This window comes from Barbus barbus (genome assembly GCF_936440315.1).
Source record: "Barbus barbus genome assembly, chromosome: 39".
NCBI classification, from domain to species: domain Eukaryota; kingdom Metazoa; phylum Chordata; class Actinopteri; order Cypriniformes; family Cyprinidae; genus Barbus; species Barbus barbus.
The window spans coordinates 23575334-23700223 of NC_136717.1; the positions used below are offsets into that span (position 1 = coordinate 23575334).

At 37.0% G+C, this 124890-nt stretch overlaps 6 protein-coding genes across 9 annotated transcripts in view; 1 reads left to right on the top strand and 5 right to left on the bottom strand.

The window, feature by feature from the left end:
- LOC306859046 (scavenger receptor cysteine-rich domain-containing protein DMBT1) overlaps positions 1 to 7994 on the bottom strand; it is a gene marked incomplete at both ends in the record, with an annotated part of 25660 nt that extends 17666 nt beyond the window's left edge. The window contains 2 exons of the mRNA XM_079399854.1: positions 6879 to 7187; positions 7679 to 7994. Of these exons, the coding sequence (XP_079255980.1) occupies positions 6879 to 7187; positions 7679 to 7994 (625 nt within the window). The remainder of the gene's footprint in view (positions 1 to 6878; positions 7188 to 7678) is intronic.
- A 4282-nt stretch (positions 7995 to 12276) lies between these two features.
- On the bottom strand, positions 12277 to 43130 carry LOC306858307 (striatin-interacting protein 1 homolog). Of its 3 annotated transcripts, none has more exons than XM_079398760.1 (22): positions 42944 to 43107; positions 36746 to 36815; positions 36133 to 36207; positions 33464 to 33598; positions 32233 to 32353; positions 27808 to 27876; positions 27346 to 27452; positions 27080 to 27207; positions 25321 to 25509; positions 23460 to 23510; positions 22529 to 22761; positions 19884 to 19949; positions 19681 to 19744; positions 19269 to 19340; positions 19109 to 19183; positions 18055 to 18152; positions 17807 to 17933; positions 15757 to 15857; positions 15610 to 15676; positions 15366 to 15470; positions 14765 to 14969; positions 12277 to 13579 (listed from the first exon to the last, which is right to left on the bottom strand). In XM_079398760.1, exons 1-22 carry the CDS (start codon positions 43058 to 43060, stop codon positions 13329 to 13331), a joined length of 2526 nt encoding a protein of 841 aa, XP_079254886.1. In that variant the 5' UTR covers positions 43061 to 43107; the 3' UTR covers positions 12277 to 13328. The 3 variants fall into 3 exon arrangements, with proteins under 3 accessions (XP_079254886.1, XP_079254887.1, XP_079254888.1); XM_079398761.1 differs by having other exon boundaries at positions 43034 to 43105; XM_079398762.1 differs by lacking the exon at positions 23460 to 23510 and having other exon boundaries at positions 43034 to 43130.
- A 3954-nt stretch (positions 43131 to 47084) lies between these two features.
- On the bottom strand, positions 47085 to 78781 carry ahcyl2b (adenosylhomocysteinase like 2b). Its single transcript, XM_079398694.1, has 17 exons — positions 78448 to 78781; positions 57960 to 58068; positions 57496 to 57639; positions 56085 to 56185; positions 55713 to 55815; positions 55534 to 55628; positions 55353 to 55459; positions 54575 to 54691; positions 54356 to 54419; positions 53652 to 53740; positions 53306 to 53376; positions 52184 to 52278; positions 52000 to 52098; positions 50500 to 50568; positions 50190 to 50268; positions 48538 to 48658; positions 47085 to 48447 (listed from the first exon to the last, which is right to left on the bottom strand). Exons 1-17 carry the CDS (start codon positions 78751 to 78753, stop codon positions 48441 to 48443), a joined length of 1776 nt encoding a protein of 591 aa, XP_079254820.1. The 5' UTR covers positions 78754 to 78781; the 3' UTR covers positions 47085 to 48440.
- Positions 78782 to 79317: 536 nt separating this feature from the next.
- tmem209 (transmembrane protein 209) lies at positions 79318 to 84828 on the bottom strand. Of its 2 annotated transcripts, none has more exons than XM_079398696.1 (15): positions 84598 to 84828; positions 84194 to 84361; positions 84057 to 84115; positions 83848 to 83979; positions 82678 to 82898; positions 82390 to 82594; positions 82119 to 82294; positions 81964 to 82035; positions 81434 to 81530; positions 81228 to 81353; positions 81020 to 81117; positions 80778 to 80892; positions 80387 to 80484; positions 80237 to 80310; positions 79318 to 80073 (listed from the first exon to the last, which is right to left on the bottom strand). In XM_079398696.1, the coding sequence occupies exons 2-15, from the start codon at positions 84328 to 84330 to the stop codon at positions 80019 to 80021; spliced, it is 1665 nt and encodes a 554-aa protein (XP_079254822.1). In that variant the 5' UTR covers positions 84331 to 84361; positions 84598 to 84828; the 3' UTR covers positions 79318 to 80018. The 2 variants fall into 2 exon arrangements, with proteins under 2 accessions (XP_079254822.1, XP_079254821.1); XM_079398695.1 differs by having other exon boundaries at positions 84733 to 84810.
- A 988-nt stretch (positions 84829 to 85816) lies between these two features.
- On the bottom strand, positions 85817 to 98168 carry LOC306858985 (G1/S-specific cyclin-D2-like). Its single transcript, XM_079399803.1, has 5 exons — positions 97728 to 98168; positions 96570 to 96786; positions 94501 to 94659; positions 93509 to 93657; positions 85817 to 88346 (listed from the first exon to the last, which is right to left on the bottom strand). The coding sequence occupies exons 1-5, from the start codon at positions 98028 to 98030 to the stop codon at positions 88179 to 88181; spliced, it is 996 nt and encodes a 331-aa protein (XP_079255929.1). The 5' UTR covers positions 98031 to 98168; the 3' UTR covers positions 85817 to 88178.
- Positions 98169 to 114522: 16354 nt separating this feature from the next.
- tigarb (TP53 induced glycolysis regulatory phosphatase b) lies at positions 114523 to 119018 on the top strand. The gene is made up of 6 exons (XM_079398623.1): positions 114523 to 114626; positions 114941 to 114978; positions 115062 to 115183; positions 115261 to 115338; positions 116250 to 116360; positions 117560 to 119018. Exons 1-6 carry the CDS (start codon positions 114595 to 114597, stop codon positions 117965 to 117967), a joined length of 789 nt encoding a protein of 262 aa, XP_079254749.1. The 5' UTR covers positions 114523 to 114594; the 3' UTR covers positions 117968 to 119018.
- Positions 119019 to 124890: the final 5872 nt, after the last annotated feature.

Genomic DNA, 124890 nt, shown 5'->3' on the forward strand with positions numbered 1-124890 from the left:
AATGTATAGGCAAAGAAAGAGGGCAAACTATTATTCTCGCTGTAGTATTGTTGCTGTCGCTGGTGCCATGTCCTGGAGATGTTGTGTTTTGTTGTGAAAGTGAAAGTACTATGTTTGGGCTTCCAAAAGAGGACACAACTAGAAATCAGTGGTTAAGTTGTATTTACAACACTGTTCCAGAACAGTTCAACCTAAATATTAGAGTGTGTGCCGTGCAGCGCATTTCACCTGGAACCTGGAAGAGTAACGTTCGCCTACAATGCTGGCTTGCACAAAGGCTGTTTCTGTTTCTGACTCACAACCTGTAAGTTCTGCTACTGACTATTCAATATATTCATATGTATGTATGTATGTATGTATATGAGGGGCCGTACAAGCCATAATTCATTCTGGTGCTCTCACACACATTCTCCTTTCACACAGATACATTTCTACTCTCACACATATACATTCTCCTTACATATACATACATATATTTCTACTCTCACACAGATACATTTCTACTCTCACACAGATACATTCTCCTTACATATGCATACATATATTTCTGGTTTCACACATATACATTCTCCATTCTCATACATACATTTCTATTCTCTCACACTCATACATTCTCCTTTCACATACATACATTTTTACTGTTTTTCACACTCATACATTCTCCTTACACACACATACATTTCTGCTTTCACACACATACATTCTCCATTCACATACATACATTTCTAAAAAAAAAAAAAATTGGTATCCATTACTTCCTGTTTAAGCAGGAAGTCACTCTCAGACCAGGAATTACATGTGCAGACTTGCTCAGCTCATCCTAACACAACTTCAAAGTCATCCTGTTTTCTTTTCAAGTACATTTTTTTATCTATCTTAATTTTAAAATATTATGTAACCCACTTGTTCGACAGATCTATGCACAAAGGATGCACTGATCAGGATTTTTCGTAACTAACTCCAATTGGCGATTTTTTTACATTAAAATGGGCCGATTCCCATTCTCGTTGCCTATTTATTTATTTTCATTTATTAATTGTTTATTTTGCTCTGTTACTGGTCAAACTAACCTTAAGCAAACAAGCAAAAATATCTGCAACATGAAGCAACTGCACAAAACTAAAACATCAGACGAGCTGAATAAATATTTTATTATTACTCTTTATTATTAGTGTTTTATTACCTTAATTATATGTATGTTTGCACTATGTCTGTACTTTCTGTACTGAAGCTCCTGACACCACGACAAATTCCTTGTGTGTGTGTGTGTGTGTAAACACACTTGACAATAAAGCTCTTTCTGATTCTAATGAAAAGACAAATTCACTTTATGACAGCAGGTGTAGCTTATAGAACAGCAATAGCAGTATAGCGTTTCCACTGCTGCACACTCTTATAAACACTCATTTAATACTGTATGTATTTTACAGAGGTAAGAGGAAAAGAAAATGCCATCAAAACTTTTCTGAAGACAGTTCTCCTCAGAAATACATTCATAATAACCCCCACCCATATTCAGTATTTATGGTTTTCTTCCAGTATTTCGAGCATCTCAAACAATGAATTTGTTCTCTGGTACGTGTAACGTTCTCTGGTGTATGTAAATTCAGTATGATGTATTTAGAATTTTGCACTGCATTGTGTTTTAGGGTTATCAAAAAACACATGAAAATTAACCACGATTTTATTACCCTAACCATTTAACCATATTTGTAGTACAACTGTGGTTAAACAAATGACAATCTATCCGTCAAAATACATCCATGGTTACTGCACTTTTACTATAGTAAAACCATTGTTAATTTATATATTTCCATAAGGTTAAAATTAATGGAATTAATTAATGTCCTGGCAGAAAGGTATCAGTAAATATTACACTTTTTTCAGTATAGCCTAATCATATGCTACAGTTACACAAATATCCTTAAATGTAAAATTTATTTAAAATATGCTTTGATGAATGAAACCATAAAACATTTTAATTCCAAGAGGACAATGGAAGTTTCTGCTTTGAACATGTGGCTACTAAATATGACCTATACATGCTTCAAAGTATACTGTTAATGTAGTAGGCTAATATAAAAGATAATAAGCAAAAAATGATTGTTAACTGATCAGCGCTGCGCTGGTGAAATTAGTTCATGTTATTAGTTCGCTGTTTTGTCCCACTTTTGGGTTGTTTGGCTTCCCATACACTGGATGCAACAAATACCTAATTTATAATGGGTTTTATTGTTTTTGAGTCATCGCGCATCACAATACAGTAAGGGGGCATAACATTTCCGTCTCATGCTTGAGGACCTCAAGCGAAAATGTATGATTTTGTTACTAATATGAATGTAACCTACAGTCACAGATGACTCCAGCATCTTTTGTGTGGTCACACACGTCGGTGTGGTTCCCCCAATTGCAGCTGAGCACCTCACGGATATGTCTTCTACGTTTGTTTTGAATGAAAACAGCTTAAAATGGTAAAACTGATGTGTGTTAGATTTACTTAAAAAGTATGATGCAAATATAGTGCATATATATTTTAAGTAAACTCAACTTGGAACAATTTGACTTAAAAATATAGCTGCAAGCAGCAATGACGGGGCCAAGCACATCAGCGGCAAAATTAGGAGCTAAGCATAGTACGGAGCATCAGAACAACTGCAGAAATTAGTAATTGAAGCCATTTTAAGATTAGCAGTAATTGGATTGAATGACTTTAACTTTTGACCAACAGGTGGCACCGTTATCAAATCGATGTGGTGTGTTCTGTGTGAGGTCACAATGGCACACAAAGTTTGGTGTCAATATGCCAAAGCATTGCAGAGATATGGCCTCAAGTGTCATTTTGGCATCATGCCTCAAATTTGTTGTTGTGGTATGTGAAAATCATTTTGTCTATCAACATGAAATCCATAACTTTTTGTCAGCATGGTCTGAAGATGATATGATTCGATTATGGTGAAAATCGGATCAACGGCCTAGGAGGAGTTCGAAAAAGTCGGTATTTAATGAAAATTAAAAGAGCAGAGAGGAAGTTTGGCTGACTATGGCATCATTGGTATCACTGTTCTCAGCATGACCCAAGGAATCTATTAATACCAGTCTCATTACAATAGGCAAAATTCACAGAAAGATATAAGCATTTATTCAAAAGTTCATTGTACCTTTTGACCACAAGGTGGCACTGTTTCAAAACTTTTTGAGTACTTTTAGGTCATGTCTCCATGGTACATATAAAGTTTCGTAATGGTACACCAATGCATTCGTAAAATATAGCATTTTTAATCATAATACCCCATTATAGTCAATGGCAATTTCATGTTTTGTTCAATTATAGCGCCACCAAAAGGCACAATCCCACCACATTTTTTGCGTGTCCTTAGAGTGTGCCCATACATATGTGTGTCAAATTTTGTGAAAATATGTCTCTTTTTGTTTTGGAGTTATAGACATATTTGTGTGTAAGTAGATAAAAAATGACTGACTGTTGACTTTGTTTGCATTTTTGTGCCACTTACTATCAAAATTTTGGCAATTGGGCATTAACATTTAGCCGGGACGCTATGTTTTCTAACTTCCCACGGTGGTTTCGTGGTTTTATATTAAAAATGTAATTAATTGAGTTGAACCAAAATAACCTTTTAACTTATTTTAGTTCTTCAGCTATTCATCTGCTTACTTCTGCTACTTTTCACTCAGTCACACTTTATAAAACTTACTTAAACAATGTAGCATTGGGAGAAAAACATGCTATTAAAGCATGTGGTTCACTTACAAACATGTAAGTAAGTAGACAGCTTGTTATCCTTTTAAAACATGTCCACTCAATATATTTATTGCCCAAATGAACACAGAGACCTCAATACCTGGTACACTATACACAATGACAGTAACAATCAGTGAATAATATTTGAGTATGAATGGGTCCTTTTTGAGAAAATGAGCCAGGATTAGGCCATTGTTCAATTAGGACATTTAAGTCATTTTTACAAACGTGCCTTAGAAAAAACATTACTGGTGTACATCTTGAGACAAAATAAAGGCACTAACATGTTTTAAGATCAGTCAGTGCAAGTTTCTTTCAGTTGAAACAGCTCAAACTTACATTTTAGTCTGGGATCAGGCTTAAACCTTGTTTGTGAAACCGGCGGAATGTGTTACAAAACAGTAAATTACTAAACCTAACAACAAAAGCAACCATAAACTAGTGTAAATACAACTCGAAAACTTTTTCCTTTTTTAATTATTCATGCCCCAGTGCATAATGGGAAAAACGGGATCATAACTTAAAGATTCCTTGTAAACATAACAAACAATTTAAAGTAAAATATACTTATAAATTCAAACTTTAATTTCAACAAGCTTAAATTGAATAATAATTAGGGTCACTGCGACACTCGCAAAGTGATGAAACTATGGCGCTGTGGTTTTTAAAACCATTTTCATAGGTTTCACGTTATATTGTGGGCTCGGGAAATATGTAAATGCGCATGCCCAGTAGCCGCAGCTGTATCTCTTCTAACCTTAACCACAAATCAGACAGGTGGAGATTAACTTCGGTGGACTTAAAGTTGTGTGTTCCGCGGTTGAAATTAAACACCTTCTGGTGTTTATTCATGTTCATTTCGTGCATTAAGTAAATATGAAAAGATGATCGATTCACGTGTTTGAACTGAGGCAATACAGGGATCTGTCACGACACATTGAAGAGCCACAAAAAGGTATTTATTGTTTGAATTTCTTTAAAAATGACTCGATTTAAAAGCTGAGAGTCCTGAGACCTTGTTTCATATCAGCAGTAACCTGCTCTGTCGGTGTGTGTTTCCTCTCTGCTCTGCGATGTGTTTTTCACTGCGTGAGAACAGGACTGTAGTGTGAGTGTTTGTCGGTCATGCAACAGTAACTATTGGTGGTTAATAAAAAATATAGCAGCCAAAAGCCTGTGAAAGAAGCTTATGTGCAAAAATATAAGCCTTTTCTTTCAGCGAAGTTGTTGCTGTTGTTTTTCTTCCGGTGACCTCAACCAATGCCTTGCTCTCTGCTGTAGCTCGTCACATCACCTGACACCACGTGATGTCGAGTCGGCCGATCGGTCCAGATATTTGGCATGCTAGATATTTGTTTGGCGTCGTCAAGGTGTAGGCGACGCGTCAGTGAGCGTCTTTGATGCGTCGTTGTGTAGTTCACACATAAAGATCGCGGAGCGCCGATCACCCGCAGATTTCCCCCCGATTACAGCCCGACCTGTCGGCGAGCTCGTTAACTTGCAAATTGGTCTTAAAATCCTGTAGTGTGAACTAGCCTTAAGGAGTTAATCTCATTAATGTCAGTGAGCCAATAAACCAGCAGTACTAGGTGTGAACAACATCTCCAGAACTGCTCTGAGAGTCACTTCATGAGCATTTTACCATTTGATTTGAGTAAAACTAGTGTCATATCATCTACACACACAACTGTAAAGGTATTTGCACTGAAAAACATTGAATTGAATTTACATTGAATTTAACTCATTGAATTTCAATAAATTTTCAATAAATTTTCAAACATTGAATTTACTCTTTTTTTTTTTTAAGGTAAGTGGTTGCAATCAGTTTATTTTAGCAACATTTAAATAAACAAATTTTGCTGAAAGTTAGTCAACTAAATTTGATTATTTAAATGTAGCTAAAATAGACTGATTGCAACCACTTACCTTAAAAAAAAAAGTATAATTTTTTTCAGTGTACGGCAACCCGTCAAAATAAAAATTTGGTTGGAAGACACTGCAGCCGAAATATATTACTGTTGTTCAGCAGACAGTACATACTGCTACTATAGGCTACTATTAAAATGATTAACTTTTTTTTTTTTTAGTAATGATCACACAACATTTATTCCACGTTTTAATTTTAATAGTAAACACCATTTGTTTGCCAAAAATAAATAAATAAACTTTGATTTTCAATAATTTAAAGATAAATTAAATTAATTTTGTATGCCTTCATTTGAAAACCAGATACAGAACTCAGAATTTCTGAGGAAAAATAAAACATTTCATAAGGCTATTTATAGAATAAATTAAAGTTGTTTTTATGCATTCAAATAATTAGACATAGTACACCCTAATTTAATAACAAGAAAATAAAACACCCACTTATGGGGTGGATAAAGATTTTCAATTTCTTGAAATTTAAGTCTTTAACAACCTAGAATAAATGAATAGAAATTATGATTTTGTCTGAGCTGTTTTAAAACGAACATGCACTAGTGTAAATGTAGCCTAACAGATGTGTAAACTGAAAACTATTTGAACTTTCTTAAAATTATTTGCACTCATTTATTGTGTTGGATATATTTTGTTCCTTTGTGCAGTGGCTGAGGAGATGAGGCTTTGAGTCTGTATAAATGTCAACAAGCTGAAAAAAGTTTTTTTGAGATAATGTAATCTTGTTAAAACTGATTTCATAAAATTGGTATCAAAAAAAAGTATCGTTCAGGAACCGGTATCGAACTCAAGGTATCGGTATCGGTATCAATATCGGAAATTTTTGAACGATACCCAGCCCTAGTAATAATATAGAATTTACTTTATTTGTTTAATTATTGCCTGATCTAAATTATTTAATTACATTTGTTTTTATGTAGTATTTACTTCACCACAAAATCGTTTTTCTCAGTGTATCCTTGTGGTGCAGCATATGCAGTTTGCGTCCAGTGGATACTCTCCAAAATGGCGCTACGCTGAATAAAGTAATTTTTTTTTTCTTTGTGTACAAAAAATATTCTCATAGCTTCATAACATTACCGTTGAAGCACTGATGGCAGATGGACTATTAAATTAGTGCATGTAAACTTACCCAGTGTATTTCTTTGCTTTTATTTCGGGTTCAAGTGATCGTACTTACCTGAGCAAGTGACTCCAGCATCATCCGCATGTGTGCAAGTGGTCACTCCCCAACCGCTAAACACACAATCTTTCAGCAAACTCTCACGACCAGTGCAGCTGACGCCATCCATCCATACTGGACCTGCTCCCTTCCCGAAATAAGCATTGTAGTATGAAGCTACTGGGCTTCCACAGCCACGTTCTTTACACACCACCACTGAGTCCAAAATATCCCAGGTGGTGTCGCAGACTGTTCCCCACTGTCTGTTGTGGAAAATCTCCACTCTCCCTGAACACATGCCGTTGCCTCCTTGTAACCTAAGGGTGGCTAAATAAAAAGATCCATAAGTTCTTTCACTCTTAAGAATAAACATTCCTTTTCACTGTAAAAAATAAATAAAATAAAGGCTTTTTATTGAATTCTAGTTCCACAAAGAACCTTTAACATCCATGGACCTTTCGCTTTGCACAAAAGATTCTTTATAGTGGAAAAGTCTTTTGATTTTTGAGATTGTCTTCACATTATGAAAATGTAACTTTTTAAATTATTGTTAAGGATAGTTCTTTGGGAACTTAAAAACACTTCTTCTATGGCATCAAACTTTTATGGAACCTTTGTTTTTAAGAGTGTTAGCATTAATGGTTTCATAAAGAACCTTTAACACAGAATCTTTAAAAAAGATTCTTTAGATTATTAAAAACAAATTCACTCAAACTGTTCACTAAAAGGTTCTTCGTGGAACCCAACGTGCTATAAACCCCCCTTTTGGTATCTTTATTTTTAAGAGTGTTGGGAAAATGTATGATTTTGTAACCTACAGTCACAGATGACTCCAGCATCTTTTGTGTGGTCACACACGTCGGTTTGGTTCCCCCAATCGCAGTTGAGCACCGAGGTCTCGTTCCCAGAACAGTTTAGGTCATCGGTCAGTAACGATCCCGAACCCTCCCCGAAGAAAGCACTAGGCTGTATGGATATGAGAGGACCGCAGCCTACCTCATAGCAGACCAAGTTGCCTTCGACATCGTCCAGCCCTTCATCACAAATGGTGCCCCATTCGCTGTCCTTGTAAATTTCGACCCTTCCAGAACAAGCATCAGTACCGTCCACCAACCTCACCAAAACATCACTCATCTCTTTATTACTTTCGAGTGCATTTTCTACACTGTCTGTTTGAAAAACACAAAAAGTTGAGGGGAGTCACATGCACCATTTGTGTTAATTATTAAAAGGTGGAATTTGTGGTCCAGGTAAACCCCAAATATCCACAAGGATAGTAAAACTAGAATTTGTTTGTAAACAATACATTGTCATCATATGTCTGTTTCTCACCTAGAAGCAGAATGAAGCTCAAAAAGTACAGCATAGTTACTGAAAAGAAACAAATGTTATCAATAAGCAGCAAAAACTGAAAAATAACTACCAAAATTCAGCAACTACTAGCGCTCAATGATAAATGAAATTGAGATTGTGATTTAAAAATTATATATATTTATGGGAAAATGGGATCTTTATGTTCGATAATTCATTGATAATTATTTGTTATTATGTTGCATTTAACTGGTTAAAAATATTGGCTATACTGGTTAAAATTGTTTTTTTTCACCAATTATTCTTCTGACAATAAATCAAAACTAAATTAATTCAAATTATTTTTTAAAATCTCTTACAGCTATAGGCCTATAGTATGGCTTCATACATTCGGTATATTTAATTTGATGTGTATATATTTTACATGTTATATAATTATTTAAATTATCTTAAATGATTTCTCATAACATACACATGCCGTTTCATCTTAAAAAGAGATTTAAAATCAAGATTATTTTTAAATTGTGTTATGGTGACACCATTCATCAAGCTAAAAGTACCACAAAAACAGAGCATAATAAATTCATGATCAGTCATTACCTGAAAAAAAAAAGAAATAAGTATTAGGGTGTTAAAACCTTTAGCTGTGACTCGTCTGGCTCTTCGTTGTGCAGTCCTCGAGAATGAGTGAATATGTGTTCATAGAGGTGGAAGAGACCTTTTTTAAAAGAAAGCAGCATTAACCCCCTCCCTCCCTCCCTCCTCTGACTGACCCCAGCTGTTATTCACACACAGTATCAGAAAGAAATCCCCTCACAATAACCCAGTGGACCGCTCTGAGGAAAGCATGTTCATGCATGTTAAAGCAAGAATGTTAACTAAAGTCAAGTTTTTTTGTGAATGCAAAAGTAATGATGCATATATTAAAAACTGCTGGAACCGATGAACATGAACAAATTTAAGCAATGTATGATATAAATGAGTAAACAAACAGGACTTTTAAAATGCTAAATGCATTGTTTTATTTCACTGGTTCTGAAGAATTTTTATTTGTTTTCTTCCACAAGAGCAAATCAGACACATTTGGCAATCAAATCTTGATTTAACTATTCAAATAAGCGAAGAAGAGCAAAGAATGGCTTGCAAACTTGCTCCTTGTGTTTAAAGAATATGCAAAGGAGCATCTTAAAGGAAGTTTTGGAAGATGGAAACATACATGTGAATATACAAAGGTTTTAATCATGTTTCGTAACACTGTGTAAGTTGTCATTTAACTCTTTATTTCCTCAAAGATAAATGCAGTCCCATAACAAACAGCAATGTAAGTTTTCATATCTAATTTAAAATTCAAATATATTTATATAATGTTTATCGACCACAAACGGTGCTGTGCTTCAGATGGCCTTTTAACAACTTACTTTAATCGACATCTGTTTTCCCTCAGTAAGCTCAGTAGGCTACTATAAGTCTTAAGGCAAATCAATGCAAATCACAGCTTGACACATACATTTGTCTTGGTTTTCGCTTTTCTTACAATATACATGATAAAGGACTGAACAAATGGCAAATGGAAGAAGACTGAGACTGCTTGTAACAACTGAACTCTTAGACATTAAAGTTCAGCTCACAAAGTTTGCATATGGATCCATAAGAATCTGTGTGTGTTTAAAAGGGATCACATTATGAAAAATGCAATTGTTTGATTTTTGATCTGTTTTAAAGCAGATAGATTTAAAGCAGTGGGTCCCCAGGAGCAGGGTTGAAGACCTCTGTTTTAAAGGGTTAGCAAATAATATTCCAGAATATTCCGGTGTTCTATTTAACTTTTGAGTTTAGTTTGAAAGTTTGAAATTCCTACTAAGAACGTTTTGGTAGCCTACTTTGAATTTCACTTGATGTTGGAGTTTTAACTTGGAAACTTCATAGCATTTTTTTTTTTTTTTACATTTCCTAACATTTTGCTAGTTTGCTATAAATGTGTATGACATCACACAAACATTGAAGCTTTTTACAAATACATTGAAGAGGGGAAAGATAAGTAGTCTTCTCTGCTAACATTGTCATTGTTGCTTTTTATATTATCTTCCATGCTTCCGATGGAGATATCTGATATACACAGTATATCTGAATACTGTGGTCAGCAAGGTTTGTCAAAGTTCAGTAATGAAACAACTGTGTTCCTAAAAACAAGATATGAACAGGCTTATTGCATGCTGCACTGTGGAAAAAAAAGAAAAATTTTTGACGAAAAAAAAAAGAAAACGCACACAATGGGATCATAATATAGTCCAATCAAATATTGAAATTTCTAATAGTTAAAGAATCAAATTTAAATCAGTGCAGTGAGTGCACACAACAGTTTACAAGAGAATTATACAGTCTCTTTTTTTGTAAAAACAATATTTGCATTTTTATTCATTTAATTTTAATAATATTAATAATAGAGACTTTTAAGAATTTTAATAATAGGGATGTTTTGAGGTATGTTTTTGGTGCTTCACAGAATAATCAGTCATTTATTTCCTTTGAATAAATGCATAATTTAATTTCCCTTTGCTCGAATTAAGTTGAATCAGAGTAATACTGGTCTGGGATAAGAGCGGTGATGTAAAACAACACAATTCACCACATTCTTTCGTTTGACTCGCATTTTTAATACATAAAATTATTAAAAATAACAAAGAACTTAAAAAAAATAAATAATAATAATGCACTCAGTTTACAGATATAAAATGCTATGTTTTACTGATTCACAGAATAATAATTTGTTCATTTTGAAACAACACAACAAAAAATGTAGGCTATACAATATTTGAATACAAAAAAAAATCAATCAGTTATTTCAATTCAACAAATATAAGAGATAGATCAATCTAAAATAATCATTCGGTTCATATAAACACTAAATATGTTATTTTATAATGAAAAATAATAAGCACTTTGTGTTAATAATATAAATGTTGGCACTTTCACACTCAGGCTCCTGTTTTTTCACTTATTTTTTTTATTTTTTCCAGGCAAAACCAGTGAAACTAAAGCATTTGATTCAAACCGTGATCCTTTTCCCCAGTTTGTCTTATTTAATTATTTTAAAGCCCATACGATTTGAACCTGGATTCTCCACAGGAGGGTTCACGTTGTCTCAATTTGCAGCGCTGTAATTCATAACAATCACCACAAGAGGGCGCAACCCATTCAGGTCCATTAGAATTGATTATGTAAAATCTTTTTCATGCGTTAATTAACACCTCGTTTTGAGACAGTTTTTAATTGTTGTTTGTTATTGTTATATTGTATATTCCATCTTCCTGGCATTACTTGTTTTGCGTATAATGTTGCATGTAAACATGCATGTCGTACTTTAAATTTCAATTGATTTGCAGCGGTGTAATTCACAATTATCACCAAATGAGGGCGCAACCCATTTAAGTTCAATAGACTCGATTTGCAGTAGTGTAATCACAAATATCCCTACAGGAGTTTGAAAGCAGTTAAAGTTCATTAGTCACTATTTACTGAACTCAATATAGCAAGTTTTAAATGTGTTCTTTAAAATGCTTGTTAGTGGTGCATTGGCTGAACACGTGACTTTGAACCTGAAACTACAGTGTATTCAAACCCCATAGAAGCAATACAATGTTTTACTCAGCCTAAACCTACAATAAGATAAACAACTAAATCACCCTTAAAATAATCTTTAGTTTTCACCTCTTATATTATAACAGTTATTAAGTTATTGACCGTTATTAAGAATTAAAGTTACCTTTAAGTTGAACCTCCTTATTGAAACGGGCCCCTGTTTCAAACCCCACTCTTGCTTACTTTAAATCAATCTCATCCAACAAAGTCACTCAAATACCACAACACCATGTGAAATCCACTCGATGGTCAGTTTTGATTTTATCCATAAGAAAATAATGTGATGGCATAAAATTGAAAAACAGCTATCGTATCCTGACCATTTAAGAGATTTACATTAAATGAATCCGTCACAATAAGTTCAACTAAACCTCTTGTGATAAACAATCTTCACAAGTAATTTCTCTTTGTGGATCATCTAGCGTAGGAGGTAATATGACAAAAACTAAAACTGCAGACAGATGTTACACAAGGTTATGGATATTTAACTCTCTTTATAATTTATTAAAGATTATTACATTAATTTTCCACATTCACTTACAGTGCAGTCTGTACAAGTATACAACAAATCAGTGTACATATAAAAAAATGTGATGGTACTGTATTTGGCATGGATCATCATAGGTAGTTTCATTTACACAGCACCTTAGTTTAGTACAAAACAATGAGAATATAAAAAATAAGAAGTGATATTGCAAGATAAACCCTGTAAAACAAGCATGAATAAACAATGAGGTGCTGTCTTTGACACGGTTTTGATGGAGAGAGCATTTCATACAGTGCTTCACAAGACCTTGTCGTATAATCTCAGAAGAGAATGATGCAATTAACAAGATGATAAAACGAAGTGTTAAAAACCAGCACCGTTTAGTGAGCGACATGCTTAGTGTGGGTGACGGTACAGTCACCAAGGACACTTTGAATGTGTGTATTATGCTGCTCAGGGGTCTTTTGTGTGATGTGCAGTGCTACGTGGGGACAAAAAGTGGTGACTCACTGCTTTCTCGAGAACATAGACACGCTCCTGTTCAACATGATGCTACAGGGAAAAAAAGAAAGAAAGAAATGAATCAACTCCACGCAACCACTTTTTGAGAGAGACCCTGCCTCAGGTGGTACCTCACAACCTCATGAAGTGTTCATATTTACATAAATATTAAACATTTCCACAGTTAGACACAGTGAGTGACCATATAAATAAATCTTGATCATTTCAGAATAGTATATATGTTAGAATACTGTACTGTGCAGTTATTTTACATAAAGTGTGCTTCAGTTATTAGAGAAGATATCGTTATTTCAATCCATACACAGGTATATTTGTGTTTTTATGCAAAGCATCAAATGCTTTTACAGAATAAGGAAGACCACCATTCACACATATACATATATATATTTACAAGAATTCATTATAGAACGGGAACGGCAGACCCTCAGTGCTTTGAGTATTTGTGTGATCCCACAGTAATTGTGTCGGTTTAATAAGAAGTAAAAGTCCCATAATAAATCACAGCAGGATCACTGGGCTTCCAGCAGACCTTCCCACTGAATAGGTTGGGAGAAAACCTCTCTTTCAAGCCACATCTCGTAACTGTAATGGAAGTCTTCGGGCATGTCGACACACTGGCCTAAAACGCTTTGGAGGCAGTTGTCTACTGGTGTAAAATCACTGTTCTGATTCCTATCGTAACGGCGTGTGTTGAATTTCTCGATGCTCTCGCGTAGTGCACACTCCTCCGCCTGGAAATCCCACGGCCGAGCGTCGATATCTGGCAGAAGAGAATGAAAAATAGGAGATGCATTACACATTAGAATAACTGCAATAGCTGTGTCACAATTCAGGGGCTGCATCCTTAACATTGTTAAATGGTTAGTCTGGGCTGCAAAGGATCCATTTGTTGCATCCTTCATGGCCAGGGGACTGAAAGATGCATTTCGAGATTGCATTTGAAAGAGCCTCCAAAAAACCTGTCACACTGCTGTGATGCATTTGGTCTTTAAATGCAGCCTCTAAAGGTGCAGTATGTAATATTGACTGCTAGTGGTTGAAATGGGTACAGCAGTACCAATTCAATATATTTGAGAACTTTGTTTCTCTTGCCCCCTCCTCCTCTGATTCGACATTCACGAGGGTTGCCAGATTGAGAACATGGAACAGAAACAAGTGCAATTTACAAAAGGAAGGCAACAAGCCTTAATTTCATTGCACACTTTAATATTTTCACATGTTAAAAAATAAATATGACCTCACGTTGTGTCAATCATGTTTACATACTGCCTCCGAAACTTTGGTCCATCATAAAAAAAATTGGATCAGGTTTGATTTTCTGCGTTTTCGCAAACATTTTGATAGGGAACGATGACGAATACAAAAAAATAACTTTGGAGTCAGTGTGCAAGGACCTTTACACTATAAGTTGATTTATCAGTGTTTTAATATTCCATCTGGTCATATAGATTTTTAGATGGTTTCTGAGGCTAGGTAGAATCTGTGATCTCTAACCCATTTCTTTTGCTGGCTTCCATGGTTTGAATGTGCTGCGTTTTCCACAAACTGGCAACCCGGGGTGTTAAAAAAAAAAAAAATGGCAGTGGGCGGAATCACACATATCAAAACAAAAATAGACAATCTGACATGGAACACATATTTAGAACACATATAGAATAAATGGATGTATGATAAAAAGTATGATAATTTAGCATGTTTCCTAAATATCTGCAAACATATTAGGGTACTTTCTTGCTTTAGTACAGTCAAAAAAATTAAAATACATACAGCACCTTTAAAAGATGCAGCCTGTGAGTTGGGATGCAGCTTATGAGCCACGTTTCACCAAGGAAATTATTCAAAATTTAAAAACATTAGAATAAAAACATTCTAACTTTGACTGGTCTTGAAGTTGACTGTCTTTCTCAAAGGCCCTGCCCCCACCCCTTTCTAAAATAATATTTACCATTCCCATACGCCCAGTCGTCATTGAGCCGATGTCTGACTTTCTGGTAGATGGCAGACATGGTTTTCATGTTACTCTTTCTCCATTGGCGGCCCAGATACTTGGTCTGTATCTTGAGAAGTTTGAGGACGTAGAGCTGCATCATGGCTTGTTTAACCTTGAGTGCCCTCTTGAGAATAGGAGCAGACTTGAACACCACAAGCATCTGGAAAGGAAAGAGATCCAACACAAACCAATGAAAATAGCATGTAAAACATTCATATATGAATCGCCTCAAAGAATAGAATTCAATAATTTATGAACAGAAGTATAAAATTTTTTTTTCTTTATATTGATTCTCCATATGAACAGATTGCATTAATTAGAGATGTCACTGATTAGCTATATATACACATATCAACCCTGATATGCAATTTGTAAGTTTATATAGAAAAACACAGTAAAAACAGCAGCCGTAATGAAAAAAAAAAACTATGCAGTAATTATAGGATATAAACCATTTACACAGAAATTCAATCATACTCCTCTTGAATAAGGCCTAAGTATAAACGAGATGGCATAATGCTGGTATTCTTTCAAATAAATATTGTCTTTCTCTCACCATAGTTCTTGAGTGCTTCCACTTGGTAATTTTGTTTAGGATCCTCAGTAGGTTGATGCAGGAGAAGAGATTACGCCAGCAGAACTGATTACTGTCACCAGCTTCCTGTTTACACACACAGACACATTCAGCATTTTGACAACCAACAAAAATGATAGGTTCTTTCTTTTCAGTCACCTACATTACCTATAAAATAAAGTCTGGAGTAAAAAAAAGACAAAATTGTAGTGTTTTGTATAATTACCAAGCTTTCGGCTGTGAGTTCAGGCATTTCATGAACCACGCAATGAGGGAAATCCAGGGCACAAATGCTGCCATCAGAAAACACTATGTTTAAAAAAACTTACTGACACAGAAGCTGGTTTGAATGAACATATATCCAAATGTCTACCTGTTCTTGGCACTGATGTAAGACATGATGTTCTGGTTGAAGAATTTGAGAATGAGCGGGATGCAATTGGCAAACACCAGGTGCTGAGCCACAAATTCAAACTGTCCGAAACACAAAAGACATCATGTTCATAAATAAATTAATTCATAAAAATCTCCAGCATTTGAACAACACCGGGAATTGCCCTAAGGAAGTCAGTTTGGCCCATAATATCTATATGCCAACTTTCATCTATCTCTGATGAGCTGAAGCTTCCATTAGGCTTTCATTTGCAGGACATTCATCGTTTCTCTGAGACGGAGATGCATACTGAAGAGTGATTTGTTTCCAGTTCCTCTAGGTTTATCATGGCTTTAGACATTTAATGTGGCTTTAGACGTTAATGAGCAAACTCTGTCAAACAGAAACCCAGCGCCTTTCCTATTACCCAGAATTAAGTGTACATCAGCTCGGCGGGATATGTCAGCAGATCAGCAATGCTGGCGCTCGTTCTTGTCGTTTAATCTGAGCGATTGAGTAATTGAAACGGCGAGAGAGGGAAAAGATGTGTGTGACTGCCTTCAGTAGCTGATTATTCAGTGCCATATAAATTCAGTGAACCTTTAAGTCAAGTGTGAGAAAGGGTAAAATGAAAATAAATGTTATAAAACTATTTATCTCCACCAATAGAGGGCGCCACTTAAAAACACCCACGTTCATTTTTCATAATTTGTCATGCTCATCATACAGGATTAGTCTGAACTGTGCTGACAAGATGACGCTTTAGTACATTTTGTTCTCGTCCTCTGCTAATATTTTTAAATAATTTTGATGTAGGAGGAGCGAAATCCTCAGATTTTGTTGGCATGAGACAACAAGGCATCAAATTGCAAACATGTTTAGTTTGATAAAATGTTGTTTAGATGCAAACAAGACGTTACTGATTAGTATTACCTGGTGACCTCCAGTCATTTGTAATAATTGCGGATGTTGTCTGTGATCTTAATCCCGTGCGAATCGGCCATGTCTGTAATTTGTAAAGTAAAAATTCCCCCGCAAATGCTCCAAGTGTATGTTCACTACTGTGTGTATATTTGGATGGGTTAAATTCAGAGCACAAATTCTGAGTATGGGTCACCATACTTGGCCACACACCACTTCCCTTTTTCCTTTCCCCAAATGACCTACCATATTTCGCCAAACAGCGAGGTCCTGTGATCATTTTAGTCTCGTGCAAATCGGCATCTCTGTGATTTGGCCAGCATTTGGCAGGTCGTATATCATTTTTCAAGGTTTTTGATTCCTGTGCGCCTTTTTATCCATCTTTCGCAAATAATGGAGCTGCGTTGGAGTGTTTGATAATATTTTGGGTGCTGTCATATCGCTACACCATACAATTTGCAGAAAGAGAAAGCTGAAAAGGTTTAATGTGTTACAAATAAATCAAATATAAAGCTTGAGATATTATTTTAACCTGGTGAAATGTAAAGGACACGGGGCACAAAACTATATTAGTTTCTTTTTTTTTTTAAATCCATCTAATTGGACCATAGAACGGGACTCTCAAAGCCTTGACATCCAGGTATCCGGGAGATAAGTCAGTAATTTCGAGTAAAATCACAGGCTTCGCTTATCCCGTGCGAATGCACCACACATAAATTCAGATGTAGGGGGGGGCACATTCTAATGTAAGGAAAAAATGTAAGCTGCATTAAACCATTATGCTGATGCTTGAACCCCTTTTTGTCTCTAACCCATAAAACTATTTGATGATTGAAAGCACGAAGTAGAGATTTCTGGCTCAGTGCATGAGTCCAGCTGTAGAAGATAGTCTCTGAATCCCCTCTTTAATTTGAAATATGACAGATTTTTCTTTCTTTTTAATGCACTTAGAGTATCCCTTTTTTTAGTTTAAGTGCTTGTCTCGTTGTCTCTCCCTGGCTCTCTTTCGTTGTCTTGTGGTGAATGGTGCTTTGACAGCGAGCCTATCAGCAGAGCGCAGGGTCAGTTCGGCCAAAGACATCAGAGAGACACGAGCAGAGAGAGGAATAGCAAATAAAGAGAGTCTGACCTGGTATATGTGGTTGAGTTTGAAGTGTTTGAGCAGCAGTAACAAGAGAGCTGCAATCGCTTTGACGATAATCTCCTTGTGTCTGTTCACATCAATGCCCAGCTTCATGCTCTGGAGGACGGTGATTCTGTTTCCAATACAAACACGGAAAATGTTTGCTGTGCGTCTAAAACAAAGCGCACCGATCTTTTCATGCGACATGCACACATCAAAAGCAGGGTCTCTGCTGTATTTGTGCGTAGACTTACGGCATCTCCTCTGGCAGAACGTCGGCTAGGATGTTGATAGAGTCGGTCTTTGCTTTGGAGGTTGGAGCTGCAGCCAGAAGGAGCTTCAACAGAGCAATCTACAAAGAGACTAACATTAGTGCAAAATTCCTACCAGGTTTGTCTGAAGAGTTGCATGCATTAACCACTACACCTTTAAGTATTAGCATTTAGAATTAAGGCAAAACACCAGATTATTATGGTAAGTAAAAAAAAAAAACAGATATATTTCCCAAATTAATTTGATTGATTACATTAAGAATTGCAAACATTTATTTATTTTTTTATTTCAAGTTTGCTACAATATTATGTTTAAATATGCAAATGAGGTACCGCTGATTTGGATATCTCTTTTTATCACAACATAAAGCAGAAAATACTGTCAACAGCAGTATTTAGTATCATTGAGACACCATTTGTTTTTACTAGTTTTTGTTAATATTTTGAATCAGTTTTCATTTTTATACTTTCCTTTTTATTTTAATTTGTTGCGTGCTTGTGGCATTTTTAGTAGTTTTATTTTAAATATGTCTATTGTTTTTATTCATTTTTATTTCAGTTTTAGTATGTTGCTTTGTATACTAAATATATAGAAATATATAGATATGTTTTAACATTTTTAAATTGAACTAATTGCAGTTAATTCTTATTTTATTCAAGTAATGAAAATAATTTATGGTTTTAATTTTAGTTTCTGTTTTAGTTAATTATAATAACCCTGGTCAACAGCTAGAAAAAATATATATTTTCACCATGTTTTCGCGGAATAAATATGAGAAATCGGCCTTTAAAAATATGTAATGTAATTAAAATCTAAAACATGCAAACATTTAAAGTGCAATAAACACTTAAAATTAGCATGTTTTCTTTGCCCTAATCTGAAACAACACATTATGAAACACCAAACAGGCCTATAGTGTTTGCTCTGAAATATCAGAAAGAAACTGATCAAAAATGCAAATATTCTTCTGGAAAGCATGAGCTATAATCACAAATATCTGGATGTGTAAAAAGGCGAAGTGTAGGAGACACTTACTACATACTGAGAGAGACTAGGCAACATTCCCAAATATAGAATCTCTGCCGGTGTTTCTTCCACCTCCTCTTCCCCCTAGCCAATCAAAAGAGGCGATTCTGATTGACAGCTTAATGAACCAATAATAAATGCAAAAGAACGGCAAAGTTGAGTCGCTTACCATAGTCATGGGACACTGCTGCAGCTCCTCCTCTCTCTTGATCTGGACCTCCGCTATGGAGACATACTTGTGCTTGAGAGAGAAGGGGTGAGAGAGAGAGAATTGCCATGGTGACCGAGGGCGGATATCTAACTGTGAGTGGCTGAAAGAGCCCCAATAGAGCATGCATTAGACCACTGCATTCACGTCAATGCATATCTGTGGCATAACAGCTGCTAAATCCAACAGATACAGTATATACAGGAATCAACTTGCTGAGTATCAATAAAAGGGCAAAACATTTGAAGCAGGAGAGAATGCTTTAGCATTTAGTATTCATGCATATGATGTTCAAATATATATATTTTTTAACTCTTCCAGGTGTGTAGAAGAACTCTAGAACATTAGAAAAAAAAAATATTTCCATGCTTACCTGTTTCAAAGTCTTTACACTCTCATGTATGGGCCTGGGTAACCCAACCAAAGTGTCAGTGTCACTGTAAAACAACATTAGAAGAAAAGAAAATGCCGTGTGAACCAGAAACAGCGGAGTATACTGATTTAATGATAATGAAGGTGACCTTTATTATCGTTTATCATAGATTCAGAACCTGGGAGAATTGATCAGACACTCACTTTCCCAAGGTGAAGCCAATAAATTTATTTCTGCTGGTCTCAAGAAAGTGCTCGATGTCTTTCTCTCTGTGGGAGAAAGAAGAAAGGAATTGACTGCATGAGGAGTTGGTTTGGAATTTTCTCAGTTTAGGATAGGACTGCTACGAAGAGACAGCTACTTAAACTTATTAAACAGAGCAGTGTAAATGTATCCCTTTGTCGTCTTTACACTAACCTCTTTAAAGTGCTGCAGCCACCCCCCACCCCACCCTCACGCTCTCGTTCCCATCTGCATGCAGCAGAGCAGCTCAGCGTTACAATTCACAGGTAAAGAAGCCACAGAGCTAAATACTGTACTGTGTGCCTCTTTTAAAAATCAAGAGGATTTGATAAACGTGAGCTTTTGCGGTTTCAAATTCATCTCTTTTCCTTCTTTTTCTTGCTCTGTGTTTCTCCCTGTTCATTTGTCTCTGTCCACAAATATGCATTATTTATGTCAGAGGTACTGCAGTCCTAAAACCACCCTGTTTCCAGCACAGGAGCTGTAGTAGATTTTTGTATGCAGTTAGATGGGTCACTACAAATACACTACACATTTGGGATCAGTATGAATTTTTTAAAGAAATTAATACTTGTATTCAGCAAGGATGCATTAAGTGGATCAAAAGACATTTACAAATATGATTTAAAGGTGAATGAGACAAAACTACAGAATGTCACATTTTATTATTGGGTGATTCAACACATAGATGTTTTACCAGCTAAGAAGTTCAGCACTTTTAGAGTTTCATCCCTCTATCTGATGTGAGCATAAGTATTGGAACAGTTGCCTCACAGGTCTTTCTAAGTGATCAGCTGTGTCCTGTTGCATTAATTCTTCAGATATTAAAAGCAGGGAATGTGTCGTATCAGTTATATCCATTACTTCTGCATTCTGAATCTTGCATTCGATGATGACACACAAACCAGGATGAAGACGAGGGAGCTGACTTTGAGAGAAAAGCAAGCAATTTGGATGCTAAAAGAAAAGAGGAAGTCAATTAGAGCTCTAGCAAAAACAAAGGGCATGGAGAAATCAAGAGTTTGGAAACCACCATCGACACCAGCAACCAACAACGACCTGATCGGCTGAGAAAACAACAGTAGTTGATGACAGACAAATCATAAAAGCTGTGAAAATGAACCCTAAAAGACATGTCTGTAAAATCACCAACAACTTCCAGAAAGCTGGGGTGATGCTCTGACAATCTACTGTCCTCAGGAGACTTTGACACAGAATTACAGATGCTACACAGCAAGATGCAAACCTCTGACCAGCACCAAAAATAGAAAGGCAAGATTAGCGTTGGCAAAAAAGCACAAAGGTGAGCCAGAAGTGTTCATGGACCAATGAGACAAAGATTAACCTTTATCTAAGTGATGGGAACGCAGAAATGTCGAGAATAAAAATGGAACTGCAAATGATCCCAAGCATACAGCCTCATCTGTAAAGCATGGTGGAGATGGTGTCATGGCATGGGGAAGCATGGCTGCCTCTGGAACAGGCCCTCTCAACTTTACTGATGACTTAATGTATGATGACAGTAGCAGAATGAATTTGGAAGGGTACAAAACCATCTTGCCTACCAATATTCAAGAAAATGCCACCAGATTCATTGGGAAGTGCTTCATAGTGCATCAGGACAATGACCCAAAACACCCTGCCAGTTCAGTCAAGGAATTTATAAGGGCAAAGAAATGGAAAGTCTTAGATTGCCCAAGTCAATCTCCAGATTTAAATCTGATTGAACATGAATTTCACCAGCTGGAGAGGAGAGTAAAGGCAGAAACTCCCCAAAACAAGCAACAATTGGAATTGGCTGCATTAAAGGCTGGGAAAAGTATTTCAAAGGATGAGACCAAGAGTCTGGTGATGTCTATGGGTCACAGACTCACTGCTGTGATTGTGTGCAAGGGATCTGCAACTAAATAATATATTTTAATCTGTTATATCTGCCTTATGTTCAACTGTCCCAATACTTATGCTCACATCAATGAGTGGAATGAACTCTAAAAGTGCTGTTCTTTTTATTTGGTAAAACATGTATGTGTTGAAACAGCTAATAATAAAGTGTGACATTCTGTAGTTTTGTCTCATATTCATCTTTTAATCATATTTGCAAATGTCTTGACTCCACAGCCAAAAGAGCAATTTTGTCTTTACTGTTCCAATACTTATGGAGGGCACTGTAGATGAATCGTGGTTTTCACAAAAATATTAAGCAGAACAATTGTTTGCAATATTATTTATACCACCAATTTCAAATCAGCATATTAGAATAATTTCTGAAGGATCGAGTTAGACTGAAGAGTGAAGACTGGTGTACTGATGCTGAAAATTTGGCTTTGCATCACAGGAATAAATTACATTTTCTAATATATTGAAATAGAAAACAGCTATTTGAAATTGGAATAATATTTCACAATATTCCTGTTTTTACTGTATTTTTAATCAAATAAATGCAGCCTTGGTGAGCATAAGAGACTATCCAACCCCAAACTTTTGTCTCCCTGAACTTTATATACAAAAAACTGCTCATACTTACTGCAAAATAACAGATCTCTGAAAACAAGTCAAGATAGCAGAGTTTATGGCCATTACATTTGATGAAGACCTTGTCCACTACCTGACTTTGGGAGCCCATGGAAGTCCCTTGGGAAAGGACACTCTCTCGGTTGGCGGGCGCAGTGGTGGTGGTGGCGGCGGAGGTTGGATAATAACGTCTCTGTCGAGAGGGTCGACCTCTCCCTCAATGCCACTGTCCACGTCCTCTGGGTCATCTTCTTCATCCCGTGCGTCATCGTTTTTGAAAGGGTCCCGTTCGTTGTAAGTGTCCAGGCTGTCCTGTTTGACCAGTGGCTGCAAGAGAGATAAAAAGAGTTTAAGATCAAGTTGCAAATGTATATATTACTCTGGACCCTGATATTGAGTCTCATTAAGAAAGCCCAAATTCTGAAACTTAACGTCCCATAAACCTGCAAATGATAAGCATCACAAAAAACAACTTTCAATCCAATTTTGGGGATTCACACATTCCAGATACAACACTGCAGCTCCTTTAACATTCCAGTGCAGATTCAGTTCAACAAAGGCACAAAAAACAAGTTCATCACATCTCTAGAGTTGTGAAAACGCATGAATGGCAAGATTCAGAGCAAGCATCAGGCATGAGGTGCATTAGTGGAGCGTCATCATTGGTTCCAGTGCAGTCAATGTATGAGTGTGTCTGTGGGCGGTACTGAGGCCATGAGCAGAGGTGACTCAGCTGTGATTGGTTGCCTATGAGAAGAAGCCATTCTGCTAGCTAGTGGGAGCTGGAGTGTGTCTATGTGGATCTCATTGGCTCAGAATATGTGGAAAGATGTGCAAATGGAAAGATAGGAGGAGAGAGAGACAGAGAGTCTTGCTAATGTCCATGGCCAGCTGTATCTCTCAGAACCCTTCCCCAAATCAAGTTTCAAAAGGAAAAACAAATTGCTGTGAAGGAAAAGAGAGTGGAGGAGTGCAAGGCCAGCCCACAACAAAGAGAATGCACAAAAGGGGTTTGGGGTAAAGACCTGTTTCTTGGCATATGGACTGTCTCCTTCCAAGCTATCAACAAAGGCACTCTGTAGGGACACAAGGAAGAGATGGGAATGAGCCAACAGGACAACGAAAACCCAGAGAGAAAAGGGCAGAAAAGAGGGAGAGTTGAGGAGAAGCAGAAAACTTACAGAGACAGAGTGAGACAGGAAGGAGAAAGGTCAAAACTGTGAAACCTGCTGTGATTGGTCCACGATGTTTTCCAGCCAATCGGTGCTCTGCTATAGTTCATTCTCATTGTGACATCACCATTGCAATGCTAGATTGTCAGAAGGACAGAAGTGTGGCATGAAGTCCCTTTTGTGTGTTTATTTTAAAGCTTGTGTAAGTTTTGCAGGCTGTGTGGGCTCTCATTTTAGTATAACACCGCCCTGCATCATATTCACGGAATGAATTCCAGAACTGTTTCTTACTAATATGGGCTGTTGATTTAAAAAATAGTGGCCGTTTTGCTACAAAACTACAAAATCTGATGCATTTCATAGCATTTTTGCTTTCGACGACCATTTGTAAGGTGAAGAAGTCTTGTATTATCCCTTAAATCACCAAAAAAGTGCCATAAAAGACATGATTTCTCTCTTCCTCTGAGCCAGGTTACAATTATTTATCGATTTTCACATGTATGATTGTTTCTGAGGACTTTACTACCACTTTTTCCACTCTGTTGCAGACTGTAAATTAAATAACACATACTGAATACTTTGTCATTAAAACGTTGACATTTGACTGCTTTTTTATTTTGACAAGTACATTAAAGCGTATACACTGCCATACAAAGCTTGGCAAAAGTACGATTTTTAATGCTTTTTATAGAAGTCTCTTATGCTCATCAAGACTACATTTATTTGATCAAAAATCGTCAAATATTACTGCAATTTAAAATAAAGTTTTTCTATTTTAATATAATTTAAAATATATTCCCTATATTATTATATTTATTCCTGTGATGCAAAGCTGAATTTTCAGTATCATTACTCCAGTCTTCAGTGTCACATGATCCTTCCGAAAAAAAATTTTTTTAGGATTATTTGATAAATAAAAAGTTTATTTTAATCTTTTGTAACAACATACACTTATATACACAGTTTATATACAGTTTAAAAGTTAGGGGTCAGTACATTTTTTTTCTTTTTTTTTTTTTGAAGGAAATTAATACTTTTATTCAACAAGGATGTGTTAAATTGAAAAAAAGACATACAAAAGATTTCTATTTTGAATAAATGTTGTTCTTTTTAACTTTTTATTCATCAAAGAATCCTGAAAAGATTATAACTGGTTCAAGGATTCACAGATTCTGAAGGATCGTGTGACACTGAAGACTGGAGTAATGATGCTGAAAATTCAGCTTTGCTTCACAGAAATAAATTATATTTTAAAGTATATTAAAACAGAAAACGATTATTTTAAATTGCAATTATATTTGACAATATTAGTGTGTTTTCTGCATTTCTGATCAAATAAATGCAGCCTTGATGAGCATAAAAGATTTCTTTAAAAAACATTAATAATCTTACCGATCCCAAACTTTTGACCGGCAGTGAATACATACAGTATATAACCTATAATCTGAAAAATCTTTACTGTTGTTTTGTACAAAAATAACACAATGGAAAGTTATTGATATTTTTGAATTCAGCAACAAATTGAATTATTTTTTCAAGATGCAGGGCTGCGTAATAGCACAGATCAGAATTTTTGTGTGTTTTGTATTTCATATACTGAATGTATAGGTTCAGATGCATGAGAGGTTGTGCATAATCATGCTGGCACAGTTCATGTATTTCATTTACACATGGTTTTTGCTTTGAAAGTCATTTGCGTGTGTGTTTCTCGTACCCGGCGACTCCTGCGTCCTCTCTTCTGCTGCTGCTGTTGCTCAATGAGCTCCATGGCTGAGGCTGGAGGAGAAGCCGCCCGCATGTTTCGCACCACCTTAATGCTGTCCTCAGGGAGCGGCGACAGGTTCAACTGCTCTCTCATTCTCACCTTCATCTCCTGCAACTCCTCGAAACCTCCCAGAGTGAACTGAGGTGCACAAACACGGAGAAATCAATGGACAGAGCACCATAGGCACATAAACAGGTCTGTTATTGACTAGAGCTGCCTGGTTTAGAGTTGAAAGAGTCCATGATGAGAACAGTGTTTATATTCTGAAAAATCCAAAAAGGTCTCTCTTTATCTGGTAAAATCGAGCGTCAGCGTTAGTTCTGGCAGGTCACGTTAGTCAAGCTCGCATCAGCTGACTCTCAACTGATCCCCATCTACCTATAGGAATACGACACCTAAGCATCCATATATAAGGACATCAGTATTATCAGCAGTTCTCGCATTGCTCGATAGCAAATTACCCTCCTCCATCCCCAGCTCCTCCTCTGTCAGTCAGGATCCAGCCTTCTGATTCTCTTTTGAATCAGACAAATTCAAAAGTGTGTACATAAAATTACTGAACTTTTTAACAAAACTGCAATACTTCTGTTGGTTCTGCTCAGTTTACCCTGGGGGGTTATTGCTGCTCACCCTGCTCTCATCCATGCTAGGCTGCATGGATGCGCAGGGAGTTCTTTCCCAGAACAGAACCATACCACCATTCCAAACTATATGCTAATTCTCAATCATCTTTGACGATAGTGGTCCTGACAGAAATTGAACAGAATAAGCAGTCATTATTCTATGGAATGTAGCATAATGAAAGAAAACAGAACAGAAATAAATCTTCAATCAATCCAGAATACAATATCATTCAAAAGTTTGGGGTCGGCAAGATTTTTTTTTAATGTTTTTGAAAGTCTCTTATGCCCTAAATTAAAATACAATAAAAACAGCACAATTGTGAAATATATTAAAATAGAAACCGTTATTTTAAATTGTAAAAATAGTTTTTAAAAATGTATGTGATCTGTGACCTCAAAGCTGAATTTTCAGCATCATTACTCCAGTTTTCAGTGTCACATGATCCTTCAGAAATCATTGTAACATACAGATTTCTTGCTCAGAAAACAAAATGTTGAAAGCAGTTGTTGTGCTTAATATTTTGAGGAAACTGACAATTCTTTAGGATTCTGCATTTATTTGAAATAGTAGAAACATTATAAATATCTTTACTGTCACTTTTGTTCAATAGAATGCATCCTTGTTGAATAAAGGTATTAATATCTTTAAAAAATACATCTTACTGACACCACACTTTTTAACAGTAGTATTTCATGTAATGTAATGTGAACAATAGAATAGAAAATGATATAATAGAGCAGATAGAATAGAATATTATGTAGCATAACAGAATAGCATAGAATAAGCAGTCAATTATATTTGGAATAGAATAGAATAGAATAGAATAGAATAGAGCAGTAATCACTTTGTTTGGAATAAAACAGAACAGAATGACAGAATGGAAGAAATTTAATTCTTAGAATAAATCTGTACATGATACAATATAATATATAGAATAGAATATTATGTAGCATAACAGAATAGCATAGAATAAACAGTCAATTATCTATAGAATAGAATAGAATCTAATCTATAAAACAAAGTAGTATCAAAATGATTTATCTAAAATGAACCGTGATTCTGACGTGTGTGCATTGAGACTGACCAGTATGGTCTTCCACAGTAAGAGCAGCACTTTCTTCATGGGGAAATGGGGCGCATTCATGCTGCAGAACTTGGTTACCATGGTGAAGAGGAGGAGGGCAAAGGGCTCTCCGTTATAAAGGGGTGAACCTGAGAGGAGGAGGGGGTTAATCACTGCGCCATAGAGAAGGTCAACAGCCAACCACTGCAAATACACACACACACACACACACACACACACACACAGTAAGGCTAAAAGCCACATCGTTCTCTCACAGTCTTTCTCACCCAACTCTGTTTTGAAGGCCTCTCTGGCTGCCTTCCTCTCAGGACTGTCACCCTCCGTTTCCACTCGAATGGTCTCAACCATCAGATACATGATGCTCAGAAGAACCCTTTAGAACATGATGCAAACGCCTTTAATTTCAATCTGACTTATTGAGTGTGTGTTAGTACGAGAGTGAATCTTTGTGTGTTGTAACCAAGGGTAAGTATTATCCTTCTATAATTAGCTAATGCAGCAGCGTTACTCAGTACAGGAAAACAACATTCATACATATATATGTATTGTGCATTGATGCAAAGCTCTCAAAGACATGAAAGCTGCAAGTCAGAAAGCTCTCTGTCAGCCCAGGGTTCCTCCTCACCAATTTTAATGTAAATCTGAGATGTGGATTGTGGGTTGGATGAAGAGAAGTCTAATGATGTGAGAGGGAAAAGAAAATGAATCAGTCCCAGTGGGCATCTTACCTGAGTTCTGTGCTGTCAGCCAGAGAAATGGCTGGTTTTCTCACTGCGCTGCTGCACGCCTGGTTATTACTGGAGAAAAAGGGAACGATACTAAATCAAAATATAAATGCACATGTAAGAGGATATCCTTACGTTACAACTGCGCCAAAAGAGCAGGGTTAATACAGTTAACCATAACTAAAACCATAAAAAACATGTACGCTCCATTTAATAAAATAAATTTTAACTGAAACAAAATACAAAAAACTAAGGTAAGTTAATGCCAAGGAAAGATTTCTCATTTTCATTTAGTTTAACTTGATGTACTTGATTACAGTATGGTCCCATTAGTAAACATTAGTTAATGCATTAACGTTAACTAACAAAGAGCAATACATTTGTTACAGTATGTGTTAATCTCTACAGTTTGTAATAAAGTTAATAAATACAAAACTGTTTATTTGTATTTCATGTTATCTCAGGTCCATTAAATAATATGAACATACATACTTTCGATTTTAATAATGCATTAATAAATGTTATTTAATATTGATAATAATATTAACAAAGATTAATAAATGGTTTAGAAGTAGTTTCCATTCTTATTTTGTTAAGTAATGAAGTTGCCTAATGTTAAAAAATAGAAAAAAATTACAATAATGATAAAAATGATAAACAACAAAATTACTAAGACTTCAACTTAAAATGAAAACAGAAAAATAATCTAATTCAAAATACTGATAAAGATTATAATAATATCGCAGTGATACTAAAGTAACACTGTAACAACACTGTAAAAGACTCATTAGAACCAGTCAATCTTTTTTTTCATTCCACAAAATACAACAGTTTTTAAGAGGCAAACAAGCCATGCAGTCTAAACAAATACTAGCTGTCAACCAAAACCCTGATCATTTGAATCAGATGTGCTCGGCTGAATATGAATCAATGCTCAGAGATGCCGGAGGGCTAATTGTGCAAATTACACCATAGTAAACCACAGCAGAGGCCAAGCGGCAGCGCTACAGTCTCCCTGAGAACAGTTCTGCTGTGTGGGCTGATGAGACCATGTACAAAGACATTAAATCCCCCAGGTAGGGGCTTGAAAGAGGAGAGGCATGGTGGCCAGGCTGTCTTTGAAGCGGAGATCACAGACAGACCACTCTGTGGCTCTCTTTAACATAAGAGGAGAGAGAGCATGCTGGTGCAGAAAATAAAGAACCGCCTTATTATGGAGAGATGACAGCAGGTACGAGATGGATACACAAAAGAACTGGGCCTTTTTGATCTTGCTTTTAAATTATGATGCTTATGTTAACTTCAAAAGAATATGATGACGCAAAATACAATTTGTTAAATGTTAACATAGATTTCTGGAATATAAGTCACGTTTTGTTTTGTTTTTTTAATGTGCTGTGATTTATTTTCCAAAGCAATTTATATAATATCAATGTCAATGTATGTCAAACACATATATTAAATGTAAGCTATTATATTTTCTGCAATATAAGTCATGTTTTTCCAATCATCTACAACTGCAACTAATATAATGTGAATTATATAATGTTGACTTATATAATATTTTGTATGCTTCACGTTGATATAATTAACCAGAAGCATGCAAAACATATGCAATGTTTATTTAAAAAATGCATTTCCCCACACAGCAGTAGTTTCAGTGTTGTTTTTCAGTTTTGTGATTAATAATAAATGTTGTTTATAATAAATACCACCAAGGTAATTATAATTAACTAAATCTAAAACCAAAAAAAAATAATTTCTGCCACTTGAAATAAAATAAATGTTAACCGAAGTAAAATAAAATTGAAAAAAACAGTACTTTTTTTTATTTCAGCTAGTTGCCAAGGAATTTTTACTTTAACTTGATGTACAAAAAAGTAAAATTTAATTATTATTTTTTTACAAAATTACAAAAATCTAAAAATAAAAAAATAGAATTAAAATAACAAAAATATAAAAATAAAAGCAATAATAGCTTATACTAAAATAATACTGAATGCCTCTCCAATTTCTCTGTTCTAAATAGAATTAAATTTAAAGGATTTGTTTTGTAGAGAGGGGAACTAAAATACATCTTTATAGTGTTTCTAATATTTGAAAGCATTAATTTTATTTAAATTTTTTCCTGAATGTAATAAAATGCAAATGCAATTTTGACCCAGCACGACTTACAATCAGCTATGACAAATTTTCCGGAAAATAAAGTAGGTTTTCACATTTTCTTAATTGCACTTAACCATGCAGAAGTTGCCACCACAATCCTAAGGTATAATGAATGGGTGCCAGTCCATTGCTATGCGGTTGCTAATGTGTTCTGAGTAGTTTTTTGCACGTTCATTTTTATGTTGGTACAGTATGTGCAATAATAAGAGTGATATCTGATTGCACTGACATCACTCTCTGAACAAAATAAAAAAATCCATTAACATGGAAATGTACTTAATGTGGGTAATTAGAGAAATGGAGAAGTGGCTCGCTGTGCCGCCCAGGCAGCTGCTACCGTACACAGTGGGCATTAAGAAACAGAAAAGAGAAAGCCGTTTGTCTCATTAGTAGAGCACCCAGGAGATGCACAGAAATACACAACTGTTTCACACACTCACATACAGTGGTGTGAAAAAGTGTTTGCCCCCTTCCTGATTTTTTATTTTATTGCATGTTTGTCACACTTTAATGTTTCAGATCATCAAACAAATTAAAAAAAATTTATGAAATATAACACAAGTAAACACAACATGCAGTTTTTAAATTAAGGGTTTTTTTATGAAGGGAAACCAAAATCTAAACCCACATGGCCCTGTGTGAAAAAGTGTTCGCCCCCCTCCCCCCGTTAAAACATAACTGTGGTTTATCACACCTGAGTTCAGTTTCTCTAGCCACACCCAGGCCTGATTACTGTCACACCTATTCGCAGTCAAGAAATCACTTAAATAGGACCTGCCTGACAAAGTGAAGTAGACCAAAAGATCCTCAAAAGCTACACATCATGTTGAGATCCAAAGAAATTCAGGAACAAATGAGAAAGAAAGTACTTGAGATCTATCAGTCTGGAAAAGGTTATAAAGCCATTTCTAAAGCTTTGGGACTCCAGCGAACCACAGTGAGAGCCATTATCCACAAATGGTGAAAACATGGAACAGTGGTGAACCTTCTCAGGCCGACCAAAATTACCTGAAGAGCACAGCGACGACTCATCCAAGAGGTCACAAAAAACCCCACAACAACATCTAAAGAACTGCAGGCCTCACTTGCCTCAGTTAAGGTCAGTGTTCATGACTCCACCATAAGAAAGAGACTGGGCAAAAATGGCAGAGTTCCAAGACGAAAACTGCTGCTGAGCAAAAAGAACATAAAGGCTCGTCTCAGTTTTGACAGAAAACATCTTGATGATCCCCAAGACTTTTGGGAAAATACTCTGGACTGACGAGACAAAAGTTGAACTTTTTGGAAGGTGTGTGTCCCATTACATCTGGCGTAAAAGTAACACAGCATTTCAGAAAAGGAACATCATACCAACAGTAAAATATGGTGGTGGTAGTGTGATGGTCTGGGGCTGATTTCTGCTTCAGGACCTGGATGACTTGCTGTGATAAATGGAACCATGAATTCAGCTGTCTACCAAAACATCCTGAAGGACAATGTCCGGCCATCTGTTGGTGACCTCAAGCTGAAGCGAACTTGGGTTCTGCAGCAGGACAATGATCCAAAACACACCAGCAAATCCACCTCTGAATGGCTGAAGAAAAACAAAATGGAGACTTCGGAGTGGCCTAGTCAAAGTCCTGACCTGAATCCTATTGAGATGCTGTGGCATGACCTTAAAAAGGCGGTTCATGCTCGAAAACCCTCCAATGTGGCTGAATTACAACAATTCTGCCAAGATGAGTGGGCCAAAATTCCTCCACAGCGCTGTAACAGACTCCTTGCAAGTTATCGCAAACACTTGATTGCAGTTGTTGCTGCTAAGGGTGGCCCAACCAGTTATTAGGATTAGGGGGCAAGCACTTTTTCACACAGGGCCATGTGGGTTTGGATTTTGTTTTCCCTTCATAATAAAAAACTTAATTTAAAAACTGCATGTTGTGTTTACTTGTGTTATCTTTGATTAATATTTAAATTTGTTTGATGATCTGAAACAAAGTGTGACAAACATGCAAAAAATTAAAAAAAATCAGGAAGGGGGCCGACACTTTTTCACACCACTGTACACAGTCATGACTGAGCCGTTTCTAACCTGCTCCCGCAGGAGAAGGAGAGTAAAAATTGAACTGTTAAACACTTCCCTCCGCTAGAGATTCAGTCTCTGTCTGTCTCTTTCAGTATCTCACCCTTTGCCTGTCTGTCCTCACCTGCAGCAGATGGTCTGCCCTCTGTCAAAGATCTCCACACAGAGACTGAGGCATTTTGGGAAATGAAAACACTTACTCTATCTCCATGCTGAGGAGCTCTAGCAGAGCCGTGAAGATGCCCATGTCGTAGAGGAGGAAGACATTGTGTCTGGACCAGTACAGGACATCAGTTTCTGTGTCGCACTCATCAAACACACCTGAATACATATAAGAAAAAAGAAGAAATTATATTTTGCTTAAGGAAAGACTATTTTATCATTTAAACAAAGAAATCATGCCAATTCAGCATGTGTATGTCCAAATTTGAATTACCATAACGCTCAATGTTTCATATTTTATTGTTTCACTTTTTGTGTATATATATATATATATATATATATATATATATATATATATATATATATATATATATATATATATATATATATATATATATATTTTTTTTTTTTTTTTTTTTTTTTTTTTTTTTTTTACTAAAAACAAATATTGCAATACATTGTCTTATAAAATAAATTTAAATATGCATAAATTAAAAAAATAACACATAATTAAATAAAAATAGAAAATAAATAAAAATAAGAAAATAATTTTTTCTTATGACATAACATTATCTTCATGCCAATTATTAAAGTCCAAATACACATTACAGAAACGCTCAACAATGATTCTCATTTTTTGCAATAGTCATATTTCTATCTTTTTCAAATATTTTTACCAAAACAAAAACTGCAACACATTTTATTTTAAAATTTGCATAAGTTAAAGGCAGTACTACAAATTAAACATTTGTCATTAAAGAAAAAAATATGAAAGAAAATAAGAAATTACATTTTTCTTAAGAAAACACATTATTTTCATGCCACTTAAGCACATTAAGGTCCAAGTTCTCATTACCATAATAATGCACAATGAAGATTCTCAATATAGCAATTATAATATTTTATAGTTTTACATATTTTAATACTTACTAAAAACAAATACTGCTATACAGTATTATAATATGCATAAATTAAGAGCCGTTCTAAAAATTACATTACAAATTAAATACAACATTATTAAAGTAATGAGAACTAGGGGAAATGTACTTAATTCTTAATATAATAAATTATAGACAACATAAATAGTAAAAAATAAATAAGTCACATGCAGCTGCAAAATATCTTAATGATCCTAAAATAGACTTAATTTCTCATAATATATTTTATTATTTCCTTCCTTTGATTTGGGGGTTGAAATATGAAATATGTTGTTGACTGGTTTCATGAGATTCACCCATTGGATTGTGGTTGGATGTACTATAGTCGTACCTTGTGCCAAATAGAGGATGGCTCGGGCCACTTTGAGCCTCTTGTCTCGATCAGTGACCTCCAGAGCGTCCAGCAGTCTCATGACATACGCCCTCTGCTCCTCCATACTCAACTCCATCCACCTCCGACCCTTCACTGAGAGCAGAGCACAGAAGAATTAGGTCTCTGTCCATATTAATCATTTCTGCCATTCTTCTACCTCCCATTCTAGTTTCGCTTTTCACACGTGAGAAAGATTAGTCAGGATTTGTGTTGCTCAAACACCCGTGAAAGGAGCAGCACACATAAAACACTCGATCACTTCACTGACCTCTCTTCTCTTTCAGTCAAAAATGTTACTCAACTACATGCATGAGTGGGGGATTTATGAATGCAAATTACTGTACAAACCTCCCTCTGAATATTGGTAAATATTGCCATATGCTTCGAGAGTTTGTGAAGATTTCTGCTGTAAAGCCTGGAAGGCATGTGTAAAATTAAAGAGGTCATTCATCTGCCACTGAAGGCTTTTATTACAGTCACATCATGAAGAATCAGAATTTCCTTGATCCTCTGATCTGATCTATAAGATCTTGAAACATTTGCTCGTGTACATTTCTCATTTCAAATGTGAAGAGTTTGTATATACACACACGTCTTTAAAGGTAGAGTTCACCCCAAAATGAAAATGTACTACCTCTGGCCATCCGAGATGTAGAGGAGTTTGTTTGTTCTTCACAACAGATTTGGAGAAATTTAGCATCGGATCCTCTGCAGTGAATGGGTGCCGTCAGAATGACAGTCCAAACAGCTGATAAAAACATCACAATAATCCACACCACTCTGGCTCATAAATTAGCATCTTGTGAAGCAAAAAGCTGCGTTTCTAAGAAACAAATCCATCATGAAGGCGTTTTAACTTTATTTTATCTTGTCAAAAGCAATGAGAGTCTGTAAAAAGATGGTAACACTTTATTGTACGGTGTCCTTGTTACATGTATTACATGCAACTATCCATGAACCAAACCCTCATCCTAACTCTAACCATACAGTAAGTACATGTAGTTAATTACTATTACTCAGTAATTAAATTAAAAGTTCATCCTCTGTTGTCTCTCACATCAAAATCTACCAACATATTCGTTTAGATCATTTTTTTTTTGCTTGTAAAAAGTGCTTGATGTGTGCATATTTCGCTCCTGATTCACAGGAGAACTTTTCAATGGAGAAAGCAATATTATGGATACAGGACTTTGAGGATTTGAAGGTAAAAATTATTAATTATGAATTTATTACAAGTATGCAGTTTTTCACAAGACATTAATTGATGGACTGGATTGGTGTGGATTACTTGTGGATTATAGTGATGTTTTTATCAGATGTTTGGATTCTGACGGCACCCATTCACTGCAGAGGATCCATTGCTGAGCAAGTGATGTAATGCTACATTTCTCCAAATCTGTTCTGATGAACAAACAAACTCATCTACATCTTGGATGGCCTGATGATGAGTATATTTAAGCAAATATTATTCTTTGGGTCAACTATTCCTTTAAAAGGTGCATAAAATCTGAGAGCATGGGAGACAGTGGAAAATTGCAGTGTTACATTATGAGTCGACACCAGGGGAAAATATACAAAAAATATGAAATCTTTGGATTGTAGCAAACTTTTAAAGTGTAAACATGTGATTTGCAGTTGCTTCACAATCAACACACACAAACACGCAAAAGCTAAAGAGACATTGGTGATCCTGCCTCTTGGCTTTTCTCCATTTTGTAGGGCTGCAGTGCCATGGCAAACATACAGAGAGAGCGAGAGGTCTGGTGAGGTGAGATTGTGCACACAGCAGGCAGGGTAAAGCCTGAGGCTATACACACACAAACACACACACATAGTAACTACATAAACATTCATTAAATTACTCCTTTTCTCACAGAAAGAGAACTGTGCAATTTTGCTGACAGTTTCAATTTCTGTTCTCTCTCAGACACAGGTGCGTTCAGTTAATCAGCCGTCTCTGTTCCAGCACATCCACACCACCAGGACTACAAGCAATTTTTCACTCTTAAACACAATGCAATTCCAGCACAAAACTCAACAGCTCTTAAGCACTATCAGTTAGTGTGTTGGGTGAAGATGCACTGCAAATAAAGATATTTTCTCTTGTTCTCTACTAAAAATATATCCAAAGAAGCAAAACGGTGTAGGATCACAACACTTGTTCTTAGAGTACATATGTTTAATCAAGTATTTTCATTTTAGAATTAGGTTTTCTTACTCAAATTGGCCATTTTTTTCTCTTATTCTAAATATCAATTTAAAATTTAGAGAGGTTTATGCTTAAAAAAAATCCAGCGTGGTGAGAAAAATAAACTTTTTTTTTTTATTATTTGTTTCTGAAGTAAATTAATTCCATTTCAAGTATTTTTTTTTTTTTTTTAAGATTTATACTGGAAATTAATACCAAAACTACTATTTACAAATATTTATTTTGTTGTAATATAGCACTGGCTACCAGTGTTGGGCAAGTTACTCTAAAATGTAATTAATTACCAGCTACTAATTACATCTTCAACAGTAATTAGATTAGTAAAGAGTAATCCCTTACTTTATTTTTTCAAGAGTAAAGTAATTACAGTAATTAATTGTGTGTAATGCATTACGCCCAACGCTGCAGGCTACAATACCATGATTCTTGAAGTCTTCCTCAAAGTAATCCCTGTTTAGACTGAACTCCGGTTCCTCTGTGTAGCTGTACAGCTCTGTGCGAAAGAGACAGAAAGACATATAGTTAAATAAAAAACAAGCTCATAACATTGGTTTTTCATAGTAATATAGATTCACTGGCATGTTGCATGTTACATGTTGCTACATAATGTTGCCACATTAAAATTACATCAGGAAATATGCATAATGTACATCTAATCTATGAATTTATATTTATTTTATTTGAAAAGCTATGGTTGAACAGATCTAAGTTCTTGTGCTGCTTCCACTAAGTTTTGTTCACCCAATTTCAATGTTTGTTCATCCCTAGAAATGTTTGTGTGTGTGTGTTTTTGTTTTTATATACCTGTGGGGACTTAAACCTGAATACACACAGATTCATGGGGACTAAATTGAGGTCCCCATGGGTAAACAAGCTTATAAATCACACAGAATTAAGTTTTTTGAAAATGCAAAAAGTCTCCTGTGAGGGCTAAGTTTAGGTGTAGGGCAATAGAATATACGTATACCATTTTGCCTATGGAAGTCCCCACAAGGATAGCGAAACAACAAGTGTGTGTGAGTGTGACCCACCTGAAAGCTCTGCAGTGAAGTTGTCCGTGTCTCCATATTCAAACTCCAGGTTCGGAGACTCCATGGAGCCCTACAGATCAGAGGCAAATAATAACTGCACTGCCACAACAGAAAGAGTCACATGTCTAACGTCCTGGAGCGTTTGCCAACCGCCATTTCAGGTCTTTCCACTATTTCTACAGCATGTGATTTTCCTTGTAATTATGCAAATTCAGCCAGGTCACACTACTCTAGTACTTCAATAGCATGGGAAATGTAGAGAAAATAAGGGTGGCAATATGTCAGCATGAATTAACTACCATTTCGATCACCACAGTACCTCACATGTGCTCAGAAGTTACAAAGTAGTAACCATGAAAACATACACAAATAATATATGAAATTAGGATGAATGCATCTCAAATTGTAGTACACTGAAAATAACAAGTCTAGGGTGACTTGATGCTGTATTTTTGTGGATTTTGTAAGTTGCATCTGTACATGCTTTTTGGGACAATACTGCCTAGAAACTTGAGCGATGAAGAGTTTGTAACGGTTCTCTGCTAACACTTTCAGTATTATTAAAATCATATTTTAATAATAAATTTGAAAATAATTACTTGCAATATGCAGGGTCTGTAGTGCACTAAAAAATAAATTTGAACGTTAAAAGATTGTAAAAAACGCTACGGTTAAACCTGTCAATTGGTTAACTAAGTTTTTTTTGCTACTGTATATACTGTAATGTGTTACTGTGTAACATTTTATGTAATTTTACAGTAAAATACTGTAAAAAAGAACTAGTCATAAATAGCTAATTGGTATTCCTAGAATTCCCTGATGGGGTACACTGTAAAAAGTGTCATTTTAATTGTAAAAAAGCTCATTATAATAGCAAAAAGACTGTAAAATGCTACTGTGAACACGTGATAACTGGTTAACAGTAAGTTCTTACTATATATATCCAAAAAAAAAATGGTAATAAATTTCACAGGACAGTTTGTGTAATTGTACAGTAAAATACTATAAAATTAAAGTGAAAACAACAAGTCATCTTATAATTTACAGTCAAAAACTATAAATCGACCCTCCCAAAATTTCTGGTACACTTTAAATAAAAATGTAATTTTAAGGTCAAGAACTGCAGAAATACTACTGTGAAAACATGTTAATTGTTTAACAATAAGTTTTTTTTATTATATACAGTGGAAAACAGGACATTTAAAAAAGAAAAGTGAAAAAAACAAGTCACCTTATAATTTACATTTAAAAACTTTAAACTGACATTCCCTTTGCAACATTTGATTTTATGGTTTTTCACGATTCTTAGTATTTTGTTATCAGTTACAGTATATAGCAGATTATATTAATATGATATAATATATATTAGCTTTTTACACCACATCTTATGTGGATAAATTAATATTTATCAATTATTGTTCTTTTTTTTTTTACAGCAACGTTCTGTCAACTTTTTACAGTAAATTCCACAGATTTTCCCTGGCCCACAGTGTCATGGTAACAGGAAGCAAGGCTGCAGGGTTTCCAGTGTGTGTCCATCTAAAAGGATATTTCCTGCATAAATGACTGCTGACTGTTGGCCAAGTCTGCACTTATGCTTAAGAATAGCCACATGTCTTTTAGCCAACTCTCTCAAAGAGCTACTAAACTGTGAACATTCACACTCAAACGCAGTGTTAATGGTTTCAAAACATCAGTGCTGATCTACTGTATGCTAATGTCACTTAACAGCCTCTAAAACCTTGAGCCAAACATGGATTTCCAGACTTTTCTTTCACAGTCTGCCTGAAATGAAGAAGTGTCAGGTCCTCTGAGGGGTTTTGATTTAATTGCAGCCCAATTAACATCTGGGGAACACGCTCTGTGCTGTCAGTTGAAGAATAAATTACATAAGAAGCATAACGTTGAAGATGAACTTCATTCCCCCTGAGGACCAGGTTCTCTTGCTCAAGTGCTTATTCATTTAAAGATGAAGCACTTCTGCAGGACATTCACCTTGTTGTTAGACTTTCTCTCAAGCTGTTTTAGCAGGCAGCTTTCTTGCAGTCTCTCCCTGTATTTTGCACCATCATGCAGTTGTTTTTTAGATGTGGGCAGTGTCAGACTTGTCCCACACATAGCACTTTGAATTTTGCCCAGAAGCTCTATTATGCACGCATCTGACCTCAAACCCATCACAAATGGGTCACCCACTATTATGCTTTTTGGCAAACCTCACATGGTTTCTTTTTGAGTAATGGCCTCTTTTGCCACCCACCCATAATGCACGGCTCTTGACAATGATACTGAAAGAGCTCTTGATATTGGTGGACTCAGTTCTCATATCTTGAACTCTGTACTTTTTCAAAGTGATTGTTGACCTCTCTCTACTTTCTCAAACAAGTCCCCTTTTCCGAGAGTTTTGATGGATAACCTTTGCTAGGTAATGTCTGGGTGGTTTGCTTTAGCTCCATATTATGCTTTTGTTTAACTGTATCTCTAACTTCTTTGGAAAGCTTATACTCGTTCGTTTGACAGCTATAAGCTAAAATGACTTCACAGGCAGTGGCCAGTCAAAGAAACTTAAAATAAGTCCAATCATCAGACCAATCGTTTTCATCTGTAAATTTGTGATTAGAAATAAAACTATTTATATTTTAACATTTAAGATCAGAACAATACACTCATGCCACAATTTGGTTCGATAAATGATACTGATCTCACAATACTTTAAACAAAGCCAAAATAGAGTTAACACAGTAAGTTTTTTAATTACTTCATGATAAACACGAAAAGTACTTTTCATAACCAACATAAAAATAGCCAAAATGCAGAATTATGCTTGCTCTCTGCCCCTTACAAAAAGTTTTAAATAATTAATTTTAAATTATATTTTTATAATATTTGTTACTTTATATATTTACATTTTTAGCATTTTTTATAAATTATAAAATACGAACATGAATAATTAATTTATAAAATGTATTTAATTTTTTTATTTATTAACAATTAATAGCCATAAATTTGAGCTTCCATGTTTATTAACTGTTAATAATTTAAAAAATACTGGATACACTGGATATCATTGTTTATATGTTTAATTTTTGGATGAACTACACAATACATATTATTGCATTTTTGTATTGCGATATGTTGTGGCACAATATATTGTTGAACCCCTAGTTTAAATATATGATGTTTAATTCAGGCACTGTATATGCACTGTAAAATATTGTATAATGAATGTGAGACAATTATACATGCACATTCTCATCATAACGCACATACTTTATGCATAATGCATGTGCGTAGATTTTATGTATGCATGTGCACACTAAACTAATGATTTACCCTCCTCTCTCACTCTCTCTCTCCCTCCTAACTCACAGACATGTGTGGCACAGTCAGAAGCATTTTATTTTGGTCCTCAGAAGCAGATGGCATTGATACTCATGGTGGGAAGCTCTAACTGAGAGCTGTGTGGGAGCGACAGAGAGAGAGAAAGATGGGCTTTCCTTCTGACACCTTCCCTAAAGGTTACTCCCACTCTGATCTCCCAGAAGCAGAGCACTCGTGTCTGATCCAAACCAGCGCCAGATACTGATGCTTTCAGAGAAACAGGGCAGGTCAAGGGCCAAAACATCTCATTCAAAGGCAAACTACGATACTTATAAACTAGAACAACGTCTTGTAAACAGAATACACATTTCTGCTGTGAATCATGACACTGATTACTCACACACACACACACGTCATACGCTGAAGAAACTGACTCAGTGGTGGAGAGTGATTCATTAGGCTTTTTTGTGTCTAACTTTACACTATACCTGATCATTACGATGTAGATATAGGTTATATAGGTTACAAACAGTAATATATTCTGGTGTTTCACCTTATAAAGCCTACACTATCATTTGATTGGCAAATGTCTAAGGACTCTAAACCATCAATATCATAAAAACGGTACAAAAAAATTGGTTGGAAGCTACTACATGAAATTTGTCATCGGACTGTTTATATTTTTTAGAAAAAAACTGTAAAAACTCCACCTTCAGTTCATGATTCATGTGTCTTTTTTGCTATGAATCTTTACTGATTTTTATAAAGCAAATGAAAGAATAACTTTTACATTGTTAGTATGATATCAAGATTAATACGTACTGTCTACTACGGCTGTCATGCATGTTTGGTTGACCTTGGTTATTTTGTAGTTGATTTGTCACCTGTAAATAGTATGTCTGTTTGCATAATAATAATAATAAAAAAGATGAATATGTACTGGACTGAAGCAACTTAGGTTTACTTGATTATCCATACATCATTTTTAGAAAAATCATATTAAAATGTGAGTATCAAATATGATCCATCAGGCTTTTGAGTTGCAGTTATTTGTTTCTCAATCATCATTTTATTGCATTGAATTAGCCTATATGTTTTGCCCCCACAACAATAAAGACTAAAGAGCGTTGATCATAAAACTAAGCTTTTAAATATCATCTTAATAAATATGTGACAATACATACAGAGTGACAACTGATATGCATTTTATGTAAATAATCTGCTATACCATTATATAGATCTCCTTAATTTACATTACAAGATATCAAAATTTCCTCTTACTTTTTGGCCATATAAATATCAGCAACTGCACCAAATTGCATATTTTTGCTCAGTTTGTGCCCCTGAAAAAAAAAGAGGTGTTTTTAAGCTTCATGATCTCCGGTACCATATATATGAGCCATAAAAGCATGATAAAAAGCATGAGTATTATTTCATATGTCAGCCTTAACATTTCATTTTTCCATACATTATATAGAGTACATTCACATCAAATTTAAAATCAAATCTAAAGTCCAAAGTTCATCTCTAAGCCTAACCAAACCGTAACAAGGAGCAACTGAACAAGAGTTGCATGCTTTTCTATCCACTGAAACAAACTGGAATAATCTGTAAACCTCAAAGCAGGGCATTCACAATGTGCCCTGTGCCAGCACTGAGCTACTGGACCAAATACAGTCAATATTCAGCATTTAATATTCATTGCTCATTTAAGGCAGCCAGATGCAATAATTCATCACCATGCACATACCAAAAGACCAAGCACAGAGCTTCACATCCAGTGTATTCTGCTTTAATGACAGATCACTCACATATCTGACCTCTGAGTTTCACTCCCGGTCATAAACTCCAGCCATGCACAACATTTTGAGGCATTTTGTGTACATTCAAACCACCTCCCAATCACTGTCCTAGTAAAAAAAAATCTTCTGCAGGAGGAAAACACGCTCTAATTCCTCTAAAAAAAAAAAAAAAAAACATTCAATATGCTCAACGATCACGGTCGAGGAATTCATTACCATAACTTCAGGCTGGACATATTCCCAGCACAATATGTGTTACTGTCCTTTAAGACTGAATCTGGACTGTGCTGTGCCAAGAAGAGAATCAAATATGCATTTGCTTGCTTTTATTTTTATTAGCTGAATAAATAATATGTTCATATGTTGGAGAGAGCAATGAGTGCAGTCTTTACCACTCCAGTTCAGTTCATTCATAAATAGATAAATAAAGATAGATAGATAGATAGATAGATAGATAGATAGATAGATAGATAGATAGATAAACCACTGCTTTTAAATAAATTTAAATGAAAATAAATAAACCTGCAGCAGACTGTATATTATTGACCCTCTTAACCCCCAATATAACAAACCATGTTCCATAATATCAGGCTGATATCAAGCTTAATAAATAGCTGGTTTTGTATGTATTATAATGCATAGGAATGTGTGCCCACTGACTTTGGCGGGTTAATGCGAGGAATACACATGGAGATGAAATGAGCCAAATGCATACATGCTCAGCATTTTATATGCGCATGTGCATATATCCATATACTGAGTAAGAAGTGGGAATTCAAGACAGAAACAAATGCATCCTTCATATTTACCCTTCAAATGCATGCTCACGAAACGCATGTCTATATCCTCTATAAAACCATCAGCAGGTCACACTGGATCAAATTCCAAAAGACAAGGTATTTTTAGCGTCATGCGTGTTTCTAAAATAACAACTCGAGGCATTTAAAGCCCCCAGCAACAAGCCACCTTACACACAAACACACACACAAACACACACACACACACACACACACACACACACACACACACCACCCACCCACCCCTCTACCCCTGCAAACTGTCAGTGTGCTCGGGTTACCTCCGAATCCTTCAGCTGATGGCTGAACCCATCTCTCTCTTGAGCCAGAGACTTCTGTCTGTTACTGTTAGAATCATTAAGTAAAGGTACCTCCATGTCGTCGATCTGCTGCTGCATCTGTCAGGCTGTGGATCCGCTCGCCGCACGGAAATACACTGTCACACTGAAACAGACGCTGCTGGACTCCAAGTTCAGAATAATATCCGTCCCCGCCGCTCTGATTGGCTGCTGATAGCCGACGACGGCGTGGCTTGACGTAACGCCTGCGGCGAGCCACGCCCACACCGCACTTGACCAGTAATATGCAGGTGCTATTGCAAATAAATTACCTGTATTTCTCTCATACTAATTGTAATAAATGGTCACTTTAATTGCTGTAAAACGTGCAATAATGAACTGTAATATTCTGTTTTTTTATATATCTGGGAGTGTGCAATGAAATCACTGCAATACAGCTTCCCAGTGGTTATTTTTATCAAATAAAATATTCCTTGTCGATGTCATATGAAAATCACATAAAAACATACCCTTACCATTTTGTTTCCAGTTTTTCAACAAATAAGTCTTAATGTATATTAATTTACAGGAAATTTCAGCTTTACATGAAAATTATTTATAAAAACTTACCATGTGAAAATCAAATCTTAAAAATGAAAATGTTTATTTATATATTATAAAAATGTGTGTGAGTGTGTGTGTATATATATATATATATATATATATATATATATATATATATATATATATATATACACGCATATATAGGCTATATATAAAAATTTATAATATATAAATATATCGAAATAAAAAAAACTCAATGAAATATATAACACACATTAAAAATGGCAAAACACAACAAAATTACTAAAACCTTAACATTTAAATAAAAACTGAAAAAATTAAAACTAATTCAAAATATTAATCCACATGCCATAGGTGAAGAAATACCAGACATAGACATAAATACATTCATGTATGGCCTTTAGAAAGTGCTGTCAGGGTGCTGTTGTGATACAGACAAACGAAGTGCTATTATTCACGTTGAGGAACAGAGAGAACACATTGAGTTTTCTCCTGATCTAGAAAGAGCCACATTATGACGTTTTTGACAGACCATACTCTGAACACAGTGAATTATTGATTGTAGAGATGGAGATTTGTTGTGGTGGTGTCTTCACATATGAGTCAAGTCAAGTGGGAATGACACTTCAATGAACATTTTAATTTGAAAGTGTGAAAGATGCCCAAAAGAAACTGGGCAGACTTTATCTTTTTCAGACATTCTCAGAAGAGAATATGAAAAAGTATAGTCTTAACAACTGCGACATTTATCATCTTTTAGCAAATTAGTAGAATTCTTGTAAGGCTTGAATTTGAGGACAATCACTCTTTGTATTTGAGTGTGTTTGTAATGTGAGTGACCACAGCAGCTGTTCCTGTCTTTGCATACATACATACCCCTCAAACCATCATGTGTCCAGAATAAACACCCATCTTTTACACTGTCCAATTACACCTGCGATCATGTCCAGGAATATACAAAGTGACTAAGCACACCAAGAATAGCATTAAAATACCTTATTTTTTAAGGTAGCAGCTAAATTCAAATTTGAGACCCTTTCCTAAAGGCATCATAACAGGTTAATTCAACACACTGGGATGCCCGTAGGTAGTATTTAAAACCTCCTTAAGGATAATGACAGTAAATTAAACCTGAAATGACAGGCCAGCAGAAGCTGAGCGCTCAATCACTGTCTACAAACCAACCACTCTCCTTATCAGACCTTCAAAGGTTGGAGATCATGAAAATCAATCAAGACCATAAAAAAAAAAAAAAAAAACATAAAAATCTCAATACTTGAAATTTTTTTTTTTTTTTAATATTTAAGACATTTCTTTTATTGTTTAACTTGTACTAAAATAACAAAAAAAAATTCTAAACAAAATAAAAATAATTAAAAATACCCCAATATAACCAAATAAACGTTTTGCATTTGTGTACCTTTTAAACACCCCTGCAAACCAAAAGATTTGTGTTCTTTATTGTAAATGATTTCTGGTATAATTTTTTTTTAAACATCTATAAACAATCAAGTCAAACATGCATTTGATTGCCTACTTAATAACCTGATTTGATGCAAAACAGAAAAATTATAGCGCAGTCGGTAATGCCTGCAAAAAACGTTTATATTTGTGACTTTTATTTTTGTTCTTCAAGATTACAGATTATTGCTCATCTACCATCACTTGCAATATTTAAACATTGTTGACAACTCATCATTAAAGACTTTCTTATTTGTAGTGATTTACAACAATAAATATACAGATGTTTTAGATTCTTTTCATCAACGCTCATTCTGTAAGAGGTGCTGGTGTTGATCCCAATGCGCTCCACGTGGTTCTAAAAGCATCCGGAAAAATCCCAGGCCTGGAACCGCCGTCTACTGTCACACAGCAGCAGCAAAGCATCTGTTTGTGCACACGAGCCCCTTCAAACACATTATAATGCACACGCACACACGCAAATAAAAATGAAATAAAATTAAGACAACGGGTTGAACACATTTGAACAAGACGTACACCAACTGATGTGCTTTAGTACAGAGACTGTGTGTAAACAGATAAAGACAGGAGTGTTATTGAGGAGATATGGGGTAACAACACATTTATATTTTTAATATTAACGTAGACTCTCTGGACACAAACTACAAGAGCAGCACATACTAACAACGTAAGAGGAACAATCATTTAACCCGCCTTCTGTTTGTAAAAGCAAATGTTTGGGAGAAAATGTAACACTGTTATATGCCTTTAGGGTTTTGTAAAGTTGATATAAGCAGCCTAGAGATTAAAAGGGTCCCTGGAACTGTACTGTCATAATTTGTCATATAACAGGGACCACAGAGCCCAAAGTATACTTCGGTTTTTACACATACGCTAGGGTACAAGTAAAGTACGTGACGAGAATGTCATCACATGCACAAAGTGCAAACGCAGCCCAATTTTTCTAACCGCACAAGTAACATACTCACAGTTCGCACATGCACTTCAATAATTTTTTTTTGCACTAGTTTATCCACAAGACGGAAACCCAACTCAATTGCAACTTTAATCTCACAATCCTAAGAAAAAAAAAAATTCAAATAAAAGTCACAATTGCGAGATGTATTCACAATTCTGAAGACAGAGTGAGATATTTTATGCAAGAAATAAAATTCTGAGATATCAAAATAAAAGAATGAGACATTTCCTCACTCACAATTCTGAGAAGTTAACTGTCTAAAGAGAATTTCAATATAAATGCAGAGCTACAAATTCACAATTCTGAGGGAAAAAACTCATAATTGCAAGATATAAACTCAGAAGTCTGAATTGTGAGATACAAAGTTGTAATTACCCTGCAGCTCTGTATAAAAAAAATCTGCAAGATATAAATTCTGAGGTCCAAATTGTAAGATAAAAATTCAGAAATGTATGATAAAAAAGTAGCAATTACCTTGCAATTCTGTTAAAACAGAATTTAAAAAATTAAATTCAAACTCAAAATTCTGAGATCTGAATTGTAAGATGCCAATTCGGAATTGCAAGATGAGCTGTGAGTTTATCTCTCACAATTGTGTGTTTATATCTCACAATTAAAAAAAAGTCCAAAATGTGAGACAAAAAGTCACAATTCATTTTGTTTATTCTGTGATTGAAACAGGCTTCCATAGGAAACGCCTGGGCAACTGTTTCACATTTCGGACAATAAAAAAAGAGGAGAGAGAACAAGAACAAACTATTGAAAACGCTGATGAGTGCCCGTGAGGGGATTAAAACACATCTATTTGCTCTTAACTTTTGGAGAGAAAATGCGCAGACACTGGACATGCATGAATCTTTCTAGTGCACATGTCGAGGGACTGTGTTCATGCATGCTATCAAAAGGAGTACTTTGAACAGCTGTGCATTCGACTGTTGATTTAAAAAAAAAAAAAACGAATTACGAAGTATACTTTGGGCAGGACAATCAAAGAAACGTATTTTGCGCTGCAAGCGTTCCACTGGCTAATCGACACCTACACGACACACATCCATGTGAGACGGTCCTGAGCGAAGGAAAGAGATGCCACATTAAACAGGAAACGGACAAGGTCATTTTGATTCCCTTTATGACAAACACAGATGGCAAAGAGAAGATAAATATCTGCCATAAAGATTTTCAGAAGTGTAGCAAAATAAAGGTCCCAATTTTATTATATTTGAATATCCCAGTCACAAAGGCAGCTTTTGCTCTACAGGCCTGCAAACAGCAAAACTTTCCTTCTATCCTCTAAAATGAGTACACAGTTGGTCTTGGCTTCAGTTTACACACATTTCTCTCCCATTGTGTTCCAGACTAAATCTGCAGAGGACCTGGAAAGAAACTCGGTACCGGATTAACTGTACATTTGGTATCTCATTGATATAGGCTCTACTTCACAGTATATAAAACAAGGGTTTCATTAAATTTCATATTACACTAGAATATCTTATAACATTTAATTGCTTATTTTTATAATGACAGAGGATGAGTTCATAGGAACAAAAGTTGATGGCAGAAGAAAAAAGTAAAAAAAAAAAAAAAATAATAATAATAATTGTATAAATATCTTAATATACACCTCTGTGATTACACAGCCTGACGAGTTTCAGCAATAACGTGGATAGATTGCGCACAGTTTGAGCATTTCGATCTCAAACATCAATACTGGCATTCTTGGAAACAGTGTGGAAGGAGCGTGTTGCATTTGAAAGGGAAATTTGAAATGCTAATGCATTAGCCAATTAGATTCCAGTCTGAGTGAACGGAGGGGATAAACCCCGGCCCCGAATCGTTCACAATCCAGTTACATTTTAACAGCTTTTATTTAGAACCGAGAGCGCAAAAATGATCTAATTTGCTGTAAAAATTAATACAAGTTTTAAAAAATAAACAACAAAATTTTAATAGTGGGATCAACTAAAAAGAACGATTTGAAGCCCTGCGCCCGACCGCAATTCTGTCCCAACCCCATATTATATAAAGAAGAAAAAAAAAAATCACATATAGAAAACAAGAGAACAGGACAACATGGCATGTCCATGACTAAATCATCGGGTATGATCGAACATTGTTTTTTTTGTATTTTTGTCTTTACCGGAACTTATAATTAAACAATAAAAGATCTCTAAATGGATTACGTACAACTAACACATGAAGCTAAGAAAAGATGGTGAATTTTCATGAAAATGTCGCTAGGTTGCACCACTGGCAGTAGCAGCTCATAAAAGATTAGCTATGTTATTCTAGCGTAAAATAAATAAACACTGCCGTAGCGAAAATTAGCCACGCCCTTCATCCCCAACCAATCAGATAAGGGCTTCTCCCTCCCCTCCAAATGCAGGCTGTGACACACAGCTCTGTCTTGCCTTAGTCTGTATGAATTATGGAGTCTTGGTAATTTCTTTAGTCTTCGTTTCCCACCTGTGAATGGGTCTAGTACCTAAAAATGAAACATTGCAAGCAATTATTAAAAATAATTCAAATAGACAGGAGTTTCTGAATCATTAAGGTTTATCATGCAGCTGCTGACCTGTAGTAGTTTGGCTTAAAGGGTCCGTTCTTGTTCAGACCGAGGTATTTGGCCTGTTCATCAGACAGTTCAGTCAAATGTGCATCAAAAGTAGGGAGATGAAGGCTGGCCACATACTCATCTGCGGAAAAAGCCATTTTTAAGCACATTTGAAATATTGTGCATCAAGAAAAGTCATATTTTGATTGACTAAGTAAACACGGCTGCAATTAACTGATCAAAAATACAGTAAAAACAGTAATAGTGAAATATTTGTACAAATTGAAATAACTTTTGTATTTGAATATAATGTAATTAAACGTAATTTATTCCTGTGATCAAAGCTGAATTTTCAGCATCATTACTCCGGTGTCACATGATCCTTCAGAATCATTTTTGTATGCTACATGTATGCATTTATTTTACTGCATTTATGCATTTATTACAGATTCGGCCTACTTCATTGTGTGGTGCGCGAGAGCATGTCAGGGGAGGCGCGCAGAGTAGTAGAATAATGATTAATTATTGATTACTAATTTGAATCAGTACTTTATAACGAAAATCATATCGTAAAATGAAAAGAGCATGCTTTTGGAATCGCATCATTTTGGCGTCCCCCTGTGGTCCTGTTTGGTATTGCAGCTTGACTTGTGTTAATTTGTATTGAAAACTTTTATTAAATTATTGATTGATTGTGGCACTATACATACATTGTGAATTATTAAATACAATTAAATAATTAAATAAATGGGGGGTCGGATGAGAACTGGCACTTCTTTTTTCCACTTCAAGCAATGCACACAGATACAGTATAACTTAAAAAAATAAATAAATAAATCACACTTTGCAAACAAAAGGCTATTTAAATATATTTTACTTCTGATGCAAAGATTCAGAAAATCAAGGAAACTCATGTCCAATCAGAAACGCGATTGGCCAATTTCATTCCGTGGGCCAATAGCAGAGTGAAGTATAAAGCACAACTCACTTTAAACCAAGCAGCTTTCTACTGGTCAGCTTGAAAATGAGAGAAATCTACTGCAGAACTTTTTCAAAATAGTTCCTATTGGAATTCACCCACAAAATGTCACAGACCAAAGGTAAATGTGACCACATCTTAACTGACTACAATCAATTACCCATATCTCTCCACCTCCTCTTAAAGAGGCCGTTTGGGATTCAATCTCGGATTTATTTCTCGTGTCTGTGAGCATGAGCTGCAGGCTTAGAAGGAAAAGCTGAAGAGCAGTGGCAAGGATGAAAGATCGGGGAGGGAGAAGTGACAGAACGGCGCAGTCTGCAGTGAGAAGTGGCAGCCGTTTGTGACAGCGTGACCTATTTTCAGCTGTCTCCCGCTCCTCAGGGTCTGCGCAGGATCCCACATGGCTATACTCTCTACAATGCGTGCTGCAGAAAACACTGAATCTTTCAACAGGCTGAAAACATCCGTGCATGGAGGAGGCTAAAACAATTACAACTATTACACCCCTAGACGGCCATAATATTAACACAACATTTGAGGATTTCACTTAAATGATGGGTTTATTGCATGTGATGCTTCTCTTGATGGAAGATAAGCAGCACAGAACTCTCAAATAGTTCGTTTTAGGTCATGCATAACCATTCATAGACATTTTTTATGCAGTGCATGTATTTATATCAATGCATCATACCCATTTTTTTAGGCAGCAGGTAGACATCCTGTTTGTAGCGGCCTTCAGGAGCATTGTACAGCTCTATCAGAGCCAGCGCCTGGGGAAAAAGGAGCAAGAAATCAGTCACCATGACAACAGCAAGGCTGTGACACACACGCATACACACTAAGTGCCTGAGGTTCATACTCTCACACAGCTCACAGACTGAGAAACCAATTCTCTGAATTATGGCTTTGAAGTCAAATTCTCCTTGCATGCACACAAAAGCACATTACCCATTTAATAAAGTAATTTGTGTTAATTTTTCGCTCTTTCACTCTCGTATCACCTGAGTAGTCGCGGTGATGGACAGCACAAAGGTAGGAACAGTGGAGCAGCTCAGATTTAGGAGGCGACCCTGAAAATATACACAGTATATAGATTGGTTAAGACATTAAAATTACATTTTAATCTTAACTTTTTTTTCTCTCCTTCAAAATGACTTTGCATTTTTGTGCCACTTACTTTCAAAATTTTGGCAATTGGGCATTAATGTATAGCCCGAATTGTTTCCGAATTGACCCATACCAAGTTTCGTAAAGAAACGCCGAAACACTTCAGGTCATGTTTGTTATAACACACCAAGTTTGGTCTCAATACGCCGAACCGTTGCGGAGATATAGCCTCAAATCCATTTTGCATGCTTTTCGGCGAATTCGTTATTCGAATCTACTTGAATTCCATAACTTTTGCCAGCATGGTCTGTAGATGATCTGAGCCAATTTTGGTGAGAATCGGATGAACAGTCTAGGACGAGTTCGAAAAAGTAGGTTTTACGAACAATTGAAAATAGCGAAAAAACTAAACCTTATTATTACCAAATTTCGGACTTCATTCGACTTGGCTTGAGCCAAGGATTCAGAGGAAAAAAGAATTTGCATTTTGTGGCTTACGGTTCAAAAGTTATTAGCAAAAAAGATTGAAATTTTGGACAAGTGGTGGCGCTAGAGCGTTTTAGATAAAGACTCCAAACTTGCTGTGGTTAGTATTGAGACTGTCCTCTATCAGTGTGCCAAATTTTACAACTTTCCTGCAATCGGTTCTATGGGCTGCCATAGAAAGAGAGCGGAAGAAGAAGATGAATAATGCCAACAAAAACAATAGGTGCCTAAGCACCTTCGGTGATTGGCCCCTAATTAATATAACCTAATAACTATAGAGCTATAAAACAAAAAAACAGAAAAAATAAAATTACAAAAAGGCACTACAAAATTACCAAACCTTCAACTAATATTAAAATGAAAATGGAAATTATATAAAAACTAAAAAAGCTCAAAAATAAACTAAAATATAATTTTAAAAAATACTGCAATGTAATTGTGATAACATTAAGACATTACCTATGAAGATGTATTTTACATCCCCTCCAGTTTTTTTTTGCAATTCAGCACAATACAAAATCAACAAAATGTGATTTTTTTTGCAATCCTGCGTAATTTACCATTTAACTGCAAAATAATGACAAAAGGTGCCGTACTAAAAGTTATCAACACATTCATCTGATATAGACTAATGCAATACACTGTGAAAAAAAGTGCATCTTGATGCAAGTTTTCACTTAAACCCAGTTGGCTGTAAGTGAATGTAAACATTTTGAAGAAAATCGGATGTGTATCCAATTATAAAAATAGCACTGGAAATTTTCCACAAAATTTGGGAAATTACTACCAATAAAACAAATCATTACGTATGCTTGTATGTATGAATGAATATTAAAAAACTGTGAAATACCGGCAGGACTGATTTTAATCTAAATAGTCTTAAAGCAAAAATGTCCAATCTCTCTAACCTCTGCCAGCAGCACTATTCTCTTTCCATCTGGCCAGATCACATGATCCACCTGCGACCTCACCCGCTCCCAGGTCAGTTCAGGGGTTCGCAGACTGGCCTGAAAAGTTGGAAGAAGACCGTCAACTTTCAGACAGCTATTTACATATGTGACAATAAACTATGGGTTAGAGCAGTTTCCTCACCACATCAATCTCAGTGTTGGAGTGGCCCATGTTGCAGACAATACAGCCGTTCTTCATGCGGTCCATGTACTCTCTTACTACCACGTTTTTATTGCCTAAGGACACCACACACAACAAGAGTGAAATGAATGCTGACGAGAAACCCTGAAAGCTTCTTGGTTTAGTTGATGAAAGGAGCTTTGGGAAAGAAATTGATCTAAAATGACTCAAAGAGCCACTCGTTCTCCAACTGCCTTTCCCCACAGAACCACTAAATGAATCCAAAGAAGTCAAACTGCAATTACTACCAAAAGTAATTCATCCACATAAGCAACACAGCTGCCTGCAGACTGAACTGTAATTCAGGTTTGATTCTTGAATCATCCTGTTCATACTCTATCTTACAGGAACGGCTAAAAATTGGTCCATAATCAGAACTTTTGTTAAACTACATTTAATTGAAATTCAAGACTGACTGCAGCTCAGGCATAATTACTTGAAGTCTCAGATGTAATTAACTTTAGGTAGAGCAATCTATACTAGAATCACTGTGCTAATGACAAGTGGATTTTCATACTGCAGTGAGAGTCAGAATGCAGTTATACAGACAAACTGTGCACAGTTATATAACAGTGCATCCTTCTGCAGCAGTGTAGTGTCTGTTAAACTGTAGCAGATTGTTAGATTGAACAATGTAAAAAAAGACTCTGTTTTAAAAATGTAAAAAATAATGATTATTGTAAAAAAAAATTACTTCAAATACATAATAATAATAATAATAATAATAATAATAATAATGAGACTAAAATCATTCATAACCTCATTTAAAAACGTTATTTTTTTAAATAATTATTACTTAAAATATAACATATAAATAAATAAATATTATTATTTGACTAAAAACCTTTAAAAATAATTTAAAAAAATATTATAAATATTTTTAAAAATGTAAAAAAGAATATTTATTTTTACAACTTTTCCCAAGCAATTACAAAGAATGGGCACAGCAGCTTTCAAGCTTCAAAAAGGATACAATAAGTAGAGAATTATTTTCTTTTTTAGGTAAATTGTCATTTTTCTTCCCTTAAATCAGAATAATAAACCTTTGAAATTTCCTACAATCAAAACCGGATTCCAAACTACCTGTGCAGGTGATGACAATGTCGACTTGTCGGATGACTTCGTTGAGTTTTACCAGCCTGAAGCCATCCATGCTGTGTGATGACAAATATAAATGAGTCTTTCTAATGAGTAAACAAATGACAAGAGACTCAATTCTGAATGAGAACCTTGCAGAATGTTTACAAGAGTTAGGAAAGTACTATGATCATTTGAATCAGGTGTGCAAAAATGCTGAATACACAGTCCTGGAGAATCATTCACCACTCAAATGCAGGTTCACAATGTATTAACACATTAGAATGTGTAATTTAACGGCATCGCTGCTGTTGAGGAAATGCTGAATCAGTGAAAGCAGCTGCAAACTCACCAGGCCTGTAGGGCACAGATGGGGTCAATCTCAGTGACGTAGACGATGGAGCCCATCGCTTTGAGAGCAGCAGAGCAGCCTTTTCCAACCTTATTACACACAACAGGATTTACAGTAATGACTCGGAACAAAAAGGTTAAATGTAACTGTGAAAATATATACACTGTAAGTAGCACACAATGTGACTGACACAAACAGGGCAAGATCAAGATCCTTTGTTCTTCCTGGAAAAACATTCCTCTTAAGACTATCAGAAATCAAATGAAATACATGTGGAGGCATTTCCTGGGGTTTTCTGTCCTCTAGTGGCCAAATCCGGTCTCTGTTTACTAATGCAGTAATGCAGCAGTGCAGTGGAGGTGTGGTCAGCAAAAGTGATTGACAGATGAAATAGAATATTCTAAAATTTAACAAAATCATTCTAAAATGGTTGGGGTTTAGCTGATCAGACAGATAGAAAATTATTTTCCTATTTTAATTCTTCACTGAGCATTGTCCAATCCTAAAAATACTTTTTTAGATTTTGCAAGACTGGATGTGTCAGATACCAGTTCTTCGAATAAACAGATTTAAATGAGTGTACCTTTACATAAGGCCAAGAATATTCTGAAGATCTAAATGCAGCTCTCTAGAGGTTCTCATAGAAAACAGTTATTATACCCAGTTAATATACGGTGTGAACATTTGCCACCTAATGATCTCACCTCTCCATATCCACACACCACCACCTGCTTCCCTCCAAACATCACATCTGTGGTCCTCTTTAGACTTGAACACAAAACACAAACATGCTCAGTAAAACCAGAGGCCGATACCAACCACACAATTCCTGCCGAGCCAAAAAAAACATATACTTTACACACACAGTGTGTTAAACATATTGACTGGGAAAACTATTTTGAGTGCCTTTATAAGTGACATACCCATCCAAGATGGACTCCCGGCAGCAGTAGAGGTTGTCAAATTTCTGCTTGGTCACTGAATCGTTAACATTCATTGCGGGAACACACAACTTGCCAGCCTTTGACAGCTGGTATAGCCTAGAAAATAAAATATGAGAGATGTTTACAACACACAAAAAAACTAATTTTGAAGGATTAATGTTGATAATCACTATATATAATATATATAATTAATGTATAATTAATATAATACACTGCACGTCAAATGTTTGGAATAATTAAGATTTAAGAATTAAGTTTTTAAGTTAAGTTGGATCAATTAAATTATATTAAAATAAATTGAGTTAAATTATATTTTAATTTAAGTTAAGAATTAATTATTATTTTTTTGAAAGTTGAACAAAAATGAAACCAAGGCTGCAATGTTTTAATGAAAATACAGTAAAAACAGTAATATTGTAAATTATTATTTATAATTTAAAATAACTGATTTCTAGTTGATTATATTTATACATGCATATATATGTATATAATTACACATACATACATGCATATATACATACATACAATGTTTATGTATATATACAATGTTTCTTAAACACTATATTTTAACCACATTTGCCAGTTCCACTACTTGCCACTAGATGGAGACATTCCCTTTTGATATGAAAAAACAATTGCAGTCCCCACATTGTGTCCAATTCCAAGTTTTTACATAATCCTCAATCAAATGCCAAAAATGTAACACTACTTCAATGCATTTAACAAACTAAAGTCTTTCACAAATGTCCATAATCACCTGTGAACTCCAGTAACGCTCTCCTCTACAATGCCTTTGATCTTTTTGAACATGTTGGGATATTTCTTATAGATCCAGTGAGTCAAATCTCCTCCATCATCTAAAATCTACAAGACATAAGCTGTTGAGACACCGAGCAGTCATAATATTTCACTTCTCTATATGTCTATACTCTAGCTACCATGTTGGGCTGCCAACCCTCCACGTTAACACAGCGATCGATACACCACCAGAAATCATCCTCCGATTCACCCTTCCAGGCAAACACTGAGAAACCTGCCAGAGACGACACACAGGAGTTCATCAGGACCGAAAAATATGAAAGAATACAAAGGAAATATGAATAAGAAAAATATTTACCTCCCTCGGCCAGAGCAGCTGCTACCTCGTTTTGAGTGGAGTAGATGTTACAGGCGGCCCACCTGCACTGAGCACCCAGAGCAGAGAGGGACTCCATCAACACCTGCAAACACACATAAACAAACACTTGATGCATTACTGAAACACAGATGTCAGTTGGCTCTCAAAAACAAGCTTTATTTTTGAAAACATCCTCACAAATATAGTACGACAGTAAAAAAAAGTTCCTAAATGGGCCGAATAAAGTGTTGAGGTAGGATTAGGGTGTTGGAATTATAGTGTCATTTAAAGTAATTAGTTTAATTTAAGAACAAATGAAGTTAATATTAGGTATATGAGTGTATTTTTGTGTGTGTGTGTACAGAAACTCACAGCAGTCTGTGCAGTGATGTGGGTGCAACCCACAATTTTGGCTCCAGCCAATGGCTTCTCTCCCTGAGCTCTCTTCCTCAAAGCCATGAGAGCAGGCATCTCTACAGTGCACAAAAACATTAACACATGGCTATAATATAAAACATTTTTCACTTGTACATCCTCGACTTAAAGCAAACAGCGAAGTGGCTGAAGCATACAACTACAAATTACATGCAGAGGAACATTTTAGAAAATTATGCGAGTTGTGCTGCACAGATGAACATGATGGCTTGAGGCTCATGGATACAAATGATGGCCTTGTCTGTGTGAATGTCACTAATAACACTGAAAATCTCACGATAACAAAAGATGGATATCTGAAAAACGTGTCCTAAGAGAAGGTAAGCAACTTTTATGTTTTTGTCATATAACGTTAAAAGGGTTTGACAACAGTGACATTATATATATTGATTGATTGTTAATCATTTCAAATAATGGTGGGAACTATAACTTGGCAAGCCAATTTCTAGGCAAATGGACCAAAGCAGTAACTGGTTTAGAGATTGGCAATGTTCAAAAAATACAGGTTATTGTGACATTTTCATTTGTGAGAATTTTTCATGCCATGGTGGAATCAAAAACTGAATTGTGAGAAATTGTCAGAAAAAAAGATTTGCAAATTGTCAGAATTGCAATTTTATAAACTCGGGATTGCAAAATATAAACAGAATTCAAAGAAAAAAAAAATTCAGAGTTTACATCTCGCAATTCTGTTTTTTGATTACACCATAGAATTTTTAAAAATAAAGGCAATTTCTACATTTTACATCTCACAATTCAGACTTTTTCTCAGAAATATAGAATTGTGAGATTTAATATCAGAATTGCCAGATAAAGTCTGAATTGTGATGATGAAAGTATGCAGTTTCCTGGGAAATCCTGGAACAACTCTTTACAAATATAAATTATTATAGGCTTATAGTGATTTTAAGGCAAAAACATGGTTTGGAAAATGGTTTTAAGACTCATTATTTACAATTTGTTAATTTTGCTAACAAAAAAAGTCACATAACATAGCTTTAAATATGAAAGAGTTTTAAAGCTGATAAACAGACACAGGCTGTGTGTAAGTGCACACTGGAGTATTTGGCCATGTGGTTATGAGGAGCTGAAGGGGGCGCCCTGCTGTCTCACAGCGCACACTGAACATATGGCCCCTCAGCAGCACAGGAAGAACATCAAAACACGCTTCGCTTGATCTCACACTAACACACTTTTACTTCCCACATAAACAAATACCAATGGCTTAATATGTTGACAGGCCCGAGGACAACTCAAAGAGTGAACGGCATTGCACATCTGCCGTCATGCTCGTAAACGGTTATAGCTTGTCGGCACATAACATGAAGACACAAGGGGCCCTTCCCACCTTGTTCTGCAATCTCGATCTCCCTGCGTCCGAAGTCGGCCTGTTTGATGTTCTTGATGCAGAAGTCTGCATTGCCCTTGGAGTTCTTCTGCTGTTTGTCACGGGGAGAGGTTTCATCATCGGAGCTGTCAGTGTACGAGGCGGCTGAAAAAGGGAATAATAAAGAAAAAAAATATGTAGACGTGTGTATCTGTTTCTCCTTGAACACAGTCCTAAGAGAGCCCTGCAGGAATGTAGATTTTAATTTTCTTACCTACAATCTACTCTCTTTTATCAATGTAATCCTCTTAAAGAGGCCTGCCAGAGAACCCACACAGGAAAGCTTTTGTTCACATGACTCACCTGACACTCTACATTAGACCCTTGACGTATGGTAACACATTATGTAGCCCACCTGACTGAGGTTTAACGGGACGTGTGCATGTGACTGTACAGTATGTATTGGTGCTTGTACAACGCCATACCTGAGCTGTAACTGTCTGTAGAAGACTGTGAGATGGAGCGAGACAAAGACCTGCGGCCAATCTTGGTGGGACGTTTGTTGAACTCCTGTTTCTGGTCTGCAAACTGGATCTGTCATGAAAAAGGGTGGGAGGTCAGGACAAGAGAGAGAAAAACACCAGAGTGAGAAACCTTGTAGTGAGAAAAAGAAAGAAAGACTTTAAAAGTAGTCATGTTCACCAAGGCTACATTTATTTGATCAAAAAAACAGTAAAAACAGTAACACTGTAAAATATTTTTACGATTTAGAATAACTGTAGTATATGTTGATACATTATCAAATGTAATTTATTTCTGTGATGAAAAACTGAATTGTTAGCAGTCATTACGCCAATTTTCAGTGTCACATGATTCTCCAGAAATCACTCTGATATGTTGATTATGAAACATTTAACATTTTTCTTATCATAATCAATGCTGGAAATAGCTGTGCTGCTTACTTTTTTTTCTGTGGAACGATGTATATATATCATATATATATATATATATATATATATATATATACATATAAAACTACAGAATGTCACATTTTATTATTAGCTGTTTCAACACATACATGTTTTACCAAATAATAAGTTCAGCACTTTTAGAGTTCATCCCACTCATTGATGTGAGCATAAGTATTGGGACAGTTGAACGTAAGGCAGATATAAAAGATTAAAAGCTATTATTTAGTTGCAGATCCCTTGCACACAATCACAGCAGTGAGTCTGTGACCCATAGACATCACCAGACTCTTGGTCTCATCCTTTGAAATACTTTTCCCAGCCTTTAATGCAGCCAATTCCAATTGTTGCTTGTTTTGGGGAGTTTCTGCCTTTATTCTCCTCTTCAGCTGGTGAAATTCATGTTCAATCAGATTTAAATCTGGAGATTGACTTGGGCAATCTAAGACTTTCCATTTCTTTGCCCTTATAAATTCCTTGACTGAACTGGCAGGGTGTTTTGGGTCATTGTCCTGATGCAATATGAAGCACTTCCCAATGAATCTGGTGGCATTTTCTTGAATATTGGTAGGCAAGATGGTTTTGTAGCCTTCCAAATTCATTCTGCTACTGTCATCATACATTAAGTCATCAGTAAAGTTGAGAGGGCCTGTTCCAGTGACAGCCATGCATGCCCATGCCATGACACCACCTCCACCATGCTTTACAGATGAGGCTGTATGCTTGGGATCATTGCAGTTCCCTTTTTTCTCTCCACATTTTTGCTTTCCCATCACTTAGATAAAGGTTCATCTTTGTCTCATCGGTTAAAAAAAATTATATATATATATATATATATATATATATATATATATATATATATATATATATATATATATATATATATATATATATATATATATCACACACATACACACTTGCTGAGGTTGGATTTCACACCCCAAATGTTCTTTGAACTGTTTTCCCTTTTTCGGAGCTGTAACACTCAGGAAGTGACAAACGAGTAAACAATGACCAGCCCCAGCACAATGCTACAATTCCCATTTTAAGCTGAATATTAGGAATAAGCCTTTACTTGGAAAGTGAGAAGGAAATGATTTAAACTAAGACCTGTCCTAATCTTTAACACAATCTGACCTGCCAGGTAAATACTTCCGGTACTCCCCAGTTAGGATACTAACTGTGATAATTTCGATATCATAACAGTGATAACTCCATCGAGTATCCTTTATAAATGCAGTCGGCCACCACTAATCTGCTCTCAATGAAAGTCTGGAGCAGAAATCATTGAGAGCTCATCGTAGACGTGTCGGTAAACTGCACTACTATTAATGGCCTGGCAGCTGTTGCCTGCAGAGAGGAACGCGCTGTGTGAACTGTGAGAAGATTACGGTGCGGTGCAGTCATCCCCTGCTGACGTTATTATCGGAGTCAACAGAGAGCCTCAAATCTCCCTGCATTTTTAAAAGCACGTCTATTACATAACCCCATGCCATATCAGTGTTCAATCAACCACTGACTGATCGCAGTGATTAATCTTCAGGCTTTAGGTTGGAGCTATAGAAGGTGCTGTTTCCAGGACGGATTGATGGCTTTTAGACCATGAATAAAACACACAGTTATGCAAACAAATATAAGGCCCTGACTTACAGAGACCTTGATTCACACAAACACACCGCTGTACCTGAAAGCACTTGAGCAATTGTCACTCGCAGGGATTTTGCGACAATAATGCTACAGAGACACAAACACCCGCAGACTCTGTGAACTTCCAATTTGGCACCTGTTTAGTCTCTTATCGCTTGGCACAAAGGGCCAAAGTACTGTACCGGGAACATTTCATTGTACAGGAAACACACTCTTCCAAATCACATACTTGCAGGAAAAACATGATACTAATCCGATAAGAAAAAGCTCAGAATGCTCAGATTCAGTGAGATACATGGCAAAAAAACAAAAACACCACCACATATGTCCAGGATTTACCATCTAAAAACACTACTACTCTAGTCCAAACCTTGGTTAGAATTGCAAATGTTTGATTTGGAATGCTCTACAAAAGACAGCAATTCTGTAAAGAGACTCAACTCACAACTGATACAAACAAAGTTTGATGTTGCTAAGCTAACAGCATGATACTGCAAGTATAACAATACATTGCACACATAAATATTTGGTATAATAATATCAGAATCTATTTTTAACCAAGATACTTAGGGCGTTAGTGTTTTCAGGGCATTTCAATTTCAAGGTTGGAGTGGTAATCAAGGCTGTGTCAAAACAGCATTCTTGCACTGCAACTATACAACATTCTAAGATGAAACGGCACTATTTTTAACTGTAATAACTACTGTGCTCACCCAGAGGATCGGACACTGTTGCTTTTTTTCCTCAATATATTTCCCATTATGAATTCTGATGTAACTTGGTTTGTTGGACCATTGGGTCAGACAACCAAACTTTTCAAAAATAAAAAGAGTTCATTTTGGCGATTGGGCTGGACAACCAAACCACTCCAGAGTTTTTGTTCATTGGGTCAAATAACCAAACTGGTCCAGAGCTCATTTTGTCCGTAGGGTCAGACAACCAAACCACTCCAAAGTTCCTTTTCAATTGGCTGAATTGTCCAGGTGATTTCGGACCGATTATTTTGGTGCAGATCCAAGCATGATCACCAAGTTCATATTTGCCTAAAAGAACCAAACTCAGGGAGAAAATGCACCAAACAAATGTTCCAAATGAGCCATGTGTGAAAACACCCTGAATCTGCATTTGCACCAGGCTCAGATCCAGTCTAACAGGGGTCAATGACGCTGGAAAGAGGTTGCATTGGACCCCCTCTCGCTCTCTATGGCAGACCCATTGGCCCCTGCTAATCCACACTGAGAACACAGATGGCTCTGGAATATTTTCATTCCAGAAGGTTAAGCTTTCAGCCCCCAGGAAAGCCCGAAGACCACCCTGTCACTTTCTCCCCTCTTACCTTCTTAACTGAGGGCTCGGAGATCTCTCCATCCTTCTTTTTCTTCAGCATGACACACTTGAAAGTGAAGAGAGACAGAAAGAAACAGAGGCAAAAGGGAAGGGCCGGCGAAGAGGAAGTGGATTTTTATACCAGCTTTACACGTGGCCAGAACTGATCCCATGGCCTGTGCAGCACAATGCTACACTGTTTCCCTTTGGGGGGTTTTGTGAATCTCTCTTTTAATTGTTAATTGTTTAGAGGCTGGAACGATTCTTGTCGGAGTTGGCAAAACGTGCATGAGTGTTTGTGTGTGTGGAGGCTTTTAGAAGTGGTGGTTTAGGAGGTGATTACTGCGTCTCATGCTCAAGATAATGAAACATGCCAAGGACACATATTCACACACTGCCACCACTGGCCCTGACAAAGGGCTCTTTGTGTTTTTCTGGTCTTAGAATATACAAGCAGAAAGGGACAGATCGGAAATACCAGAGGGATAATTACTCTGGCATGTTCTTGAGTTCTTTAACCTCACCTTTATGATAAACATCAGCGTCTTGGTCCCAGGTTTAGCTTGTTGATTATCAACTGGTGACCTTTAACAAGTAAAATGTGCCAAGACTTAAACACTTCAACACATCGTCAAGCACACAAATTGCTGATGTTTTACGAAGGTCCAATCTTGAAATCAATGCTAATGAGCAGGAGGTCCTCCTGTAAGAATTTGGTGGTCCACATCTCCTGTGAACTCCTTTGTGAAATGTTTCACAATGAGGTGTGGTTTGAAAAGTTTTTCCCAGTATGACTTCATACCTTTCCCATGGACCTGGATCACGCAAAACTTTATCTAGGGAGTTGAGAAAGTCAAATATTTGAGAACTATTGTCAGTCTTTTGTGGATCTGTTCATTTTGCCGATGTAATTTGCACAACAAAACAGACTAATACACTTAAAGCCGTAATGTAGCTCAAACAGTAGAGCATGACGTCAAGGTCATGAGTTTCATTCCCAGGGAACTGAAAACAATGTTTACCTTGAATGAAATTTAACTCGCTTTGTATAAAAGTGTCTGCCAAATGCATACATATAAATTTCATGCCGCACATTTATTTTAAGGCCAGAAACATGTATGCAAATACAGATGCAAATGCTTGGCCAGCATTGTAAATGTGCGGTCTTAAACTAAACGTGTTACTTTTAAATATTTGTGGCATTAAACCAAATGTGATGCACAGCAGTTTGCTATAAACAAGTAACCAACAAGATTAGTTATGTAGTAGAACTGAAAGATTTAAATGTCTACAAAAGATGGTTTAGTTTATGTATTCCTGTAGCTAAAGCATGGGATTAGCAGTGCCAAGGTCATGGGTTCAATTCCCAGGAAATGCATAAACAATTATACGAGTATTATACGAGTACCCTGAGTGCAATGTAAGCAACTTTGGATAAAAGCATCTGCCAAACGCATAAATATAAATGTTAATGCCTGCTACTGCGCCGCATGTCGCAACTGGCATTGCATTATACTGTTGTCCTAGTTAGTAGACAGTCTTTTTAAGACACTGCACGTGTACTAAAACGTACTGACTTCACAGAGTTCAGAGAAGGATTTGTGGTTTTGTATTACATTCGTTGCTATCAGACACTTTCTACATCATCTAAGTTCACTGTAAAGGCAGCAAGTTCATTTAGAGGAAAAAAACAAATGGAAATTCCTTAGGTTTTATTCATATCTTTAAAAAAAAAAGTAGTCTAAAAAACTTATGCAATATAAAAAGGTCATTAGCCAAATTAAAAAGACGAGGATAATCAGGTACTGAAACAAAGCATTTTGTGCTATTATGCCCTCTTTTTAAATGACGCAGAACATTTTGCCAAAAGAGAGTGAGGTATTTTAATCTTTCAAAAGGTAATATGAATGGATTTATGTATTAAACAAGAGGCAAAAAGCTCCATTTCTGAGAATGACACAAAGGCCGTATATTACCGGAGGAGAGATTCAGGCCGCATGAGCAGCACTTCCATGAAAAAAAGATCACTTATGTAAGAAAGACAGAAAGAACTAGAGAAAGAGAGAGATGCTCACATCAAGTTAACGGTACATTTCAGTGACACTGCTGAGAGCTGATGATTAAAGAACAGAGCTGGGGAAACGCTCATATTTCCTGCGAACGGATGTCCAAGTGTTCACAGTCACAGCTCTACAATGTTTTTCACGTTGAGAGCTTCCGCAATGAACGTAAACACAGCCGTGCTGCAGGGTGCTGATGACTTCATCGGTCATTCGTTGAAACGCTGAATCACTTTTCTAATGAACTGAACTGAACCGTTATTCAAGGATAATCATTAGACTGCAGCTTTGTTCAAAACTCCAGTGAGCCATCTGCCAAGATGACATTAACCATCCTTCATAAGAAAATGTAAGCATTACAAAAAATACTTACAGTGTAAAGATCTAAAGTGTGTATATACAGTATATTTATATATATCCAAGCTGAATGGTAGTGTAGACAGTAAAGCAGCTTTCTAAGGTTTGGCACAAAGCTGACGAATGGCACACTCAACACTATGGCACAATATCAATTAGTTTCCTTCCACATTAATATACATCACAGTAAAAAAAATATCTACAGCATATAACAGAGATATTAAACACTCAGTATAATAGTTTCCTCAACTACTGTGTGTTATCTTACTGCTCTATACATTATGGATGCATGCTAATTTAGAAGCAAACAAAAACTGAATAATGAATATAAAGTGACAGCTTACACCGTCAGTTCCCATCCTGTTGAAGTGTGGAGGCACTAAAGAGCCAAAATAGAAGGTGGCTCATCCAAGACCCCAGCTTTTAGATTCCTGTTACAATGATGAAATCATGGCTGGTGTGCCAGGGCTTTTCTTTATTTAGACTGCTGTGGTACAAGTTGGTAATTGCACTGGCATTATGGTGGCACAGGGCAGCAGCATTTTGTAATGCTTTTATTTACTTGAGACGAGACTTGAGTTTAGGCCTACATTAATAAGTGCAGTTAGTATAGATCTCCTAGACTTGAAACACAGAACTCTCTGCAGGGTAGAGCTGCAAACAACGGTTCAAAAAGCTCCTATCATCACGCTGAGCTCTGAGACAATAAACAAGGACACTTGTAATGGAAATTTCATGAGATATGATAGTCTGGAATTTACTCCAGGACAAAAGGTTGCACATGCGCACATAATCTTACATAATCACAGTACGAAACAAGGACATTTACCACCGGGGATGTCAGAACCGATGTATAGATGGGCTTGTTCTTTGCAGGAACGCATGTCAACAGGAGAGAAGTGGAGAATAACTGTACAAGATAAGAACAAAAATATTTCCTCCAGACAGCAAATGACAGAACCATACAAAAACTGTAGGCCAAACAGCAGAAAACATACTTGTAGCCGCCCTGACATTCTTCACTTCTGAGCACACAACAGTAGTGGAGTGACTTGAGTGTCAAAAATCAAACATTTTCCTGCAGAAAGGAGCTCTCCTGAGAAAAACATGATTTTTTTTTTCTCACCCCCTGAGCTTTTCATTACAGGGCAGCAGCAACGTCAGCCTGAGGTCCTGAACATCTCTAGAGAATCATAAAATTTGTTCTCTGTGGAAAGATGTGCATAAAGAGATTCACAAGTCCTGTGTAGCACCTGCATCGAGTGGTACAGCATAAGGCTGAGCTACAGAATTCATTATAACAGTTTTACAGGCTGAAAAACTGTACTGAAAGATGTGTGCCTGGACGCAATGTAAATCACTTTTAGCCTAGTCTTCAAAATGCATGAAGGTAATAATATAAAAGTGCGTTGCTGAATTTTATATCACAATTCTGACTTTTTCCTCAGAGAATTCTGAGTTTATATCTCGCAATTTTAACTTTTTTCTCAGAGTTGACTGATGACAATATACAGTGAAAATTATTTTTTGGGTCATGAATTCCAAGACGTAGGCTAGAATCTGTGATTCTGAAGTACAGTGAATATCATCTCCGGTGCGGTGACTGACTGCCACACATTCACCTCAAAACATTAGATTCAGATTCAGCCAGAGGACATCCCACGCAAGCAAAATAATTCTGCAAGTAATTGCAATTCCAGGTTTTCAAACAGAGATGGCGACATAGAGGCAAAACGTACGGACTGCAGCTTTAACTAACTAAACTAATATTTGCTGCCGTCATGCACCACTGCATCATAAAAAATATCTTAGTAACTTAAGGCAACTGAACTTTTGCATATGCTTAAATTGTTAAGAGCCTAATACCATTGCTGTGACACACGGATCTGCGAGCCTGCTTTCTTACTGTAGGGCAGTTTACAATTTCATAGGCTGTTTTCATCCTGGCATTTTCACAAGCTTTACAAGCCATAAAGTGACTCCCATAGCAACTACACTTTACAGTCAGAACAGACAGGGTTTGGGGTATGGCGGGTAGTGTGGGTAATGTGATACAACACAGCGGCCCGCTTTGACTAATGACGGCACCAGAAATGAGAGAGCCTGGTGCAACAGACACCAAGGATCATCTCAGGGCACTTAACTGGAGAAAGAGCTTTTGCGACACCCATTCCCTCAGATAGTAAATCAGACAAATTAGCTCTAGGCTAAAGTCAAAAAGCTCTTGGGAATCTTCTTCCACATAAACATTTTAATTTAATGCATAGGCTTAACAGAAGGTATACAGAGAATATCCATAATTAAAATGGCCGATCTAACACTAGCAATCGTGTGGCAAAGAACACTGGAAGGTATGACATGTAATTTGCTTCCTGCTCGGATGACGGATCATATTGTGGGACATGTGTGCTCAGGTGTTCGGCATCCAACACGTAACGTACCTGACAGATTTCATTACCATTTCTTGAAATTCAGCCCTTCCTTTTTTCTTCGTATTCTTCAGCCACAAAATAATAGGATTGTATTCCTACAAGGCCAATATATCACTGGGCTTGGCAAGGAGTTTGACCTTTCCTACAATGAAGTGTTGAAAAGCACTCAAGCAGTGCAAAGCATCTGAACTTTGATGTGGATTTTTCCACTCTGAAGAACAGAGGTTAGCCGTAGTTGAATGCTCTGTTAGGACTTTGCCAGTATCGGTAAACACAAGTCAGTCTAAAGGATTTTAATGGAAATTTACAGAGTAGTATAGTAGTCTAACTCATCGTAAAGTAGTTTTCTTGCTCTCTGCTTCAAAGTTCATGACTAATACACAAAACCGCCATGATTTCATCATATCAAAAGCATGAACAAGAGTTCATTCTGTTTAATAAATGTCATACTCTGCACTTGTTCTGTGAATGTATAAAAGTAATCCACCTACGAAGAGAGCTCAGCTGCAAAGGGTTAGAGGGCGGTCAGCTACCCCATGGCCAATTCAGATTCTTTCTGGAGGAGCCATTCGATACCACGTCCCGCTATTAACAAAAGCTTTCTGAGACAAGCACCTCGGGAGGCTTCAGCTGTACTAGAGGAGCAAAAAAAAAATGCAGAAATGCAGAAATGTCAATATCAGCCTACAAGATGTGTTGTTCTCATGCCCTCTGCTATAGACGAGGTTCTTAAACACACAGTGAAAGTTGAGGTTGCAATTGCAAGCCAAAAAAAATGCGGTTGTGAACACACCCTGACAGACATGCTAGGGTAATAAAAATGTGGGGACCAAAAGATTTTTAGAACAGATTCTCAATTGCTTCAAAATATTTAACTTTTGGAACGGGGAATGGTGGGGGAACTAGAGATGCATGGATATTAAACTTTGAACCGATACCGATGATAAATTGATAGTCATGGTTGATATGCGGAACAATGACACAATTTTGTCTAAATACATTAAAAATAAAAGACTGAAAAAGGTTTTAAAATGCTACAAGTGAATTTAGGATTCACAATTATACAATTACAACGTACAGTTTGAAAATTTTATATTTGCTGAAGGTTACATTCAACAATGTAATTTAACCGTTACCAGTTATGTAAAGGTAAATATGGAAACTGAGATATAATGTATAAAAATAAACACCCAAATCAGCATATTAGAATTTCTGAAGGATCATGTGACACTGAAGACTGGCATAATGATGCTGAAAACTCAGCTTTGCTATCAAAAGTAATAAAAAATATATGTTATTTTAAAAATATTTCACAATATCACTGTAACGTATTTTTGATTAAATAAATGCAGCCTTGATGAGCATAAGAGACTTAATTTCAAACTTTTGACCTGTAGTAAATTACATTTAATTTGTTGATATGAATAATATATAATGTGATAATAACGGCCGATAACCTCTATGGTACCGACATATCTAGGCCTATATTCTCATGGATGTTGGAGAACTAGTTAACCCTTTTGACCAATTAGTTTGATATTATAATTTTATGTGGAAATTAGACTGCAATAACAGAGTCTACTGGAACACCAATGTAGATCATGAAAAGAAACTATATCAAAAGCACAGACTGGCCAGTTGAAGGGCTCGTATTCAGACGCAGCCCTTTGGACTTTAACTGAAGCAGTCGCTCTCTCTGAGTGTTCTTCCACCAGTATGAACCTGTTCCTGCAAGCCCACTCTGGAAATTTCCCTGTTCCACGGGCAGTGACGAGCGGCAATCATTGTCTAGAGGTCCTTGGATAAAAAGCTTCTATTTATGTGCCAGATGGTGTTCTTCTGACTAAGCACAAACAGAAAAAGAGTGTGATGTTCTCTCCGTTCTCTTCGTATTTGGGTTTAATGCAGACTGCCAGCATGTTCTTTCACAGTGTGCTTATTCTGAAGAGATGACGGGGAAAGAAGAAAATCATCCCACATATTCTAAAATGAGAATAAATTTCACTGCTGTGGGCTCTAGAGGCAAGGAAATGGGTACAGCAGACTAAAAATAGTTATTATTTAGCAAGTAGTTGTTGCATCCAGTTCATTTCTAGTCTTGAAATCACATTTATCTGTAGCAGAAATCTAAACCTAAACAAATCTTATAAAAGGTGAGCAGATGTTATTTATTTACTACATTGAAAATTAGCCTTCATGGCACTATGACAGTCCTTCAAAACATCTGGAAACTGGATGTCTAAACTCATGCCAAGAGGTCAAGGCCTGGCCAGTAATTCAGCCACTGCTGGTCATTCTAAACAACTCAATCTGGATAAAACATGTTACTCCAATGACAGCCATTCAAAATGAGCATGTATTCTGAGAAAATATTTTTAAAGCTTATTTTGCTATAGTACAGTATAAAAGTTATCTGATGCCAACAGCAAGAATGGCAGATTTCAAATCAAATACTTCCAGCTGTGCACCAGCCAAGCAACAGCCATTGAAATTAATGGGAACGCTAGCTTTCTCCAGTCATTATAGACCTCCCTTGTAACAATGTAAGTTTGGGTTTTCTCAGTGGCACACATTATCTGTTCTCCCTGAATCTGATATTATTGCAGAAGTACAGTCCTGCTGGCCAAACACAATGTATAACACGATATTTAACTATACACACACCATTCTCCTATTGTCATCTGTTATGCATGGATAAAGACCAAAACAAAGAAACAAGCATGAGATAACATCTGCATGTCTCCTGTCTTCAACAACAACCATGAATACAATAAATAATGGTCCCCTAGACTACCATCAGCAACCGCCACCTATCTGACTTCACTCCGACCGGGAACGGGAAACAGTTTGATTTTGGTGGACACCAACACAGATGTACGAATCCACTCTGAGCTTGTTACGTATTCTGCTTATCCTGTTAAACTTATCCTAAATCGAGTGCATCATTAACTACAGCAGGTGCAGGAAAAACAATGTTCCAAGACTTACTTGCCATGCATGATATTGCAATATTATAATGGACTAAAATGATTTATTGAATCTATGCAGTCACTATTGTGATTATCAGGCATAACACACGATAATGGAAATACAAATGTGCAAAAAGGGAATGTACAAGGTCTTTTAAAGTCTAAACTTATAATCAGGATAAGTTTAGGGACCATTTTAAATCACATTCACGGGTAATTTTAAGATTAAACAAATAACAATTGTAGTTTAACAGTGACTTATAGTATCACCAGTATTACAGCTATTAAATATTTTCAGCTAATGCTCAAAGCTCTCAGTGTATCAGGGCCTCCGCCTCGCTAATTTTGGCTTGAGAGCAGATGGCTGCTGCCTTTTTAGAATCATCAATGTGTCTGACGCTCAATCATTCCTGTTGCTCCACATAAGGAACAAATAGCAGTTCAGGATTTAGAGATGTAAGAGAGAGAGAGAAGAAAATGAGAAGGATCTTATTACTCAAGCCAGTTACTGATTCCTAATTCATAAGAGGCCAGCGAGACTGACTTCAAAGAGAACAAGATGACCCTGAGAAGGCCTCAACTCCTCTATAGCAACATCAAAAATAAAAATGTTATGAGATGTACGTAACAGAGGTGCTTAATAATTTTGTCGCTAATGTTTGCGCAAGCATGCATTTCATTCAGATCCATCCGTTGCATTATCTAATCTCATTCTCTGAGGAAGAGCGCATCCAATCTGCAGTGAAGCAGAAGAGGAAGAAACCTCATTCAGTTTTACGTTGGCCAGTGGAGCTACTGGGCAAGATGAGCTTGAAAGCGCAGCAAGACCCTGAAGCAGGAACACTAGGAAAGCAGCACCCTGCTGCACTGATATATCGACTCTTGGCATTTGAGCAGTACATGCAACAATTACAGTCTTCGGCATTTGATGCACACAAAAAAACGGGCTTGATGCAATGACTGGCAAGAGGAGAACCAAATGTCATGGTTTAGCATTTGCAGCATTAAGCTTATTACCTGTACGCTGAGTCAGAAGGCCAAGAAAATCTCATTGCAGTTTTTCCCATGATGCACTGCTGACACATTTCCTGGGAATAGGGAGGGTCCAGAATAAAGGATGACACCACGCCCAGCGATGTTCATCCTGACCAAATGAACAATCAACTAATCAATCGGCCCACAAATTTAGCTCAGAAGTAATGTTCTGGGTCATTGGCTGATTGAAGTCAATGAAGCCAAACGCTCTGAAAGCATGAACACTCTGCAATCAGAATGACCGCGCTGTCCCGAGCCGTCCGATCAGAAATGTTCAGTACCAAAAGTGTGACCTCCTTAAAGAGGAGTAGCAAGCCACAGCAACACTGAAGTATTTTCAACCCCGCACCAGATCAGAGGCATCAAATACAGTAACTGTGCTCCACTTCTTTGATCTGCAGAGGTGGTTGCGGTCCGAAAGAAAACGATGGACTGCAATTTAGGAATACGTACCCACTACAAAATAAGTCTAGGGTATACTGAAATTGTAGGTTTGTGTGGACAGACTGCTGCAAATAGATATTTTACTCAACCAAATATGCAATTAAGAACACTACACTTTGCCATAAAGGTCATTTTTAGGTTTGCCTCATTTCTGGCTCACTTTTAAATTATTAAGAGACAGAACCGTTTGTCTGTGCTTTTGACGTCCATTTACTTCAATTCAAATGTGGGAGACTGAAAACACAAGTTGAAGCTTAAAGAAGTCTTCCAATGCGTATCAAGTAAAACCACAGTGCAAGACATTTGGCTAATATATGATAATGATTTTTCTGAATTTCAAGAATGCACAAAAATGCCAAAGTTGTGTAGGGGCAGAAGAAATTTTACAAGCTCTACACTCTTAAAAACACAGGTTCTATATAGGCATCTATGGTTCCATGCAGAACCCCTAACATCCGAAAACCTTCCATTCCACAAAAATTCTTTATAGTGAAAAAAGGTTGCTTTTTTTTAAAACACAAGATAAAAATGGTTCTTTTAAGAACTCAATATAAAAAAATATTAAAAATAAAAATTGATGCTGGAAATTGTAGGTTATCTTCAGATTATCTTCAAGTCAAGTTGAGCTTTATTGTCATTCTGCTACATGTGGGGGACATACAGTGGAACGAAATGTCGTGCCTCGCAGGACCACGGTGCTACATAAATACAGACATACAACAATGAAGTAAAAAACACTATAAACCTATACACTACTAACCTACTGACAGATTTAACTATAAGTATACTATATATAAGTATTTACCATATACAAACTAAAAGAATAAAGGATAAAAAATACAAACTACACGAATGCTTCACATAAATATTTACCCTATACAAACTCAAAAATAGAAGATAAAAAATACAAACTGGTAAATTCAACACAATGTTGAGAAGTTTGAGGTGAGTCAGACAACTATAATCAAGGTAACGGTCACAATCAAGCCAAGCATTCCAGCAGCTGTGGTCTGAGGGTTGTATTTTGGTAGAAAGGAAAAGGAAGAGAAAAGAGAAACCCTTTTGTGAGAGTCTTTTGTGATGCAGCAGTTTTTGAACACAATGAAGGTTCTTTGTGAGGGGCTGCTGCAGGGGTCTAGGGTGCATTCCTTAGCCGTGGATCCTGCATGTGTGTCCATTCCACGGTTAAATAATTGAAAAACCTGAGACCTCAATACCATACAAATGGCATCAGAAATCATCTACTTAATTTCCAGCAGCATAAATCAATCGAACCGTCACTTGTGAACAGAAAGCCAATTTGGTCAATGGAAAAGCTTTTGTTAATTCATTCAGTAGCACATTCCTGGCTAACGCCTGACCGGTGGCTTAATCTTTCACTTGCACAATTGATGCGAATTCACTCCTTCGTTCAACAGTGCTGCAAATCCGAATTTATTCAGTGAGCAAATGTATAAACCAACGGGATTAAAATGTTCTTAAACGATTGTATTTCCCAATCTCTCTAAAGCAAAGCTTAACGTATAATGTTGAGCAAAGCGAGAGAATAAATAACCAACTGCCATGTACACAGCTTGGACCTGGTGTTCCTGTATCCTACGACCAGCCGTACAATCCGACAACAGCTGGCAGCCTCCAACAGATTTGCCTTCATGATGCCTACTTTGACTCTGCTAGCACATCTATTATAAAGCTTATTTGTGAAAAAGCACGACAAGCAAGTCAGAGATCCAATCCAGCGGCTTATCAAGCCCCGGTACAGAAACTGCCATCTCTTGCACAGGTTTGATGGGAAATAGAAGCAACATATGGCAGCACATCTCCAAAAGCACAGTCTGAGAGACTAAAACAAAAATGCTTTTAAGCCCAAAAAAAGAACAGGAGAGAGTCATAAAAATGGAATTCACAGTTTAACCCAGAATGTCATGGAATCTGGCAAATTTGAAACCCAAAGGTCTCAATCAAAACCTGTCAGAATCTTGAAAAAAGATCTTGATTTTAAGTTGATCTTAAGAAATAGTGACAAATATATTACTATTGTACAGTGAAATGTACTTTTCAAAAGTATATTTCAAAGTAACATTTCAAAATAATAATAAATTCTTATTAAAATTTAAAATGTAAGAAATATCACAGTTTTTATTCCACTTTTATTTTAACAATAAACCTCTGTTCTGCAACACTTTGCCAAAAAAGGCAACGGTTACATTTTCATTTAATTACATTTTAACTGATTAATTAAATTAATGATTTCCATTTCATTACCACTATTTTTGATAGAAAATTTGTATGAAATCATAAACCTAAAAAACAGACAACAGAATAAAATGGAAAACTGAATTTAGGAAAAAATAAAACAGATTTCTTAGGGCCCTAAAAATTTATTTTTTGTTAAACGTTTAATAAACTGCGAAAGTATAAATGTCATCGTTTCAATTAATTAGACTTCAATTTGTTTTGTTTTTTACTTCTGAGAATTCTAATCTGAAAAATTTAAATGGAAAAAACAGAATCCAGAAAAATTCTATTGGGATTTGGGAAAATATTAAAATGGAACTCAAGGAAAAATAAAAAGATTTCATAGGGCCACAAAATAGTTTTTTTTAATGTTTAAAATATTGTGAAATTGTATACATTTCATTATTTCAATTAGACATGCTTTTTGACTACTGAAATCTAATCCAACCATTAAAACTGAATGGAAAAAATAAAACAGATTTCATATGGTCCTAGGTAATACAGCTGGAGAAAGAGGTCTGTCGCACATCTTCTCGACAGAAACAGCATCAAGCTGGGACATTTGTGTTTGTTTGGTCGACTCGCTCTCACCGTTGCCTCCGCAATACACAGAGTCATTAAGGCACTCGAGAAGACTCTGGGTGATTTCAGGTGAACGAGTCCTGCTGCGGTGTGGTTACGGCTGCCTGAGGGACGGAGAGATCTCAGCTGTGCCCTTTAAAGTGTTGAAGTGCACCATTAGGGTTGCTGCCAAGGACACAGAGTCATGGATGAGTGTTTGAGAGGAAGAGAAGATGATTCGGTGAGTGCACTGTTCTCAGTACAAAACGTGCAGTTCAATTCAATGCATCACTCCCTCAAAGCTTCAGTCTCCATGACCACCTGATAGCACGTCTAGTTCAGTTTAATCACATGTGTGTGGTCCTCTTTCTTAAGCTCTTAAGACAATAAGTGGTATGAACAGAATCCGACCTTCCCCGAAGTATGCCATCATTCACACATGAACCCCTTACAAGTACAGATATACACTGGCAGGTTCAACGTATAGGTCAGTCTCTCTGGTACCGTTCCACCATTAGTCAAAGTCTCAAAACTTCACACCATGGTGAGAAATATTTTCCTGTCAACTGCTCGCTGAAATCTTAGCAGACGTCATGTGAGCAACGAGGAACTTGGTGCAGAGCAAACTGGAATGGAGACACAAACAAAAATCACAGCATGTACCGATTTCAAAGGAAAAATTTCTAAGCACTCCCGAAAGAGACATGGAGGAGTAAGCATGGTTAGTTTGTGTGAACGGTGGTTGTCGATCTGACATTCATCTGTTGATTTATGCATCTACATGTTGAATGAAGCAGAGCTACAATGCATTATTTAGGATTGCTAGTTGACTTCAATCTCTCTCTGAGTTTTAGTCAGACTGAAGTGTTTAAATGCCATTGTAAAAAGAGTAATTATTACTGTAGTCCAATTGAAAATATACTTAAGTAAACAATCTTGGTAAAATTACAACTAGTATTATTTTAATATTTATACATATTTAAAATAAGCCTTTATTTTTATTTCATTTTAGTTTTAGTAAGTTTAGTACTTCAAACTCCACAACTGACTGCCAGTGTTATTTTAGTACTATTTATACTATTATAATATTGATATTTAAAATTTTCCTTTATTTTCAGTTTACATTTCGAGTAGGCCTAATTATGTTATGTGCTTTTGTTTGTTTTTTTCTTTCTATTTAGCTTTAATTTAGTTTAGTTTTTGATTTTAATAAGTTTAATACTTTAATTTATAACTTTATTTTAGTTAGTTGGCAAGGCAGGGTTTCTAATTTATTTGAACTTTTAAAGTTAATGTAAATGACTCACCGTGTTTACACAACTTACTACCAGTGTTATTATTTATTTACTATTATAATATTAATGAAGAGTTTATATGTATTTATTTTCAGTTATCGTTTTAAGTTTAGTCATTTTATTATGTGTTTTTGCTATTTGTGTTAGCTTTTGTTTATATTTAGCTTTAATTTATTTTTATTTTAGTACATTTAGTACTTAAACTTTTCATTGTTAGATAAGTTGCAAGGCATCATTTCCATTTTATACACACACACGGGAAAAAAATTATTTTCATTTTAAATCATTTTGTATGTTTGCCCACTGACAAAGAAATGATCAGTCTATCATTTTAATGGTAGGTTTATTTGAACAGTGAATGACAGAATAACAACAACAACAAAAAAAATCCAGAAAAACGCATTTCAAAAAAGCTATTTGACTCATTAACATGCAAATCAATTTATAAGTATTTGATCCCCTATCAGTCAGCAAGATCTCTGGCTCTCAGGTGTCTTTTATACAGGTAAAGAGCTGAGATTAGGAGCACTCTCTTAAAGGGAGCACTCCTAATCTCAGTTTGTTACCTGTAGAAAAGACACCTGTCCACAGAAGCAATCAATCAATCAGATTCCAAACTCTCCACCATGGCCAAGACCAAAGAGCTGCCCAAGGATGTCAGGGACAAGATTATAGACCTACACAAGGATGGAATGAGCTACAAGACCATCGCCAAGCAGCTTGGTGAGAAGGAGACAACAGTTGGTCACTTGCATACATGCATACATATACATACATATATACACACATTTTTAAAGTTAAAAATAACAACACTGCTTACTACAGCTGTTACATTTTAGTTGTAGAAACTAACAGCAGCTGCTCGCCACAAGCCCCATCCTGACCACTAAATATACGATAAACATGAGGCCTACTTTCTGTGAAAAGCACAGGTCAACTGGGAAATTGTCTACATTTACATTGCTCTAAAAACAACGTTTTCTTATCTTATTCTGAATATTATCACCTACCTCTAACACTTATTTCGGCTGCATTATTGGTTCATATTATTAACGAACACTATATAATAAAAAACTGGAACATTACCCACATTGTAACATAAGCAATAGTCACGTACAGGGCTTCCCCCAAATTATCTGCATCACGTCATAAGCCTGTTAGGTCTAAGCATCCTGGGAACCTAAGCTTAGTGACAGAACATCAAAACAGTGGTATGCACAAAGCTCACGCCTGATGCCAAACAGCAGTGTGAACACGTCTATCAGCAGCATGCTTCCTCTCTACACCCTCAAATCCAGTGGTGCGAATGTTCACTGAGGTCACAGAAATCCTTAGTCAAACTACAGGCCATTTTCACCGATGTGATGAGATGGACAGGCCTGGATCTGAGATCCCGCTGCGGGACATGTCACTGCCCCCCTCCTCCTCTTTACAGAAGCAACAGTGGCGTGATGTAACACTTTTACTACAGAGGAACAGTAAGCATGCTTTATGGGTGGTTAAAAGACTTTTTTTCTTAAAAATGGGGCAGATAAGGTCAGTGCAATGAAAGCATCGCACCAGCAACTTCAGGATAGATATAAAAGAGTGGCTGTGCTAAAAGGATTTCTGGGACGTCACCAAACCCACTACAGATCATCCCTAAACCCACTATGGTTAATCATCTGTCCTTGTCCACAGAAAAGGGCCAGAGTTTGACAGCTAAGAACGTAGCCTGTTGATATTCAGCAGATATAGTTCACACTTAGAAGCATCGTTATTATTGTGAACTAAAATTAAGACCATAAAAAAATGTCACTTGAAAAAAAAAAATAATAATATATATATATATATATATATATATATAAACACATTATTTCAGCATGCCGGAAAGAATACACTTCTGATAACTAAAACAAAAATGAATAGACATATTTAAAACAAAAACTAATAAAAATGACAAATGGCACAGCAAAATTATTAAATGTTTAACTAAAATTCAAAGGAAAACAAAATATAAAAAAATAAAAATTTAACAAAATTAATAAAAACTATATTAGGATCTAAATAACAATAAAATACCCTATGCACTTGGCCTTAAAAAAATTATATACACACACACATATACACACACACACATATATATATATATATATATATATATATATATATATATATATATATATATATATATATATATATATATATAAACAGAAAACTAAAAGAACTAAAATAAAAATAATCTCTATGTGGATTAAATAATTCAAATAGTAATAATAATAAAAATGATAATAAAATAATAACTGTACATAATGTGTTTTTTCCAAGACCAAACCATGCACTAGTGCTTGAAAAAAAATTGTGTCAAAGAATAAATATACAATGCAATATCCAAATGTCATGTTATGGCTCATTCCGCATTAAATCCTTAACAACAATAAAAGTAAATTTCTATATCAAAAACTTTTATCCTTGAACTGTACACAATCTGTTTTGTCAGCTAAGATAATGCAGATATTCTTTTATTGATAAGAGATTCACTGAGAACAGTCTGTATTAGGTCCTTCTGAGGAACAGTCCAACCAGATAAGTGTCAGACGCTCTGTGTACCTAATCAACCCCCGGCCACACAAAGATAACAGAGAGACGCGTCACCGTCTTGCCAGAGTGTTATCCACACCGACACATAATAGAAGTGTGATATTTGTCAAGTTATATTAAGCGGCACAAAAGTCTGTTTCCTCATATAAAATCTGGCAATGCTTTTGAATAGGAAACACAAATGACATTTATTTCAGAAAGTCAAATGGCAGGGTTTCAAATGACCACATCATCAATCAGGACACACGGACAAAGCATAATAACAGAGAACTGGAAAAATACACAAACAATCAGCCACAACCATTGCATTCTCACCAAACAACCTGTATATACTCAAACAAAACATTTCTCTCCTTTGAAAGTGAAAAGCAAAACTGGATATTTATACTTACAAGCAGAGGAAGTATAGACTTGTGTTTTAATAATGCAATAAGAGAATGAAAAATTTTAATACTGCAATATCAACTCACAATTGTTTACAATTTTTGTAGGCTTCTCACACCGCTTTTTATCTTGAAGATCACATCACAAATTGTTCATTGACACTGGACCACAACACACTTCAATAAAATAAAATAAAACACTCGGGTTACTTAACATTAAACTCATAAACAACAACATCAAACACTATTGCGCAACTCTAGCACAATCAAACAATCCCATAAAAGTGCAACAGAATTGCAAACATGCATCTGCTTATCTAAAGCATAACGTAGCGTGCGCATCAATTAATGTTTAAAGTTATTATAAAAGTGTTACAATTTGAAGCAGGTGAAACTGTGTGTTTTGACTCGGATAAACGCCACGACACGCGCACTGCGGGTCTCTTTCAATCACTCACGCGCTCGAAATCAACGTCATCCGACCAACAACTAAAAACGTGAAATCACTCGGTAGCTCTGTCACCGATCATCCCGACAGCTGCTGGTAAACAGACCTGAATTTACAGCTGTTACGCTACAGGTTTGATAGGCCAGGAATCATCGCCGCACAATAACACGCGAGAGCGGATGTCTCCGTCACAGATTTCACGGATCTCGCCACAATCAGTCCAACGTTACCTTTTTCATTCGCGGTGCCTCGGCCACGGTGCCATCGTAGTTGACGAACGCCTCGCCGCCGTTCTGCTGCGGATCCGGCCGCTTCAGCGCGGACGCCTGCGGCATCTTCACGGGGTTCGGAGCGGTGGTCACCGGGCTCGACTCCACCGCCGCGGCCGCTGCTGACGACGAACTCGAGTTATTTTCACTCTTCTTCTTCTCCTCTGCCTTCGGAGTCAGCGGAGATATGGCGGGGGAAGCGTCTTTACCGACCACGTCTTTTAATTCGACCTCGGCCATTTTCGCTGCCACAGCCTGGACTGACATAGCTGCGAACCGCACGGTGCTTTTTTTCCAACACAGAGAACCGACACACGAACGGATACGATGACACGAGCGCAAAGCACCATGGGACATGCAGTTCACGTTACCAGAGCGTCTATTACGTATCATGTTGCGCGTGGTTAATAATAGCAAACGGTAGTATTAATAATGTTAATATTTTTCCCCATTTATTCACTAAATATAACTTCACAAAAAGTACTGTGGCTGGTAATACAATGGTACAGGCAACAGATAAAACCATAGTACCGAATACTTACCATAGGTAAGTATTATTTATTATTCAGTTTGACCACTGTAAAATATGAAGAAATTAAAATATGAAAGACTTCTTAAACATTTCTTATATTCTCTCAGACCTTGTGCATAAACAGAAATCAATTTAAAATTAGCATTCTAGGAAATTTAGGTTTTAGTTCCGGCGAAGCTGTTATAAAAGCTTTTATAAGCTATAAAAATAACATGTATTTTCTTACCATTTATAACCATTTGTAGGTGTGCAGCGCTGCCATCCAGTGGTTAACACTGGGGATAGAGTTCAAGAGTTTTGAGTAAAAAACAATGCTGGGAATTTATTCATTTGAAAACCAGACAAAATTGGAAGCTCATTCCATTTCAAGTTTCACTTCAGACACAATATAAAATACAAACAACATAAACATTTCTTGTCGAATATGTAATTTGGCATTCAAGATCAGGATCATCAGTCATCCCAGCTCTTCTGTATATTGTCAAAATAACAAAAAGCCCGTCACTGAGAGCAAGTAAATAAACATTACACCAAATAGTTTTTAAAAAAAAGTAAATACGACTTATGCTTGTTCATAGTTGCATGTCATTACAAGTGCATGAAGAAAAACTACCAGTAACTGCTTTGTAATTGATAAAAAAAATCATAACCCCTGCAGCGTCCACCCATCCAAACTAACCATAAAGAATTTACATTCATGTATAACTACATTGTTTTTCGTTTATGATAAATACAAAAAATGTCTACAAAAACCAATGGAACAAGATCCATTTTGACACCGTTTCAAGTCATAAATATCTCAGTGTTGAAATTTAAAACATTTTCCTCCGCTAAAATGACTTTCTGTGCTTTGTCTGTATTTGCATTAAGGTTGCAAGTAATGCAACAGTACAATGCATCCCAAAAACATGCAACATCATCACAAGAATGTAAAGGTAAAAAAAATCTGTCTTTATCACATCCCAAGGCTTGTGCAGTGTTTTCCTATTAACATGACATCTCAGTCCCCGAAGATCCAGAGTACATTCACTCCTGAAAGACCCAGATTCACTCTCCTGGTACAAAAATATGAGGGGGAAAAGGTTTCATCTATTTTGTACTTCAACATAACACATACTTTCAAGATCCAAAGAGCAAACCAAAAATAGAAACTGCTTTTCTAGCAACAAAATTCCTCGAAACCAAGCAAATCACATAATATGATAAATCTACACTCACCCCAGCATGCCAGACTCCTTGGTTTTGATAATGTAGAGGAACATCAGGATGGTATGAAACAAGTTATTTCTGCCCTGTGAAAACACAAATCAAGCACGAGTCACAGAAAAGTTACTCCGCTGTAATTATAGTTGGAGAGTATGTTCTTACCTTAGGCAAGCTATAGATGTGGCCCTGGTAGATGAGCTGGTAATGAGGAGGGTTTGTGCTACTTTGATGAATGCAAAACAGGTTCTCATTGGACACATCTGTTAGAAATTCACACATAATTGAATCATAGATAAAACAGGCAGTATAAAAAGGGGTTATAGTTAAAACATAAAAAATATACACATTCAATTAGTTGCCAAGGTAAAATTCCACATTTCCATTTTGTTTAGCTTGATTTAACTAAAATAAAAAAATAATAATAAAAATCAACAAAAACTAATAAGAATGTCAAAAGCATGTAAAAAAATTTAAAATATAAAATCTCAAAAACTAATAGTATCTCAATTACGCTAAAATAACACTGGTATTGCAACACATTGTCTATGCATACCTGGTTTATCTGGTGTCTGTATAAAATGCTGAGATGTAAAGGTTTTTCCGTCTGGATATTTAGGATGCGGAGGGAGCCGGGAGTCCAGGTATGTACACAGCACATGCATCAGGATCTGTGTTCGTCATAGTGTTTGTGTCAATGTAGAGCAAACATAAATGCAATGCATCAATGATATTTGTATTGATTTCCTCTAATCTGCAATGCATTGGTAATATGGCATCAAAATGCTGCAAACACACCGCAGAGTCTGTCGGAATGTCTGTTTCCCATTTCCGGTTTTTGAGATCTCCTCCTCCATTCCAGCGGAAAGAGCTCATGCAGCCGCTATGGGCTAATTCTGCAAGAGATAGAAACAAACACACAGTAGCATCATCGCTGTTCATGATATAGAACCATGGTAAGTCTAAATATTTATTATGCTTAATCCCAGTTGTGTATTCTGCTCACCCTTGATTCTCTCCATGAGATACTCCTGGTTTGGTGTGACATCTAGATACTGTACGATAGTATTGAGGGTGGGGATTGCAGAAGCTTTGACCACAGCAGCTTGTTTGAGACTGCTGATGCTGGCCTCTTCATGAAACAAGGGCAACAGAAGTGAGACATAATGGAAACTTTTACAGCTAAATATCTTTGGCAGAAAAGATGATTACCTCCGATCTGGAGCTCCGGGCAACCTATCCTCCTGAGCTGACTGTTGACTGAGTCGATCTCTCTGACCAGATGAACTAGAATGGTGTCATTGATCCACTGGAATAGTAAAGTGAAAAAGATTGATGTTTTCTTAAAATAAATATTAAATTAAATAAAAAATTAAAATAACTTATATGAATAATAATATTAATGATAATTAAATAATACATATTTAATTCTTTGTTATTATTTTTAGTATTAAATAGTTAAAGAATAAATAATTTAATACTAAAACAAAATAATAAATATAAAATGATAATAAAATAAACAATGTATAATAACAATTTAATACATTATAATAGTAATTTAATTATTATTGTTAATTTAATAAATAATAGAGTAAATTATTAAGAAAGAATAAATACTAAATAAGCAAAAAATATTAATAGTGCTTAAATTCCTTATTACTATTATTAATAAAGAATACAAACTACTAAAATTAAAATATTATCTAAATACATACAAAAAACAAAACAAATAATGGACTCACATTTCTCAGTTTTGCAGTCCAGCTGTCGATACTATCCGTCACCACACGACTCGTCGTGATTCTTGCCCAGACCTGTAATAAATTGGAAAATCTCTTTACTGATCGCTCTCTTTACTAAAGATGATTTGATATCTTGCTGTTGATTTGATCCTCACCTCTTCCGCAGCTTGTTTAGAGCCCAGCTCTGTGTCGTCTTTATGGGCAGACGGTGCCTGTGAACGACAGGCCGGCTGATACTGAAACTTCCTCAGGCTCTGTGCGTAATCTCCCACTGAACGACTGTAGTTCCAGAATGATGGACTGTGTCTTGGAGATGTTGACTCTGGACTCCCTAAATAAAAAAAGATTGCAAAGAAAATGTGGTAGGCCACTGCTTAGTACAGCCACAATTTGATTCACAACTTTATGTCCAAGCAGGTCTCTTACCCAATTGACTGCGGTGGCTTTTCTCGTCCTCTGTACGTAAAAACTTCTCCAAAGTCTTCAGGTCATCGATGTAGTCCTCCTTACCTCCGGGCGAATTAAAGACTGATGGGGATGTGCGGTACCGAGCGCGGAGACTGGTGCCTTCTGCCGGTCCGAGGTTGCTTGGGTACGGAGAAGAACTTGGAGATGGACTATAGTTCAACACCTGCAGACATAAATAGCAGTGGGTGTGTGAACAGAATGAAATACCAAAAATACAATTCCATTTCGCATTTCAAAGTACTCAACCTTGCCGAATGCCATGGAGGGTGAAAAGGGTCCTCCTGCTGAAGAAGGGGTGCTCAGAGGTGGACTGAACCCAGACACACAGCTGGGGGAAAACTTGGGGCTGGTGCTTGAGGGTCGCGCAGGACTAAAACTGAGTACATTCTGTCCCTGCAGGGGAGACGACTGCACTGAGACCGGAGCTTCCTTCTTTTCTTGTTTCTGAGGTGGAGAGGCTTGAATCCCTGTGAACACAGCATATTTTTAAAGCAAACCTGATTAATTCATACATACATTAAATTTATTTATTGTGGAGTATCACAAAAACGTAATTTCATGATACTCATTTTATATTATTATATTTACGTTAATGATTATGGTTGTTGACAGTAAAAGTACTCCTAAATGTATCATTTTTTTGTGAGAAAGTACGCCATAATCAAGCAAAACGGCTACTATTTTTGTAATCAGCACCCCGAAATTAGTAAGAAACAAGTATTGAATTTCATTCAGCAATTATGATACAGGGCAGTGTAAATGTGTTGTGGTGCAAGCAATGGTCTTCTCAATAAAGTAAATTTCAGATGTTACAGATGTCAGTTCCAGATGTTAAAATAAGACTTTATTGTACAAAGCAACAAAGCCGAGATGACAGTCACCACATCTAAGTCTCTGTCCATCCAGGCACACATACTTATAGCTTGTTCTTATCCATCTTTTTTAACCAAAAATTGGTAATCTGTGTGTTTTTTTTTTTTTATTGGTTTCACTTGTCTTATTCACTAATCACTACAATTAATTAATGGTCCACCTGGACCATTTTTAATGGTGGAATCTGGCCAGATCGGCCATTTTTAAAATAACATTTATTTCACTCTCTCCTATTGGTTGGAAGTGTTCACACTGGACATACAAAGTTGTTTGTGTTGTACCCATCATATTGTGGAAATCACACAAAGTTCATTGGTTCACTTAAGTTCATTGGTACAATGAATCCAATGGAAAGCACCGGCACTGCCCAATGAAGGAATAATCATCATATTGATCAGTGTATTGGTTACTTTTATAACCATATGCCATATTTTTGAGTAAAATAACAATATTGTATGCCAAAATTGTCTTTGTCTTGAGAGATAGCATTGTGTGTGATTGTTTTTACCCAAAAGACTTCATTCCAGATGCCAACTAACTCACCTGAGCCCTTGAGTCCAAGAAGTCGATGTTGTCCTGGACTGACTGTGATCGTGGATGGGGCCATAGTGTACTTGAAATACTTCCAGAAGTCAAAAAGAGCATTGAGACTGAACAGGGAAGCCAGGGCAAGCTCTGTCCAACAAAACCAGTCAGATGAAAAGCAACCTAGTAGATCACTGACACACGTTGAGCTCTTATTATACACTTACCAATATACCAGATGGGCCAGTAGGTTATGTTGTAGTATCTGCTAAGAAGCTTCCCAGACCTAAAAGACAAGGTAACTTGGTTACTTGTGGTTCAGAAGACACACATTAGGGATTATTAGGGGCATGTCTGAACTCACATCTCAGTATAGATCATCCCAGCCAGAGACATATTCAGCACGGCCCATGCCAGGACAACCTGCCGTGCCTGTTCCTCCTTCCTCAGCTTTATGGTCTTGTCGATGAGGAAGGTCATGCCTTCCTTTGATGGTGTCATATCTGCACTTTATCCTCTACCAAACCATAAGCTTTCATAATAAAACAAAGTATAAACAGACAATACCAGCAGCCACATAAATTATTCCAAAGAATGTGAACGGCTCCAGTAAAACTGCAAAACTTTTGTGTCTAAAGAGAGTAAAACTATACAATACTCAGTTGTCACTTTGCCAGTTTATTAGTATTATAATCCAAATTAGCCAGATGTAATGTTCAGTTACACTATATGAGGCTTTCATGCAATGTGCACTTGAGAAACACTTACATAGCCACCTCTACACTGAGACAGCTGGAAAACTCGCACGCCAATTAATAAAACACTAAAGGATATATTGGCTTTTAGGGGTAAAACGCTTATAAACTCTACACAAATTCACTTAAAACGTGATTTGATACATACTTCCCTTGCATTAGCCCTCCACGAGCACGGTAAAGTACGAGGTGTGAAGGCAGACACACTAAAGAACATCCACAGAGTGAATGGAGCAGCATTGTCGAATTGCGTTTCAAAATAAAAGTATCTCACGTAGGAACCATATAGGATAAACATCCCTAAACTAAGAAAATAATATTAAGTATTATCGTTAATAGCTGTCCCCGACCTGCAGATGTGAAGTTTTATTCATTTCGTGATGATTGAGATGATCAAAAAAATGGTATGTATGGACTCTCAAAATTGTCATGGTGCAACTGGTTTTATTTGTATGAATTAAATCAATCATGTTGTTTAAAATAATTTAAAAAATTAATTTTAATCGTTTAAAATACGACATAAATAATTACATGATGTTTGAGGCCGCCTGATATAATCCCAAGAGATTCTCGCTGCAGCCTGTAGCACCATGACGTACTGGATCAGATCCAATATGTAGTGGATGTTTTACGCGCATGCGCTGTATAGGTCTCGAATAAATTCATATTTTTATTTACATTTAATCATTTTGCAGACGCTTTTATCCAAAGCGACTTAGTCTAAGTGAAGTCTAACAGTACATGTAACAATTAAGGGTTTTTGATCTACATTACAGCACGCGATGACCTACATTACATTACAATGTAAAAACTTTAATGTCTAAATTCATCCACGATGTTTATGTCTTTACTGGCGACTTCAAAGTTTTTTTTTTTCTTTTTCATTTCATATGTTATCGCCAGGATGCCCACATCAGTGCTGTATCCATTATTATAAGGATACAATAAGCACTGTAACATGATATGAAGAGTTTATTTGCATATTGGATCTGATCCAGTGCTGATCGTGCTACAGGCTGCCCTGCAACCCATCTTCTAATCACCAGGGGTCAGCAAGAAACTGTTCTTCAACTCAATATTCCCATATGAAAATAACTAAAATTCTGAGTTTAAGTGCCTCTTGCTTAAAACCACAGCTGTGTCAAAAAACCATAAGGTCTAATTCACATGAAGCGCCACAGAAGAGCGTCAATTCAGTTCATGAAGAAAAAAACTGAACCGTTTTTATTTTTCAAATTGAGATTTATTTAATCGAATGTCTGATAGGTCCAAATGAGGTAAGTGTCCTAGGGCAAAAATAAAAATTATTATTATTTTTAGATGTGAAGGTGGAACAAAGGGTGGCTGCTTCAATATAATTCAAACAAAATTAAAAACAACACTTTTTGTATCTAAACAATGCATTGCCCCATGTCTTACCATCTACCACCTGGTAAGACAATACATTTATTGCTGTTTGGTGAGTGTGTATCTGATAAACTACTAAAAGAACAAACCTGGAGGCTTAACAAACTAGTTGAGGAGCTTTAACGCCTCTTTTTAATCCTACTACTCTTCTATAAACTTCTGCCTTAAGTACTGTGAGGCATTGTGACTGTGGGCAGGAACATTATTTGAAAACAATAAAGGCGTTTATTATCACTGAGTAAAATAATAGCTAAGTTAGAAAAAGAAGTCGGAAAACAGTTAAGTTAGATGAAATTAAACACAAATGAAGCAAGACTGTTCATGCAAATATCTGCAAGTAACCGCCAAGGCACTTCATGCGTGAAAATAATTGACAGTGTAAATGCAAAAAGAAAACAGAAATGCAGCCACCATGAAAACACGTTCAATAATTCTGATATAGCAGCAACATGGAAACCGAAATGAAGATATGCATTAGCTCTTTTTTCATTTTTCTTTTTCTTTTAGCAGCACTGGAACACAAGTTCAAACATTTACACGGAGATAAAGGAATGGGAAGAACACAAAATGAACTTAAGAATATAGTAGCACACAAACTCACTCAAAACTTAAATGGGTGAACACTGAAAATGAACATTGTTTGAAAAACACTCATAACATGGAGTTCAGTTGCATAGATGTGTTGGAAAGGCATATTTGTGGAACACTTCACACCTCTTCAGTTACCTTTAGGTCCACTGATATAAAGATAACCGACTTGAGAAATCAATTTTCAAAAGTGCAAGAACAAACTAATGGAGAAAGAGAAAAGAAAATGGCATGTTTCAAAATATCTTTTTCCTATATATAAGAAAAGTTCAAGTAGATGACTGATCTTTTGATAAAATAAAATAAAATAGACTACTAAAATAATGTGATTTAATGAAATTTGATGATGTCCTATCTATGCTGACATGAATTCCACACAACAAAAGTAAAACACAACCAATCTTGGCATGTCAAACCTCACCATTTCTATTGGCAGTTGACTGTTAGATCAGTTTTTGGTCTAAATTTAAAACTATAACCCGCAAGCACACCTAATATGGGAAACCAGCCCCAAAACAAAAATAACTTAAGAAAAACAAAATATAAAATTAAAAAAAATAAAATAAAATAAAACCCTTAGAAATGACTAACCCTCCTCTTTTACACCACGGATAACCAGCGAGAGGTGATATCTGAAAGTGCATTTGTATCGTGTCTTTGCTAAGAAGGACTCCCAAAAGATGAAATCCCTCCAGCATTGCGATTATCCCTGACCCATAAGTGCTGGTGTTCAAACAGATCAAACGAGCAAACAGCATCACGCTTATTCATTACAAACATTATAGAGCGTTCCAGAAACCACCTGTCTAAAACCGTTCGTATTTCAATCACGTGCAAAGTCTTTCAATCTGTATTCTTCGATTTGCCTCTTTCCTTCCTTCCCTACCTCACCTTTACTCCACCTTTGCTACATGCTTAGTGTCCATCTGAAACTGTCCTGCGAGCTCATGAAGCTGTGATGGTCACCATGCATGGATAGAAACCGTTTAACATATTCATATATGCTTATTTCATGCAATAACATTCACTGTAAATAATCCCTATAATAAGAGTTACTTGTACCTGAGAAGCAACTCATCAGATCATTGTATTAATATCTCTATGATAAGCAAACAGATCCCACTGAAAGGACTGATGGATGTTTCTATCCACTCTGTAAAACAGCATTTTCGTGGGATCACATGCATCCTATATTATATAAAAAATGGCCTCTGGGAATTACTGAGCAAATTTTATAAGAAAAAGCATCATATGTTTAACAATAACAGGTATTATTATTATAATTTTTAAATAACCATATAAATTATAATAATAATTATAACACAGTTGCATATGATAGCCAAGACAGATGTATGCTCTTTGTTAAGGAGTATACAACATACTGCATTATTTAATCATGGTTTGTTTCAATTCAATTCAAGTATGTAAAACGCCACCGCCTGCGGATATGACCGCCTGTTTTGCTCCGATATAAAACATTAAGCTTGTGTTATGCGCATATGACCATCTAATGTGGCTTTGAAATTAAACTTAAATACAGTAACAATAATAACTGAATCTTTTGTAGGCTGAGGAGGTGGATAGGAGCAGGAACCGACATCATAAGTTGACATCACGGACATCTGTAGGGGTGCAGGACAGGTTTTGAGATCGCATCCCTTTGTTGCTGGCTTTGCCCTCCTGTTGCTGTTGATGCTGTTGTTGACTTTCTTTCAGGCTGTTGGTCAGTAACTGCTCGATCTGCTCTTGACAAGACTTCAGACAGTCCTAGAAGAAAGAGACAAAAGAAGAAACCGTGGTAAGGAATATGCACACTAGTGTCAGCTTCGGATGGTACTGCATGCATACTCTTAAAAATTAAGGTTCCAAAAAGGAGTTTTCGCAGCAATTCCATAGAAGAACCATTTTTGGTTCCCCAAAGAACCTTTCAGTGAACAGTTCTTAAAATAACCATTTTCTTTCTTAGTGTAAGGTTTTTCCATAGAAACCATTGATTACAATAAATGACTAATTACTTAAATTATCGATTACTTTCCACTTAAAAATACAGGTTTTTTATTGGCATTAACATCCATGGAGCCCTCCCATTGCACAAGCAATTCTTTGTTGTGTAATAAGGTACTTTAGATTATAAAACTGTTCTGAAAGGGGTCATCGGATGCAAAATTCACTACAAGTTGTTTGAACATAAATGTGTTGGAAGTGTGCGTACACATCCATCCTATAATGACAAAAATCCCTTTTTTTAAATCCTCTCTCTCAAATCAGGCTGTTCTGAGGTTCCTGTCAGAATGACGTAGATCTGCACAGACCGCTCCGATCTACATAAATGCACTATGTTCACCCGAATCATTCGTGATCCAGCTTTATCTACAGAAGTGAGTATAAGGGTTTTTATGAAGCTTTACAAATGGCTTTTCCTAATAATGTGCTAGTTAGCCAGTTTCGCAGCTGAAGTTTAGTATGCTCCATAGATGTATATACCTAGATGCCTCATTATTAACTGTTTCTATGGGCTGCGATATGTAAGCCATCCAGGCGCACAGATGGCACTAGGGACGGGGGGGACATGACCCCCCCAGATTCATAGTGACCCGATCTGTCCCCCTCACTGTCTCTACGAAAGGCAACATCAGTATACGGAGGATAAATCAGGGTTTCCGCTATGTACATTAGCCTAAGTAGTGGCGGCCAGGCCACATGCGCTAAGCCATTTTTGAAAAATGCTTTTGACCGCAGTGTCTGACCGAGTCCCAAAACACGTGTAGCCAATCAGCAGTAAGGGGGCGTGTCTTGTACTGATAGAGAGAAGAGAGTGCTCTATTTGAGTGCACAGGAGTCAGGACGTATATTAGCAGATCGACTATAGATAGAGAGAGATGCAGATGAAAAAAAAAGAGGAAAATATCATAGAAACAAAACATTAAAAAGAAGGGTTACGATCAGGCAAGAGGTAGGACCCGTGTAAGTATAGATCGGAGCAGCTTTCCAGCGGTGGAGAGAAACTCAAGGAGCAGGAATGGCTCGAATTGGACATCGAGGTTGTGTTGTTTCTTTTTGATAGGTGAGTAACGTTGATTTTGCTTTGTCTCACACAACTTATCCTTGTTGGGTTTTGCTTGAATATGCTTTTGTGTCATCTTTGCTTGTTTCTGCGATTGTCGTTGCCATGGTTGTGTATGTAGGCTAGGCCTACATGTGGATGCTGAGATTTTTTTTTGTTTCACTTTAACTTTCGAGATTCGCAATCGCACATACTCTGTTTATACTATGGAGCAGCAGTACTAAGCCAGTACTATGAAGCTAGATTCACACTTCGGGCACACCCTCTTCCCCCCCCAACAAGTGGACTGCGGACAGCTTGGTCCCCCCCCAGTTAAAAAATCCCATCTGCGCCCCTGAAGCCATTTGCCTTTTTTGGAACGGTCTGCGAATCTTTGAGCGCATGTGCGTCTACAACAGCAAGTTATACGCTTGTATATGTTTGAATATTCATTGATTATTATTGTGAATGCGAGATGGCTGACGCGTCAATGTATCTGGAGCGGTCAAATAGGGATCTACACATATCTATGGTCTGCTCGTCACTCCACGGAAGAGGGGGGCGGAGTCAGCAGAGCTCACCAGCATTTAAAGCAACATGGACTAGAACAGCATGCTGAAAACAGAGCTGATTTTGACAGGATAAAGAAGGCGTTTTTTACACTACCATTGAGAAATTTTAACCAAAATATGTTATAGACTTTTCATTAAGACCCTAAAGAATCAACTTGTGTAAAATGGGCATCTGATGACCCCTTTAACACAAATAAAAAATGGTTGTTTTAAGAACTGTTGACAAAGTTTTGACTCTGCACAAAAGATGTACACAATTTCCCAAATACTACAATTATGCTGTTATGTAATTACTTCAATGATTTGACCATGATTATTGTAGTAACTAGATTCAACAAATGGGTGTAGGATTTACTTGAAATGTTTTTCCCTCAGAAATTGCTAGTAAATTTCACAATTAATTACAAAGTAATTGCAAGCAACATTGAATTTAACATGTTTTTTTTTTTTTAAGTAGAAAGACTGAACTAGTACTTTCTTTTGCTCCATTAATCTTTGTTGTTTTTACAACTTAAAAAAAAAATCATGTTTACAGTTTCAGAATCACTCACCCTCAAACGCCACATAAAATAAAACTGCTGTTGTTCTCATGTTGGTCAGATGTTTTCCTGTCTAAATGGGCGGTTCTTAGCCAAAATGAAACTGTAAACGGTTTCAGATGTATGCCAATTGGCTATGTAGGACTGTGTACACTCTTAATTAAAGTTCTTTATTGGCATCGACGGTTCCATGAAGAACCTTTATCATCCATAGAATCTTTCAAGGTTCTTTATAGCAGAAAAGGGTTCTTTAGCTTTTTAAATGTTCTTCACATTAAGAAAAAATATTCTTTTATGAACTGTTCACTGAAAGGATCTTTGAGGAACCAACAATTTTTCTACTATGGCATCACTGAAAAAAGACTAATTGGAACCTTTATTTTTCAAACAATAAAACATTGATATATGTGTCTCTCTTTCTGCAGAAATGTCTGACAAAATGATCCCGTATCAAACTCTCGTCTTTTTCTCAGGATAATTAAAACCTGTTCTTTCCCTAAACCGAATGAGACGGCCACAACAGGCCTTGTCCTGACAACTACAGGCACAGGAAGGAATGATTGCTAACGGCAGCATGTGGTGTTTTTTTCCAGAACTTCAAATGTAGAAAAAAACTTAACACATTATGTTGAGGAGAGAGAAAAGAATGTGTTAAACCTTATGAGTGTATGTGAGGAGTTTAAATGGGGCGTTCACTCTCTGGGTCCAATTCAAAAAAAGTTTTACTGTGAGACTTTCAAAACAGCCTGAAGCCAAGATGTGTAAGTTTGTGTAAGAGCCTGAGAGTGTGTGTGTGTGTGTGTGTAACATTGCACTTTAATCCACAGATGTGGTTGAGAGGCCTGTGTCTCGCCACAAGTATGCAGCTCTGAAAACACTTCACCATTGCTGCAGTGAACACACACAAACACTCATTCATAAAATGACACATTTCTCCATTTCCATACAGTCATGCATGAATGTCCTGCAAACGCACATGTCTGCTATGTCCACCGTCTTGACTTCAGTATTGAAAACTCGCTTGAAAATTGACAATGCTAAACTATCATTTAAAGGTGCCATAGAATGCATTGATACAATATTTTAAATTGTTCTCTGATATCTACATAGAAGGTATGTCTTAGGTAAGGGCAAATATTCTCCAGAAACGGTTTGATATGTGCATTTACAACCCTAAGATTTCTCCCTAGAATGAAATGGCCTGTTATTGGCTTATTTGGAAGGGTCATGAATAATAATGTTGAGCTCTGCTCTGATTGGCTGTTTCACAGTGCGGCTCATTTCAGCTCATTTCTCACACAGCAAGGAAGGAAACACAGGGAGGAAAATATATATTTCAATACTTTCTCTCACAGTTATATCATCGGGTAATTATACTGTATATAAAATGCAGGCATTTGGGAGCCGCTATTAATATGTGGGGCACTGAAACTGCTTTCAAAGGCACGATTGCTTTTTACTTTCACTTTTGCTTCCCAGATTCGCGATCACACATTTATACAATGGAGCGGCAGTACTTACCACACATAAGATGCTTGTCAGTGGTGCTCAGCATCTGTAAATCATTCGCCATCATCCTCAGTCAGCTCTCCTTACTCCGTTTAGGTAGTAAGTGAAATCTAATGTACTGTAATGTAACAGCCTACCGCTAACAAAGAGCTAGCCATGTCCCTTTAGTGGCTCGCGTTATTTGCTTTCCGTGCCTTTCTGAATACAGACACCAACCCATCCCTGCACATCACATTCCCTGCACAGCCCAGAACATAACATTTATTTCCATGATCTGCCATTTTCGATCAACTTTTAATCAAGTTCTGATGATTCGGCTGGTGGCTGGCCTAGAACATGGGCGGGTATATGCAAATGTTGGGGAAGTAACTATTAGTGATCCCTGTTACGTCACAGTCGGTGTTATGTTCTGATTCGCCTATTTTTCAGTGGTCTTTTTTATTCACGAGATTTACATAAGGAGGAGGAAACAATGGTGTTTGAGGCTCACGGTATGTCATTTCCATGTACAGAACTCTTATTATTCAACTATGCCAAGGTAAAGACAGTTTTCCATTCTATGGCACCTTTAATAAATGCTCTCAGTCTCTAGGTTTCTTAACCAGGGGGCCTCAGCAAACTTAAAAGTGTTTAATGTAATAAATTACTGTTAATATATTGAAATAATCTAAATTAAAATTATAGAAAAGGATATAATCATATTTTTTTTTACCCCTCCATAACTATTTTTACTGATGAACATATAGCTTTTGAAACATCTGGAATCAGAAAATTATTTGTAGTTCATTTAATATATCTTTAGTTTTTATATGAAATTAAAAATGTTAACTGAAACTAAAATATTACTAAAACAAAATTACTAATGCTAAAATGGAAATAAATAAACTAATAAAAACTAATAAAAAGTACAAAACAAGAAATAAGACAATAATAAAACATTAATTAAAATTAACTTTTTTTTTTAAATGGATAAAAACAAAATAGCATTTCAGTGATATTAAGACAAGACTGCTTGAAATAAAACAGATGAACCCTGAGATGTGTCCCGTCCCAACTTCTTTTTTTAATAGGAAATACAGAAATACAGAAAAAAAAAAAATGGGTGATCAGGAAGTTGTTCTTTCATAAAATGTCACAGAATGAATGGATTACTGTACAACTAAAAAAATAAACTAGGGCTAATCCTGAGTTAAACTATATATTGAATGGTCATTTGCTATATAGTTACTGACAATTTGTTTCACTTCTTTTTTGCTGGACACTTACCACCTCAGTGTGGGTGATTTTAGCCAGCAGCTCCGTCAGACTGTCCCCCCACAGATTTTGGTTGCTCTGGTCGGGCTGGAGGCCACATACTGCTGCCCCCACACATCCTGTGGCGATCATGGAGGGAGGGTACATGGTGAAGCTGTGATCTGAGGAAAAAACAAGCACACATGCATCAGTGACCTGGTCAGTACGTTCCCTAGAACATTACTCACCTGTGAGAACATTCAAAACAACTTCCCAGAAAACAGTTGTGATAATGCAATCTGACTGAGGAGTCTTACTGCATCTTACATCTGCTTTGAATTCCACGCAAACCTGAACCTGACTTTCACACGCTCTCCAGTTTCAGACCTGTTTTAACATCACCACCTCCCTTAAATCGTCCTGCAGCTGCGAATGAAAAGTGAGGAGCGCCTTCCTTCTCATCCTACTCCTACTTCCTCCCTTCATCTCTCAGAGGGCTCTGAGGTTTCCAGGAACTACTCCCCCTCTTCCTCTGCCTTGAGATCCTGAGAACGGGACCTCGGTTTTCAGTCAGGGAGGAAAGCCTCTGCTATTCCGTGCTGGAAGTCATTTGTTTCCTCTGCTTTGTTGGTGTTAGCGTGCTGCTTATTTCAGGACGCAACAGTCATCCTTGAATAAACACCCTACACTCGACTGACTGCCACTGTACAGCAGCTGTGCAGTAACCCAACATTCCTAACTTGAGAAAATTGTTAAAGGCAATGACAAAAACATTTGCAATAGCTCAAAAAGGCTCCTCCGTCTTGGCTCATGTTCAGGCCTCAGCCTATTGAACAGATGCAGGGCCACAGAAACACACCCAGTTAAACATACAAATCTTTTATATAGACACAAATAACAAGGCAGAAAGCATCATAACACATTCACATCATACATCTTTAGCACAATAATGGTTATGTTTCTGCTTATACAGACACATTTCTGACAAATGCAGTCAGTGCACTGTCACTCAACTCGGGTCCTACCTGTTGCACAGAGGGCGATGAAGGTTTGCGCGTGTTTGCGGATCAGTGTCACTCTGTCTTCAGGGAAGGGCAGTTTGTGCAAGATGTGTTCGATAAAGTCAAGTGGGGTGATGGCAGCCAGGTTCCATTTCAATTTATTAAGAACCACCAACTCCCACTCCAACAGAGAGACAGAGAAAGACACAAACAGAACAAGAGGTAATGAATATGACTGGCAGGAGGACAACATATAAGATAAAGTTACTATATTACCAACAATCCATCCAATCTTTTTAGTTCTGCATCCATACAGGTTGCAGAAAGGTTTGGTTATTATCTCAGTTAAGGACAGGCCCAGATGACCAAAGGATGTTCTTTCACATTTTCAGTGCAGATTGTGGCTGGTGAAAATCACTTAATTAAAAAATATAGGTCTCCATAGAATCTGCTAGCAATCACATTGTTTACTACATAGCACAAGCTGATTGGCTGATTTTGCAACCAATGAGATTGCTTGTGCAACATTTAAATAGTCTGGTTCAGTGTTCGCTGTAAGCTGATTCACCTAAAACCCTCTACCTCCACCTGTCTAGATCTGCTATGGAATTTATACATGCCTATTCATGCATGTGGACTGGTTTAGGATTTACTTGAAAACTCAGAAATTGATAGTGAATTTCACAAATAATTACAAAGAAATGACAAGTAACACCAAGTATTTTCTTATATAGTCCAATAATCTTTGAAAATTCATTTTTTACAGTGAAAAATAGCATATGCAGTAAAAGTACATATGCACTTTTACTGTTAACAGGGTCTGCAAAAATATTCAACAAACTATATCATGTACATAACATAGTATATGTATATTCAGTACCACAGTATCATAATCTGATATCATCACTCCACTAGTGTTTGTCAGTGATAATGTATTTGACTTAATCAATCCTGACTGCAGCCTATTTTATTGCCCTCTAGTGATTCAACTGTGCAAAGTGTGTCTGTCTTGTGTGGTAAAAGCCAATCACATGCCATACTCACACCAGGCTAAAACACTTAAAAATGCAAAGACATGTATTGCCTTAAGACAGAAGTTGTGACATAAATCATCATTCCCTACTGACATTTAAAAAGTCTAGGTTGTGTTTATGTGTTACTCAACACTTGTGATTCTTCAAAACGGGGGAGAAATTAGTCAAGTTGCTCTTAAAATATGAATCTGTCTTGCCCAAAGGGACATCACGGTTGTAAAATACATCAGGTTATCATGCAAAGCTCCACACCCCTTGTCTTTGATCTCCACCAACCAGATGCTGCATTCCATACACACACTCGACTTCCTTCCTCGCACGTGCCCAGCTGGCTTTGTTTCACCTTCTGAAGCTGCTTTCTGAGAAACTCTTAACAACTGAGACATGAGGGGAAAACCAGCCCAAAGTGAGAAGCTCTACACCCAGTGAGGAGAGAGTGAGAGAGATTTAAAGTTAGTAAAGACTCTGCCGAGAAGGGACAGCCTCTGACAATGACACCAAATCACCAAGGTCAAGACTCCTAAAGCCACCTCTGGATGCTTCAGTTTGCTGATGTATCTGTTTTATACAAGAATCGCCACTGCGGTTTATAAGAAATCTTTTTGTTTTGACCCAGTTGTCTTTCCTGTTCTCTTTATAATATCCAAAAGCTCTAGAAATAATTTCGATTTAGACACTAACAGGGTTTTACCAGCTTACATGTGATTAGAAAAAAAGTGTACAATGTAAGTAGAGAGTGCATGCCAATTTATGGGAACGGTACCAAATCATCAAAACCATTCTCACGCTGATCAGAGAGGCTAAAAATCAAAATTGCATTTCATTACAGCTCAACCCAGAAGACTGTTCAACATCAAAAACAACCATTAGGGGGCAAAGCAAGCTAAATTCACTTCCCCAACATCTAAATTTCACAATAAAAAGAAAAATGATGAATCAGCAGATCACAAGCCTAGGGCTAGCCTATATATAATCTAAAATATATAATCTGGGGTTTGAGTAATATAGAATTACAGAACAGATGGAGGACTTTTTGCTCTCATCAAGGCCATCAGCTTACCAGCAGTTGTTGAGATGTAATGGAGTTGTCTGTGTACATGCAGAGCTTCCTGGCCGACAGCGGTTGGCATGCTTTTAATTTTGAAGCCAAGAAGAGACACACGGCCCCTAAGAGCTGCAGATAACATTTTCTTGTAGGAACCGCAGCTAAAAATCTGTCCAGGTAGTTCATAGCCATGGGAAAGACATCCTCTTCACATTTCTCCTCTTCACAAACCTACAAGGACAAAACAGAATTCATTCACAATTTAAATGATCAAGGCTCTGTAATATTTAGTATTTGTTTGTATGTCCTTGCTACAACTTCTGTTGTTGTTGTTGGCCCAATGCTCTTAACCAGACATTTTTGTTCATATTCTATTTTGTTTGTAATTAGGCTATTTATATAGGTGTAATTATTTTTTATCTATAGCTACTATTTGCAGCTTGTACAATAGGCTATGTGCTTACTGTTACTAACTCTTTTCATGAGAAAGAGGAACTTTCCAGCGGTGAAGCTCTTCATTCATTTCAAGCAGGGTGTGCTGTGAAACCCAATGACGCCCACACATGACTGCTTTGGTGATTCGTCACGTTAAAAAATATGATCTAAGTAGGTTAATGTCAATGACAGCATATAGTATCGTGTATATGCATCGCATTAAACTATTTCCGACAATTATTATGCTGTTTTGATGAATTGAAATGCATTTAAATCGAGGCTTCTTAACATGGCTGCACTTTCCAACCGAGCAACTCGAAGGCTCAGTCCGTTTCAAAAATTCTCAAAAATTACATAAATGTATAATATCATTCATAACACGCATGTAAATAAAGCAAAGACCCCCATCTGTCTAATAATGCGTGTCTTGAAGAAAAATACTAAAGCGTTTTCTATTAAATTGACATTTATAGGCTAGCATACACAATCGCGAAGTGTGGAGATTTCAGCGTTGCATTTCCTGATCAAACTTTTCCTTTGCACATTGATTAACTACACATATATGCTATGCTACATGCATACAGGTGTGAACAAATGTTTTCTTGAGTTTGATTGTCTGCATCGTAATAAAACGAATGCAAGCTATAGCCTAACAGTTACTTTAGGTACTTCCCAGCCTAATACTTATAACACAGTTCAAGCAAACGGTCTCCAATAATAAAACTTTAACTACAAACCTCCAACATCCACGTCGCGACCATCCGCCTCATAAAAGGCTGAATGTCTTTCTGGACACGTTTAAAATAGGGTCCCTGCGGAACATATCTGTCCTCCACTGTTAAAAGACTTTGCAATACTCTTTCATCGCAAAAGATGTTGGGATCTCTCTGAGCTCGCATGATTGCGTCCTTTTCCAAGCAAAAAAGTTCCATGTTTGGGCTTTTCTCGGTGATGCTAACTAATATAACCACCTCACAGTGCCAGCTGCATGTGGCTGTGCCTATGCAAAAAGGACGAAGGTGCTGTTGCCTTATAGGCATCAATAGAACTCGTCTCTGTTGGAACTTTCACTTTTTACATCACGGAGGCTGCAATCCCAGGCATGAGTCTTTCCTTCTGAACTACAGACACAGATGAAGCAGAACAACTCTTCTAACTGCATGACCACCCAAAAGGCAATGTCAGTCCCTCCTCCTGCAATTCACGTTGCAAAAATGCTCAAATTCTCTCCTTCCTGCCCAGTCATTGCACATGCATGGCATTCTAGCCAATCCTTAAGTAAACCTCTCCTCACAGCCCCTCAAATATACTACATTTAGTGCACTTTGAAACAAGTCCTGGGCGGGATAATTATATAATTTTTTTACATGCATGATCATGACACACGATATGATGTCTTTCTGTTTTTTTGTGAATATTATTTCCCATCACGTGCAGATGCACATGTCCTATCAACTCATTTTATTCGCTGCTGCCATTTACTTGCATTCTTTTAAATACCCCATCTGTAAATTTACTGAGTGCTGCATTTCATGCACAATTCAAATGCATGTAATAAATGGGTTAAATGCATTTAAGGTCTCACTAACTAAGCAGCTCTTATTAAAGCACAGTGGAAATCCCTATAACATATAGGATCTACGTTAACAGTTTATCACAAGATGACTTATAAAAATATGTGCGATAATGATGGTATAGTGAACAACAAATCACACAAAAAGCTTCATGACACAAAAGAGCCTTCAAAGGGGGAAGTGACAAGTTGGGCTTGATGGGTTACATAACAGTGTAATACGAATAGCCAATAAGAAAGCAAGAAAACAGCTTGAATGGACAACTTTTACAGGATATCAAAGACATCATTGCCATGCTTAAAATTAGGTTGATAAAAACATGGGACATGCTTTCCTTCATCTAAAATATCTGGTCATCCAGATAGCAATATTTTTGTTAACTGCACATGTCTTTATCTGTCTTTCTCCATAAAGCAGATGTTGGTTAGTAAGAAATAACTGACGAATTAACCATGTGTTACAGCCCCGAGAGATGAAACCACAATTAAATGATAGGCTGCCGCCTGCCAACCCACAAACCAACACGCATATTCATTCATTATTTGATCATAACAGTCTGTGACAGGTGATGAAGGTGAAATTCAATTGTGAAATGGCGTTTTGAGTAACACCCACATTATTCTAATGAATAGCTAAAAAGATGTCTTTTGTGTTAATGTTTATGTTAGAGTTAGTAGGAAATATGCGTTGTAAATGGAGTAGAACCTACCGTATCTCTGAAAAGAACCATAATGGGGCACAGATGCGAAGATAACAGGTACTATTGTGTTGTCTGACATATTCCATGTATGAAAAAATACTGCATTGCTTGAACTTCTGTGTGTTTTTTAATAAGCACTGGGCCTAAATTTTTACTTAGTTGTAGACAAACTGTACAAACATATGGATAAACAGAAACTATGATACAAAACATATGTATTTAAATTACATATCTCCACAGCTGTCTCAAATAGACATGCATACAGTTGATAAATGACTGAAATATTCCTCTGTCAGGAACTAATGTGGCAACTGAAAGAGTCACAAATTGTTTTGGCCAAGCAGTGGGTCTAACCACATAATGGAATTTCATTCAAACCCAAAAACATCCTTCTTGTGAATTAATTAGAGATGTTAATTCAGTAGAATTCTACAAGACATTGGCAGCAAGAGGAATGCCGGACGTTAAAGGAATAGTTCACACAAAAATGAAAATTTACTCACCCTCAAACCATCCAAGAGTTTATTTCTTCATCAGGACAGATTTGGAAACAATTGTTTGTAGGAAACAAATCCATCATAAGGGCATTTTAACTTCAAACGGTCGCTTCTGGCCAAAATACTTGAAAATGGTACTTGATCTGTGCATATTTCTCTCCTGATTCAGACAAGATGACTTTTTCACTGCAGAAAGCAATATTGTGGATATAGAAGAAGTGATGGTTTGAAGTTAAAAACTTCTTAAAGATTAATTTGTTTCTTGAAAACATGCAGGTTTTCACTTCACAAGATGTTAATTGATGGACTGGAGTCATGTGGATCACCTGTGGGTTATTGTGATGTTTTATCGGAAATCAAAATTAATGATTAAACTATATAAAAGCATAAATATTTACATGACCCACTTTATCCTGAGATGAATGCATTTATCCCTGTCAGAGAGGTGTATGTGTGTGCATCTAGCATTGCGTGTATGTGTGTGTCTTATGACAACATGTCAGCCCACATCACACTCCAAAGTGGCACAAAGGTAAAGGAAAGCTCAGCCGCCTGGGAAAATGTGTAGAAGCATGAAATTACCTTGATCCAAAGATTCCTGCTGCATACCGGTTCTGCATGCCAGTAGACCACAGAGAGACAGAGACAGACTGTTTGTCTCTTGTCTAAGGCAGGTTAAATGTAACATTAACTTATCACAGCAACAGTTGGCAAATTCAGATTGATTTCCTGCTATAAGACTGAAACAATGCAGCAGTAAAGAGTGAAATTCACAGTTCGGTACAGACATCTAATAAAGTATTTTTGTTATACTAACCTACAAGTATAATGATTGTGTGTGGTTAATTGATGAATCTTTTATATAAAACTCTTTATTCAGCTGTAGACCTGGCTGCCTACATGAATATCTTAAACATGACATGACATGTAGCTGTGCAAAGCATGTGGGATTAAATGCAATTGTTTTTTTTTAGAATACCAAAAACATCCTGTGTGGAGAAATATATAGGCAAACAGACAACAATAAGTGTTTATTTTATTTTCTTTTATTTTTTATTTTCTTTTATACTGACCCCTCTTTATGAGAGAGTCAAGGAATCATTCATTCAACCGATTCCTTTAAACACATTAATTCAATCATGATTGGCTTCAAAAACGGCCACTCAACTGAGACTGCACTGCTCTCGGTTACTGAAGCCCTGAGCAAGAGCGGCTTCCAAATTCTCAGTACTCATCTTGCTGAATCTGTCTGCTGCTTTTGACACTGTTAACCACCAGATCCTCCTGTCCACCCTTATGAAGATGGGTGTCTCAGGAACTGCACTCCAGTGGTTCAAGTCTTATCTCTCCGGTAGGTCCTTCAGGGTGTCTTGGAGGGATGAGGTTTCTAAGTCACAACTTCTTGCTTCTGGGGTTCCTCAAGGCTCAGTGTTTGGACCACTTCTCTTCTCCATCTACATGTCATCTTTAGGAACTGTCATTCAGAAGCATGGGTTTTCCTATCATTGCTATGCTGATGACACTCAACTCTACTTCTCATTCCAACCATATGATCCGACATTGCATATGATCCGACATACGTTCGTATTGCAGCCTGTCTGACAGACATTTCTGACTGGATGAAGGTTCATCACCTTCAACTCAACCGGCAGAACTGCTCGTGGTCTCAGCCAACCCAGCACTTCATCACAACCTCTCTATACAGATAGGTTTGTCAACCTTCCAGGACATTTACATTTATTCATTTAGCTGACGCTTTTATCCAAAGCGACTTACAATTGATTCTATTGTCAGAAATATATATCAATTATGAAATATATATCAATTGCTATATTGTCAGAGGTCTGGAGCAACTAGGGGGTTAAATGTCTTGCTCAGGGACACATTGGTGTCTCACAGTGGATTCGAACCCGGGTCTCTCACACCAAAGGCATGTGTCTTATCCACTGCGCCATCACCACCCCATCAGGACAGAACCTTGGAGTTGTGATGGATGATCGGTTAAGCTTCACAGACCATACTGCTACAACGGCCCGGTCCTGCAGCTTTGCCTTATACAACATTAGGAAGATTAGACCCTTTCTTACAGAGCAGACCGCACAACTCCTTGTCCAAGCTCTTGTTCTCTCCAGACTGGATTATTGTAATGCTCTCTTGGCGGGCCTTCCTGCATGTACTATCAAGCCTCTGCAGCTGATCCAGAATGTAACAGCCAGAGGTCTGCCAATAACCGCTCGCATCAAATTCAAGGTACTGATGCTTGCCTACAAGACAACCACTGGCTCTGCACCAATATACCTAAGCTCGCAAGTTTAGATATGCGCCCTCCAGAAGCTTGCGTTCTGCAAATGAACAACGCCTCGTGATGCCATCCCAAAGAGGCACAAAATCACTCTCACGTACCTTTTCCTGGACTGTTCCCAGCTGGTGGAATGACCTGGCTATCTCAATCCGAGCAGCTGAGTCTTTAGCCATTTTCAAAAAACATCTAACATCCTGACCTAGCACTAGCACTAGCACTTACCTATTCTATTCTATTCTATTCTATTCTATTCTACTCTATTCTATTCTACTCTATTCTATACTATTCTATTCTATTCATTTTGGTCTAATTTATTTATAAAAAAAATCCTTGCTATGTGCACTGTACTAGACTAACTGAGACTTGTCACAGCACTTGTATATTGTTGCTCTCTCATTAATTAGTTTGCTTCTACTTTGCAAGTCGCTTTGGATAAAAGCATCTACAAAATGACTAAATGCAAATGTAAATGTAAATAATTGCAACAAGTGGGTCACTGAATCGCTTACTCAACTGATTGATTTACACATACTTATACAATCAGGATTGAAACAAGTGATTGTCTTTATGAGTGAGTCATTGAATCACTCACTCGATTTACTCAACCAGTTCCTTTAAACACACTAATTCAATCACGATTGCAACAAGTGAGTCACTGAATCGCTTACTCAACCGATTCATTCAAACACACAAATACAATCAGGATTGGAACAAGTGACTGTTGCTGCATCAAACGTTAAATACTTCCCTACTTTATAATATGCGAAGAACAGTATGCCAAAAGAGTAGTATGTCCTAATTCATTTTGTATGAGTTCATTCATTGTATTTGAAAAAACAATATCTGCTCAGATTCTGAAGTGTGCAGTCATTGGACACTTTACTATCCCATGAGGCCACGAGAGAGGATTTATTAATGGCAGTGAAACAACACAACTGATGCTGGTAGGTCACGTGATGGTAAAAACATGGCAGAAGTAGTACATCTGAATTTCAAATTCATACTATATAGAACACGTTTTAATGGTTGTGAAGTATGTTCAAATTCAAATGGAGTAACTCAGACAATACGTGATTTTGGATGGACAGTCTTTATCAGTGAGTCATTGAATCATTCACTCAACATATTTGTTCAAACACACTGATTCAATCAAGATCGAAACAAGTCTTTATGAGTGAGTCATTGAATTATTCACTCAACTAATTAATTCAAACACAATTATTCTGTGAGAATCTAAACACAACTGCTGTGCTGCTCTGATATGTGTAGATCTATCTATATCTCTTTATATGTGTTTTTCAAATAATTGTAGTTTTGTATTTTTTATTTTTTGTTTTAAAATAAAATAAGAACTTTAAAACTCTTGTTTATGTGAATGAAATAATTTATTTTAGGCAAATGATGAAAACAATATTTAGGGACAAAAGAGTTTTTGTTTTCAGAGATGATGCTCTCACACTCACTCATGGGATAAAACCACACCGGGATGCCATCTGGAGTGTGGATGGACATTGCATGCCTCTTTTGGCTTCTCCTGTATGAGATAAGAGAGAGAAAGAGAGAGAGCAGGGTGGGGTGTCCAGTATAAAGGCAAGTCTGGCTTCAGTCATAAGCAAAGAGTCACATAGGCTGGATTTCTGGAGAGTGAGCTCACATCCTCAATCACATCTCCAAACTCACACGTTATGAGGAAACACTACAATGTGAATTGGACAGCACTTCAGTGAGTGTGTACATTTGCCATCTGCCATTTTTTCAATGCACTCTTACCACTTGATGCCTTTTAGATAACATTATAACAACTTAAGCATTCACTCTCCACCCAGACCAAACAAACTGAAAATGACTTCTCAGGATTGCACTCATGTAAAGTTCACTTTCTAAGCAGAGGCCCCACTCGTGTCCGGAACATGAAGGATACAGTACAGCTGGAAAGATTTGATTAGTCACAGACTTCTATGTGGGTGTGGTCCCATTGTAGCGAGGAAGCTGATTGGTTATATACACCACTTTGGAATTTAGTCTCACAATAAACAGCACTTGAATGAAGGACAAAAGGAAATGGCCAGGAAGAGACTGACATTCAAACACCAAGACAAATATCAGCAGTTGTTTTCTAAACAGCGCTCGGATCAAAGCGGACCTCTGATTAGTCACAGACATCAAGCTAGTCGATGCGAAACAGCAGAGTTTGATACAGAGGGTAGATGTTTCTCAACCCAGCGCTGTGTTCCTGCTGCGTCCCCCCAGCCTTCCGCCACATAAAGAGCCCTCTGTGAGCCAGCTACAGCTTTAGATTCTAATTCTCCTGATTGGCTTATTGCTTTATTGAATTCTAATGCAGAATCCATGGAGTGTGCTGATGGCAGCCACAGACCAGAAGAGACCCATCATCACTCCAGTGCAGCTTCAAGAGAACATTTCACATCAAGGCATATTGGAGCGTTTTCTGACTTATGTGCTGTTTCTGCCAAATAAGGAAGAAGACAGTGTTACTTTTGAACATATTCACACTGACATGGCACTCTTTTCCGATTTTTTCTTTATTTTTTACTTTATTTATATTATTTATCATTTTTATTTTATTGTATTATTTTTATTAAGTGTATATATGAAATCCAATTGATTAAATCAAGTAAATAAATAAGTAAACAAATAATACAAATTAAAAATGCATAAGTAAAATAATAACAATCACACAACAACAATAATAAAAGTATTATTATTATCATCATTATTATTAAAAATAAACCTAAAAATGCATAAGTAAAAATAAATGAATAATTTAATGTTAAATTATAGTTACAGTAATCAGTACAGTATATATTATTGTTTATAAAAAATAAACAAAAATCTTACATCAGGGATTTGTTCACAGTCATCTTCATCCCACATGATCTACTTGTCAATAACTTACGTAAAGGGATCCATATTTAGGGGGAAGTTGTGGCCTAATGGTTAGAGAGTCGGACTTGTAATCCAAAGGTTGCGGGTTCGAGTCTCGGGCCGGCAGGGATTGTAGGTGGGGGGAGTGAATGTCCAGCGCTCTCTCCACCCTCAATACCACGACTGAGGTGCCCTTGAGCAAGGCACCGAACCCCCAACTGCTCCCCGGGCGCCGCAGCATAAATGTGTGTGGTCACGGTGTGTGTGTTCACTGCTGTGTGTGTGCGCACGTTGGATGGGTTAAATGCAGAGCACGAATTCCGAGTATGGATCACCATACTTGGCAGTATGTCACTTCACTTTCACTTTCATATCTTATTAAATACATTTACTTATGTCTGTTTTTCCAAAGCAATAATACAAGACATTTCTTTGATCCACTTAGAGGGGAAGTTCTCTGAGTGCTTTTCCATGCTAAAGAAATAACATGCTTAGTCTGTCATAAACTGAAATATATGAGCTTACAAATGCTTGCATTTACAAATATTTCAGTAAATATGCAATAAACCCAATTCAGCTAATTCTCTCTTCATGCCAACTGTTTGTTTTCCTTCTAAAGCACTAGCAATCACTTTTACCTGTTTTTTCCATTACCTGCCCACATTCATTCCAGTTCATATCTTTGTATCGGCCTTTGTCAAAGATTACATAATCTTTCATTCTATTTAAACATTCCAGCCTTATCAGCAGGAAATGGCATTACAAGAACAAGATCAGCAAAGATGAGAAGGTGATGATCATATCCTCAGATCTTTATTATGTAAATGGTTGGAGAATTAATTTTATGGTGAAAATGAAAAGGACATGTATGCACTAGTATGCACAGCTTTTCTGCTCTCTGAGTGTGCCATAAACCAGCAAAAACATCTAAAAGTCTCACTTCAAAAACTCATAAAACCAGAAAAATAACTTGATGTTCTTCGCCCGTCCCACACTCCAAGAATAGATTTCGCATACCAAAATGGGCAGATCTGATTTTCCCATGATTCAGTGAAAAATACTGCAGTGTTTCTAGCATAGAGCAGTACATGTTCTCCACAACATTACAGAATCGCTCTCTGATTGCTCAAGAAAACCAGCATAAATGGTGTGTGTTCTGGGGATCTGATGAGAATGACCACTTCCTAATACTCATCCAGCTCAAATAATCCATTCCCACACAGACTGCTTGAGTTTATCTTCACAGATAGTCTAATAATAACTGATGCTCCCTGGAAAATCTCTGTCGACCTTCTCCGCAAGGTCAAGCCAGAGGAGGTTCTTGACCCTTCCCAGCGGCCACTGATTCAGTGAGGAGTAGCAGAGACGTTCTTCCATTGTTAATAATATCGTTACTTGAAAGTCTGTGAAAACAGGCCTGAAATGACCTACTCATACTGTATATGAGAAGGAGAGAGGGAAGGATAGCAAAAATGAGAGATGTCCCTGATCTTGACACAGATCTTCCCAGGACTGCAATGGCCCAAAGGGATCAACTTCTCCCTCCGGTTCTGGACACAAGTTCCATATCAGGAAATATATCAATGCATCCTTAACAAATGCATAAACTGAAAAAAGTGGTGTATAGGAACCTTTTTTTTACTCAGAAACCGCTGGTAAATGTCACAGATAATTGACTTTAGTCAGGTTAGACACCATTTCTTTTATTTACCACGGATGAAAACACAGCTGTGAGGGATAGACAGACTTTTTCAGTTTTTTCAAAGGTATGCACTGTATAAAGGTCTTAAATCACACAATTATAATCTCTCTCTCTCTCTCTCTCTATATATATATATATATATGTGTTACTCTTTGTTTACAACTTCAATAAATATTGTTTGTAGCGTAGTATTTTCTAGCATTCCAATTCAATTCCAATTCAAAATCATTAGAAATCATTCAAATGTATCGTTGGCAAGCCTCATTATAGATATCAATCAAATGAGAGAAGCGATGAATCAGGATATTTTAAAAATAGCACTGTGTGAATGAGGTCAAGATTGAGTTTAATGTATAAACACATGCGCATCATTTAGCTGACAACCCTGTGGCAGATATTTGGGTAAACAACACAATATGCATGTTTGCATTGTATTTCAGACACATCAGCATATTCAGTCCCATTCAGAATTTGTTAACCAGACAACTTTTTGGAAGATAAGGTGTCAATGGTATGTTCATTTAGATTAGAATCTAATTTTGACTGCATATTCCACAATGGCACGGCAATCACATCATCAGTTTCACAGCCCTGCATGGAATTCTGGGACATGTTAACTAGGCAAGTTAGCCGGAGTTGTCAACGTCAATGTTTAGTAATTAGGAGCAAATTTGCAAAGCTTTTTCCCATGGTACGCTGAATTACATCACAGTATCTGCTAAACAAACCCACAGATGCAGAGACACTGGCAAATGCTGTATAATAAATACAGTGTTGCAGTCAAATCAATGTGAAACATTAGCAGCTCTGTCAGAGTTACACACATCTTTTTTGGCGCAAATCATGGAAGCAATAGTTAGAACTTCATCACAGTGTTGGCATGCAAGACTAATCTTGAGGAAAAAGCACACAGATGCCTTTCAGTTACACAGTGGCAACTCTATAAAGACAAATGATCATCCAAATGTAGTTTAGACAGTAGAGATCCATCCCAGGTAACAAATTATAAAAACATTGTGGGAATATTGTACTGAAATATTATACTGAAATATTCAGATTTCTTGTCTTATTCATTTATAACGTTATTTAAAAGTTACAAAAACATTTATTACAACATTCTTCTAACTGTTTCACCCTACATATAACACTATTATAATGTTTATTTTAATAGCATATTCTAAGAATGTTAAAGTGTTCAGTTTTCTTGTCATAGAACATTATTTAAAGTTGTCGTGACGTATTGTCAAGTATGGTGACCCATACTCGAAATTGGTGCTCTGCGTTTAACCCATCCAAGTGCACACACACACACACACACACACACACACACACACACACACACACACACACACACACACACACACACACACACACACACACACACACACACACACACACACACACGGAGCAGTGGGCAGCCATGCTGCGGCACCCGGGGAGCAATTGGGGGTTCGGTGCCTTGCTCAAGGGCACCTCAGTCGTGGTATTGAGGGTGGAGAGAGCGCTGTACATTCACTCCCCCCACCTACAATTCCTGCCGGCCGGGGACTCGAACCCGCAACCTTTCAATTACGAGTCCGTCTCTCTAACCATTAGGCCACGACTTCCCCAAAGGTTCCCCTTAAAGGTTAGAACATTAGTCAAATGCAAATAACACAATAAGGACATTTTCTGAAAACATTCCAAGAACGTTTTCGCTCAACATTATAAGAACATTATTTAACACATTGGTAGCATGTTTTAACATGTTTCTAGCCATGATTGAACAGGCTGCTAGCATGTTTGTAGCACGATTTAGCACATTTCTTGCATGTTTTAGCATGCTGACATGAATTAGTATGCTGCTAGCATGATTTAGTATGGTAACATGTTGCTAGAAACATTAAGGACATTTCTAGCATGTTATAACATGTTGATAGCATGATTTAAGATAGCATGTTTCTAACATGATTTGGCACATTTCTTGCATGTTTTAACATGGAGCTGACATGATTTGTTTCTAGCATGTTTGAACATTGCTAGCATGACTGCTTGCATGTTTCCAACACGATTCAACCCTTTGCTAACATTTTAATATGTTGCTAACATGATTTAGCATGCTGCTATCATGATTTAGTACAGTGCCAACATGTTGCTAACATCATTTAACACATTGCTAGCATGTTTTAATATGGTGCTAGTATGATTTTTTTTCTAGCACGTTGCATTTTCTAACATGATTTAGCACACTGCTAGAATGTTTCTAAAATTATTTTGCGTTAATATATTTTAACATGTTGCTAGCATGATTTAGTATGGTGCTATGCATATTTCTCGCATCATTTAGCACATTGCTAGCATGATTTAACATGTTGATAGAATGATTTAGTATAGTGCTATGCATGTTTCTCGCATGATTTAGCACATTGCTTGCATGTTTTAACATGTTGATAGCATGATTTAGTATGTTGCTATGCTTGTTTCTCGCATGATTTAGCACATTGTTTGCATGTTTTAACATATTGATAGCATATGATTTAGTATGTTGCTATGCATGATTTTTGCATGATTTAGCACATTGTTTGCATGTTTTAACATATTGATAGAATGATTTAGTATGTTGCTATGCATGTTTCTCGCATCATTTAGCACATTGTTTGCATGTTTTAACATATTGATAGCATATGATTTAGTATGTTGCTATGCATGATTTTTGCATGATTTAGCACATTGTTTGCATGTTTTAACATATTGATAGCATATGATTTAGTATGGTGCTATGCATGTTTCTCGCATGATTTAGCACATTGCTTGCATGTTTTAACATGTTGATAGCATGATTTAATATGGTGCTATGCTTGTTTCTCGCATCATTTAGCACATTGTTTGCATGTTTTAACATATTGATAGCATATGATTTAGTATGTTGCTATGCATGATTTTTGCATGATTTAGCACATTGCTTGCATGTTTTATCATGTTGATAGCATGATTTAGTATGTTCCTATGCATGTTTCTCGCATGATTTAGCACATTGCTAGCATGATTTAACATGTCGATAGCATGATTTAGTATGGTGCTATGCATGTTTCTCACATCATTTAGCACATTGTCATGCTGATAGCATGATTTAGTATGTTGCTATGCATGTTTCTCACATCATTTAGCACATTGTTAGCATGTTTTAACATGCGGATAGCATGATTTAGTATGCTTCTATGCATGTTTCTCGCATGATTTAGCACATTGCTAGCATGATTTAACATGTTGATAGCATGATTTAGTATGTTGCTATGCATGTTTCTGGCATGATTTAGCACATTGCTTGCATGTTTTAATATGTTGATAGCATGATTTAGTATGTTGCTGTGCATGTTTCTCGCTTCATTTAGCACACTGTTAGCATTTTTAAACATATTGATATTATGATTTAGTACGTTGCTATGCATGTTTCTCGCATGATTTAGCACATTGCAAGCATATTTTAACATATTTCTAGCATTATTTAGCACAGTGAAGTGATAGCCTAGCACATTACTAACATCTTTTTGTTTAGCACATTACCGTTTTCTCCTGACACTTATATAACTTTTAAAAACCGTTAGTGAAAGTTGTGAGAAAGTTCACTGTTACTTTTCAAGTTCACTGAGATCATGCAAATCACTCTGCAGAAGATTTCTGAGAAAAAAAAAACATCCAGATTTCATGCCAAAGATCTTAAGGGTGTGTATGTTAACTCAGACAGGCCCATTTTAAAAGCATCAGGTTCTGATTGTGAAATTAGCGCTTGGCTGCCAATTAATTGGATAATGATGTTGGGAAGCGCAAGCTAAACGTTCAAAATGCACACACACACACACACACACAAACAAATAAACCCGAGCAGCTCTTAATAATATACATATGAAGATAATGTCATAACATGGGGATGCTGTAATGTCTGTTGTCTTGGCTCTCAGAGGTGAAATGTGAAGCAGATCAAACGTCGCTGCCCAGGGGCACTCTGGATCAGATTGCATTTTGGGTTGAGGCCCTTCATTCATTTGTGACATTTACAGTGGTTTCAGCCCCTCAGCGTCCCTAAAACAGGGCCCCTCGTCTTTCTGGAAAATCCCTGTGAGCACGTGTCTGGCTCCACTTGTGTGTTCCACGCCGCTGGAGGAAATGGGCCAACTACGGAGGCAAGAACTTAGACGCATATGATGTCATCGCACACACACACACACCCTCCTGACTGTGCTGTACCACACTACAGATGAGATCCAGATGTTTCGTTTACCTGCACTGACAAGATTATGCAACAAAAGTTTGCTAGAAAGACAAAAAATAATCATTGCTTCCAGAGTTCCAGACCTCATTGCTTGAATACTGGGTTAATGGATTAGTCCTATATCAGCAGCCCTGTGCATGCTAAACAGATGATGGGCTGTCCTGCTCTAGGCGGTGGGCCATATCAGCAACCATCATCAGATATCAAAGGGAGGTGAAGGACAGTGTGCGGTGAGGCTGCAACTGTCTGTTTCCCATGAGGCCTATTTCTCGAAAGAAAATTCTCTCTGCTTTTTAGTAAAATTCTAAAAACCTATTTTGATTTTGGAACCTGGAGAAATATGTTTGTTTTTACAATTGAGATACTATTATAATTTTTTTTATTAAAAGCTCAAATTATTTTTTATGTTTTCCATTTTTATTTACAATTTTAATTACATGTTTGTAATTTTTATAATTTTTTTTGTCTATATGGTCTTTATTAATTTTATTCCTGTTTTAGTTTATTTATTTTAGAACGGCAAATTAAACTAAATGAAAGTGAGAAAAGTTTCCTATTTATTTGTTTGTTAATAAATACTTATGTTGAGTCGGTGTTATTTTTGTATTTAGTATATTATAGTAATTTTCACGTTTTATTAGTTAATCTATTAGTCTATATGGTTTTTATTCATTTTATTTAAATATTAGTTTTAGTTCATTTAGATCATGTCACGGTACGCCGTGAAAAGACGAGGTCAGGGTCCAATTGCAGGTAAGGTTCTTTTAATGAGCAACAAAAAGGCCAACACGGCACAAGAAACAAAACATAAAAGGACTGGGACACAAAAACGGCAATGAGGTGCGTGTATCCCAGCCCCGAGCAAACACTCGAAACAAAACACTGCAACACATCAAATGACAAATAACAAATAATGCAACCAGACAGAGTGGTAGGAGAGGGGAGACTATATAGTCCGTGGTAATGGGGAACAGCTGCGGGTGTAATGAGTGTGGCAGGTGTATGTGATGTGGCAGGTGTACGTGATGTGGCAGGTGTACGTGATTACATGAGATGAGTCCGGGTGGAAGGGAGATGGTGACCTCTGGTGGCGACAAGGAGAAGCGCAGGGCCCGGACTCGTGACATGACCCCTCCTTTAAGGAACGGCTTCCAGACGTTCCACAAGACCCCCGCAAAAGTCCAGAGGGAGGTGGAACAGGGGGAGGGATGGTGGGCCAGGCCCGTGTAGCGGAAGGGAACCTGGGCTCTGAGGCAGCGCCGGCGGGATGGAGACCCAGGGCAGAACCGGCGGCCACCACTGCGGTGAGTGTGGAGCTGCCACCCTGGAGTGGGCAGTGGTGGGCTCCACCGCTTCGGGGGGCACATCAGGGTGGGGAACATCAGCGAACACCGCTCTCTCGGGGGCTTCGTGAGCGAACACCGCTCTCTCGGCGGCCTCGTGAGCGAGCACAGCTGTCTCGGGAGCCTCGTGAGCGAACACCGCTCTCTCGGGGGCTTCGTGAGGGAGCACAGCTGTCTCGGGAGGAACGTGAGCGAGCACAGCTGTCTCGGGAGGAATGTGAGCGGTCACCATCGCCTCGGGAGCTTCGTGAGCGAGCACAGCTGTCTCGGGGGCTTCGTGAGCGAACACCATCGCCTCGGGAGGAACGTGAGCGAGCACAGCCGTCCCGGGAGGAACGCGAGCGAGCACAGCTGTCTCGGGAACCTCGTGAGCGAACACCGCTCTCTCGGGGGCTTCGTGAGCGAACACCGCTCTCTCGGGGGCTTCGTGAGCGAACACCATCGCCTCGGGAGGAACGTGAGCGAGCACAGCTGTCTCGGGAGGAACGTGAGCGAGCACCGCTCTCTCGGGAGGAACGTGGGCGGGCACCATCTCCTCGGGAGCTTCGTGAGCGAGCACAGCTGTCTCGGGAGGAACGTGAGCGAGCACAGCTGTCTCGGGAGGAACGTGAGCGAGCAAAGCTGTCTCGGGAGGAACGTGAGTGGCCAACGCCGCTCGCACCGACATCAGCGAGGGTTCCCGCACGCTGCGCATCAGACCAGGATGCTCCGGAAGCGGGCGCGAGGCACTGGGCGCGGCCGCCGCCGTCCCCTGGGTCGCCGCCTCGGGAGAACTGTGAACGGGCTCCGCAGCTAACTCCAACCTGAAGGCTGAGCCACTCACCTGCAGAGCCAGGTTAATGTAGTCCTCCAGCGACTCCCCGGGGTCCCAGTAAGGTACCAGGGACTTGAAGGGCTCAGCCAGGCCTCCCCAGAAGAAGACCATGAGGCAGGTCTTCTCCGTCGCCGACTGACGAGCTCCTTTAATGAAGTCCCTGGCATAATCCTCCATGCTCCGGTCTCCCTGGCGGATGTGGAGGAACCTCCCTGCTGGACCCATCTTTGCTGGTTGCATTCTGTCACGGTACGCCGTGAAAAGACGAGGTCAGGGTCCAATTGCAGGTAAGGTTCTTTTAATGAGCAACAAAAAGGCCAACACGGCACAAAAAGCAAAACATAAAAGGACTGGGACACAAAAACGGCAATGAGGTGCGTGTATCCCAGCCCAGAGCAAACACTCGAAACAAAACACTGCAACACATCAAATGACAAATAACAAATAATGCAACCAGACAGAGTGGTAGGAGAGGGGAGACTATATAGTCCGTGGTAATGGGGAACAGCTGCGGGTGTAATGAGTGTGGCAGGTGTATGTGATGTGGCAGGTGTACGTGATGTGGCAGGTGTACGTGATTACATGAGATGAGTCCGGGTGGAAGGGAGATGGTGACCTCTGGTGGCGACAAGGAGAAGCGCAGGGCCCGGACTCGTGACAGATCATTAAAATAAAAAAAGAGAATTGTTTTAAAAGATTCTCTTTGCATTTTAGTAAAATTTGGAGTCTGGAGAAACATTACTTATTATTTATTAGTAAGTAATAACAAATGTGTTTATTTTTTACATTTATGTTGATTTTGGTACTGTTATAATTTTCTATAAATGAAATATGTTTCCTTGGCATCAGCTCAAATAAACTCAAGTAAACTTTCATTTATTTAACGTTTATTTTATTTCAACTAACATTTTTTTTTATGGTCTAAGGTTTTTGTTTTAACCCTTCGTTGACTGCAATACTAAGAATTCACATAAAATTATTTAATGTGACCAAATAACAGAACTTGGTATACTTCCGCCCTCGTGTGGCAGACGTTGTCAATTACACAATAGAATTATAATTTGAATTTTAAAAAAGACAGGATTTAGATATTGTCGCTAATTGGCTGGGTTAAATTTCTCAGTAATTTTATTTGTTTAATTATATAAAACGTTTGACTTTTCTTAGCGCCCCGTCAGGATGAGCCACATTGATTTGAAAGCTGTCAAAGCAGGAAGAAAACGTCAGACACATTAGTTTGAATGTCAGGGATATACAAAACAAACCAATTTGCAAAACTGATTAAAGAAGTACAAGAGCAAGAAAAAAAATTCACAGGATAAAGCAACATTTGCAACTCAAGTCACAGGATTTTGACTGAATAGCGCCCTCCTGTGGCACGTCGTAGGTATTACACACGCAGTGGCGCACTTCACCGCCGGGGGGCGAAAGACTTCCATTCCCTTAAACTGACGTCTTTATACACAACGCGTTGTTGACTCGTGAACCAGGAAGAGCAGCCGGTCATACATTTCATCCATTCTTACAAATCTGTATTATGCTTTCATTTGCACTGACGATCGTTCGGCAGTAAGTGTGCACTCTGTCTGTTTGCTTTTGTTTTACATGCATAACAAGGGTGATGATTCTTTTATATCTGAAATGTTATTTTATGATGCTGTAAGGACAGAGAGGACATGCACATTATTTGCATGTGTGTTCAAGTCTGTTCTTTAACACATCAGCAAATGGTTACAGGAATTGCTTTATATTGTATAATCTTAACTCTGTGAAATCTGACATGTTTTGTTTGTAGTGCATCACAGTGACCTCTAAATGATGTCATAGCATGTGAACTGTCCCTTCTTAAGTCATTTATTTATTATATGTGCTTTGTTTCATAGTGGGGAAACACAATACAACAGAGATAAACTGCTTCAAGGTAAGTGTTGGTACAAGATGACCTCTAATGTGTGCTGTTGACCTTTCCAGTGTGTGATTCAAGTGCTTTTCTGCATTGTGTAGGTCAGGGCATTGACACACCGCTGTCAGACACGGGACATCAGCAGGCAGCGGCCGCAGGACGGTACCTCAGAGATCTGCATTTCACCAATGTCTTCGTCAGTAACCTGCAAAGAGCCGTCCAGGTGCGTGTGACTCAACTGTGTGAGATTTTCTAAATGTGAACCTCCCCTCAAATAAAATATAACTTCTCCTTCTCAAGACAGCTGAAATCATTTTAGGAAACAACCTTCGCTCTTCTGGGACTGAGATGATATTGGATCCTTTACTCAGGGAGAGGGTGAGTTTCCCCATGCAGTCTGTCTGCAGCTACTTGGACTGTGCATTAAATATAATTATACTACGGGGCCGTTGAATGCTTGAATCTGATTGGCTGACGAACGTTCTGAGGTGTGCAATTATTTTCAGGGAAACGCACGGCGAACGTAGTTCCAGGCAGCTCTCTTGACCGCATTACAGTTCCATATCACTTCGCATAGTTAACTGTAATAACGGAAATTAGCATACAGTAGTGCTAACGTTACCTATACAGCACACAGGACTAACAAAAACAACAACATGACAGACATTTCTCACTAGCGAGGTAATAACAGCGCTGCATCTTAAAGCAGACTTACAGTTTAGAGACGGTGCTTCAGAACACTGTTGAGGGACACACAGAGGTAGCCTAATTCATACAAGCTCTCTCTCTCTCTCTCTCTCTCTCTCTCTGTTTCTCTTTCTCTGTGTCTCTGTCTCTCTCGCTCTCTTTCTAATAACTTCATTATTAACTGCATTAGTCTGCTATCAACGGCTCAAGCCTCCATTGCCAGCTTTAAAATGACGTTTTGGAACTAGCAAAAGAGTCGTTGGATGAGATGCGGAAGAAATAATCCTACTCACAATAGCGATTTAAGTAGAAAAACCGGACGAATCCCTTGAAATATATCATCTGATCGATGTCTTGAGGTGTGGCAACCGTAGTATAAGCGGAATAATTGACTCCGGACCGTTGAATTATTAGAAAAATAATGCACACCCGAGGTGTAACGGCCACTCCGCTTCGCGTCGTGGCCGCATCACCACCTCGGGTGTGCAATATTTTTCTAATAATTCAACGGCCCGTCGTCAATTATTCCTTACATAATAGATTTATTGCTATTGAATTGCTATTGTGTTGGTTTAAATGCACGCACGTGATTTATTGGACAGGGTTTTGGGGTGGCAGAGGGAAGACCAAAGGAACATCTTAAGAACATGGCGAACGCAGCGGGTCAGGCCTGCCGAGATTATACACCGCCCGGCGGAGAGACACTGGAACAGGTAGAAATTGAGGAATCTTGAATGTTGCAAAATAGGATGCCACTTAAAGGGATAGTTAATTCTGTCATCATTTACTCACCCTCAAGTAGTTCCAAACCTGTATGAATGTCTTTGTTCTGCTGAACACAAAGGAAGATATTCTGAAGATTGTGGGAAACAGGCGTTCTGGGGCACCATTGACTTCCATAGTATTTTTTTAGTCAATGGTGCCCCAAAACAGAACTTTCTTCAGAATATCTTCCTTTGTGTTCAGCAGAACAAAGACATTCATACAGGTTTGGAACTACTTGAGGGTGAGTAAATGATGACAGAATTTTCCTTTTTGGGTGAACTATCCCTTTAAATCCAAGATGGAAATTGAAGTAGCTTTTACACTGCAATTGGTGCAGCTGGATGATGTTAAAGTACTTTAATTACAAGTAAGTTTGGAATAATTAAGATGTTTTAATGTTTTTGAGAGAAGACTCTTTTGCTCACTAAGGCTGCAGTTATTTAATTAAACGTACAGTAAAAACAGTAATATTGTGAAATATTTTTGCAATTTGAAATAACATTTTTTTATTTTTTTATTTTGATTTGACTTAAAATGTTATTTATTCCAGTGATGCAAAGCAGAATTTTCTACATCATTACTCCAGTCTTCAGTGTCACATGTCACAGAAATCATGTAATGCTCAATTACTATTGGTACTCAATTATTAACAATGCTGGTTTGCTGCTTTATTTTTTTGAATTCTTTGATGAATAGAAAGTTTGCTGAATAAAATAGTGAATGTCTTTTTAATTTAATATTACTTATCCCAAAAAATTTTAAGCAGCAAAACTGTGTTCAACATATTAGCATATGTTACAGCATATTAGAATGATTTCTGAAGCATCATGTGGCTGAAGACTGCAGTAATGATGCTGAAAATTCAGCTTTGCGTCGCAAGAATAAATTAGATGTTAAAAAATATCAACATAGAATAAAGTTATTTTAAATTATTATAATATTTCACAATATTGCTGTTTCTTCTGTCGTTTTGATCAAATAAATGCAATCGTGTAGAGCAAAAATAATGTCTTTCAAAAACATAAAATTCTTGATTACTCCAAGCTTTATATTTAGTCATTTTTAAGGTATTTTTTCCAAGACTGCAGTCGCCATTGGGTGATCAGATGAAATGCTCACACAGAAGAAACTGTTTCTGTTTATGCAGGTAAAGACGCGCTTTAAGAAGTTCCTCAGATCCTTGTATCAGCGCATGTTAGAGCAGCACGGCTCAGCTGACCAGCGTTCAGGGTCCACCTCTGGACCATCAGAACCAGAACAGCCTGTGATTGCTGGACTAGCTGATGATGGAGTCCAGAACATACCTGTCCACGCTCTGATCGTCAGTCACGGGGCGTTTATCCGTGTGTCTGTGCGCCACCTAGTGGAGGACCTACAGTGCTGTTTGCCCGCAGGCCTGAAGATGAACCAGATTTTTTCCCCGTGCCCAAACACCGGCATCAGCAGGTTCACCATCACCCTCCGCAGAGAGGAGAGCGGCCCGCGGGCCTCCCGCATCCAGTGTGTCTTCATCAACCGGAAAGACCACCTGGATGACGTCAAAAACTCAGATTGACAGTGTTATGATGAGGTATATCTGAAACTGGTTGGTTTATCTGAAATGGCCAGTGTTTGTATTTATTGCTCCTTACAAACTCAACAACTGAAGCACATGCAAGTCTGTATGGTTGATTTTGTGTAAATTATTTAACTGTTATGCTTTTGAAAGACATATGACTGCATTAAAGGGATAGTTCACTCAAAAGAAAAAAAAGAGACAATTCTGTCATTGTTTACTAACCCTCATGTTGTTACAAACTTGTATGAGTTTTATTTCTGTTGAGCATAAAAGAAGATATTTTGAAGAAATTACATGGTAGCCATTGACTTCCATATTATGGAGAAAAAAAAATGCTGTGGAAGTCAATGGCTGCCAGAAAGAAACTCACACATGTTTGGAACAACTTGAGGATGAGTAAATGATGTCAGATTTCTATTTTTTGGATGAAATATCCCTTTAAGTACACAAATATTGTCTTATATAGTATTTTTTGTCTCATAAAATTGTTAAATCAAGATGCATTCACTTAATAAGGGAAATGAACCAAGACATGAAGTCTTATTTTGTTGTCTTGTGATACTTAAATGGATCAAAGTTAAGTGAGTTTGATTAAAGCAAGAAAAAATATCTGTCTGTGGGTAATAAGAAATTTTTGTTTTAATCATAAGCTCACTTAATGTTGATCCATTTGAGAGGCAAAATGATTCATGATATTAAGTCTTGTTTTTCATAAAAATTGATATGATTAAATATGATTAAAACAAGAAAAATATTTGTCAGTGGGGTAAGAAAAATAAGAATTTTTTTCTTATTTTAATCATAAACTCGCTTAATGTTGGTCAATTTGAGAAGGACAGTGACTTAATGAAAAGTATTTAACTGCAGTGATGATGATCCTGTCAGCTGACTGAATGCAAACAATCGCAAGACGTCTTTTTTGATATATTATCCGTTATATAAGCACTTTATACTCACACTACCGTGGTTTTGGCCTCTAAAACACTTAAGTATTCATGTGTACTGTACATACATATTCATGTGTAATAAAGACATTCAGAGAAACATTAAGCCAAGGACGTTTTGGTTTTTATTTGCAATTGTAACCATATTCTGATGAGTGATGATAGGTCAAATTGCTGATGCTTCACCTTAAATATGTATTTATCATTTAAAGTTTCATATTTTGTTAAGTCAGTGTTAAATGTGAGATGTACAGCGGTTTCTGTGATTAACAATTGGACAAAATCTCAGATGTACTTTAACCTTCCCGTTGTGTTGGGGTCAGTTTGACCCACACTCAATTTCCAAACTACTGGTTAAACTATTTATTTCTTCTTGAAATTTGGTGAATATTTCTCATTTGAATGTGCACGGAAAGTTTCAACACATAGATGTGCTTTGGAAACTTTTGTGTCGGGGTCATATAAACTCCCCTATTGACTCTCATTTGCTTCCACACTAAAGAGTAGAAATCAGAAAACCTCTATTGTAGCTTGTCAAACCCTAAAATATGGGTAACTCTTTATTTTAAGGTGTCCTTGTTAAACGTTACATGTACTTACTATTATAATAACAATAAATGATGCATGATTACATGCAAGTAACTCTAAACCCAATCCTAACCCTAACTATATAGTAAGTACTGGTGCTGTCAACACTGTAAAAAAAAGAAAGTTGAGCTAACTTAAAATTTGAAGGCAACCAGCTTCAGCAGATTTTTTAGTTTTATACAACAAAAAGTTGAGAATCTCCTACAAAAATAAGTTGAACGAACTCAAAAATCAGCAAAAAGCTGGTTGCCTTAAAATTTTAAGTTAGCTCAACTTTTTTTTTTTACAGTGAAACGATTAATTGCGATTAATCGCATTCAAAATAAAAGTTTTTGTTTACATAGTGTGTTTACTGTGCATATTTATTATGTATATATAAATACACACCCATGCATGTATATATTTAAGAAAAATATGTTACATTTATATATTTAATATATTTATATATAATATAAATTGTATGAATATAAATATATACATGTAAATATTTTCAAAATATATACTGTATGTGTGTGTATTTATATATACATAAATGTACACAGTACACACAGGTATATTATGTAAATAAAAACTTTTATTCTGGATGCAGTTAATTGCAGTTAATCGTTTGACCGCACTAGTAAGTACACGTAGTTAATTAATATTACTCAGTACTTAAATGTATAATTACACTATAACAAGAATACCTTACTATAAAGTGAAACCAAAATATGAAATACATGAGAACATCAAGATTTAAGACTAAAGTTTGATTGAAAATGAGACTCGTTGTCTGAATCATCCAAGGAAAATTCACGGTCTCTTCATCTATTTGGGTTTCACAGTCCTAAAAAAATTGTCAAAGGTTGTTTTTGGTTTTTAGTTTTTTGGATCTCAATTACTAGACTGATGCAGCATTGAAAAGAAGTGTGAGAAACCATTTTGAGTTTTGAAAAAGACAAGGAAGTACAAATAGCAATAGGTACAAATAATGTTAGATGCTATTTAAACAGTTATTTGTGTCGCTACAAGTAGTCATTGAAAATTCCCAATTTTGTGTTTGTGCAGCTAATTTTGAACATAAAATATGAACAAAAATTGATCCCTAACAAAATAACAACCCCAACACAGAATTAGCCTACCCAGGTTTTGACAACCTAGTCTCATGGCATTTACGTACCTGGGTGCACTTTTTAGCGAGACACGAATACGTACCAATAACTACATATTACTGCAGTTTCAGTTTCCTAAAGAAACAAACACTAGAGGCAGTAAAACTCTGACACCTTTTACTCCTTTTCACACAAATTTACAGAGTTTTGATTAAAAAAGCGTATTTTTCGCACAGTTACTTTAAGAATATCATTTTACGACTTCAAAACAATATTAATATGCTGGGAGATTTGAAAACTGATGCTTTTGAATGTTAGCATCGCACATATCGAGCCTCGTATCTATGGGTTTTCATGGACGGTAAGTTTGTTCGGTAGCTCACGGAGTACAGAGCTGTACTTAAGAGACGAGGAGCTCCGGTTCAAATCTACAAAACAGTTCAAATTTGCATTAAAGGAAGCTGAAATGGCACGGTTGCATCAGCAAATACATTTTCATACTAGTTTTGCATTTGTTAACACTATCGGGTAGGTTTAGGGTTGGGTTTGGTGTAGGGCATATTTCCAACATGATAGAGCATTAACTTTTAGGGACAGACCCCGGATATTTGAATTCTGAACCACCGCAGTACGTACCTGTAGCAACATAATAAAAACACAGCAACAGGTAACTATATCAACATAATAAAAATGTGCCAGGGTTCACGTATTTAACCTGTGTTTTAGCGCCACTCAGTGGGTATTTCTCTTTGTTGGGGTTTGTTGTAGCTAGGGTCTCAAATTTAGGCCCTGGCCCGAGACGCTCAGGCCCTAGCCTGGCCCGTGTCCGAAAGCTTGACAGAATTACCAGCCCGAGTCTGTCCCAAACCCGTCTTTTTTCCCCCTTCTCCCAAATCAGATTATACTGTTTTTTGCAATTAAAATAATTCAGTTTTGTATGTTATGGCATACAATTTAGAAAAACGTTTGGAGCATTTTTTGTTTGTTCGTTAAATACGTTTTTTTCTTTCTTAAAGTAACAGCAGTACGTATTTTTATGAGACCTGGTTGGGTTTTGAACACAACAGGAAGAAAATGCCACATATGCTCATCAGAGGCCATTCTGAGATTGTGTTTTGTGTTGAGTTTCCATCTGGTTCTGTTGTTTTGTCTCATTGGACCGTGGTCTCGTCCGGTAGATGGCGCTGTGCTACTGACCTCTGGAGGAGAGAGGGGCCAACCTGCTGATGGAGAGAAGAACGGGACACGTCTCCGCTGCCACCCACTCCAACAGGAAACATTCACCATCTTTGGTCCCTTATTTTCTCAGAGCCGACCGGCAAAGGAAACTCAGTGATCTTCTAAGGTTTGTCATTTTCCTGCCGGTAAGTGGGCGGCAGTTTGGTTGAGTTGGTCACACAGGGGACCTGGACGGCTCGAATGAACGACGTCCTGCAATCCAAGCAGACGATAGACTAGTCTGTGGCCACACATTCTTCAACTCCTACAGACTCTCCTAAAATATCTGCTCAGACATATCACATTTATATTTTCTTGTGCGCGCACACACACACACACACATGCCAAAGAGTCAGTGTGACCCATCAAAGCAGCTTCAGGTGTGTTATTGTGCAGTTTGGTTGCAGATGCAGACCCGTGACATTGGTGCAAAATGGCTGTTTTTTCTATAGACAGGAAAACGCCACTGCTAAATAAAACAAGCAGTTTTATTTAGTTTCCATGCCGTTTAGACACCCAAACAAAGTCACATGCTCAATGTTTTGTTCTGCTGCTGTCCCTCATAACACTCTTGACCGGTTGGTTTGCTGGTCTGTTTTTTCTAAGTTGGTGTTCAGCTGGTCAGTCCCAAATATAACCACCAAACCAGACCAGTGAGAACCAGCTAAGAGGCCAGATTAGACCTTTTTTCAGCTGGGTAACCCTAACATTTTTCTAGCAAAAACTTCATTTTGTTATTTGTTCTGCTTTTTATATGACATCAGTGTATATAAAAATATTATTTCATTAAGTACACTGCATAAATAATTTTATTACCAAGTATTTCTATCTTATTTTCCAATTACAAATATCTAAAAAGGGTCAAATTGGCCAAAGGTTATTGAGTTGATTAAAACAAAAAATATATATCTGTCAGTGGGTTAAGAAAAACAAACATTTTGTCTATTTTTATTGTTTTAATCATAACCCACATCATTTTGATCAGTTTGGGAATAAAAATCACTTAGGATATTAAGTCAATTATTAAGATCAAAATTAAGTTAAATTATGACTAAAACAAGAAAAACATCCCCTGGTTTCACAGACAAGGCTGAATGTAAGTCTGAGCTGTTTCAGCTCAAATAAACTTGCATTGACTGATCTTAAAATATATCAGTGCCTTTGTTTTGTCTCAAGATGCACAGGAATATTTTTAATAAGGCATGTTAATAAAAATTTGTCAAATGTCCTAATTGAACTATGGTTTAGTCTAAACCTTGTCTGTGAAACTGGGCCCATAAGGAAGGGAAGTGGTGTGTGGCCAAGCATGGTGACCCATACTCAGAATTTGTGCTCTGCATTTAACCCATCTAAGTGTACACACAGTAGTGAACATACACCCGGAGCAGTAGGCAGCCATTGCTGCGGCACCCAGGGAGCAGTTGGGGGTTCGGTGCCTTGCTCAAGGGTCTCACCTCAGTCGTGGTATTGAGGGTGGAGAGAGTGTTGGTTATTCACTCCCCCCACCTACAATCCCTGCCGGACCAGAGACTCGAACCAACGACCTTTGGGTTACAAGTCCAACTCTCTATCCATTAGGTCACGACTGTCAGTGGAGTAAGAAAATTAATCAATTTAAAAAGGAAAATGATTTAAGATGATGATTCTTGTTTTCTGAAAAATTATGTTAAATTATTATTAAAGCATGAGAAAATATGTCAGTGCGAAAAGAAAATTGAACAAGATTTTTTTTTTAAATTCTTGTTTTAATCACAAACTCACTTCATTTTTATACTTTTGAGAAGTAAAATGACTTAAAATATTTCTATAAAATATAAAAAAATATATTTTTTAGTAAATGCATATTATTTTGAGAATGTTTAGGTATATTTGTACAGTAAAAATATTTTTTTTCCCAGTGTATTACTTAACAGCACTGACTTTCCTTGTCATTTAAACCCTAAAACTATAAATGAAATTATAACTGAAAGTGTTTCACTCCACATCTGAGGAAACCGATGGAGAGCTTCTACAAATATGGCCTTTCGCCTGAAGAGGAAGTTGTATTTGCATTGTGGGTAAAACTCCCCCATTACCACCTCTGAATGCAGAGTTTCTAGTTCATAATTTCTGCTATTAATGCTGTATAGTTCATAGTGATAGTCGAGTCTCAGGGGGCTGTAGTTTGATGACACAGCAGAGCTCTCATGGGCCCTTTGAGATGAGCAGTCAATACGCTTCGGACCGTCATTAATCACAGCCAAACACTAATGGAGTGTAAAGAAACCACATTGTGCTACTGCTAATTATATCAGAATCCAATTTTCCTTTGAATTCATAATGTGGTTAATGATGGAAAGAAGAGTTTTATTTTCAGAAATGTGTGAGCGGTGTTTATCTTGAAATATCAAAATAAGGAAGTAAGGTAACATCCTGTCAGTGATGGAGGACGTGGTGAAGAGGTGTATTTATAGAGCGCATACTAATGCTGATCTCTTCAACTCTACATTTCCAGCTCATAATTAGAGGTGTTTAATTTGTGGGTACTGATTGTACTTCCTGTACTCTCTATAAAAGGCCTCAAGGGCTGGACCGGGCTTTTTGGATATCCGCTTTTTGAGGGCTGTGGAACGCTCCGGTGCTCCTGTAACCCAGGAATGGCTTGAGGTCAGTTTTCCCCAGAACCAAACCGCAGTGTGACCACACTGGATTGTGCCACAGACCTTGGTGGGGGCATTGTGGGTAGAGAAGGCTAGTGGTGCATTGTGTTCCGGAGTTTATTTTCCCTCAATGTCTCTAAACGGTCACTTTTGAAGAACTTTTTATGCGGAAACACGCACTGCCGGGCTGCCAGTCTGCTAATTACCCTGATGGGCTGTGGATTTATGCGTATGTGCAGGAGCGAGAGGATATAAAACATTTTTTAAACAAGTGGATTTTGAATGCAAATTCAAAGAAAAACTAAAAAATCTTGTATGATTATTATACAGGCTTCTTAAAAAGTCTCACATTCCACAAATGAAAGCCTTCAAAAGGTTTTAAATCAGAGCCTGGCATGGCATTACATGTTGCATGCATTGCTAAAAATAAATATCTCCCT

Excerpts from the sequence above, each read along its gene's own strand:
- LOC306858307 (XM_079398760.1), bottom strand. The coding sequence starts at position 43,060 with ATGCAGCAGCAGATCGACGACATGGAGGTACCTTTACTTAATGATTCT. Across the intron at positions 22,762-23,459 it reads GTCCATATGCCAAGAAACAG|CCACTGGTCAAACAGGACAG; the intron begins GTCTTTACCCCA and ends TCTCTCTTGCAG. Across the intron at positions 15,677-15,756 it reads TACATCAGTGCCAAGAACAG|CATTTGTGCCCTGGATTTCC; the intron begins GTAGACATTTGG and ends TTCTGATGGCAG.
- tigarb (XM_079398623.1), top strand. The coding sequence starts at position 114,595 with ATGCTTTCATTTGCACTGACGATCGTTCGGCA. Across the intron at positions 115,339-116,249 it reads ATCCTTTACTCAGGGAGAGG|GGTTTTGGGGTGGCAGAGGG; the intron begins GTGAGTTTCCCC and ends TTTATTGGACAG. Across the intron at positions 116,361-117,559 it reads GCGGAGAGACACTGGAACAG|GTAAAGACGCGCTTTAAGAA; the intron begins GTAGAAATTGAG and ends CTGTTTATGCAG.
- ahcyl2b (XM_079398694.1), bottom strand. The coding sequence starts at position 78,753 with ATGTCAGTCCAGGCTGTGGCAGCGAAAATGGCCGAGGTCGAATTAAAA. Across the intron at positions 55,816-56,084 it reads ACATCACTGCACAGACTGCT|GTGTTGATGGAGTCCCTCTC; the intron begins GTGAGTTTCTGT and ends GTGTGTTTGCAG. Across the intron at positions 50,569-51,999 it reads GAATAGTGCTGCTGGCAGAG|GGTCGCCTCCTAAATCTGAG; the intron begins GTTAGAGAGATT and ends GTATATTTTCAG.
- LOC306858985 (XM_079399803.1), bottom strand. The coding sequence starts at position 98,030 with ATGCCTATAAGGCAACAGCACCTTCGTCCTTTTTGCATAGGCACAGCC. Across the intron at positions 94,660-96,569 it reads TACATCTCAACAACTGCTGG|AGTGGGAGTTGGTGGTTCTT; the intron begins TAAGCTGATGGC and ends TCTCTCTGTTGG. Across the intron at positions 93,658-94,500 it reads CATCGCCCTCTGTGCAACAG|ATCACAGCTTCACCATGTAC; the intron begins GTAGGACCCGAG and ends TTTTTTCCTCAG.
- tmem209 (XM_079398696.1), bottom strand. The coding sequence starts at position 84,330 with ATGACACCATCAAAGGAAGGCATGACCTTCCTCATCGACAAGACCATA. Across the intron at positions 80,893-81,019 it reads ACATTCCGACAGACTCTGCG|ATCCTGATGCATGTGCTGTG; the intron begins GTGTGTTTGCAG and ends TGACGAACACAG. Across the intron at positions 80,074-80,236 it reads AAGGAGTCTGGCATGCTGGG|GAGAGTGAATCTGGGTCTTT; the intron begins GTGAGTGTAGAT and ends TTTTTGTACCAG.